Genomic DNA, 105,810 nt, shown 5'->3' with positions numbered 1-105,810 from the left:
GTTACAACAAACATGGCCGTCATGACCTATATAACTAATCCAATTGAAAACAAAATTTATAGATATGTTCTTGTTAATGTCCTGACTTGGAGCCGATCAAAAATAAAAAAAAAAAAACGGCCACCAAAGTTTAAATGCAAATACTATAAGAAAAACACATGTTCGTGTTCTATTCAAGATCAGATAAAGGCCTTCATTTAAAAATGAAAATAACACTTTCAAACTTTTATGTGTCGCTTTTTCTTTATTTATCTTCATTAGGAACGCTCAAATCCAAAAACAAAACAATGAAAGTTAAGTTTGTAAAAGTACCAAAACAAGTGAAGAGCTATAATAATACCTTAAGATGATAGTCGGTCAACTTTTGGGAGTTGGAATTTATTTTCTTAATAACTTTTAAATGTATCAATTCAATAACTTTTAAATGTATGAACGCAAAAGTATGTTAATAAATGTTATACAGTTTGAGAGTACAACACCCGAGTCGGGGAGAACCCACACGCACAAATCTAAGGAAAGATATTTTAAACTTGACAAATATGTTTTAAATGTTAACATATTTGACACAATTAAAAAGAAAAAAGAATGTGGCAGATCAAGCCGAAAATATTGATAATGAAAATTCTATTTATAAAAATGCAAATTAGACATCAGACAGTTTTTATAATGAAAAGCTTCTTTTCATACAGAATATTTAGATATGTCAAAAACTGATTTTGAAAACCAGTTCATAAATTTCATGAAAATACATATCCTGATATGCCCAAAAAATTATCTCTTAATTGTTGAACACTGATACAGATGCAGTGTTTTACAAAACCAAACGTTAAACTTTATCAACCAACGGATCGAATTGAAAACAACAGTAATTTTAATGACTTGGTGCTGACATTTTTGCGAAGTAAAAACGGTGGGTTAAACCTGATTTTATAGCTAACGAAATCTTCCACTTTGATGACAGCTGTTTATATTTAGAGAAACAAATGTGTGAGCAACCCAAACAGATACAATTGATTTACGTGACAATAATAGAGACAGGTTTATATTTTATGTATTTCTGTAAAGAGTAAAGATATATATATATATATAATCATGTCAGTGCCGAAGTATCAATTCGTGTTAATTTAAAGTGGATTAAAATTTAAAAACTGCCTCCAGCAGAGGTCAAAGTTCATAGTAAACCCCGAAGGCAACTTTCATATAAGTTTCTTTTCATGAACTACTAAAGGAAAATGATAACAAACTGTGTAATAATATTTTTAGAATGTACTAGCCAAGTGCTGTTACTTTGTCCCTTATGAAAAGTCTTATATGGGTTCAAGAGATAAAAAAAAATGGCCTGACTACTCTGATTTACGAAGAGTTTGTTCTTTTGAACGTCTAAAGAAATTGACTCTAAATTTGTCGGATATTTTGTGAAGGTCTTCAACAGGGGTTTCCACTTTGATGCCGATTGGAAATACTTAAGTAGTCACCAGCGGAAGTCAAATATTACATCACAACTGTGACTATCATACTTATGTCCCAGATCACAGTTATCTTTTCTTTTCAAAAACTAAAAACAAATCATGCAGATATGTTTCTTAGAATGTTTTTATCAGATGTTGATACTGAAGTCCTGATTAAAAGTTCAATATGGCTTCAAAGGGCCATAAAGAGGTCCGATTCATCTTTTTCTCAAGAACTACCATACAAACAAAAACACCCAAAACTTCCCAGATATGTAAGTTGGTTCTGAAGAAAATCCTGTTTTTGTCATTTTGGTAAAATAATCCAGGTGAGCGAATATATATAGCTCATTGGAGCATCTAGTTAAATCAGACAGTTTGCGATTCTATTTTTAATTCTTGAATAAACTTCTATTGAAAAATGTGGACATGAAGGATAATTAATCAGAGAAAGTCGCTATTAAATAATTTTCTGATAATTTAATTTTCAGGTTACAAAAAAATATCATCATGACAAGGAATCATTGTATTGAGATATTCGCTAGTATATTGTTCTGTATAAAGGGTGAGTACTACAACTACAAAAGTAAAAAAAGTTGAAATTCCCAACAGTTAAGATCTATGGATTTGGACTTTGTTCGTAGTTTCTATCCAATCATGAAAGCATTTTTTTGAGGTTTTTTAAGTTTTAATATTTTAGTACGCTGTATTGTATTGTTGTTGTGAACAATTTAATGATTTTTAATATTCAGCCTTGTCAAGTTGAAATGGAGACGTTAAATCCGATGTCTGATGGAGTGTCGTCCTCTAAAAATGCATTTAAAAACCTTTAGTAAAAACTCTGAGAGGATCCGAATGTGGTCTGTTGAAAGGAAATATTTATTCCACTCTCCAACCTTTAGTTGCTTTTTTTACAAATTGCAATCTACATTTTATGGCTCTACAACACTGTCGAAACTACAAACTGGGTTTTTTGTTAATTTGTTTTCTGCCTAAAAATGCATGAAATATTTGCTATGGTACGTAAATAAAACAATTCTCAATCAATCAAGGCCTTCTTTTGCGAAAACATAATAAAAAACAAAACAGGCTCTAGATTAATCAATTAGTACAAAACTTGGCAAAACTACGAAAAAGTCTTTGAATTGATTAAACAAGAACATTCCGTAACACACAAAAGTTACTTTACGCATTTTTGTTGATTAGATTAGTAAATTGTTGTTCAGAAAGACTACAGAAATATTTTCAATTAAACGTTAAAAAAAAGACACAATCATAAAATAAATTTGTTTTCGCTTTTTACACATATACAGTTAAATATCTTTGCGCTTTGTAAAATTTATAGGAAGAAGAACATGTGATGAACACATATGTCTTACATGGAAAGTAGCTAAAAACGAACTTAGCTTGACATGTAAAATTGATTCTTTGCACCTTGGCGTATTTGTGGATGGTCCATTTGGTAAAACACAGGCAGAGTGTTTTCCTCCTATTCCATACGAATGTGAAGCATACTACAAAAATGGGAGTATAATACATAATCAATGGACGAAAGAAACAATTTTCACACTTAGCGGAAATATTGACCATCGCATCAATGGAAACTGGACATGTCGTCACGGTACAAGAAAGGACAAAGCAATAGCCCATGTCCAATTGTTGACCACTGTTGAGAAGAGTACAGGTATTTTTAAAAAATATTTTCTTATCAATTAAATACTCAAATTTCTTCCCGTATTTCTCTACTAGAACATTGTTTTAACTAAAACGAAAACAAAAAACGTAAAGATGTCAGTAATTGGCACAAGTAACGAAAATATAAAGACATCTTAGATCATTTAAAACGTGAAAACAAGACCAAGATGGAAAGGGGCAAGTGATTTACATTGATCAGTACGCTGAACCAAGAGACTTTGAGAAACGACATCCATAACATCCTTCTGTTCATTGATTATCTGACATCCTTTGAATTATCTCTGGATAAAATCTATAGTTAGTAATGAATGAGGACAAAAGGAACAATTCGACATCAACAAGCGCGTGTGGTCTGCCTTCCGTAATATTACATAAAAGAGCCAAATTAAGTCGTTATTATAAGTCCATATACTTTCACCATCGAAAACAAGATTGGCGAAACAAGAATTATGATAAGTTCAGTCTAGGTGGCCGAGTGCATGTTCTACAGCGCTGGACACGGTGCAGGCGGTGTTGTCTCGATATCCCAATAGCATGCATATATGCCACCTATTACCTTTCCTCGTCAGTATAATCTAGAGTTGTAATACAGTACATGATATATTAGGCATGAAGATGGAATTGATTGCAGATTAGCTAAATAGCAAAATAATTATTTATGTGACTGTATCTTACGATCCTTTCCGATAAATATTAAGCTAATATGCAATCAATTCCATCTTCATGCCTATTATATCATGTACTCTGTTACAACTCTAGATTCTCTGACGAGGAAAGGTAACACTAGGCCACCGAAAGCTGAATTATTGTAGTTCAGTCTAGGTGGCCGAGTGTTCTGCAGCGCTGAACACAGTACAGGCGGTGTTGTCTCGATATCCCAATAGCATGCATATAACATCGAATCCCGGCTAGGGAAGAACAAAAATGTGCTTCCGCAAATTTGCAGGTTTAACATTGTTGTGCTTACATATATATCTATTTATCTATAAAATAATTATTTATGTGACTGTATCTTACGATCCTTTACGATAGATATTTAGTTAATCTGCAATCAATTCCATCTTCATGCCTAATATATCATGTACTCTGTTACAACTCTAGATTCTACTGACGAGGAAAGGTAACACTAGGCCACCGAAATCTGAATTATTCTACTTGAGTCTAGATGGCCGAGTGGTCTAGAGCGATTGACACAGTGCAGGCGGTGTTGTATCGATATCCCAATAGCATGAGTTCGTATCTCGGCGAGGGAAGAACAAAAATTTGCTTCCGCAAATTTGCAGATTTAACATTGTTGTGCTGATATTTAGAGTAGTTATGAATATAAAATGTGTTTTCAGTCGTGTATCACCTTCACTCGTGATCCAATGGATGGATCTGTCGTAGAGTTGTCACTTGATTAGACGTACTTATCAAAATAATGATTGATGTGACTGTATCTCACGATCCTTTACGATAGATAGTTAGCTAATCTGCAATCAATTCCATCTTCATGCCTAATATATATATTCTGATTTAACTATAGCAATCTTGAAATTTACACAATTAAAACCGAACACAAAGACGCTTGTACATTTCTAAAATTTCAAAAATGACGTAGGTTATATAGGTATTTACAACAGAGACTGCATACATATGCTTCTAATAAAAATAGTAATGTGAGATATGAACTGGTACATTTCTAAAATTTTCAAAGGTGACGACAGTTAAGATGTTACAACAAAGACTGCGTGGAAATACATTCCCAATGAACAGCACTGACCGTTCTAAGCTGGTATAATATTTCAAATCTGACAACGCTAAAAATACAACAGAGGCTGCGTATTTAAACATCCCAAATAAATAGCAGTTTGATAAAGATTGAAAAAAAATATTTTGACAAAGGTTAATTAATTTGAAAGTAGCTGCGTACTTAAACATCCCAAATGAATAGAATCCTGCTATTTAAACTGGTATAATTTAATAATTTAGAGTTGACAAAGGTAAAGGAAAAGCAACAAAGACTGCGAAGTAGTATGTAATATAACCCAAATGAAAAGTACTGCGCGAATTAGAACTACACCTATTCATATATCCCATTCGGTGCCAAAGTTTTTAATTTCCTTATCTAAAATCTTTCCCGAGTGAATCTGTCCTCCCTAGAACAAGCAGTGTTCTGGTCTATGATGGTAATGGTCAGTCGATTGAGATCTGCCTTAGTGCGGCCAGGGGATCTCAAATGTCGACTGAGAGGAAGGTCTGGCTTGCATTCATAGTCGCTACGATGGCCGTTCATTCGTTTGTGAAATGGCTGTTCTGACTTGCCAACATACTGTTTACCACATTTACACTGTAGAAGATACACAGCATGTGTAGTCTTGCAATTAACATTGCAAAATATGGTGTATTCCGTACCTGTTGAGAGGTTGTTAAAAGTCTTGGAATTCAGTATTTGTTTGCAAGTCAGACATCGTTTGTTTCCGCATCCCTTGCAAGAGCCCACAGACGAAGAGCCTGATATATATACATATTCTGATAAATCTTTTAGTGTTTGAAATGAAAAAAAAAAACAAAAAAAAAACCACAAAACCTCTAATCTTTGATCTATTGGTAGTTGCTTTTTAATGCCTATTCGCTAGACTATCTATGGTGACATACTATCTATATGTTTCAAATTTATTATTGCTTTAGTTTTACTTTGAAATTGAAAAATGTTTTCAAAACATGTAAAGCTTTGAAATTCACTGAAATTTAATTATTGCCTGCTTTTGGTCAATTTATTTTGTCATCTTACCATGTAAAGATGTACGTGTAGTAAAACACCGCTTCAAATCAATAAACATACTTACAACAGCAGCTACCATCTTTTCATTCTGGAGTCAAGGGTCTTTTGAAATCACATATTTTACTACGATACTAGTGAGTAGATTTACAAAACATAAAAATTCATTAATGAACTCCGTTTTACAAGCAACTGTGATACAAGTAGTCGAAATTGTCTAAAATGCAGGTTGCGGGTTGCAGGTTGAAGTATTAGATATACCACAAGGGCATTAGCATGAGAGGGTGGATCTAATTTACACAATTTTATGATCAATGTTAAAGGCAAGTTATCGAATTATGTTAAACAACATTCTGCTGTAAATAAACTTACACCTAACAATAGAAATCTTTCAATTTACATTAATCATAATATCTTGAGATGTAAATGCACTTAATTGTTCTAACACCCTCAGAGTTTATCTAATACATACACTTTCTGTTCGAAAAGAGAAAACTGAACAAATATCTGAGTAAAACTTTCAACAAATGCATAGAACATACATACTAAAACATCAAGACTTGGCACGGTTTTTATATAGTGGTAAAGACTTATTGCCTTTTAACTAGATGTATACGTATATCATTGTATATATTTTTAATGAACGGTGTTTCTGGATTTTTCAGCGAAGTTCTATTGCATTCTTAGCAAGGGTCCTTCTCAAAAGTCTACCTATTCAAAAGTCTTGTTTTCGTTTGATGCTCCTTCAAAGTTAAAATTAAGTTCTAAAATGGTGGACGATCAACTTTTTTTAAAAGAGTTATGTCCCTTGGAAATATTAAACTTATGGAAAATGACCTCGTTTGCGCTCACACAGGTACAATTCTTGCCAGATATTTATAAAACTTATACTTTAGGTTAATATCAGCAGTATCTCGGACAAGTTCTATAAAGGTGGACGATCGGATTTTTTAATAAAAGTTATGCCACTTGAAAATATTAAATAAGTGCATCGTGGGAGACATTTGAACTCCTTATTATTACTGCAGGGTTATATATTTAGTTACCAGTGTAAGTGAAATTTCCTTTTTTCTAAAATTATTTGACAGAGTGTACTGCATCTTTTAATCTTGTGTTTCACATCTGTAATGTCTTACGCAGTTTGAATTGAAACTTTAATATCATAACCTCTATCTTTAAGTTTATTTCTCCAAAGTCATAAGATGTTTGTTGAGATCAGTTTCGTTGCTATTGTTTCTTATGTCACGACTTGTTTCACTTCTTATTACAATTTGAAAAGTATGCCTAGGATGTGCACTTGTAATTGGGAGATACTAATAAGACATGCCACCTGAAATCAAGGACACCACTCGATTTAAAACGCTATCCTTTGTACACCTCAGTATCTAAGTACGTCACTTCTGTATTGGAGATATACGTTAACCTAATAATTGTGTTTTGCGAGGTGTTTTGTCTCTTTCTGACAATCCAGTCATTTAAGTTGGGGAGGCCAAAAATAAATGTATTCTCAGAAAATGGTTGTTTAAGCAGCTGAACACACTTCTGTTTTAAAAGTTGTATTTTTTGCTCACCTTGAATAAAGTTTTATAAATATAAAGTTACTGTTTGACTTGACAGTTGAGAAACCAGATAATTGCTAGAGATAACCAAAAGTGCTAAATCACTGAGTAAAACCCGGCTAACAGAGGTGCCCCTTCTGTTTTGGCAAAAAAAAAAGCAATTAATTATTTAAAGCTAATAATTTCTTAATATTAGCCTCAAAGATTTTTAATGTCCACTGAAAGGAATTTAATTGTTTATGTAACTAGATTAAGACAGATTAATGTGTCCATAGAACCTGTTCAGCCTATGTCAATTTGAAGTTTTTATTACTTTAACTTCACTATAGAATCAATGTTAAGAACTATTAATAGCAATTGAGCAGTACGATAAGCATCAAAAGATACATGTATGTGTATTAAAATTATGATTATTGAATTTAAAGATTAAGATAAAAAAAATAATTAAATACTGACAACTGATAACTGACAAAATACTTTTACCATACAGTACTGTAAGAAATAATTGTAAAGGACAAGGTTCACTTATGGCACAAAATGGCCTAAAATATCAACTTTATCATAAAACACCAAAAGGTTCACAGTTTGGTTCGTAAATTGGTCTTTTTCAAAAACCTTACTGCTAAATAAATCAGTTCTTTTCATAAAAGTACATAATATTCTCCAAAGTAGGCCCATTTTGGACATTTTGTCAAAATATGATGATTTTGTGCAATTTTCAGACCTAAAAGCTATAGGAAAACCTTGGCCGCCACCTACGATCGAAATTGTATTGTAACTAAAAGATTCCAATTTTGCGGATATAGAGTTCATCAATATAAAAACTTTTTGGATCGTGGATGGCGGCTAAGCTTAATTATGCCAAAAACAATTAAAATTATGGAAAAAAATTACCAAAATTGACCTTTAATACAAATAATATTTATTTAAGGGGTCATATATATAGCTTCATAAATTTGAAAGGAAGGTGCCAAAAAATATATTTTTGTCTTAATAGTATTATCACAAGTATTTCTATGTAAAATTTTAAATTGTTTGTCCCGATTTAAAAAACATCAAAAATTTAGGGCCAATTTTAACCCTTCGTGGACCTTCTCCTTTATTAGTCATGGTGTAGATTTTATATGTATTAATTCCCCTAATATGACCTTTTTACATATATAATACAGTATTTATATGTGTGACCTGCAACCTACAACCCGCAACCCGCAACCTGCAAAATAGCACTTCCCCAAGTAGTCAGACAAAATAAACTATGAATAGACCAATTAAAAGATTACTTGAGTTGTAAATATGTGCTAAATTGGATAGTCTATGAAAAGGTATATACTACGAAATTACGTGCTCGGGGCAAGCCCCTCGCTCTAAATTTCATAGTATAAAGCTTTTCATAGACTAACCGATACTTAAGCAATGATATTTCATATGATATAGCATTCTACTTTCTTTATTGGTTATTGCGATCACGTGACGCAAAGGATAGTATTCAATATATGGACTCTATGCTTCTATTTATATATATATATTGACGGTCAATATAAAAAATCTTGAAAACGCTATGTTTCTATTTATATGTATATTTTATATATATATATATATTGCCGGTCAATATTAAAAATCTTGCAAAATGCTATATTTCTAATTATATGTTTATTGACAAAATCTTACAAAATACAATGTAAAATTCACAAAAAGAACATTGAGGTCCGTTTCCTTAATACACTATTTACTGGACATCTGTAATATTGTTAAATTATTTGATTATATAGCATATAATTTGGTTTATAATTGTTTCGACAGCTGCATTGAGAAGTTCTTCTCTCAATGATCCATAACGACTTTCGGGTGTTTGTTTTTGTTTCTGTGTCTCGTCAAGAATGTATAGCTTAGCAGTCAGATAGCGGTCAGATCAGCCTGCCCCTGTCAGCCAGCCTTCATTCCGCATGTGACGGGGACATCTCAGCTACCCAGCAATACCTCTGCACTGCCATCCATTGCATTTTTTATCACTGGTCAGTCTTTTAAATGTCAATTTTTTATCCCCCAAGTTCTATCAACTTACAACTCACATTTCATTAGTTATACTTCAGTTGATAGGACAGGTCACGTCGAATTTCCTGTCAACCACTGTTTAATATTTTCAACATTAGCTAAGATGATTTCCCAAGGGCAATACTATATTATTTCATTTTTTTGTAATAAATTTTATATTTCTTTTATATTTGTCAGTTTTCTCTGTTGAAATTATTCGTTTTCAGTCAGGCATTTTGTCTCTGTTATAGCACCACCAGCCACTTAATTACAGACAGCTTAACTTAACTTGGTACAGGTCATTAAGGTCAATTACAAGTGTATACCAGTTGTAACCTTCAGACTATAAACAATGAGTTCTTAACTATGTCACAACGTAATTAATTTACGGTATACCTTCTTGGAGAAACTTTGTGGTTATAAAATAAATTAAGGACATTCAGTAATAGTACAGTCAGACTTACGATATGAATATGACCTAAAATGACAACAAATAACACTTCAGGCTATTTTAGGTTGAATTTAAATCTATATTTTAAAGCTTTGTTAAATTTTAGGCAAAGTTAGTGAAACTATGACAGAGGAAATCACTAGTACAACTGCTAAAGTTAAAATATCTACAGGTTTGAATAGTCTATGTTTCGATAGTTCATAAATAATTTGTAAAAACTGTAATTTTGATTCTAATCAGCCTAATATAACAATCATGCAGTAGTGAAAACATGACAAACAAAAACACAATCAAGTTTACTTTCATGAAAGTTCAGAATGTATAACGTTATATATATAAATGGACGTTTAATTTACACCTGTTCTGGTATTTCAAGATATAATTTAGAAATTCACAATTAAGGGGAGCTTACTCCATAATTTGCTATCATTTCTAAACGAAAGTTATCTAGATATTTCTCGAATTACTAAACACGCAGAACAGCAGATTATGTCCATCATAATAATATCTATACCTCAAGTTGTGTTGTACATTGTACGTTGATGTCACATCTGCGTTTAATCGTGCTAAATGAATTTATGTATTTCATTTGTAAAGCATATCTTTAAGCAATGGTATTACATAGGGTGTAGCATTCTACTTTTTGTATTGGTTATTACGATCGCGTGACGCAAAGGATCATACACAGTATATGGACTCTGTTTCTATTTATATATATGTTGACGGTCAAAATGAAAAATCTTGCAAAATGCTATATTTCTAATTATATGTATATTGACGGTAAATATTAAAAATCTTACAAAATACAATGTAAAATACACAAAAAGAACATTGAGGTCCAATTCCATAATACACTATTTACTGGACATATGTAATATATAAATTAAGGACTTTCGCTCAGTCAATACGTTATATATATGGACCTGTTAGATTATATTGAACCTCGGACTTTTCCTCTGTTCAAACTTGTATATTGTGTTATTTATCAATTATGGACTTTTGACGAGATCAATACGTTAAATATGGACCTGTTCAGACTATATACATCTTTATTAGCCTCCCTTAGGAGAGATAGTGATACGAATACAATATTAATGAATAACACAATATAAATAAAGTTTGAACTGATAAACACACACACACACACACACACACACACACACACACATACACAAAAAGGAGAAATTACTTTAATCTTATTTCAAATTGTTAATTAGGAATGAGAAATTGTTTTGCAAAATTTGTAAACGTATGTGACGCATAAAAATTGAAAACGTTTTTTCTGCTCACAGTCTAGTTCGAATTCTGTTTCGCATGACAGTAAAATATAACAGAAATCTTCATCAGCTAAGGAACCAAGAAAAGCACTAAAAGTTATTGGGTTTATACATAGTAACTCGCATCAGAATTCACACCGAATGTCAGATAGGTAGTCACACGACGAAATTGCGTGAATACACGGGTCGGTGAAAAGTTTACCACATTTATCACATAAAATAATATCACTGTTCGTATTGTGGACCAAACAACACAGGGAAACTATATAATTTGCCTGTTTACGCAAATATGGAAAATCTAATGCAACAATCCATGCAGGATGAGGCTGGAATATTTTATGTATCTTCTTGAATATGTTAAAGTCACTATCTATATTTATACGTTGCTGCCATTCCTTTAGTTCATATTCAAAAATAGATCTGTGAACTATTCGTTTCCATATACGCTGAGACGGAAAAGTTCCGCTAGTCATAAACTTTGTTAAATAGTTCGATAAATGGTATTTGTAGAGTAAATCTACACAGTCCTTTGAACAATCTGATGCACAATTGATGTTCTGTTGATTATAATACTTTAATTCGAAAAGTCTACCTACGAGAATACGGAATGAAATTGCTGTTTGTGGTAAATTACAAATTCGTCCGAAGAACAGTAACTTACGTTCATTAATAAGACTGTCTAGGTTAAACCAACCAATAAGAGAAAGGCACATATCAGTTTTTGTACGTCTAGGCAATCCTTGAATGAACTTGCATACATGTACATAGTGATGCGTTCGTTCTAACATAAGTGTTTCTGTTTTAGACAGCTTGCCCCAGATCTCGCATCCGTAAAGAGCTTTCGGGTAGCATACTTGGCGAATAATCTTTGCATACACTATAGGGTTGAGTACAGCAGGATGAATACCGGAGCGAATCACGGACGCAGTGGTTGCTCTTAAGGTTCGACATGCTTTTAATGTACGATCCATGGTTTTCATCGAAGTGTCCAGTGAAATTCCAACATGTGTTGCGCTTTTAACTGGTACAATAGGTTCGTTGTATAGGAATACATCTGGTCTTATTAGTAGTTTTTTGCCGAATTGAAGAAGTTTGCTTTTCGCGGGTGAAAACGAGAAGCTCCATGATTCGCTGTATTGTTCACATATTCATACCATTTCTTGGGTGGACTCGTGATTTGTGGCAATAAGCGAAATGCCATCAGCCTGAACAGGAGAACTACTATTAATGTCATATAAGAATGCTCCTTTGTTGCTAGATTCAAGTTCATTTATCAAATCGTTAATAAAGATCAGATATAACTTGGCAGATAAAGCACTGCCTTGACGGACACCACGATTCAGTTTAAACCATGTCGAAAGTTTTCCACCAGATAGAATAGCACTTGATAAATCTGTGTACATGTTATCTAATAGTAGCCATAACTTTCCGGTCGCACCATATTCAAAAAGTTTAATACGTAATCCATCAGGAGGTACTGTGTCGAATGCTTTAGTGCTGTCCAATAAAATAATTATAACTGTTCCGTTCTTTTCTATGTGATGAATAGTTACTTCATTAAGGCTGAACATGTTGAATGAAGCATTTAAGCTAGACTAGAGATTTTGGTAAGCTACCTGTTGGACATTCGGAAAGTCAGTACGCAATAAGGTAAGTAGCAAGTCAACCATCTTCTCGAAGACCTTTGTGATAATAGGCACTAACGAGATGCCTCTGTATGAGTTTGTATCTGTTTGTGGCTTGTTATAACCACCTTTATAAGGAAGTATAATCATACTCTTTCTCCAGTCATTCAGAATGTACGCACATTTGATACACAAGTTGAAAAGGTGATGTAAGTGTTTTATAAGTAATTTACCGCCATATCGTATGTGCTCATAAAATAAGCCGTCGTGGCCACAAGCTTTGTTGTTCTTTAGTTTTGAACAAATTTCATTTACGTCTGATAATCCTAATAATGTATTAGGAAAATGGACTTCAATGTTCTTTCTGTGTAATTTTAAATTGTATTTTGCAAGATTTTAACCTGCCATTGAAAATATCAATAAATAAGATGAACTAGTTTTATTGTAAACAAACACACAACATATCTTTTTTTTTCTGTTTAGAACAAATAAGAATTCAAATTATATAAATTTCGTCTGCTGCGGCACTGCTCCCTCGATTGTTGTGTTTGACGTCATGACGTAGAGTAATTTCAGACCGGAACGGCTTATATCCGGATCTAAATTTAGCAAGATTTTTAATATTGACCGTCAATATACATATAAATAGAAACATAGCATCAGTATACTTAAAAATAGAAACAAGGCTTCAGATACACGGAATAACCTTTTAAACACGTAATCGTTATAACCAATGAAAAAAGTAGAATGCTACACAATATGTAATATTTATTAATATTTTTTCATGTCGATGTAGAAGTCAATGTGTATGATAAAGCAGTTTTTAAGGTTTTTAAGTTGATAAGGGGCTTATAAATTTTAATACTACGGGAAACGGGGAGGATTGGTAGATAGAGGAAAGTTAACCTTCTGCAGGGTTTTTTTTTTTTCGATATCTACAAAAGGTTCTGTTTTATGTACGATGGTGCGTGACATTCTCTAAATACATACGGGTCCGCAGACAGACTCTCTTCATTATAATATTACGGTAAACGAGGAACTCATGAGAGAAACAACGTATAGATGAAATGCTTATGCAGAATTATGTCCACATGTAGAAAATCAAAGAGGACGATCTCCATTTAGTATGCAACTGTAATTAAGGACAGCCATAGACAATAATGAATAAAAATTTATATACTAACTATTAAAAAAGCTACTTCTCATGATAATTGCACGTCTGTAGATTTTAAACTAGCAATCATGCGTCAAATATACCATCGCACATCAGCGTACGTACCATCGCACTTCGACGTAGACCATCGCACTTCAGCGTGACCATCGCACTTCAGCGTCTCCATCGCATCTCCGAGTCCTACATATATATATATATAAAACGACCTCGTCAAAAGTCCATAATTGATAATTATAATCCGTAAGTACATTAATAGCACAGACATACGATATGAATATGACTTAAAATTTCAACAAATAACACTTCAGGCCATTTTTTGTCGAATTGAAATCTATATTTTAAAGCTTTGTTACATTTTAGGCAAAGTTAGTGAAACTATGACGGAGGAAATAACTAGTACAACTGCTAAAGTTAGAATATCTTCAGGTAAGAATAGTCTTTGGTTAAAAGATAACATGTTCAAACAAGACTAAAACAAAGCACAAACACACACACAAAATAAAATACAAAAGGCAAAAAATCTGGAGGACAACAACCAAACTAAACATCAACGATTGATGAAGAATATGATATATTCTAGAATGATGATGAATTTATCATGTTTATAAGAAATATCAATTAAATAAGAAATATCAATTAAATAAGAAATGTCAATTGAATAAGAAATATCAATTAAATAAGAAATATCAATTTGAATAAGAAATATCAATTAAATAAGAAATATCTATTAAATAACAAATATCAATTAAATAAGAAATATCAATTAAATAAGAAATATGAAGGAAAAAGGTAAAAGTAAAATTCATTTAGGAATCGATATAAGGTATATACAAGTACAGTTTAAAAAAATGCGTAATTAAAAATATGAAATAAAACAAATACGGTAATGCTCAAACGTTCTCTCAGGTTGATATCCAATTCCAAAGATACTGTAACTCACAAAAGCATTTCTGTTTATTTCCAATATTGTATACTTAAAGTGTATAAAGTTTAGTTTAAAACAATATAAAGATGTTAAGAGTAGGTATGGCATTAATAAAATTTTGTTCGCAAATAAAGATACAAATTTACTTATTTTCCAGATGTTGTTTAAAGTTAATTTGAATGCTTGTTGGTCGTGTATTGATTTTATATTATTTGGAAGCGCGGTCCAATCTTTAATAGTAAGAAAGAAAAATGATGTTGAGTCCACTCGCTTAACTTAAGGAACAACACAATTGAAATGGCGTGATTGAGTGTTTTATCCCTGTGGTTCTTCGACTTTTCTAAAATTTTCTTTTAAATATGCGGGACACGTGTTGTTATAGATCTTATATGCGTGTCCTTATCTAAATTGCTTCCCCCTATTATCAATGTTCAAAAAAACCATCCGCCGTTTGGCGGACATTAAAATTTGGACCAAGATTAATTTGTGAATCGAACAGTTTTGTTTTTAGCAGTTTAAAGTTTGTATTTTAGAGTTTGTGATACGCCAACATACCAAGAGGAACAGGAAAAGTAAAAAAAATAGGCAAAAAAGCATTTAAAAAAGTGAAATTCAACTGAAAAGGTTCTGCCGATCATGTTAAGTCGGTTTGAAGTAAAAATAAATACGCTAATGTGTACTATGAACATTTGTATTTGTAGATGTTTCTAATTATCAAACACAAGACATATATAATTGGATCTCTGACATTAACAGTTATTTGTTTGTATTTTCTACAGACTTTCTCCACGAAAGTGATGTCAGAATCAGCAAATATACTACACTCTTAGGGAAAGATGTATTTTTGAGAGCAACTGGGAATGTGTCATTTGCAACAACCTCTGATAATTCAACAACGACAGGTTTGTAATGTTTGGCAAATGACGAAAGACAAAAAATGAAAAGTCCGAGAAAGTTCCTTATTACCAATTTGAAAGAAAGTGTTTGATTTTCCACGTTTCTTACATATAACCAATTAATTGTGTCGTTATTGTGTTAAATTTGGACTTCCAAAAACATTAATCAACGACTGTTCTCAGTAGTAAGTATTTTGATATAAGAAGATGTGGTATGAGTGCTAATGATCGAGACAACTCTCCATCCAAGTCACAATTTGTAAAAGTGAACTATTATAGGTAAAAGTACGGCCTTCAACACGGATCGGAGCTTTGGCTCACTCCGAACAGCAAGCTATAAAGGGACCCAAAAATAACTAGTGGTAAACCATTCAAACAGGAAAACCAACGGTCTAATCTATATAAAAACGAGAAACGAGAAACACTTATGAACCACATCAACAAACGACAACCACTGAACAACAGATTCCTGACTTAAGACAGGTGCAAACAAATGCAGCCGGCTTAAACATTTCAACAGGCGCCAACCTTCACCCAACTTGAAACAGTAGTGTAAAATCACAACATAGAAAGACACACTATAAAACATCAATGGCTTAATTCAATCAAAAGACATATTAACAAAAACAAGTAAACATACACTGAACGAATAAATATGATCTATGACACAATGCAAATACAAAATTAATAAAAAAGGGGGTGAGATTTAAAACAATATCAGAAAGAAAACCATATTCTTGGACAAAATGCCGTTAGATAGAATAACGTACACAGGTAAATAAAAATAAATTTGTTGTAAGAAGTACATGGAGTACGGAAATATTTTTCACAAAATAAATTAATTTGTTGTTCATAGTGAAGCGAAAATTTATCGTCATATGTAATACTTATCAAACGTGGTATATTTTAAAAAACAATTAATAAAAAATCATGCATCAGAGACTAAAATCAACTAAGATATATCCCAGGGATTTGGTGTTTTAACTTCATGGACAGTCAAAGAAGACATGACTTGTGCAATGCCAAAATAAGAGTATCGACAAGCATTAGAATAGTTAGGATTTAACCTTTTACTAAATATGTATAATGTTTTATATAGATAAAGTAATCTATATATAGTAAATGAACGTGGATGTGTATTTATACATAAAAAAAAAAAAAACGTTTGAAACGAATACAAATTTAGTTATGGTTTAATTTGTTGATGACATAATCGATATTTGTGCCAATGTAAACAATATTCAAAGATATAATTACAACATTGATAATATAACCTTTACTAATAAGTTTGTTTAAAGGTTCGATGAGTTTACACGGATCACATAGGTCTTTCCACGCTTTTAGTACAATATCACCGTAAAATTTAGGATGTGAAATATCGTTATTATTAAGTTTTCTACAGGTACAGCCAAATTTACTAATCAAATCTTTGTATCTATGAAAGAATTTAGTAAAAGTTTTAAGTAATTTATGGTAACGAAATCCCTGATTTAATAATTTACCAGTGATGCATTGATTAGGTCGTTAAATTTTAGTATGGAGTTTCCCTTTAGAAATTGAAATGTCTAAATCTAGAAAAGGACAACTACTGCTGTAGTATATTAAGTCTGGATTTTTAAACGAAAAAAATATCATCAAGATAACGGTAGGTATTGTTGAATGTATCAACCAAATGTAACAATGACGTGTCTTTACTGGGTTTGGTCATAAACTGAGATTAATAGCAATACAGGAATAAAATTGCTATTAAAGGGGCGGAATTAGTGCCCATAGGAATACCTACTACGTGTCGATACACTTTATCGTCAAAACGTACATATAATAGAAAAACAAAGGATATGGGGTATCTATCCATGACACAAAATCAGTACATGCACAACAAAAAAAGCAAAGAACAGCGCTTTTATTGCTGTTCTTTATCTCAAAGTCACAGTGAGGCCTTCAACTCGGAGCCAAAAAACTCTCACCTCACTGCAAGTTTAAGACGTCCCCTAGCACCGGCTTGAGGCTTACGGCCTCTTCTGAACATTCGAAGGTCCCTACTATGTATTGGTTACCTAAACTACACAAAAAATCAGTAAAATATCGTTTCATCTCGGCCTCTAGTAAGTGTTCTACAACTAATCTTTCAGTGCTTTTAACTAGTTCCTTAACTACTATCAAAGAACTTATCATAAACTTTTGTAATAAAATATATGAAAATAGTGGAATTAACTTTTTTTGGAGTGTAAAAAATTCTTAGGATGTTTTAGGTAAATTACGTGCTTTTGATAATCCTTTTGATTCTGTTGACAGTTTTGACTTTTTAACTCTTTACACTACACTTCCACACAATCTTATCAAACAAAAGTGTTCCTATTTAATTAAATGGTCGTTTGGTAAATCTGAATGCAAATATATTTGCTGCAACTCATTTAAAGCCTTCTTCTCTAATGAGAAAGGTAAATATGCTAGATATACTTACTGGAGGTGTGATAAGATGATTGAAGCTGTTAATTTTCTGCTTGATAATATTAATGTACGTTTCGGCAACAAAGTTTATCGACAGATTGTAGGCATTCTTATGGGCACTAATTGCGCCCCTTTAATAGCAGACTTGTTTTTGTACTGTTATGAATCACAGTGTATGACCAAACTCAGTAAAGACCCGTCTAAATTGCATCTAATTGATAAATTCAACAGCACTTACCGTTATCTTGATAATATATTTTCGTTAAATAATCAAGAACTTTCTAAATATACTGCCGAGATTTACCCAAAGGAACTTACTTTTAAATTAAATAAATCAAATGTAAACGCTAATAACTGTCCTTTCCTAGATTTAGATATTTCAGTTTTACACGGGAAACTCCACACTAAAATTTACGACTAAAGGGACGATTTTTCGTTCCCTACTGTTAATTTTCCTTTTTTGGACGGTGATGTTCCTTTGGCACCATCTTACGGTGTTTATATTTCACAACTCGTTCGCTATGCCCGTGTCTGTTGTGACGTTTTAGATTTTAACGAACGTAATCTATGTATTACTGGTAAATTATTAAGTCAGGGATTTCTTTACCACAAATTACTTAAAACTTTTACTAAATTCTTCCATAGATATAAAAATTTGGTTTTGAAGTTTGGTTGTTCCTGTAGAAAACTTATTTCAAACGGGATAGCACATCCTCATTTTTACGGAGATGTTGTTCACAGTGCCCAGAAATTTAGAAACGATCCTGGTAAACTTATCGATCATTTAAATAAACTTATTCTAAAAGGTTACCAATTCAACACTGTAATTATATCTTTGAATATTGTTTTTATTGGTATTAATATTGATTTTGTTATCAGTAAATTAAAAACAAACTAAATATTATTGTTATATACATGTGCACTTTCATGGATCTACAATCTATCGATTCCTGTATCTTGGCATTGCACAAGGTCATGTTTTTCTCTGACGGTTTATGACGTCTTTACACTAAATCCATTGGATGTTGGATGTGTACTGATTGATAATTTAGTCTTAGATGCATGATTATTTTTATTAGTTGTTATTGGCTTTGAACTAGCTGTCAGTAACTGCGAGTACTCTCAGATCTGTACTTAGTGTCTTTTTTGTTGTTGGGATGTACAAGTACCCGGCCACGTCCACTCTGTGTTTTTGTTAGATGTATTTCTATTTGTATCCATCTGATGAGTTAAGCCTTTTTCAACTGATTTTGATAGTTCGTTCTTATGTTGTACTGTTACACCACTGTCCCATTTAAGGGGGAAAGTTGGGATCCCGCTAACATGTTTAACCCCACCACACTCTGTTTGTATGTGCCTGTCCCAAGTCAGGAGCCTGTAATTCAGTGGTTGTCGTTGTTGATGTGTTACATATTTGTTTTTCGTTCATTTTTTTGTACATTAATCAGGCCGTTAGTTTTCTCGTTTGAATTGTTTTACATTTGTGATTTCGGGGCCTTTTATAGCTGACTGTGCGGTATGGGCTTTTCTCATTGTTGAAGGCCGTACGGTGACCTATAGCTGATTATTTCTGTGTCATTTAGTCTCTTGTGAAGAGTTGTCTCATTGGCAATCATACCACATCTTCTTTTTTATATATATGTTGTCCAGGAGAAAATTTAAAGCTTCAATCATATCTTCACCCATAATTGTAAAATATAAGGACATAGACCACAAGCACGGGGTTTTGTCTTGAAAACGTATAATGCAAAACTGGTGCATGTACATCACCTCTCTGCAAATTCAATTAAGTTTGTATATTTAAACTACATGTTAATATGATAACACAGTACCAAGAAATGAAGTTTATATTACTTCCTATGCATTTCTAGGAATATAATTGGTTAAAAGCAACCGCGTGGAGACCGTGTATATTTAATATGGGGTTATTAGGCAGGGTTTATTTCAATACACGGTTAGTTGTGGTGTTACGTCCATTTAATAAAAAAAAACAAAAAAAAAAAAAAAACACGGTGTTGAGGAAAATCTGAAAGGTTTCAACAGACGAAGAAATTGATGATGAACGATTGAAATAAATTCAAAAAACACATTTAAAGCTAACAAATTGTTATTGTTGGTATTTGTTTTTGTATAGACCAATGGAAGTAGGTTCTTAATACTAAGTGTTGAAGACTTAATCACTTTTATAGGCCACTAGTCTAAATACCACATGGCAAGATAGTCGTTAAGATAAATTTGTTACACAGTATGGTAGTGACCTGGGCCGTAGTGGTAATCCGACGGTTCAATAGTCCGACGGTTCAATGGTCTTTCAGTTCGATAGTCCGACGGTTCAGTGTTATTATAGTGATTCATTACCGCTAGACCGAATTATTCTGTATCTATAAAGCATATATTTCCTGATCTTCTATTTATTTAATATTTAATTTCATTGTGATATATAAAAAAAAAAAAAAGAGAAAAGCAAAACTAGTAAAAAGCAAATGAAGATCAGGAAATATACACTTACTGTCAACGCTATTGTTTGTTCGGTTTTTCATATTTCAGCTTTCATACGTGCGCAAATCGAGTGCGTGTCAATGAAGAACGAAATTTGAGAATTCAAGAATATGCTCTCAATCCCCGCCTGCTAATGACACATTTCTCGCAAAGTTGTTATAATACCCGCTTTATTGGGACGCTTGTTTCCTGTTAAATGTGGCACCACACAAAGACTCCAATATTTGATCAACTCCGATAACAATTTTGTCTTCTTCATGTAGGCTATATGGGGACTTTCTGCAAAATACTTGTTTGGTGTTTGATCATCTAAGTTGAAAACATTTGTCTGTAGGTTGAATCTTCATTCTTGCCTCCAACATCGCCAGTATATAGCACGAAGTCGTTCTCTGTTTTTCTTGTATTTGAAACCGTTGTATATAAGAACTTTGAGCCTGGAAGCCATTTCTGAGATGTAATGGACAAGGGGCAGCAGAGCCCTTTATATACCAACTTTTCATGGGAACTTTCAGCTTACCAAAGATGTCAATTTAGAACAAAAATGTATTGACATTTCTACAAAGGTAATACAGTGCCATATTTTGACACTTCCTGTGCTTGCATCATCAACCTTGGAACGCACATCACCGTCTTTACACACGTGAAAAGTGTGAAATTCTGGCGTTTTGGTTCATCTCTGTCCGTCCGTTTATACCGTCAAATCGCTAAACTGACGTCATCAATTTTGTCAGCTATGAGGTTTCAAATCTGAAGAATGTCTCATATTATATATACTTTTTTTAAACTGAAAGGATTTAAGAACTTTTTTTTTTTGTGAAAATACATAAAGACCATTTTCCTTGGTATTCTGACTACAAGTAAATTCAAATGACAATTTTAAAAATCCCTTAAATGACCGATTCCTCAACATGAAGAAATTGTACAACCATGAAGAAGTATTGTTTGAATTTTGAAGTTCCTGAATAAAAGGAGAATACATCACAAATAATGTAATTACTTTGCTTAGTTATGTGGGAAAGTCATAGGGAAACAATGAAACCTTTATGAGGTTTAATGCAGAAAATTATTCGTAGTGTTAGGTTTATTACGTGCATTTGTAGGCTAGCTCAGTTGGTTTAGACAACGTAACCATTACAAAATTTGAGAGGTTCCGAGTTCGTGTGATCAATATTTATATATATATTGTTGACAGTTTGTGTGTGTGTGATTGATGCGATTTATGATGATTTTAAGTATCAGCATTTTGGTTTTATTTTTATTTAAAAAAACAATAAATAATAAAAAAAAAAAATCAATACATTACATGTTTGATTGACTTGAGGCGCATTCGATTGTCCATCTCAATTATCGAACTTCACCAGTACGTATATGAACAAAATACGGGAAGAATTGGCTCCAGTCCTTTCCCTTGAAGGTACAAATAGTTTTAAAAATTGCAGAAGTTCAAATAAAAATGTGCACTTTATGTTTGGTTTAGCATATTGACACGTGTATATTATTGGTATATTTTACGCTAGGTCATAGAGGCGAATGAGAAAAGAAATATCTAAGAGAAGCTTAGATGGGTTGTAAGGGCAGATAAATATCATAAGTGTGACGGACTGGCGAATATGGGAATATTTATGCCCTCGACTTGTATAATAATGTGTCACCCTGTCGGATTATCGAACTGTCGAACTGTCGAGCGGACCCCGCAGTGACCTTATACGATATATATGGGGTGAGAGTTCGCTCTCAACCGATATGGAATGTACTGACCCCATATATATCGTATTAAGTGACTAGCACACTATGTAACTTATAATATGGGTCAAGTGAAATACAAAAGAGTTTCGTGATACTACAAATGTTTAAATTTGAGGTGTATTTTATTTACTTGCATTCTATCTTATTTTCGTTCACTCATTTTTCAACTAAAATTTAAGCATGTTCGTTACTTTATTCATGAAAAGTACTAAAGAAAAAGCAAAAGAAAATGAAAAAAGGCGTTTTGCAATATATTTATAACTTATTTACACAGACAGTCAGTATGGTGAATTCAGAATTACCGACAGGACTGATGCTAAGAGTAATAAGAAAGAAATAATAACATCGGTTAAGTAATACACACAACAAGAATATAAAAATAAAAACACTGAACAAAATATATTTACGTCGGCGTAATCTTTACACATAAAAGTAAATTCCTAAAATTATTCATTTTCAACTTTACCAATTGTTTTTGATATCTGGAATATTTTGAAATTAATGTCTAAAATGTAAAAAGAATAAACAATGACAAATGGATATACATGTGTGCTGTCATTCTGGTTTTCAGTTGCGTTTCATAAAGTACTCAGTTGCAAGTTTCTTTCAGTCGTTTGTTCTGATACGTTATTTTCAAAGATTGATAGTTGTTCGGTTAATGTCCAATTTATTGTAAACAATAACAATATTGTTTTTTTTTATTTAGAAAAGAATGAAGAACTAATCTACTATATCATTGTATCGGTAGGCATTCTACTGTTGGTCATTTCCATCATATTATGCAGAGTATGGATAAGTGGCAGATATAGAATCTTAATAATAAAAACGTCCAACAGTGATATTCTAAAATGTTCCCGCGAAACAGCAGAATTTCAAACTCCAGAAGACCTTACAGCACATTATGAAACAATCAATGAAAATGAAATGATACGTGACCCTGTATTATCAAACAACGATCATTCCTTTCAACAAAACAACGTGCAAATTAACACCACAGATACGTATTTAATTTGTAAGTCCTCATCGTCAACGTGTAGTTCAGACTACGAAGAAATAGACAATAGGTATTTTAATCTGTACCAATCATTGGAAAATACACGAGAGGATGCAGATTTGCATGCATATTGTACAGCAACTGCAGGATATGGCGATCATTACAAAATCAATCGGTATTTATGGAACAAAGCAGAACGTAAAATAAAGTACAATTCTTGCACAAGTTTAAGATGTAAATGCAAATCAGACGACATCAACAATTCACCTAACATTGAACGTTTCAATTCATTACCAAATAATTTCAATATTTGTATATTGTCAAATCAGGCAGATGCATAATAACAATAGTTTTAATAGAATTTTCTCAATTTGTACTAGTATAAAGAATCATTCAGAGATGAAATGCAAAATGGAATAATTGTCTGTTTATTCATTCAGTGTTTCAAAATTAAGATAGTTGTAAATTTGGCACCTTTTGGAAATTTAGCATCGTAAGAGATCCTCTTTGCCTTCATGTATACTGTTGCTTGTAGTCTTAAATTATATTGTTATATATATTTTTTTAGCCAAGACTGCCTTCTTTTAATTCCTTATGACTACTGTTTAGTCCTATTACTTACCTGAATATTTCAATTGTTATGTTTATAGATATGCCAATAACCACTTTTATTTGCTAATTGAAAGCTGAATAAAATCATTTAAGACAGTATGGAAGATAATTCTTATTTAGAAATAAGAAGATGTGGTATGAGTGCCAATGAGACAACTTTTATTTGTTTATTACTCAGACTAAATAACGAAGGAGCTATTCATACTGTAAATTTATGATGTCTCTGTACTGGTCAATGGAACAGATTTGTCATACTTAATTAAACGATAAATTGTTGAAATAAGATAAAATGTTTTCACGTGTAGAGAATTTTTACTTAATGACTAAGTGCATGATTGGATTACATCTTTCTTATTGGTCAATGATCTTGCGGGGTCCGCACGAGTTCACGTGTATGCTCGGATGTATGTGCTTTGTGGTCATTTCCCTTTATCACCAACTTTTGACTTGTTAATTTGTAATTCTTATCAAACGATTTGTGAAAATTCCCATCCGCATACCTCCCTTAATTTTATCTTTAGAAGTAGATATGATTTTGAATAAATGACCCTCTTCCTCTTTCGTCAATTTAGTTTTTATATCATATAGCAAAACAAGCACAGACTTTGGCCTGTGTATACATTAGTATGTTTATGATATCTGTCTGTCTGTCTTAAAAGTTATTTTTTATTAAGAAACATATGTTCTTAGAAAATTGTTTGTATGATGATTAAATGCAATTGAATATCCTCCAGGCAGGGGATATATTTTTTTGTTATAACCAAGCGTTTTATATTAAAGTACTTTGAGAACGTTATTGTTAACATACTTAGCTTTCTAAATGAAAATGTCACTGTACTAGTAAAACATGGTTATCTTGCTGAACAAGCAGTTTCAGCAGATAATTAATATTTAGAAGACTATTGTATATGCACTCCTCTGCAGATTGTTTTCTATTGGTATAATGTAAAGTTGTCATTGCAAAATATAAGGGGATGGCCAATTATTATAACTTAAGCTTCTGTAAAAAAGGGGGTATATATTATCTTTCACACAAAGATTTTAAGAAAGTTATTATACTTTGAGCAAGACATGTCATTTACATGTCAGTGATACATTCAAATTTGCTTCATACTTTGACACATACAAATATAAGTATCATTTGAAAAAAGTAAAAACCAACACCTCAAATAATTATGCTTCTTTTAAATATTTTGAGATCAAATGGTTTCCGTATGGTAACTTGACTTTCCAATACTTGATTGGGGTGAAACTTCAACAGAAAGAAGACTTAAGAAAGGTTAAGAAGCAGGGACCAAAAGGTCAAAGATGAAGATCAAAAATACAACAAATGGATTTTATTTTTAAGTAAAAATGGTTTCAGGATGGTCACTTTAGTTTCACTTGCTTGATTGGAATGAAAGACATAAGGAAACGGAGTCAAATATTCAAAGTTCAAGTCACTTAAAGTAGTAATTTTTAGAGAAGGTGGTTTTGTTTGAATGTTAGTTGTTAAAAACTTACAACATATAAAAATAAGGAGATGTGGTATAATTGTCAATGAGACAACTATCCACTAAAGTTCAAATAACGTGGATGCAAGCAATTATAGGTAAAACATACATTACGTTCATTGAAATTTCAAAAGTGGATGTAAGCAACTTATATGTTACACATAAATTACGTTCCTTGAAATCTTAAACGCGACTACAGACACTGGCATAGCGAACACATTGTGAATTCGGTATGTGTCATTTAATCTGCACGGTCGGGAAATTTCGAACGTCACCCGAGCCCGATTTGGTTGGTCAATAATTATAGCACATAATATCTTGAGCTTTAAAAGTGAGAAAACGGGACCCACCATTCAAGTTCAATCTTTATCAAAGATGAAACCAAACCAGTATGAGTTTTAAATTGAGTGAACAGGGCAACACATATAACAACTTATAACAAAATAATGTATATAAGACTAAATTATCAATCAGTACACATCCAACATCTAATGGATTTAGTGTAAAAACGTCATGAACAGTCAGAGAAAACATGTCCTTGTGCAATGCCAACATATAGGTATCGACCGTGTAGAACCGTGAATGCACATATGTGTATAACAATAACATTTGATCAAAGATTCAAAATGACTGTACAGACCCCACGGTGACTTTGAGATGAAGAACAGCAAAAAGGGCATTGTTTCTTTGATCTTGGTTTTTACGTGTGCGTGCAGTGATTTGATGTCATGTATTGATACACTATATCTTATTTTCTGTTCTATTATTTATGCAGACATTTTGTGTAAGGTGAACCCGTATTCTGACCCATGTTTGGGAAAATATAATATTCGATCTTTTTTGTTTGGTCAAGGTTAAAGACAAACAACATTATGGATGGAAATGACCACGGTATGATTTTTTTTGTTCAGACAAGTTTAGGCAAGATGAAGGTACAAACCGCCGAACCATTATTTTTGGCAATCCTGTGCTTCACTGTTATGCAATGAAAACTTCAATCCTCTACGTTCATTGCAAATAGAGAGATTGTAGGAAAATGAGCCCCGATACGTAGCAAATATATCCCCAAGAACTTTTTGGTATAAATTTGCAACATATTAAAATTCACCTGAGCTCCAAACTGGGACCAATTAAGGAACCGGTCTTTTTGGTACATTCAAAGAAGACCAGTGCCAGATTTGTGTTTTATACTTGCAATCACTGATGTTCAATTCCAGGATTGTGTTTTATACTTGCAATCACTGATGCCCATTTTCACGTTTCCTACCCGGAGGTTTTACACACTTTCAAGCTTTGTGCCGATACCGTATATTTAATGCACCTCGACTCATGATATATTTTAAAAAGAATCAGGTATGACATCACTTCACCAAGATCGCTATAATTTATTAAGAGAATATATTTCGAATTTGAAAAACCAAATTTCTAACATGGCATATAAATGTTACCCAGAATAGCTTTTTGAAGATTTTTGTTTACTAACTATTGTAACAACTGCTTCATGTGCTTGACTCATCATTGTCCAATTATTGACAGTTTTACTCATTTTCGGTGACAAGCTGAGTGCGCAAATTCAAACTTTATCTATTTTATAGCTTTCTCGGTGCCATTAGTTTTGGCAGGAACAATTACAACGACAGCACTTTTCATAGACTGTAAAATAAGGTTTTTCCACTTTTCTGCGGAAAGACCTATTGTATTTGTTATAATTATTATTATTATTATCATTATTAGATCTTTCCACTTTTCTGTGGAAAGACCTATTGTATATATTCTGAATATTATTATTATTATTATTTGTTTTTCTTCTTCCGCCAAACCCTTTTCTTGCGGTATAAAGTTGTTTCGCAAGATGTCGCTTGGATATTTTGGAAATTATATCGAACAGTTATTGCGCTTTAAAAAGTCATCTTGTTAAGTTGAAGACTTTTTATTGTAAGTGTTATCTCCCCGAACATTGTTTTTCTTGTTAGTGTATCTCCTCCGTAACCAAACAAGATAACGATAAAATCTCATAGGAGTTATCTACCTTTACCAAATAAATTTGTTGCTATGATTTTGTAACTCAAAAACCGTTAGTCGTATTAACCTGAAGTCTTATTATTTGAAGTCCTTGGGTCCTTTCTTAAAAAATGAGGTCAAGGTCAACGGTCAAGGTCATGTTCTTAATTTTGAATTTTATTAGTTTTTGCATTTTCTCTGACACTTATTAAGTTATATATAAAGAACTAGTGCAAAATGTTTGCTTTGTTGTGATGAAGATATGATATCTTCGGTCTGAAACAATCCAATGACATCTAATAGGAGTTATTGCCCCTGAACTGCTTTATTTTAAGATAAATTGATTATAACTTAAGGTTGGTACATGATAAAGCCATAAGGTCTGTTGCAAAATGTCGGGTGATATATGACCTTTAAAAATGTCAACCGGAAGTGACCTTGAGTAAACCGGAAGTTATCATTTTTGCACTTATTTCATGGAAAAGTACCTAGAAATCATATATTTTTTGAATTGGCATATTAAACGTATCATTTGAGACCGGAAGTGACATTTTCTAAACCGGAAGTAGCCAATTTCTCCCTGTTTACAGAAAAAAGTATATATAAACCATATATTCTTGAAATCAATATAAACACAGCTATCATATGAGACCGGAAGTGAATTTTCTAAACCGGAAGTTGGCACTTATTTCCCTTATTTCAGGCAAAAGTATATATAAACCATATATCTATTGCATCAGTATGAAGAAACCTATGAATGGATGCCAAAAGTAACTTTGAGTAAACAGGAAGTACTTATTTCGAAAATTGATGTGGAGAGACCTTTTTTAATTATTATTTTTTTTTCTTCCGCCATGCCCTTTTCTTGCGGCATAAAGTTGTTTCGCAAGATGTGGCATAGATATTTTGGATATTATTTCAAACAGTTATTGCGCTTCTTAAACTCATCGTGTTAAGCCGTAGACTTTTTTATTGTAAGAGTTATCTCCCAAAACACTGTTTTTCTTGTTAGTTTATCTCCTCTGTAACCAAAAAATTCTTTTTCATATTTGTTAGTTACATCCTCAGGAATTTTTGGCTGATTTGGATCGAAGAGATCCGCTAAAATGTTATAGGAGTTATCTAACTTTAACAAGGGTCCTTACTTAGAAAATGAGGTCAAGGTCAAAGGTCAAAGTCATGTTCTGAATTTTGTCTTTTGCTTGTTTTTGCGTTTTGTCTGATACTTTTAAAGTTATATGTAAAAGAACTAGTGCAAAATGTTTGCTTTATTGTGATGAAGATATGATACATTTGGTCTGAATCAATCCAATGACATCTAATAGGATTTATTAGCCCTGACATGTTTTAGTTTAAGTTAAATTGATTATTTTTTTCAGATTGGTACATGATAAAGCCATAAGGTCTTTTGCAAAATGTTTGGTGACATATAAACTTGGAAATTAATCAACCGGAAGTGACATTGAGTGAACCGGAGGTTGTATTTTTTGCACTTATTTAAAGGAAAAGTACCTAAAAACCATATATTTTTAAGTAGGCAAACATCAACCTTTTGAGACCGGAAGTGACATTATACAAACCGGAAGTAGCAAATGAATTCCTTATTACAGGCATAAGTATATACAACTATATATTTTTGGAATCAGTGTGAATAAAGCTATTAATTGAGACCGGAAGTGACATTATATAACCTGAAGTAGCAAATGAGTTCCTTATTATGGCATAAGTATATACAAACAATATATTTTAGGGATCAGAATGAATAAAGCTATTATTGGAGACCGGAAGTGACATTATATACACCGGAAGTAGCAAACAAATTCCTTATTACAGGCATAAGTATAAACAAACCATATATTTTTGGAATCAGTGTGAATAAAGCTTACATTTGAGACCTGAAGTGAATTTTCTAAACCGGAAATAGCCAATAATTTCCCTTTTTCTACAAGTATATAAAAACCATATATGTTTGGAATCAGTGTAAAAACAGCTATCATTTGAGACCGGAAGTGACATTTTCTTAACAGGAAGTTGGCAATTATCTCCCTTATTTCAGGCAAAAGTATATAGAAACTATATATATATTGAATCATTAGGAAGAAACCTATGATTGGACGCCAAAAGTAACTTTGAGTTAACCGGAAGTAGTTTTTTATCAATTACTTAGAAAATTGATGTGAAAAGACCTTAAATTGATCTCTTAATAATCGATTTTTTATTTTATATAAATTTGTTTTGTGATACCCAGTTCTTTTAATTTAACAAAACAGGAAAATTAGTATTTGTAAATATATAAAGCTGTACATTTTTTGGGCACTTAATAGAAAAAAATGATTCAACATGGCTATCCAGACCGTTGTATAATGTAAGAATGAGAGATTTCAGGTTGCAACACGTCTTACAGAAATGTTATGATTTCCTCTGAATAATGAAGTATAGTCTGCTAGAACATGGTGTTTAGTTTAAGAGCATAACACTTTCTATTTGCCTCAGAATATGCCTATAAAGATTGAAATCACCGGTGGCCATCTTGGAAAGAGAAAAAAAGGGGGATGAAATGACGTGTTTTAATTGGCATCACTTTGTAAACGTACTTCAGATGTTTACAAATAGCGCCTAAAATGCTCGTCTTGACAAGCTCGTTACAGATGATGCAATACATCGCTGTAAATATATAGGCCTGGCATCTCTATCTTAAGTAAAACATGTAAATCTATATGTTTCCTGACCCGAATGTCTCTTTCATTTAACCTGAAAATGGGCATTTGCATGATAAAAAAACACTTGACGTGTAGACAGGGGGTACACTTTCTCTTACAATTCTAAAATCAAAGCCTCGTGAATCAACCGTGTTAGTTAAACATGTTGTATGGTTAAACATAACGTAAACTGTTGTGGAACAAGAGCTGCACCAATTCCAGCTGTCATCTCATGGTGATCATTGACTCTATCCATTGAAATGTAACCATGAGTCAGCATTGGTAAAATTGGTATCTGCTGGTGTTGGAATGACACTTTTGTTTCAAGACTATGGGCTCTTTCGTCCTGCCGAGTTCCAATTTGTTCTGCTATTTAAGGGCATATTTTCTTCCCTGCTTAGCCTCTAGAACAGAAATGTTGTAATACTTCGAAGTTTTGTTGAGGATTTGAAGCGGCATGGTCTTGTGGAATGTCACTCCTAGTTATGTGGACTGACGGCTTTGTTTGAGATTTTCTTCGAGAAATATCTGCACAACCATATGGAATCACGAGAAATATTTGCATAGGTTTTATTAAGTTTGTTTAATCATAAAGTCTCTGTCACCATGACCTGTGTATGTGCCTTTTCCAAAGTACCATACAGTTCCTCTAGATTTGTTTTTGATTTTTCTTCATCATTCTCCATTATTTTACTTTTTATTTTGCAAAGCCACCAATGCTCAAAAAGCCATATATACCTTTTTCAATTTTAGAAGTCTATAGCTGTCGTCTTTTTTGGGGATTTCAAAAGGTAAAGTTCATACTCCTTGTTTTTACTTTCAAATTTAGACTGCAAAGATTCAAGACATTTGTCTCCATTAGATAAGCCACTTAAATGATAATAATACAGATTAAGTAGTGAAAAAGACAAGATTGCCTGGGAAATTTAACATTCAATAAAATAAATGGAAAGATGATGTGAGTAAAAATTCATATCTACATTTGTCTGCTTTTGACCAGACCAAAATCAGCTCGACCAGTGAAAAGCGAATTTTCTTCAAATAATTTTCAGATAGAATCATCAATCCCCACCCTTTCAAACATATCAATTGTTGTAATACCACAAAAAAAAAAATACAGATTAATTTTGTTAAGAATATGAAAAAATACTAAAATTTAAAGATCTGTAAAATTAATGTATATTAATATTTGACGTATGATATAAACAATACTTTACATGAAGAATATATTTCAACGAATGTACATATTTATGGAAGATAAGGCAAAAATCCCAAAGTTCACTTATTGCCCGAATGATGTTTGGCAATATGTTATATAATCAACATCAGATTTCAGGAAATAAGCTTAATGCCAGAAAATTTCGGGCAATAACTTAATGCCTAGGCGTTAGCTTATTGCCTAGGATTTAAGCTTAATGCCTAATTTTACTTATTGCCGCTTACATATAAATATATAAACACCCTAAGATGGTGCCAAAGGAACTTCAACGTCCAGAAAAGAAAAATTAACGAAAGGATCGAGAGCGTTCTATGGTTGTAAACGTAGACGCTATCGTGTAAAACGGAAACATCTAAATATAGGAAAGCACAGGTATTGCTGTTTATAATATATTTTCTTAAAGAAAGTTCCATGTGTAAATTTCTGCAGTATGTTTAGAGAATTCTTGATTTTTTTAATGAAAACATATCATGCATATAACAGTAAGTGTTGTTGAATTGAGCAATTATAATGAATTTAGACGTATCTGTGATTCATAAAAATTCGAAGTACAAATCAGCAATTAAAGTGGCGCAATTGGTACCCATAGGAATTCCTACCTGTCGATACAATTTATTACCGAAACGTACATAAATGTTGTCAATGAGAAAAAAAATACTGCTTTAATTATCTCTTCACACCTCCAGTAAGTAAATCTAACATATTTACCTTTCTCATTTGAGAAGAAGGCATTACACATGTTACGTGAGTTGCAGCAAATAAATTTTCAATCAATTTTTCAAATGACCATTTAAATGAATAGGAAAACTTTTTGTTTGATAGGAATGTGTGCAAGTGTAGTGTAAAGAGTTGAAAAGTCAAAACTGTCAACCGAATAAAAGGACCATCAAAATCACGTAATTTATCTAAAACATTAAAGGATGTTTTACACTCAAAAACTATTTATTTCCACTATTAACATATGTTTTATTACAAAAGTGAATGCTATGTTATTTGAAAGTAGTTAGGGAACTAGCTATATATATATATAATGTAAAGCTCTGAAATATCAGTAATAGAACACTACTAGATACTGAGATGAAGCTATATTTTACGGTTTGTTTTGTGTAGTTTAGGTAACCAATAAATAGTAGGGACCATTAAATAACCAGAATAGTCTTTAAGCTTAGATTTGGTAATGATATGATTGTTAACTATATGACTCTATGTGGAGTGTACGGATCTGAATGTAGAAGAATTAATAATTTCCTACTTGAGAACTTCCGTGTAGTATTTACGTCATACCACCACTTCCATATTGCTGACTGCTTTGTCGGCTGATACGAACACAAATCGCTTTGCGGGTGCTTGAAGTTAGTTTCTTATTCTAGAAGTCAAGAGATTTTCATCAGATTTTCAACATTTACAATAATGTTTATAATAGGATCGAAGAACGTTTAAAATTAAATGATCTGACGACACTGTTGCCAATCTAGTTAAGATAGAGGACGATATTATAGTTAATTTCTCAAAATATTTTTAACCTGTCGGACTTGAACGATGTGTTGAAGTCCCCCGTAAAAACATGTCCTTAGGAATCATATCTAAAATGCGATGATGTAATTGATATATAATCAAAAATCAAACTATTGTAAAAGTAACTTTATCTGAATTATCTGCCCTCACATTTGAGTTGCCTCCCCTTATGTGGCAAAGTTGGAAAAAAATGAATCAAACAAAAGTATTCTGTTTTTTTTGTAAAATACAACCATAAATATAATAAAACATGTCATTTTCTATATTGAATTAAAAATTCTTACACGTGAATTACCTATTACTCTCAAAATTTGCACATTTTATTAAAGATCTAGACCGATTGTTTTCTGGTATTTCAAAATCCAAGATGGAGGAAGACACCCTATCTACCTTAATTCGTTGATTTCGATTGATACGTTTGCCATAATACATATAATTACGTTGTCTTGAATCAACAAAATGAAAGATTTTACTGATTAGAAAAAAGATAATCTGTTATTCCTATCTAAACAGGGGAATGCCGAGAATAAATGAAATGCATTTAGTGAATCAAAACCAGTTCTTTCGAAAATTATGTTTTCAATTTCGTATCGAAGCTGTGAACATTCCATTTAAACGAGAAATCGTTACGTTAGTATTTATTTTTTTGCTGTACACAGAAACGTATGATTACTGTTTTTTAATGTGTCTGGGTATGGCATAAGAGTACACAAACTATGTTCTTGTTTAGCCTGGCACGGTGTTGATTGTAATGCTGCTAGATTTGCTTTGCACTTTTTTATTCTGATGTTTTATCTAGTGATCTTAATTTTTAGGTCAGGGTATAGGTAATAGTATTCCAAATAGCAAATCTTGTCAAATACTACATTAACGAGGTTGCAGCTGAAGGTAAACTGCCAAAATGGCAAGATCTAAAGTCCTACTACAAATAAAATTGAGAATGAAAATGGGGAATGTGTCAAAGAGACAACAACCCGACCAAAGCAGAAAATAACCGAAGGTAACCAATGGGTCTTCAACATAGCGAGAAAATTTCGCATCTTAAGGCGGGCTTCAGCTGGCCCCTAAGCATAAAATGTGTACTAGTTCAGTGAAAAGCAAAAACGATTTGCAGAGATCACAGAATAGCAGCAGGCTCTGGCAATGTTAAGAAAAACCAGAAAATTGTCTGAGGGGAATGTATAAATGTATGCAGAAAGGTTGCTAGGCATAGCAGAGGATGCATATCCCCCTATCCAGGCCGACGGTAATACCCATGCACGTATTCTTAAAGAAAAGGAGGGTACATTTGCGACGGCTTATACTACGACTTCCTACGAATAGAGGTTGTGAGGGAAGTACCTAAGACATTTGAGGCAGCAAATTGAGTGCAATGAAAGAACAAAATTTAATCAAACGTTTTCGAGATAGATCAGATTCTGAATTTGGCAAATTTAAACTAAAATTCCCAGATAAGAATATTTCGAAGGTGCAGATACAAATCGAAGAAAAAGAGAGACTCACCGGCCCAGGTTTGTAACGTGAATTCGGATGAAGAAGAAAGATTGAGCTAAAAAAATATATACGACCCCAAAAACCTTTATAGAAATCTGTCAGCCGCAACAAAGGCAACGCTTTAAGAAATCAGTAGTCCAAGTTTATTATTTACTTTTTAGGAATAAAGAAAGCGCATTACCCCTTCGACTTGTGTATAAATTAAATTATTTCTTTAAAAACATGAAATGTCCCTATTTTTTTTTTTCGATCAACTTCACAGTTTTATAGAATATAAAACTCACCTCCTTTGAAGCCACGTATCTGACGGATGGACATTGGCTTGTATCTTCCGAAGTACAACTTCCTTAAGCGTGTCAAGTGAATCTACGGGGTCCTCAGCGAAGACAATTATGACAAGAGCACCCTTAAATATTGCAAGAATTAGCTAGATATGTACTGCTTATAAATCATTTATAACTTTACTTCCTTATTTTCATAAAGAAATAAATATAACCTTACGGCCGCTGATTCTTCTAAGACCATCTTACAAAAATATTAATTTGGATTGACGACACTTTGAAAAATCATTTACAGCTAAATTCCTTATTCTGATCAAATATAGTTATCATGGAAATAACAAAATTTTGTTGAGATTTCAGTTGAACAACTTTTAAATAAAAAATTAAACGAGAATAATCTGTATTCCAAACCAATTCCTGCAAGCCATAGATACTGGCTTTGTGCATTTGTTACAATAGGTACTTTCATCGCCCTTCTTATCTTTAGGCACAGGATTGCTACGTTTATTGAAAACAGACATCTAAAATATTAAGGTCAGTCAAAAAGAGGAAAGACGACGTAAATCGACGACAAACCAGTCAATAACGAATAAAACAGCCCCAGGAATGGAAATGAAGACTTTTGGCTTTGGAAACATGGTTAAACGGAAATCCAGTCAGCAACTCCAAATGAACTATCTAAAAGAACAATACGGACTTGTACCCGTGGAAGGCGTAATCCGAGAAAGAAGAAAAACATGATTACCTAAGATGGTAGAAAGATACAAAAGATCCTGATCAAATGATGCAAGCAATCATAAGTCCAGGTCACGTGAAGCAGAGACACAGGAACATGTACGACAAGTACTGACGGTACCTGACACTGATCGTGATGATTCCACGAAATTCGATGCAAGAACGGATAAGCAACAAAAGAGGCAAATCATGGTCACACATTTCAGGACGACTTCTGGTAATGATACAACTACACAGCAGGATAACACAATTGGTGAATCTATGGAAGCGCCTTCCATATATCATAGTCTTATGCAAGCATTTCGGATACCCTCATCTCAGGCCGTGGCGAGGCATACAACATACAAGGGATGGATTTAATCCTTGTTGGTCAACCCAACGACATAATCGGTATCCTGATCATAAATGCACAGTTGACCTTAACACAAGCCTTGTCAAGGTCCCAACGACATTTTCAAGATGTGTATACATTACGAACACTTTATAAAAACGCATATTGTGACAATTGTGATTTGATGCCAACGGACAAATACAAGGATATAACCATTTGTTGTTTCTGGTCACCATTAGATGAAGAGATATGTGAACACGAGACTCTTGTGCATGACCTCATTTTAGTATTGTAAATTTTGGGCATGTCTATTCATCATTGTTTATAAATACTGGCCACATAATGATGAGTGCAAAGTGCAATGAAAATTATGACCTTTCCAGATCACAGTTAATTATCCTGGTCAGTTTCTTGTGGATATCTTTTTATTAATTTTTTTTTATTCCGGTCAATTTTCAACAATGAAAAAAATTTTGGTCGTGCAAACGTGGTCCATGTCAGACAATGATTTCTTGGTCACAAAATCAAGCCATAATCAACACGAATACACATTTACATCCACATTGGTAAAAGTTATGCTCGGTAATTAAGGTTTTTGCCAATAATGAACACCATCAGAGAAGCTGAAAAAATAAATTCGAAATCTTGCCTACGGCGACTAGTCATGGTGTAACCAATATTTGAATTAAATCGGTTGTACAAACTTTTTGTTTCGAATCTATTTGAGGAAGATTATTGTAACAATGCGTGTTATGCACATTGGAATAATGTCGAAACCGATGTTCGTAAACCATTAGTCTCCAAAGGTTCCACCCACCTAATAACTAGTGCTTCAGTATTGACAAGATTTTATGACACTTTTCTGTCTGTAAGATTCCAATTAATGAAATCATATAGTTGTGTCACATCTTAGGTTAAACAAAGCTTCGGTAATAAAAATAAGAAGATGTGATATGAGTGCCAATGAGACAACTCTCCATCCGAGTCAAAATGTGTAAAAGGAAACAATTATAGGTCAAAGTAAGGCCTTCAACACGGAGCCATGGCTCACATCGAACAGCAAGCTTTAAAGGGCCCCAAAATCACAATTCAAACAGGAAAACCAACGGTCTAATCTCTATAAAAAACGTGGACGAGAAACACTTTAATTATGAACCACATCAACAAATGGCAACCACTGATCTAGCTCCAGACTTAGAACAGGTGCATACAAATGCAGCGGGTTTAAAAGTTTAAACAGGCGCCAACATTCACCCTTACCTGAAACAGTAGTGTAACATTGCAACATAAAAAGACACACTGTAAAGTAACTCGATCAAAAAGACATATAGACAAAAACAAGTAAACATACACTGAACGAATAAATTTGATCTATGACACAATATTAATACAATATTAATAAAAAAGATTTAAAACAATGTCAAAAAGACAACTCTAACCTGGGAAAAAATGGCGTTAAATAAAAAAATCGCACACAGAAACATTTAAATATGATAATTTTGTTGTTAGGAGTATTGAAATATTTTTTATATTTTACAAAATAAATAAATTTGTTGTTCACAGTTAGAATTGGCTGTTCTATTAGACCCTTCATGCTGTCAAACGGTGTTTAATAAATGACTTTGCTAACTTATTTTCCAGCGTTCCCGAAAACGATTATCACAGACACAGAAATACGTGATGTTCAAACGGAAATATAATATCCTACATTATTTGTACATGTCTATTTTAAATGAATATTGCTTTAATAATACAACTGGACAAATAAGACGTATGCACATAAGCAAGCTGATCTTTCGAATACTTTTTCTCGCATAAGTAATATTTTTCGTTTATCTTGGGCGAATTAGGGGCAAATGCTCAAAAATAAAAACTAGAAATGATACAAACTGAAGCAACAACGACAAATCTGTGCACTTTACGGTTTATTAGTATTGAATATTCTGAGTCAATGTTCGATTTAGTTAGTATACAACATTAATTTACTTCAGCTTGTATATGACAACACTGCGCACTTGAAACATTTACAATAACCAATCAATCTCGTCGAATGTCTTTTTGTACTTCAACCATATGACCGGCATAAAATATCGTGACAATTAAGCTTCTACTTCACAACTAAGATGACCACTTCTATGATGGAGTAAAAATACCCGCATGCGGCCTATAATTAAGAAAATATAAGTACATATTATCTGATAAAGAAAAACGTTAATATTTTGGATTGATTTACACAAATATTACATAGTGCTAGTAAATCATGAACTAGATGTGTTTGTTTGAAGATATTCATTATTAGGATGAAAATATATATATATATGAAAAAAAACGTTGTCTTAAGATTTGAAGTTATGTTGAATGTTAAAGTCTCCCATGCTCACGGGTAGTAACCTCGTCATATCGAGGAGCGTTTAGTACAGTGATTTTGTCATAGTTTGGTTAAGTTAGACATGGTTAATTTATGTTACTTCTATGAACAATTACCTCAGTTCTATTCAACCGAGCAAATAAAAAGCAAATAAGATGTTTGAATCTGTATTGTAAGTCAAATGATCTACATTGGCATTGTTGTTTCAAGAAATTAACGCAGAATAAGCAAGATATCGAAATTGCTATGGTTTGGTTAAGTTATTGACATGGTTCGGTTAAGTGTCTAGAAATTCGTCATGGTTTTGGTCTAGTTTGTCATGGTTTAGATCGAAATTAATATATATTTTGTTTCACCTCAATACTGATAGTTTGTTTGATGGCGCTTGTTATTAAACGAAGTTACACAATGTATCAACTTCCTAAGAAGAAAAAAGCCTTTTTTGCCAAATTTGGTGGGTGTAAACGACAAAGCGTAAATTAAACATTCCAGGTTACTTTTCGCAAGTTTCCTACAATATAATTTAAATAGTCACTGCTCTTTTAAACTAGCTTTTGGTATAATAATACAAAAACAAAAATAGAAAGCTTTGCTTCTGTTTCTCATAGAATCTTTTCTCCGTATGTAACTGCTTGAATCGGCCGGGAATATCGTGAGCGGCACCACTAGTCAAATAGCTAAAGACGTCTACTTAAAAAGTTGCAAAACGTAGCAGCTAGTCAAAAAGTAATTCTTGCTTTTACATTTTTTTTCTAGCGAACTATACATTTATTTGTTTTTGTTTTTTTTAATTTTGAACCAGTCTATAATGAATAAAAGGAGATGTGGGGGTTATATGCCCATGATACAGTAACCCAACTACAAAACCAACCAAATGATATTAAGAGGACAGCATAAGTCTTCAACCATTTACAAAACCGAATTTTAACGCGTGACATGGACAACAGTTAAAACTTATTGGTTTTATAAACTATATGTGAAATTACAATAAAAAGTACTTACAAAGTTCGAATTTGAAATATGAAAGATCACAATTTCGATTTAGAATGAAGCCGACATACTGTTCATGTTTATCAATTATTATTACGAATGAATAAAAAGACTAAGTTTTTGGTAATATTGAATAAATGCATGGTGTAGTATCTCTTAATTCTTTAAAAAATTGCAATAAAGTTTCGATAATATCTGAAAAAGCTCCGGCGATCTAGTATTAAGTATGAAGTGGTACATTATTAAATGTGATTGAAAAAAAAGAATTGAAATGCGTGTTATATTGTCTGGTACATGTACATTTAAACTGTGTACGACCTTATTTTTGACCTGGCTAGACAAGAAATCGTCGTTTGTAGTAGGACAGCTCGCAGAATAAGATGAATGAAGATGAAACAGATAGTAAGTTTGTTTATACAATGTTGATATCACAAGCACACTTCATTTGAACTTCAGAAACTTTCAAATTGTTCCTACAAATTACTTTTTAGAACATTCAATGATATTTATATGCTATCTATATTTGCCTTTTATCAATTTTGCCTATTTCAATATACTAGGTAATATGAAATATAAGGTGAAGAGGAAAATACATTAATGAGACAGCAACCCAAGAACACAAACATGAAGTCTTCAACAATAGAATGAAATATGACAAGCTCTAAATCAGACCGTTTCTATAAAATTGGTGAATTAAATTAAACAGAAACAACCAGAGATCTGCAACCATCACACTATTCTCAATATAGCGTAAAACAGTATGATATGACACAAGACAACTTGTCGCGTCACGAGGTTCCGGACTTTTTTGGATAGTCGCAGCTTAGGAATTCAGTAAATATGTTATTTAAATTAAATGTTTAAACCCTTCCTCTCACTTATGAATGCCTGTTTGGTATCTGTGTTGAAAACTTCATATTTTGTAGTTAATAAATTCTTTTTTATTTGTGAAACTAAAAAGGTCTTGCATAAAACTGGATAACAACGCAGCCAAATTCATTATTGTTGGTTTTGTTATTTAATTTACACGATAAGGCTCCAGATGTTAGACAAATCACTTGAAATGGACTCATTCGATTTTTCAGAGGCAATTGCATCTATTGCTCCTTTAGACGGGTCATTTGAAGCTGTTGATGATACAGATTTAATTGAAGAAACAGTGGTTTCAAAGAATAAAGATGATAACGAGTTAGACGAAAACAATAATGAAAAACAACAGGGTTTGCCACAATCAACTAAAGTTCAGTGCGACATCTGTTCTAAAGTTATTGAAAGAAGATGTCTGCCACGCCACCTGAGAACACACGGGGATCAAATGATTTGTTCTCATTGTCCAGCGAAATTCGCTGATAGATGGGCTTTGAAGGAACATGAAGCACGACATTCAAACCCTTTGATGTGCGAAGTTTGTGGAAAAAAATATACTTCAAGAATCGGCCTAAGTCGTCATTTGAGAGATCATGCTAGTTCACGCCCAATAGAGTGTGATATTTGTCACCAACGGTTTAATGATCATGCACATTTTGAAGGTCATCGCAACAGCAAACACCTGAACTATAAACCATTTAAATGTACGGTATGCAGCAAGGCTTTTGCATATAGACAATCCATGACAAGGCATACCAAAGAATGTCAAGGGAATAAGTCCTACAACTGTACGGAATGTAATGCTGTGTTTAACAGCAAACGTTCACTTGACCAACATCACAATGGAAAACACGGACAGAAAGAGCATACATGTATGTGTGGAAAGTCCTTCCGTTGGGTTCGATCTTTCACAAGACATAGTAAAATATGTAAAACAAATTAATTTCTTAATGACTGAGTATTGAATAAATTTAAAAGTTTTTTTATATATTTATTTCTAGCATTCATAAATTTTGAATGATATATTGTCTCATTTTCAAGGTAATGACATTCTTTAGATATCATAACATGCTCTTTTATGAGGAAGGATTTTTTCTTCATCTTTCCTATGGTATTGACGAACTCCTTGAGCACCATGTGCAAATCCATCATATGGGTACACCATTGCACTTTTACGTTTAGCAGTTGATCTTCGGGGTTGGTCAAACAATGCATGGCTTCTGAAAATAAATAAATGTAGTATTGTTTAATTAATACAATTGGATTCAAATTTATAATATGACTGCGGCAATAAAAGATAACAAAATTAAGAAACAAATATTGAAAGAAATAGTTATCCTTTAAGTATTGTTACATATGCTATTCAATGAAACTACAGTGTAAACTATATATATATATATATATATATATATATCTTGTTATTGCTAGACATAATTAAAAGATGCACGTACAATATATTTATATAAGGACACCATGTTCTGCCAACAATCATTATCAATGGATGCATATCACTAAATGAGAGTTACCGCTGAATTTGTACTTACAATGACCAACATAACGGGTGTTCCTTATAGTGCAGGATCTGCTCGCCCATCAAGAGCGAGCAGCTTAGAGAAACCACAAATCATGATGGAGTTTGTGATGCTATTCACTATTTAATGAGTTATGCTTTCTTGATATCATTAATATATTAAAGTTGGGTAATATTATGAAGATTACAACAGGAGTTTCTGCATTGTTTTTTTTTTCATTGAGAGAAGGGAGGTTATGTCCCGTTACGCAGAATACGAGACATAGGGATTACAATCCGGCGGCGTCGGCGGCGGTGTAAACATTTTGCATGATGCTTTATATTTCAGAGGAAAGAAGTCATGGAGGCTTTATACTTTGTATACTGATGCTTTATTTAACGATATTTCCGTCTGACATATTCATGTCCGTTGTACTTAACCTCATTTTCATAGTTAAGCGACTGCTTGAAAAAAATATTTTTTATGTCATTTGAATTTCTCACTCATTATGAAACAATATTGGTATTAATATATAGTTTTATTACGCTTACTTAAAACCACCAACAGATTGTTTGACCACATCTCTATCATGTACAATTGCTGCTTGTGTTTTTCACCCGGAAGTAGTATCATACTTTTCTGTCTGTTGATTGTAGACTGGACGTTTCGTAGTTGTGTTGAGATAGAAACCCCTATTAAATGAAAGTAACACTAATCATTATTTCAAAATTCAAAGGTTTTGAGCATAACTTCATGTTACTGGTTATGATAAGAACTATGAAATTTGATATGGTATATGTCGTAGTTTCGGGTCCTATAGAAATACTGTTCCATATCTTTGCTGGCTGATGTTTTGAGGTGTTACACCGCTTTTCTAGGTTAAGGGGAGGGTTGAATGCCAACTGATGTTTAATCCCGTCGTATTCTTTATGTACCTGTCTAAAGTCATTGGTTTTGTGGGTTCGCGTCTGATATTTGTTTGTTTTGTAAATTGTTTTGTTATAAATAAGATCGATAATTTTCTCAATTGAAGTTTTTCATAATTTCCATGTCGGGGTCTTTTATAGCCGACTATACGGTATGGGTTTTTTCATTGTTGAAGGCCGCACAGTTGTCTATGATTGTTTACATCCATTTCATTTGAACCTTAGTTGTCTATAATTGTTTACATCCCTTTCATTTGAACCTTGGTGGATACCACATCTCCTTATTTGCATTTTAATTGTTTTTATTAGTAAGTGTCATTTCCGCCAATTCCAAATATCAACTGCTTCTAAAATTCACCTGTTTTGCATTTTTTGTTACAAATAGAAATTTAAAGCATTTACCTGTTTGGATTCATCCTTGTTGTTAAGATTTCACATGCTACACTCATGGCTTTAGGGATTTCAGATGTCTTTAGCACACCAGCGCCTCTTGGGTCCAAGTCTCGAAAAGAGGAGAAGAACGTTTCATTGTCCAAACTTCCAATAGATCTGACATTGTATGTACCTGTTTTTGAAAGACGATAAAGCTGAATAAGCCTTTCACAGCTAGTGATAAGTCCGGTAAACAAAACAACAGGTATGTCACAAACATGACTTCCAGGTGGTGGAAACTGTCTAAGACATTTTTGGCACGAGTCAAGGAGAAATTCTCGCAAATTTAATAGCTTATGTACACGTTCATTCGCTGTTAAGCCTTTTTCATCCACTGCCTCGTACCATTCTCTAATCAAATGGCAAAAATTGGCCTCTAATGCATCATTGTTTTTGTTCATTTCATTCTCAACATCTTTACTAAATGTAAGCTGAGCAACCAAATTGCTTTGAGAATCTACAAGATCTTCCACATAAGCCACGTTCAGTCCTGTCCCATTTGATTTGCTTGACTTAGCTACTTTCAACCATGCACAAGAATTTATATTTAGAGCCTTAAATCCATTTCTACAACAGTGGATTCTGCAGTTTGTAAGTAAATGATGATGGTCTAGAAACCGTAGTAAAATAGTACCATCACTGGATCTTTCTGGAGTTGTAAACCAGTTGTGTTTCGTAACATAACCCATCTCTAGGAGCTCCGAAATATTAATCGGTGAACAGTTTTGCTTCTGCCAACTGTCAAGCTTTAATGGCCATTCAATATGCGAAGTTATCCGGTTTAATGTTTCTTTTCGAACGGACGTAAATTTCTCTCGCAATAGAACTTTTAATGCCTTAGGAGATCTCAGTTTGATAGAGACTGCTACAATTTTAGAGCCAGATACTTTTGCAAAGAAGTTTGTATACATGCATTTGTTGGATTTTGATGAAAGTCCTTGTTTAAGTCCAAATGATTTAATCTCTTGGGTGTTTACTTTCAACATTCCTTGCAGTTCGTCCTTTGTAAAATTCCTGTCTATAGCTGTGGTGTTGTCAAAACAATCAACAAATCCATCTAAGTCTTTCGATTTCCATAATTTCTGACGTTTTGCTTTTGTGTTTTTTGTAAGATACTCTAACATTGTCTGGTAGATATTATTCGAGATATGAGGTATTGTTTCTTCATCGTTGTCATTACACGGTTTGTTCTCAGTGCTTACTTTTTTGATTTTGTATTAGTTTTGAAATTTGAAGCTTTCTCAAATACTTCTCTCCAAACGTTTTGTTCTTCGGAAGAGGATAATTTAAAGTAACATGTATTACAAGTAATTGGACCATGAAGTAAATTTCCATGGATGTCTGTCCAGTAGTTAACAGTTAATTTCCACTTCTCATTTGCATCGTCAAATGTTTTAACAGGACCACCTACATTTCCCAACTGAAGGAACGGGCGCAAAAGTTCGTGAGATGATTTTACACAAGTTTCTTTCCAATGCATTTTCCTCTCCTGTAACTCAGAAAGAGATGATCCATCGTACGAAACTATAGATAACTTAGAAAATTGCCCATCAAATGCCTCTACCTGAACATGAATATTGTATGTCTTTAGTTGTTCGCGTAAGAATTCAAGCATCTGTCTAACAGTGTCCGCTTTCAAATGCTTTGGACTTAACCCATAGGCAACAGGAAATACGTAAGGCTTGTCGATCGCATAGGTCCTATCCAAGTCACTCAACATGAAGACCATTACATCACTTGGTCTATCAAAGCAAAGGGTGAAATGCTGATTGATCAAACACTTTACATCATCTATGCAGCTCTTTATTTCAAAAAGGTCAATCGTGTTAAACGTTTGTTTGTGTTCCGTATTTAGTGAGTGTGAACCATACACTCCATCAGTCTGAGCAGAATCGTGTCTACATTGATTGGCTTTCACAGATTTGAACTCTCCTAAGTATTTCACGTTTTGTTTCAGAAATGTATCTATATATTCTTTTAGTTCTTTCGTTTTCGGTCTTTTTTTGGTAGGTCGTCTGTTGTGTGTTCCATACAGAAATTCTGCCTCTGCACCTATTGCATTATATAAATCTTCATCAAATTTCACAAGAAAAGCAGTCGTTGATTCTTCAGACCACGAAACAAAAATGGATTCCGGAATATGATACCCGTAGCATTCTTTTGAGGCACCCATTTGAGTTATCAGCTGTAATATATAGTAATTTGGAATCGAGTAGCTCACATTAGTTTTCCAATCGGATTTGTATGGACATTTTATTTCGAAAAGAACCCTTTTCATCTGACCTTCATCTCCTTCACCATCTGGACTGGCAACAAGAAAAGGTTTGTCTTCCCTCCATTTAACGTAGCAACCAACTTCTTTAAACTTTATTTTCGGGAAGAGTGATGGTAATATCTTGCCACATATAGTTGCAACTCCGTGTTTTTCATTTTCAATACCGTGTAACATCTGGGGCGTGGGAGACTGTACTCCGTCCTTGTCTTTGTTTAGAATTACAGAATCATAATGTGCTTGCTGCTCCTTAAGTGTGCGTAAACCAAGTGCTGTATGAATTGTACTTGCAGTTACTTTAGCCTGCTTCCGTAGTTCAAACCATTCGTCAGACCGTTGCTGAAGAAATTTGGTACATTGGCGTTTGGTTTCTGTACAATATTCTGATCTTAGACAAAAATAATTTGGTTGGTTATTCATGTCAGCCTCTTTTCCAATCACAAATGATGTTTCTGAATCGTTCATATACGAAAAGTATTTGCAAATTCTATCGTTAACCCTTAGCAAGCCATCAATGCAATCTTTTGTCATTCCTATATTTGTTTTCATGGCACTTATAGCGTATGCGTATTTTGATTTTTTCCAATCGCCAGGGCTCTGTTTTTCCGACTTTTCCATTATTTTGTTCAGATTCGCTTCTTTTCCAACGAGATACAGTCGCAAGACTTTTAATCTTTGACAAAGAATGTCAAAAATTTCAAAAAGTCCCTTCTTCATTTGAGTAAACTGTTCATTACTGTCTCTTAAAATACTGAGACTGTCATATCCCAATGTTATCATTGAGCTTATCTTTTCTTTTAGGCACTGAATAACCTGCATGTCGGCTTCGAGTTCTGTTTCCTTTTCTAATCTGTTAGGTTTATCCTCATACCCCCATAGGTCTACAGGTATGGAATCGCCACCTCTTCCCGAGTTAATTTTTTTCAGGTCAACACATATTTTCCCGCTTTTTGTTGTGACGTCGTCTGTTGTGGAAATAAAAGATATGAATTCCTTTATAATTCCAGGTTGAATTGATTTTGGCAGAACTGTTGGCATGCAAGCCAAGCTTGCCTTACTAGGAACAGCAAAATTTTATTTTGAATCTTCAGGATAAAGATTTCCGCGTTTTGCAATATTTTCCATAACCAAGTTTTGATTACCTAGTCCTCTCATGAAGTTTAAAAATTTTGTATGGAATAACCGAAAACCGATATGCCAGAAATTTTTACTTCTTTCGCTATAACGCATTGCTGAGACGTTAGATTCCGAAAACCAACGGACAACATCTAAAAATAACAAAAAGGCTATGCTCTGCATGGGAAATCTATCTTGTAGTGTCAGATGTATGAAAAGTAAAAAGTTATCTCTTTGACTGTCGTTGTTAGGAATTTTATTCAAAACTGTTGCTAGGTTTATATGATGAGGCTGTTTGCATTCTTCCTGAAAACCTTGATCTTTAACTAAATCATGCTCCATTCTTAAATCGTCATTCTCTGATTTAGAAAACTTTTCAATGGCCTTTTCCGAGCAAACTTCTATAATTTTGATTTTATCATCTCCTGGGCTTATCCATATTTTCTTGTTTTCAGTTTTCAAAATATCTGGAATGATATGATAATGTTTGGAAACATACCCACACACGCCATCTTTAGTTGTTTTTCGTTTTACTGAAAGAAATCGATCTCCATGATTTAGTATGGTGTGTCCTAGAATTGAAAATATGTCCAAATTGTACAGTTCACAATATTGGCAGCAGAATTCCATCCTGAAAATTAAAAAAGTAGCTATCTTGGATTCATGATTTTTTATTAGTTGTTATTGGTTTGAAACTAGGTCCCAGTAAATCCCAGTACTTACAGGTCTGTTTTGTATTTGTGTATTTTGTGTTTATATTACTTGATGTTTTTGCTTTGAACCGATCTGATGAGTCCTTTTCAACTGATTTTGACAGTTTTTTCTTCTTTGATGTACTATTACACGTCTGACATGGTTAAGGCGAAGAAGGGGTTGGGGTGCCCGCAAACATGTTTAACTCCGCGATATTCTCTATATTCTGTCTCATGTTAAGTGTCTGTAATGCAGTGACTATCGTTTGTAACTGTATATCATATTTTGCTTATTGTTTTGCAGAAATCAGGCTGTTGGTTTTCTCATTTGAATTCTTCTACATTTAATTTTGTCGCAGCCTTTTATAACTTGCTAAGAGGTATGTATTTTGCTCATTGTTGAAGGCCTTATGGCGACATATAGTTGCTAGCATCCACGTCATTTGGTCTCGGGTGGATAGTTGTCTCATTTGCAATCATACCGCATCTACGTATTACATATTACTACATTATATATGCGTTCATATGTCCTTTAGTATTTCAAATGAAACGATTTTTTAAAAAAGTAATTCAATATTTGTAAAAAGACTGTTTATTTTGATCGTTACTCTTCATCATACACGACAAGAATAACATAACTGAACCATGTCGAACATGAACTAAACCATGACATGAATGAACCAAACCATGACTCCGAATTTTCAGTAATTTTGAATTGTGTGCAAAAGTAGGTATTTTTCGGAATAATTGACGGGAGTTTTATATCATAAAGAGGTATGTGATGTAACAGACAGTAAGCAAATGACTTTTTTTTATGCACGATAAACCAATAAGCAACTTTTAAATTTTGACATACGCAAGCACTATTCTGTGTAAAATTGTTAACTATATGATACAAATTTTGATGTACTAACATATTAACTATAGACAAAGATACTTACCAGCTTGAATTTATGGTCAGAAGTTCCTTTAACAAAATATCCGAATGTTTACATTTTGGCATTGATTGTCATCAAAAACACTTAACACCGTCATGTCAAACTTAACCAAACTATAACAAAATCACTGTACTAAACGCTCCTCGATATGACGAGGTTACTACCCGTGATGCTACTTCGAGATGAAGATGAAGATGAAGATTTAAAGAGTCTGTAAAAAGATACTGCACGAACATTCACAAATTAAAAACTGTGTTTTTAAGCAAGGCTAGTATTAAGCGGACGTATCATAACAAATTTGAAATCGTAACATATAATAGATGATAATAGAATAGGGTATATGAAACAATACTGTAACAATGATATACTAACAAATAACATATTATCAAATTAATATCATGTTCATTGATGTTTTTCGTACTCCTAATTCGAACAATAGATTTGCTTACAATGTCGTCCGATATTGATTAGATTTATCATTTTTCACAGCAATATCAAAACGGACAATGCGACAGTTTTTATCGATATTTTAAAAGTTTGGCTTCGAAGGAAATATGCAACACTTATTATCTTTTTATTAGGCAATAAGGCATACTAGAGAAATAACGTGTTGGAACAGTATTTCAACATTTTTTTTATATTTTACCACGCGAACCTACAACACCATGACAGAAAACGAAAAGCGGCGAAAAGACAAACAGCAATCTACACAACACTACATGGAAAACTGAGGAACATGAACCCTGACAATTACCAGGGATCTCAGGTTTAAAAGTTTACTGGCCTTGACAAGAATAGATAGATTTAGAATTCTAGAAAATTTCTTTTCCGAAAAATTCTATTAAGACTTTGATAGTCATACATTTTCACCTGCTAATAAGCAAACCACAAGATCATTTTAAAACACTAACTGAAATTTAAATGGAGTACAATAGACATAAAAAAGAGTGTTTTTCAATACTACTATATGTAATTGCCATTTATAAAGGACTTTCGGTGTATTGTTTCTATTGTACAAGCAAATACTTTATAGCAGGATAACAAAATAGTTTTACCGTCCAATATTTGAACTGGAAGTTAATATAAAAATATGTTAACTGGAAATATATAAACTCACGTGCGCTTACTCGAAACTTCATCACAAGTCTGATTCATTTACTTCATTATTCCGACTGAGCCTCTGTGAATCTTTAAAAGATGCATGGTTGTATAAAATAACAACAAAGTGAATTATAACATATTGCAATCATTGTTCAATCTCAAATGAAAGGTTGTTTATCCCACTTAGAATGTATAGTGTAACTCATAAACAGGACAGGAATTTGACAGTTTGTGTGTGTATTCGTCCAAATATGTCACCGTGCGTGGTGAGACACTTGAAAAATCAAAAGACAACATTTGGTTTCGGTTGAGATTATGAAAAATTACAAACGACTTCACGTCATGAATATAACATAAAAGAAATGGAGAAAAAAAAGAGAAAATGATAGACTATAAAGTTAATGCGCTCGAAGAGGTTTTTTGGATATACCTTTATCTGAAGCACACAAACTTAAACCCAAATGAATAACCATTCACCTGAGGTCAACTTTGCCTGCTGGAGTTGGAACCGTAATTTCTTAATAATTTTTAGGTTTATCAACGGAGAATTTAAGACAAGTATGTTATAATACATAAGTTGATCTCCAAAAAAAATCCACAGCTGAAACATAATGTAATACTTTCTCGAAATTAAATTACCTGGAAATTCCTCATCTTGATTTGGTATGTTGTTTGTAATTTCTGTAAGATTGAGAAATGTAATGACAAAAGCAAAAACACTCAGAAAGAATCAGTAATTAGTAGTACAATAAAACGTAACACACAATAAAGATTGATTTTAGCAGGATATACGTTGTCAATGATTCTTCTGTTTTAATATTGTAGTAAAAAACTTATATGTTTCTACTTAAAATTACTACTTCTATAATGTAAATTGAGTATTATATGTTAATAATAATAGTTCATCAACAACAGTTAATGCGAATACTGATTTATCATTGCATATACAAGCATGCTATGCAGAATAGGACACGATAAATATATATTCTTCATAGCATCTGTGATGAAGAGGGCTTCCAAAAATCATTGCATATATTGATCACTCAACATTTAATAGAAACCTTAGAAAGATGACTGTTTTATAAATAACTCCATTAAACGGTAAAAATCTAAGAGAAAAAAAGCTATACAAAATGCACGCCTTGATATTGGTAATTAACTTTATTGTCGAAATGCGCGTCTGGTGCACCAAAAATGGCGCCTTTAATGTTATTACTACTACTGGGTCAAGACCTCTACCGGTACACTACTAGTCTCTAAGAGTATCACCAGCCCAGGGTTTGTACTTCGGTACTGGCATGAAAATACAGATATTGTTTGAATGAAATTCGTTTTTATAAAATTTTGAAAATGATTTAAAATCAGGAATATATCTCCCTAGTGCAAAAGCTCTTATTCTTGTCCGGATTTGGCTTTACTTTAAGTGCATTTTGGTTTGATCATTCTCGTTTCAATTTTTGTATAAGTTTATTTTTTTTCAAATACTTTGGCCTCGAGCATCGCTTAAGAGACATTTGTTGTCGAAATGCGCATCTGATGCAGTAAAATTGGTACGGTGAATGTTATTAGATATATAATATTATGAAATATATTGTAAATATTATACTTGAAAAATTACCATCTTTGTTCAGAAAAAGAACACTGTTTATAATTCCAAATATCACTCCAAGGCAGACAAACACGAATTGTACTAAAATGATAACAAACTGAATCAGTCCTTATGATTATGCTATAGCAGAACTAATGAACGTTTCAGCGCATCTCATTAAAATGTATAGGGGTTTGGTTGGTATTCTGATTGTTGCTTCACCGTTACATTTACACTATACTAAATGTTTTTTAAAAGTACATGGAGAAAAATCGAGGTAAAATTAGTAATCACAATGTTTTAAATTTAATTTTTGAATTAAGAACAGGACCGAATATCATGCTTAGCTGTAAATGTTATAATTTTGTTTTAACATTCGTAGGTTTTCAATTTTTACTGATAAGTGACGATGCGTTTTGTTCAAGTGGAATTTAAAATACTGAAGATTATAATGGTAAACTTGCGGTAAATGTTGGTGCTTTGATATCACTAAATCTGTTTTCACATCTTCGAATGCTACGCATTGCCAGAAAAATGTTTGTCATGAATTACATAAACGATTGCAATAGTGAAGCAAACAATTGCCTTCTTTTTCGAAGCTTTTAAATTTACTTTAGTTTTTAAGGTATTCATAGTAGTCAACTTTTAGTTTCCGTTTGGTGTTTTGTGTGGTGTTATTTGTACTTTTATCTTTTATCTTTTCTTTGTCATATTCTTGTCCTTTTTGTATGAACATTTTTGATTCTCCCATGGAATGGTCTAACGTTGCTTAGTATTATTACTGTAGGTGACTCATGTTCACTAATTTTCAACTATGCTTTGTATACCAAAATTAATTATAAAATATCAAATACTTACAGGGACACCTTTTCTGGTGCAGCATGTTCGAAAACACCACGAGGGAGAAAAAAGTCACAGTAAATATGATAAAAAATATCCTCTTGCAAACTGAAAGTTAAATTGAAATAAGCGAAGTTATGGATATTTGTTATTGTGTTAATGCTTTAGTAAACAAAAAATAATTTGTAGATATTTACGTCAATTTCAATTTCAAATTCCCTTTTGTCCTGATGTACATGAGATAACGTAATATATTGAATCCCGTACTCTGGTTATGTATGTCTGGGAACTAGTAGTAACTACAAAAAAGACACTAACCGTATAGGAAAGTTTAAGATACGTTAAGAGTCAAATTTAAAAAAAAAATACGAGTTCATAGTTGTCAATGATAATAACCAAGCTGTGTTGGTTTGCTGTTTCAACGACTTTTACACTTTGTTCTTTTTTTTTTATACATATGAATAAACAGGATATGGGAAACGTTAATGAAACAACAACCCAAGAACAGGAAGAAATTACATGAAAAACAAAAGAAGGAACAAACAAAGAAAGAAACAAACAAACCCCAAAAACACTTTTTAGTAAGCTCTTTTAAATTGATTCAAAACTTTCTTTTTAAGCTTAGAGCTTGACATGTTGAATCGATACCTTGTCTATTGTTGGAGACCCGTATATTCAACTCGTTTGGTTTTTGTTTTTTTTTTTTGTGATTTTGGTTACCTTCGCATTGGTGTTTATACCGCCATCTGTTTTTTCCTTTATATATTGCAGTTCAGAATACTTCAGTATAACGATTTGTGGAGATTTACAAACACTCCATAATATAATACACACCTGACAGTTTAGTCTGGTTTCTTATGACCCTTATGATAAGTTTATTCACCATATCTGTAAAAAAATGTACACATCACTTCAAATTTCATGTAATAATATAACGTATACAGGCTTATATGTCAGAGCTGCTGTCAGTGTTCTGAACTTGGATGGACGTGTTAATTGTTTTAAGCATACCAAACGACATCTAATAGAATCATGTGCAAAACAGTGTAGCCGAGACCATTGATTGGCCCTCTAAAATATCCCATTGACTGGGTCAGATTAAGTGAACGTTCGTCTGTAACGCCCACAACTCACGACGTATTTATTATAGACATTTAAACTGTGGGGTCACCAAAGGGTCTCAACGCCTAAATAAAATAATTCGAAAAACTAATCAGGAATAACCTTTGTGTTTTGATTTATATTGAATACTTAAACGTTCTTTACTTGTGTTTTTGTTATGTTTTGATAATGAATTTTTATGATATCGGACGTTCTTTCAGCAAAAAGGATTTAACTGGCTTTAAAAGTTACAATGGATGTGTTGATTATTATCTTTTTTTCGGACGTCAAAGCGATTTAACAATTGCGGTTGTCCAATTATGTCATCTTTTAACTTTTATCTGGTCAAAATTTTATTTTAGAACGAATGCTTGATCAACTTTAAAAAGTGTGCTAACACAAAACATATAGACAAAATATACTTCTTTCCTGTCTTTTTCGTACTTGCAAGTTATTAGACAGTAAAAAGGCTATTTGGATCAAGCCTTGTGAAATTTGCATTTACGTTTTTGAATAGGTACAGTCAAGTTTAGCGATTGATAATTCATTGATAACATTCTGGCGTATCACAAACAAACAACTTGTAACGTCTCATTTCATTGGCCGAAAGATTTAAATACAACAACAATTGTAGTGTGCACGTGAATTGACACAGGTGACCGACAATGGAATGTACTACGTTACTACGAACGTAAAAAACAATGATTTTTGGTCGAAATAATTAAATAAGTATTTTGTGAATTTCAAATAGTGGGGTCGAAATATTATACTAATAATTTGTGTTAAGTAATATTCTTTATGCATGCAGCACTTGTACCATGTGTACCGCACTATGAAAAATATAAGGATAAAATAAAATACATGTGCCGCTTTTATACGGATGAATGTATGAACCACTTTAATTTCTTTCATATTGACGCTAGGTTATTATCCTGACAATGTCGTAGTTACTTATAATAAGGATCTCATAATACTGATCCATTTCAAATTTATGATGGGTTGCACATTCCTCTTTTATTGTTTTCATGCTATAAAACGAAAATAAAGTAGCTAAGCGTTTGGTCATTCAGAAATGACGTGTCATAAACGAGCAAATTGTCCCCGAAAGATCGTATCATGTGTGCACGTGAATATAGATGTACTATGCAATGTACTATCATGGTCACCACGAAATTCAAATGAATTCAGTGAAGGCATGTTGGTGTAAAAAGGTTTGAAATGTTTCATCGGCGAAGATTTTATTTTTGCATGTGTGGAACTAAAAAATAAATAAATACTTGTGAGAAATGTCGTAGTTTGTAAGGAACTATATAAATGTACTGTTTTCGATTTTAATTGGTTGAAAATTTATCCTTTAATTCAGTCATACCGTAAGAATAGAGCTTTGCATAACATTGTTGAACTATCCGCCAAAGTAAAGTGTGGCATGCGTGCGTATTAAAATGAAATACAAAATCATACATGTATGATAAACTTATAAACGAAATATTAAGAAATTAAGGATGACTACTGTAAAAGTATGTACAAAAATGGAGTCACCTTTTATCAATACATTTAGTGAATAACCACACTGTTTAAAACTGATTGTTTTCTATGCAACTATTTAAATATTTACAATATATAATTTTCAACCGAGGATAGCAAAACAGTTAATTATAAATTAAGAAAGTATATCGCTGGAGTTTATAAAGTACATTTCCTTCCACTGTGCCATGGTTTGCCATCTCCATTTTTTCTCTGAACAAAGCATGGCTGGTTACATGTTCTGAATTTACTTAGAATTTCGGGATTTTTTTTTCAAAATCAAGTAAACTAAATCAGAAACAAATCACACTATCCTAAAACTTATGAAAGAATATGAATAATGAACGTGACAGTTTATAACACAAACCCATTTACTATAAAAATCGAGCAATATCTTTAGTATGTAATTTGGTTATTTTTGTAGTTAAGTACGGTTTCATTTCAAGTACAACGTTAATTCATCAAGTCCATTGAATAAAAGATAAGGCAGGGTGAGCAACTTGACAAAAAAAAAGGCAGGATGACGATTTATGTAAAAAAATCGGGATAAACTAATAAATATAGTCAGGACCTAACAGACTGAAAAATAGAAAAACAGGACAGAGATAACAACTAAAAAAAATGCAGGACAAAATGTTTCATCCAAGTCCCCCACCCCCAATCAAAATAAAATGGTAGCTCCCTTAATCAAGAACCAATTGAGAGGAGACAGTTGAATTAAATATTTCGACGTGACTGTTAAGATTAAAGTTTAAAAATTTTCATGCACATGTATAAAAGCTAGAATTGCCATGGGATAATCAAGAACACAATCATGTACGTGAATATGACGATGGAAGTTTTTAACGACCTTGACCGGCTACGTGAATACTGATCAGTCCATTCAGCTTTATAGTACGCGTGTTCTATTTTCGCAGGTGTGAGGTCGAAGGTTTGAATTGACCAATGAAAACGGTCGTTCCTTAACGAGTTAATCTAATAAAGTTTGTTTGACTGATTATGTTGCACGACCTTTCGCTAAGCTTGGCCGCAGTTCAGTATAATGTATAGTTTGATGATCTTTTCTGCTAACTACTATACTTGTGAAAAACCCTTGGCAACAGAAACATATTCAGCTTTTTTTTTAATCGACCCAATTTACATAGTAATGGACGACTTCGTACATTTTATGATCGCAAATAAAATATGTATATAATATACTGTGCACTGTAGTACGTATATATACTGAGACCCTTTGGCAACCCCACAGTTTAAATGTTTATAATAAATACGTCGTGAGTTGTGGGCGTTACAGACGAACGTTCACCTAATCTGACCCAGTCAATGGGATATTTTAGAGGGCCAATCAATGGTCTCGGCTACACTGTTTTGCACATGATTCTATTGTGTCAGAAGATAAAATTGTAAATATGTATGCATATATAATTGGACATCATGCATTCACCATGCATACTTCTAAAATAAGGTGAAACTCATGAAAGTCCTTCAAAATTATGTATTAACCATTGTATCATGTTGTATCATTGCATCAATATACATTGACGATACATTTAATGACGACCAAGCATATACCAATCTTTGAATACAGAAAATTTATATTCCGAGCTACAGTTATAGAACTTTACCATCCGCACGTCGGAAGCTACAAATCCGTACACCTGTTGATATAAGAACCACGCAGATCATCACGAAAGAAAAATAACTTATCATACTCCACAGTAGCGATGACTTGGTACAATCAAAATCTGTGATTAAAAAAAACAAAACAATCATGACTTATCATTATAGAATAGTAGTGTGATTTGAATTTGACAGATTTGTCCTATTCTTATCTTGAATTTTTTACCGGTTCTAGATTTGCATGCATGTGAGATGCATAACCCTGTTAACACAGCCGGTCTTTCTCCGTTCTGGATTACTACGATTCCCATAGACTTTTCTCTTGATCTATATATTAAAAATGGTTTTAAGAGTATTGAACATAGGTGAACAATTATTTTCAAATGTAATTTGCATCTATTGACATGCCAATTTCAAGCCGATTCTTTGGAAATATTCAAAAAAGAAAAAGAAAAAAAAAAAAAAACAGAGGAATCAAAAATTCACGCATTAACATACACAAATTAAGGTTTAAACCCGTTTGTTTACTCACAGATTTTTAATCAAAACATAAAACTTACCAATCTGGCATAAAATATCTTTAGCAGTTTCATTATTTTCGCCTAAAAAGAAGATATTCCTATGCTCAATGTTTTTTTTATTTTCAAATACTGGTATTAAATATTGGCCTTAAGCATAATAAACTAGAAATGTGTCATTTTAGAAAAAATAAACAATTTCAATATATATAAAATCGTTTGATAATTTATGATATAGTACAATAGTGTGTATGCCACGTATAATGTACAGGTTACCAGATAAATGTAATACAAAGATTGTCTAGGTTGTGGTACATATACAGTAAACACTCAAGATACGATCACTTTGATTCTTACACCAACAGGCGTTTGTCAAGACTTATCTATATTTATTCCATTTAATAATATTATGATAAAACATTCATCCAAAAGCCCCAAAATTTGGAAAATTCTTTCAATTCGCTTTCGTATTGGATTCATTTTGTAGAAATGCATTTTCTACCACAGTCGTAAATTTTTGTTTTATAATTAAATTGCCCAACTAAAATGTAAATGGTTGAATTTTATTCCCGAGTTTTGTTTGAAATGTGAACAGTATCTATTGTGAAGAAATGACCATGAACGCAACTACTATATAACCAATTTAAACAGTCTAAAAAGCATGTCATTGGTAGATAAAGAAGATAACTAGCAGCTAAACATGTATCATTGAAATTTTTCTCAAGAATGTTTTTTTTCTTAATGTTAGTTGAAAATACAATCAAACCCTTTATTCTCAAGACAGATACTTCAACCGTAGCAATTTCCTTTCTTGTTCCATGCCTACATGTCCAATTTCCGTTAACACTATAATCTATGTAACCATTTACTTGAAATACAGTTTCATTTGTCGATTTATATTGGATTACACTGCTATTTTTATAGTACGGTTCACAATTGTTTGGCTGGCTTGGTGGTAAACAGTCAGCTTGTAATTTACCATTAGGATCACCAATATAAATGCTCAGGTGTAAATTATCAACTTTACAGGTTAACGTTAAAGTTGTTACGGTAACCTTCCAGGTAAAACATATATCATTCCTACAACTACTGATCACAACTGCAATATTTAAAAAACTGTTTCAGTATTAAGTTTTATAGCATATGAAACATTTTTTCTAAATTTACTTTATTTCGGCATATCATTTGAATAAAAATACTTACTGAACAACACATCTAAAACTACTTCATTTGATATATTATTGATGTTGGTCTTGACATATTTGGTACTTTGTGACAGATTTTTATTGAATATTGAATAACTCCCTCTCAAAGTGTTGATACATATATATGGTTTTCTCCAATCTTTTGACTTTGAATATTCCTCTTTTAAAATAATGAATACAGCACAATATTACTTTTTATATAAAGAAAAACAAAGCAGGAAGAGTCTTGATGAAAGTGTATGGTCTTCTTGTCAGAAACTGAATTTCAGGTATTAAGTATTTTATTACAATCAGTACACATTGAGCTTTAAATTTTAACGATATTAGTGGAAAATAGGCAAGATATGAGTTTATTTATATGACACTTTCAAAGAGTAAAAATAAAACAAAACAAAAGACTTATTGTAATCTTCAATGCATCTTTTGGTGTTATGTCATTTTAAACCAGTAGTTACTTACTGTACTACGGATTCCATGTGAAAATAGTACATACCAATCACTTCACTTGTACTTTGTACTATTGTGTAAAACAAAACTTACATTTCAATGCAAACAAAAATCTTTAGTTAAAAATAATGATATTTGAAGCATAGAAATGGATCTTTCATTTTTATATTTATTGGTTCTATATACAGAAGGAAAAAAAATTGCGCAATCTACTCTCATGTAAGTAATTTTTTACTATGCAAACAATTGGTAGTTGAAACTTTTACATGGGTACCAGAAGTGGTGGGAATTCATGCATACGGAGTGTTCTTATTTGAAATAAAAACCAAACTGGCAATGTTTTTTTTATTAAATGCTCGAGTTTACAAAAAATAATAAGAGAACAATTTGGTGGTCTAGGCGAACTTTTGTCCGTTGTAATTACAAAAAGTAAAATTTATGTTTCATTTTCTCAGAAATATTAAGCTTCATGGATTTTTTAATCACGAAATTATGCAAACATATCCGTGTCGTCGAATTTAAAATAACAATAAATGTCTATTGTTTTCTTTCAATGGATTGCTGTATCAATCACGTATACCCTATATTTAATTATGTTCATGGTGACATTTCTTTTATTTCCATTAAAAAAGAAAACAAATCCCCATAGGCTTCATCAATGAGAGTTTACTTTGAATGTCGTTTGTTTTGCAGAGTTTGGTAAAGATTGTCAACGTTTTATAACATGTTATTATATGACTATAAATTTTCTGTTTTCTCATTGTTTAAAATCATAGGAAATCCTCTTTGATAAAACATTTTATTCCACTGTTTAAACATATTGATAGTTTAATCAATACTTGATTGGTTGAGACTATCCCACGTGTCATTGAACAAATCTTCATATTCCATTCTAAAGATCATATTCCCCTCTGAAATGTCGGGATTACTTCGTGAGTCGTTACGCGCGGTTAATGTACATAACGTTTTGAACTTATTATTCTTCTTAAAATAGCGATAGCAAAAATCATTATCATGTTCAAATTTATTTCAGACGATAAAACAAAAAGACTTATAATTAAATTTTGATCCTTACTGTTTATCAATGGGTATGTCGTGTTTAGTTTGACTTACAAAAACAAGCGGATAAGAAAAAAAATGTATGCAAAATAATATTTAATGTATTGATAGTAAACAAAGCATAGGCAGTGGAATAAAACATTCATTTCCCTTTGCCCCGGGAGATATGAAGATTTGCTCATCCTCGAAAAATCATATTTTCCTCGGGCAGATCCCTCGGGAAATATGAATATTCTTGGGTGAACAAATCTTCATATCTCCCTCCGGCACGGGAAATAAATGTATATTATTCCACTGTTTAAACATATTGATAGTTTAATCAATATTTGATTGGTTGAGACTATCCCACGTGTCATTGAACAAATCTTCATATTCTATTCTGAGGATCATATTCTCCTCTGAAATGTCGGGATTACTTCGTGCGACGTTACGCGCGGTTAATGTACATAACGTTTTGAACTTCTTATTCTTCTTAAAATAGCGATAGCAAAAATCATTATCATGTTCAAATTTATTTCAGACGATAAAACAAAAAGACTTATAATTAAATTTTGATCCTTACTGTTTATCAATGGGTATGTCGTGTTTAGTTTGACTTACAAAAACAAGCGGATAAGAAAAAAAGATGTATGCAAAATAATATTTAATGTATTGATAGTAAACAAAGCATAGGCAGTGGAATAAAACATTCATTTCCCTTTGCCTCGGGAGATATGAAGATTTGCTCACCCTCGAAAAATCATATTTCCCTCGGGCAATGCCCTCGTGAAATATGAATATTCTAGGGGGAACAAATCTTCATATCTCCCTACGGCACAGGAAATAAATGTATAATATTCACCGCGGCAAAAATCACAAGAGGTACATAAGATTTGGAACAGCGTCCGTGTACCTAAATATAGATATTCCAAGGCAACGTCAATGACGTAGGTTTATGACGTCATGTAAATTCCGTTTTTTTTTCTTTTACTTCTCAGTTAGAAAGCAGGTCACGGTTTGACCCCAAGTCTATCAGCAACAATAGTCACGTGACCGTGAAAATTCTGTACAACTACGGATGAGACAAACCTCACTTTTACTCACTAAAATACCACTGTCATAGTAAAAACTTATTGATCAAAATAATCTTGAATATACATAGTTTTAACTCGTCAAAACTTACACATCAACTCAAAGTCCTTTATTCTTTATTTTATCTTCAAACTTGAAGTTTGTGTGAAAATTGTCAAGGCTCCTGATCGAAAAATCTAAATATTTTCGAGGAAACTAAAAATGATGGGCTGAATTTAAATTTACGTTAATAAAGCATCTCATTTAGACAAACACTCGATATGAATATCTAGGCAATACAGTTTTGGAATAGCAAACCTCAAGTTATGTTCAACACGAAGCGGTGGTTTTTTTGCCGATTTGTGCAAGTGGTTATCTCCCCTTGATATCACCAGTCAAAAATAAAAACCCACCAAAATGAATAAAAAGGAGTTTATTTTACAAAAATCAAGAAGGAAATGAAAGAAAGTCGATTAACAACTATGTTATTATAATATTAAGAAGAGATACTTCTCTACTTTTCAGAGAAGGATTACAGGTAAAAATTAAAAGACAAAAAATTGGTAAAAATTAGATCTAGAAACCTAGCTGAATTGATATAAATTAGCCCTGGCTGATGAAATTTACTTTCAGTTTGTAATTTTTTATAATAGGATATGGGATCACTCCTAATGTAACTACTTCTAACAATGTTTAATTCAATAAAACATACTGTATACAATTTAAATAATCTTTCTGAAAAAAAATAGTACTGACGATTTATATTTTATATTTTAATAAAGTGGGACCAAGAGTCACAATTTAGTTTCTTCAAAGTGAAAAAGCCTTTTAACTCAAGCTTATGTTTCTTAGTTGAACAGTACAGTACTGCCTAGAAAATATCATACAGAAAAAGGATAAGTTTACAAAAAAAATGACAAAAATTCTGAAAAGAAAAAAGGCTTAAAATTATAAGTGAAAGTGACATAATTCTGAATTTTAAAATCATTATTATGTAAAATTTAACTATTAGATTAGCTAGCACAGTAGCCCTTGTCCAATTTCTCAGGGTATTTTATAGTCCAAATAATTATGACGTCTTGGAAGGCTATTTTAAACTTTTGCATTTTATAGATTATGAAAGTAAACATTTTGAAAAAAAATTGGGGCTTCTTCTCTTCAGGTTGCTGTATCTGCTGCTCTACATATTTATAATAAAACTAAAGTATTGTATATTTTACCTGAATAATTGGATATTAATCTCAGAAATGAAAGTTGGCATGACAAATCTTGTGCATTTTACTTTAATAATGATCAATGATGATTAAATTTGACAAGATTTTGCCATTTGAATAAATTCAATTTTGTTAGCACACATCTCTATAAATTAATCTCTTGTTTGACTTGAAAAGCTAGTGTTTGCTCTTATTAATGTAGCTTACTTAGTAAAGAGATAATTGATAAGCAAGGTTTTTAACTTATAAAATATAAATACTATACTATTAACTGACCTGCATTTCCTTTTTTCATATGTTTTTTCCTCCAGAAATTGTCTTTGCAATGCATTTTCTATTGCTATTTTTGTGCTTTTGTTTATCCATAGGCCACCATTAATTTGTCATATTTGCTTCCAGTATAAATGAAATTTTCTTAGACCTATAGTTTCAAACGCCATAAAGAAGAACTTTGTTTGTTGTTTCACTTGTCCAATGTGTAAATTTTCACTATGCACATGACCCTGACACATATTTTGTAAACGTTATATATGACGTATGTTAAAAAAGAAAACAATGTCACCGTCAATTTGTGTAGGGGATCAAAAAGGGGTTTAATTACTTTAAAATGGAGATATCGTATGGAATTGTGAAAAACAACAGTTTTTAATCACAATTTCATTCATATCTATAATAAAATCAGTATTTTATAATAGAGTACTTTGGAAACAGGTACAATGAAAAGAAGTTCAACTTTACTGTTTTGAAGTAGAAACGCAGCCAAAACCAGGTACAAATTGACATGACTGGTGGTCACCAAAATTGATGTATAATAGTAAAAAATGATGGCTACATAATTGTGTAGAAATTTGAAATAGGTTACCCGGTTTCATTTAAGATTTTTAACGTTCTATTCCGTATTTGGATACGCAAACGTCAAGTTATATAAATTCGATGTTTTTGGCGAACAAAAAAGATGGCTGATCATTTTTAGAACGGACAGGATAATGTAATAGCAAATAAAAGTTATTTTCGACAATGTTTCAATGTCGTATTGAAACTATATTGTTCCCAAAATCTACAAACTTTAAAAATCAATTATAATAAAAGCATGACAAGTTGAAAAAAATAGTTTAAACGTAGATTTTTTAGCCGATTTATTTCGCGGACTTTTTGACGTCACCGACGACTGTAGCGCCACCTAAATAATTCCCCCTGCTATTGTTGCTGATAGAGCTTGACGACAACGGACGTTTCCAAGAACTTGCTTTCCAACTGTTCTTGTTTTCGGTTTTTTTTTCTCTTCTTCTTGTTTTTTGTTGTATTTTTTTTTAGTAAACTTTATTGAATATTTCAACTTATGAAAATTAGCAACTGCAAAAGCAAATGATATATTTAGTATAAAAACAGGAGCAGTTTTAAAAGTATCTTGATCAAATACTAGAAAATTGGAGTCATATAATAAAACAATTGTTGACTTTTGATTTCAGTTGATACATGTACAATGATTTATCAACGCCAGAGATATGACATTCACCCTCGGCCGTTGGCCTCGGTGAATATCATATCTCTGGGGTTGATAAATCATTGTATCAACCTCATCAAAAGTCAATAATTGTATAATGTATCTGTTTAATTGTTAAGATATATACTCATATAAACATGTTAATATGGAATGGTTGTTTTCTTACCGTTTATGTAAAATAGAACGAGTAGTGTTATTGTTCTTTGAACACCCTTTACCATCTGTGACTAATTATCTATATTGACTGCAAAATATGAGAAAATTCATTATATTCATTATTTATTTTAGTTAGCATCCTTTATAAAGAAAAGTACAGCTTTTCCGGAACATCTGTTCACAACGCAGTAAAAAAAAAATCGGTAATAAAGTAAGCCACATAATAGCTGAACAAAATCATTCAATATTTAAACACGACTTCCGATATATTTGGATATTCAAGACAAAATGTGGATGTAAGTTTTCGTTTGTCCGTTACACACATCCCCATATATCCTTATGTTCATTATAATTTTCATAAGCAAATAATTTCAACACAGGCGTAATTGACGAGAATTTGCTTTGGTTATGGTTCTTTTTGTTTGGATAGCGATCGTTATCAGATATAATATGATTTATCTGTTTATTTCTTGATCTAAATTGTAAGTAGATAAAAAACAATGTCTGTATATCTTTTTTCTTACCTTTAACCGAAAATCAACGAGTACTGTACAGATCTGTAGTTGTTCATTAAATATATGATACCTATTGCCACCTTGAATTCTATCTTGGCCCATGAAATGGCATAATAAACAAAACTAAATGAATAACTTATAGTTATGCATCTTATGAATAAGGCATATCTTCAGCAAAAACGGAAAATTCTCATGAAAACGTTATTTTCCATGACAATTAAAAATATTAACATATATAAGTACATCAATTTATTTTGAAAATAAAAAAAAACCTCATGAATTATTTCTTTACTAAAGTGATTTTTTAGTCTTACACGTGGGCTGGTGAACTAAACCCAACACATTCGTAAATTCATGTTATTTTCACTCTTATGCATTGAGAATCACGTCAAATGGTCATAGTCAAACAGGAATTGCTAACCCTTTGAAAACAACTACGTTTACCCATACTTTGGATGTGTTTTGTAAAGCTCTATCGTTAGTTTTCCATGTAGTAATTTTAGGACAAAATTTAGGTTTTTTTGCATCGTGGTGTTGTTAATCTTTCTTCGATTTATCGTGTGGTACTCTCCTCCGAACATGAAATTAGCGATATCAAAAGGAGCAATAAAACTCTATAGGTCGAAGAGAAAACGTACAACGTCATCGCAAAAAGAAAACAAACATTAGTTCAGAAAATTCTACACAGTGTCGTGTTCTTTCGTTTTCAAAAAAAAAAGGAAAATGTAAAATATTAAAAGCAGCATTTGGGTACTCGATTCCAATGTTCCAATGATGGTCTAACATTTTCTAAGGTATGTATTAATTTGGGATTTTGGCAAATATATTCGTAGAGTAACTGCATGAACTAGAAGTTTATTACAGTTGAAATAATATAGCATGCAAAACAAGAGTTTAAATGCCTTGCTTGCAAACTTTGTTTGGTTGTTTGCTCTGACATTGTAATTAAGAGTGACACCTGAATTCAATGGGTAGGCGGAGTAACAGTCTGTTTACTATAATATATACAAAGGTTTGATTGATCAGTGAATATCAAAATTGTTTCCAGTTAGGCACTTGAAAGAGAAAAAGAAGCATGAACAAAGGGGTACAGGAAAGGTAAAGTTAACTAATTTTAAAATTGATTAAAAATCAAAGTAATGAAGTACTGAACATCGGATGACCGCAAGTTCTTGTGGATGATCAAAAGCACTTGACACAGAAAAAATCACATCTCTATACCTGAAACTGAGGTCAATGTACAAAGATATATTTTTTTCTGAGACAAGTTCGTGCGTGGATGATGAATAAATGACATGAAATTCAACCTCACCGTAATAACTATTATATTGTACTGATACAAATCAGTATATACTGGTTTGTTGTTATATATTATATCAATATAACAGTTATATGTAAATATAATATTCATCCATTTGTATATCATTCTATTCTACTATTCTAATAATAGTGCAGTGCAAGTGCATGGTGGACACTCTTCTGTAAAAATTCGATTTTTCTAAAAGATTGGATATGAGTAGGCATTCATATTTTCCCGCAAAAACAATAACAGAGTTACCGGTCCTTTCCGGGATTGTCTCAAAACGTTCTTGAGATATTCTTCCGCATGCTTTAACACAATTTTTCGGTACGTGTGCATAGATATTATCAATGATTTTTTACTTATATATATATATCTAACGACAAAACATTTTCATATTATTAATTTATGTTCTAAACAAAAATATTTTTATCAGTATTCATTGACGAGATGTATTTATAACAAACGATATGGAATGTTAGTTTGCACTCGTTAATATCGCGTATCTATCAAGTTTATAGATCGGTTACAAACCCAAAACGAAAGTTACGTAATGGAAATCTAGGCGATAGCAATACATCGGAATGCCCTCACGGTCATCGCGATGTAAAAACGTAAAGCATGAGCAGTTTTAATGTCACATTTTAATTCAAATTATAATGTTGACATGAAATATTATTTCTTGTTACTTATTACAGAGACATATAATACATATTACATGTATGTCTCTGCTAATTACGTGACATTTTGTACTTTAATAAACTACTGTATATATTCTACAAGAAACAAAAAAATATTTACCAACTTTTATCTAAAATAAAAATAGTATCACAATCTTATCTGGCAAAATTGTCCTACTTTGAATATTTGCTATTCGTTTTTGGTCCCTTATGATCATAAATCCCCCGACGCGTTTTTCCATCTCCATCCCTGGCTTTCAAATGTTAAGGACTGAGCGTTTTGATGAAGGTAAATCCAGAGAGAGAGAGAAAAAAAAACGATTCGGACGGACGGAAATCATAAAGTGTAAATTTATTTTTGTTCATTGTTGAAGTACGTGATGAACTGTAGTTGTTTACATCATTGTCCGTTTTTTTGTTGTTGTTGGAAATAATACATTGTACGACATCTCCTTATCATTATATTAGCTTGTTGGCCTTGAGATATTGTTTGTATTTATACTTAGTCTACTTGTAACTTTGATTGTAATGTACATGATTCTGATTTTTTTTTTTCAGAAATGTACATGGTCTTTTTCGAACGTATTTATTTGCACGCTCTTATTTTCAGAAATGAAAATGAACAGGTAAAATGAACAGCAATATAAAATATACAAATAAATCCAAAGGAAATGAAACAAGAAAATTAAATCTTATGTCATTCTGATGATTGATTGTGTATACTGTAGTTCGGAATGCGAAAAGGATTCAAAACTTAAAAGTTTCTGATACTAGATTTAGGTTCTTTAGACCGTTAGCAACTGCTGATATGAAATTGGTTATTTCAGTATTTACATTCTGTACAATGATACTGGATAATTCTTCCTGGTTGAATGATAGATCTACAGCTATCGATCATTCTGAGTAGACATGTTCTTATTATCATTAATATGATGCTTTTTTTTTCAAATTCAGCTCGTGTAAAACTGAAACAATTAGAAAATATTAAAAAATAGTAACGCCACGAACTTTTGTCAAACCTGAAAACATTACGATTGCTTACCTTATATGTTTGTTCAAATCATGTCATTGTTCCGACTGGTATAATCGTACGATCGATTTTAAAGTTCTGTATCACATTACAAACTACCCAAGCAAAACAAGCAAAACAAAGTTGTTTCATTAAACGACGGAAGTGGTTAAAATCGTTGCACATGAGCACATCTTAAATACCAACTTGTTTTTGTAGCAACTTTGAGGTTAGTTTTTCCTTACTTGTTTCAAAAATACACTGGTAAATCTGTGTTGTTTAAAATATATGTATATATAACAATCTATTTTATTAATGATAGCTACCTCTTTTAAGCAAATAACATTTTTCTGTATTGTTTACTTTCGTTTTCCTGAATAATGCGTAGCATTTAACAACTAAGAAGTTTTGATTGTCGAAAGAGACACTTTAACTTAAATGTATGTATGCAACAATAAAATGAAGTTGATGTGTTGAAACATTTGTTGCCAGTGAATTTCCTGTCCTTATCGAGCTGTTTTGATTACTTGTTACATAAAATGAATGTAAAATTATTATGAAGTGAATGCTTTCGTAAACATGGATAGTTAAAAAGTATTTATAAAAGTGTTCATAGATATTTTGTATGGACGTTTGAGTTTACTTTGGTCTAAGGCGTACCTAAAGTGAATTATTCAAGACGTACTTATAGATATAAAAGAAGGAGATGTAGTATGATTGCCAATGAGACAACTATCCACCAAAGTTCAAATGAAGTGGATGTATATGATAACCTAAACTTAAATTTAAAGAAATAAAAAAAAATGAAATAATAAAAACTATTAATAGACAGCTCTCTCACATGCAAAAAATCCATAACTGTAGAATATAAGGGCATATATACTACAAGCATGGGGACATTCTACAGCATCCACACAGCACGAGCAACAAATCCTGCAATCAATATAAAAAAATAAGGAGCTTAAAGAGCTCATATTGTAATCGGTACCATAATACTGTGGAATGAAATTTATCAATGTACAAACTTTTTGTATGCAAGAGAATTTCAAGTCCGCTGATTGGATTCGTGTTGAAGGTGTCATTTACTTTAAACAATTAATATATTGAGATCACATACTGTACCATCATTATCTGCTAGGAATGAAGCCATTGATAACTACAAAATATTTAATGGGTATTAATTGTGCTGATAGTTATGTCACCCTGACGGAGGTCGGGTGACATATTGTTATTGTTCCATTATTTTTTTTATTTATACTTATTATTATTATTATTCTAGTTAATTTTTTTTGTTATAGTGACCTTCATCTTAGATACCTTTACCATGTTCACTATGCTTGCTGTAATTGTATTTATTGTACACATGTCGTTTACGTTTAATGGTTTAGGTAAGTTTTACTATACACTTATTGCATATGAAAACCTTCATTCTGAGTAATGATAATATCGAAACTACAAATGTTTAAAACCAAAACAAGAATAACACATTAAATTACACTAGTATAGTTACATGTAACTCGATTTATTGCTGCTTCGTAGTGTAATAAATTTTCTGGGTGATTTAAGCTTTAATTCAATTAAACGGACGATATTTAAAAACAAACGTTTTTTCTGGAAGGTTAATTTAGGTTAAAAGTGTGTGCAGTGTAACATATATTTGTCGAATGTGTTAATCTCTGATTGTTCCATAATAATATGATATTAAGACAACACAGTATTCTATTTTCACTGAAATAAATATAAACATGTAGTCTGTCAGTATACAACCTGTATTCTTTATTACCTTGAACCCGACATATGTGAATGAACATGGGCTTTGCTCATTGTTGAAGGCCGTATGGTGACCTATAGTTGTTAATTTCTGTGTCATTTGGTCTCTGGTGGAGAGTTGTTTCATTGGCAATCATACCACATCTTTTTATTTATTTTTTTTTTATATATTTCATGAATTATCTTAAAAATAAACATGTTTTACTTCTACATATTTGCAGGAAAAAATCTTTCAAAATCCATTTAAGGAAATCAACACTATTTTTCTTAACATATGTTATTCTACGAGTTATACGAACTCTGACTGTTAATTTTATAATTTTGGGTCAATAATAATACAGCTAAAAGTAAATTTCATAAAATTTAATTATGCAAGTGATCAGTGCTTTATTGTTTTATGAAAAAATCTACTTGATTCTACCTTTTTAATTCGAGCAGCTGTGAAACCGCGTGTAATTTTCCTGCCATTCTCTTTAAGCTGTCATTTAAGTAACATTTTGCTACTCTCATAGATCAATTTTATTTTTAAGTGTGCAATTTGTGTTAGGAAACACAATCACAATAATAATTTGTATTGTCTTCTTTACTTCAGGTTCATCAAGTACTTTTCATTCTTGCCTAACATGGACAATTAAAGGATTCAATTTGGAACTCGTATGCAGAGTTAGTAATATATCTTATCCCCTTTATTTTCGTGATACTGAAGGGGAGGTCGTTGGAATATGCACGAAAAACGATTGTCTTTCATTCCATAATTACGGAAGAATTGAAACTAATTTTAAAACTTCTGAGGTTATTATGACTATACAGGAAATTCAACAAAAATATGTGAATGGAATATGGACGTGTATGAATGGGAAACATAAGTTTCAGACAGAGGTTTCTACATTAAAGGGTAATGAATATATATGTTAACATAGATGATTTGTTAAGGTAAACTGACAGGTTATTACGAAAGCCTATTAGGGTCACACAAAAAAAAAATTTATATCTCGTAATTATGTGATAATTATCTCGTAATTACAAGATAAAAAACTTCTTATCTCTTGATAACGGGATAGTTTTCTCGTAATTACGCGATGATTATCTCGTAATTACGAGATAACTATCTCGTAATTACGAGATAACTATCGCGTAATTACGAGATAAAAAATGATTATCTCGAAATTACGCGATAGTTTTCTCGTAATTACGCGATGATTAACTCGTAATTACGAGATAAAAATCTTATCTCGTAATTACGTGATAGTTTTCTCGTAATTACGCGATAATTATCTCGTAATTAAGCGATAGTTTTCTCGTAATTACGCGATAATTTTCTCGTAATTACGCGATAGGTTCTCGTAATTACGAGATAAATATTCTGTTTTTGTTACCCTAATAGGCTTTCGTAGGTTATACCTATTTCAATATTACATATTTTTTTTTGTAACGAGACATCGATTTCGTTGTGTGTTATTTCTGTCTTCAGCAAAGCGACAGACAAGTTATTATTCCTATTCTCCTTTGCCTGAATTGATATACCGCAGATTTTTATTCCTATGTCATAGACCTTTTCAATGACTGTGTACTCCGACAGTTGGCAACGACAATTTTAGTTCATTTGTATGTTTCGGAGTTTAGTGTGGCGTCCATTTCGCCTAACTAGTTTACATTATTGTTAAGGGGCCAACTGAAGCGGGATTTTCTCGCTTCGTTGAAGACCCATTGGTGGCCTATGGATGTTTTCTGCTCTTTTTTTGTTGGGTTGTTGTCTGTTTGACACATTTCCCGTTTTCTTTCTCTTTTCTATATATATGCTACATGTATACTTATCACACCGATATTTTTCTTCTTTTATGGTTGTAAAACTTTTGTTGATAAAAATTCACGTTTATTTTTTGACTGATTATAAGAAATGAGGGGGTGGAAAGGGGGGTACCTTTCTTCTTTCTCCCGCCCCACGTTTCCTTTCTCCCGCCCCCTCTCTCCTTTCTCCCGCCCCTCTGCTTCCATCTTCCACCTTAACAACCGTCTTTTTTCAGATCAATCGATTTTAATACAAATTTGAATTAATATATGACCATATATAGGTGGCTTAGGTCTTTATTAAAGCATATACTGATTTTACGAACAAGGCCTGCCTCCGACTCGTACGCAAATTAATACACAATGTTGGAATGTTGTCAATGGTGCATTGTGCATGCCTCAATGTCAAGAAACTCATTTTTGATATGTATGGTCATGTATGAGGATCATGAAATTAGACATAGTTTTTTAGTGTCATCTCTATTTTTCCCTGTCCTCGAGAACCCCTTACTTTGTATGGTCAAGTGGATAACGTAAATATTTTAAGGTGACCTGGAAAACGCGTTAAGTACATGTAATATTGTTTAGAGGAGGGAGTGTATCTCTCTGACATTGTCAGCATCCCTTCTTTTTAAATTTGTAGAAGAACGCCAAATACTTAGAGGAAACAGATACCCACATGTAAAGGCATAAGACAAGAAAACTAATGAAACCTGTGTACATATATCTGGCCTTAAATATTTGTCTAAGTTTTGCTATAAAATATAATATAATATGTACAGAATTAATAGAAATCCATCAAGTGTCTTGGTTTTTTAATAGTTCTCCCACGTCTCGTCCTTTCACAGCTCAGTACAGTCAGTACAATTTCCTCTTCCTCAAACGTCTCGCTAACTTTTTCATTAATCGTCATTGTATCAGTCTGAAGAGAGCTGGTCAGCCTATTGTAAATCTCCTCATCTAATGTATATACAACCTGACCAGGTAACAAAGGGGGTATTACACTTTCTAATATACAATTAAGTGGTATATCTCTTTGCATGTCTTTATTAAATTCAAGGCCATCATTTTCTTTATACAGAATCGCTTTGCACACTTTGTCAGTTTCAAAAACACGTTCAGTGAGACTTCCGAGAGACAACTGGTCATCCAACATGACCGCCACCAAATCATTTTCATCATAAATATAGTCTATAAACACTGGTCCGGCGGGTTCATTTGAACTTTGCAATTGATCAATTGTGCGTGGTTCTGTAAGTGACGGGTTTTCAGCTGTTTCGTTGATTCTAATGTCGGTAACAGACAGATCTATCGATGCATATTTAGGTGGGATATTGTTTTGGTACATGTTGAGAGGCAGCGTACCTGCATTAAACTTCGTTGTATCGGCTCTTACGCTTCGCTGTCGTACTCTTTTTCCATATCTGTCCCTAAATTCAAACAATAGTTTCACGTCTTCTTTAGAGACACTGGACGGCTTGTCACGTTGAAACTTTGGAAACTGTTCAAGGGATAGATACTGTTTTGGACTCTCATACCCTGACGTTTTCTTTGATGTGAAATAATGATATCCACAAAGCGATACTCTCTTAACACACTCAACGACACCTCTGAGAAAATCCCTTGCACAGTCAAGAACTGATGGTGTTTCTGTTTTTAACCGCAACATACTGTGCAATTGTTCATTAACTAACGTAAGAGCTGAATTAATATCAACTTTCTCCAAGTATTTTGATTCTGTTTTAGAGGCTGGTACGCCATGAGGTCCTTGCAAGCAGTTAATTTTCAAATGTAAAAGTGTCTTGGCTTCAGATGTGCAGTTTTCAAAGAAACTTTCAACGTCTTTCAACTTAGAAATTGACATCCTGATATCATCGCTATGAACACTTCCCAATATTTCGGTATGCACAGAAAATGACTTGTAAATATCACGGAGTACAGACAGATATTTGTGCATTGGTGACAAAGACGTTACAAGTCTGATATTTTTCGATCCAGAGTCTATAACAAACAGAGTGTTGCCTTCAGTACATATTCCTGATGGTTGCGAAAATTGGCAATCTTTACCAAGACCATCCTCATTTCCTTCCTCTCCTTTCCCAGCGAACAAAACAACATCAGGTTGGTTAAGTGATACATTTTCAATGTCTTTGATCTTGTGTATAATGCTCTTTTCCCAACGTCAGAGTATATTAATTCAGTTCCAACTATGGCAATTCCATGTGGTTGGTTGCAGATTTCGGTACCAGTTTTCAGAATCACAGAGACTGTGTTTGAATCCAATTCTAGGCGCAGAATACCAGCTGTATGATCGGCTAAGTACAGATAGTTTGAACAGTAGGCTAATCCAAAACATCCACTCATATCTGGTACACTAATCGAGTATAAACTTGTTCCAAAAAGGTCATAGCCATAGGCAGCAACTTTTCGTTTCACAGAAACCTGCAAGATTAACTTTGTTTTCTGATCTGCTACAAAGAACAAATCTTTGTCAACTTTAACTAGTTTAGTAGGTACAACAGCGTCAATGCCAATGTCAAGAACCCTGACTGTGTCTTTTGTGCCTCTTGGAAGACCTGCCGCCTCTATTCTCCTGTTGATAATTTGTCTGAGGGTTTTCAGATTACAAAAATGGTTTGGGAAATATAAATGTTGCCTTTTTTCAAAGATTTGTCCATTTATTAGAACATTTAGTATCCAGTTTTTTCGTTTTTTTTACCTCTATTTTTTTTTCAACATTAAAGTTCGTCTCCCTTTGATAGTTCTCCCTCCTTTGCTCCCGCCCTTTCTCTCCTTTCTCCCGCCCCCTCTCTCCTTTCTCCCGCCCCCTTTCTCCTTGTCTCCCAATACCCTTTCCACCTACTCAGAAATGGAAGGTCCTCATTATTTTATTTTAGCTTCGGTAATAAAATTGGGAAATTGAAGGGAACAAATCATTTAAGTAGTAAATGTGTAATCAAACAATGTTTTATGTATATTGACAAGGGCGGCGTATGGCTCTGTAACTTCTTTTAATTTTGTCCTCGGATGCCTCCAGAATGTATTCTATACTTTATAGCAATTTAACTTAACAGAACATTTACACACTGCACATGTTTAATATATATTTTGATTATTTTTTTTGAGTTCCAATAGCACAAATTAGACTTTAACAATAATGAGAAAAAGAACAAACATGGACCAAGTCATGAAGAAATATTTTTATATAATCACACAATGCAACAGATCAAACAAACACCCATGTGTGATCTTTAATACGGTTGGATACGTTAAATTGAGAATGGAAATGGGGAATGTGTCAAAGAGACAACAACCCGACAATAGAGCAGACAACAGCCGAAGGCCACCAATGGGTCTTCAATGCAGCGAGAAACTCCCGCACCCGGAGGCGTCCTTCAGCTGGCCCCTAAACAAATATGTATACTAGTTCAGTGATAATGGACGCCATACTAAACTCCAAATTATACACAAGAGACTAAAATTAAAAATGATACAAGACTAACAGAGGTCAGAGGCTCCTGACTTGGGACAGGCGCAAAAATGCGGTTGGGTTATACATGTTTTTTGAGATCTCAACCCTCCCCCTATACCTCTAGCCAATGTAGAAAAAACAAACATACAACAGTACGCACAGTTTAAGAGAAGTCCGAGTCCGATGTCAGAATAGGAAACAAAAGAAAATAAACAAAATGACAATAATACATAAATAACAACAGACTACTATAGCAGTTACTGACATGCCAGCTCCAGACCTCAATTAAACTGATTGAAAGATTATGTCTTCATCATATGAATATCAGGCACAATCCCTCCTGTTAGGGGTTTAGTATTATACCATCATAAAATATATGAGAAGAACATAACCCGTGTCATGCCAACAACTGGTTTTAGAATAAATATGTTTAATTCCGATGCAAAGACCCTATAAGTGAATCAATATTAAAGCCAAAATATGCAATCTTTAATGACCTGACAACAGTATCGTAACTATATCCCTTCTTAATAAGTCTGTTTAAAGGTATTGTTAGCTTTTGAGGTGAATACTGACATTTTTGTGCTTTGTAAAGAATATTACCATAAAAGATTGGATGTGAAATACCCGAACGTATAAGATTTCTGCATGTTGAGTTACATTTACGAATGGTGTACTTATACCGATGATAAAATTTAGTAAATGTTTTGACTAGTTTATGATATCGAAAACCCTGGTGTAATAATTTTTCAGTAATACACATAAATTTCTCTCGCTAAAATCTAATACGTTGTTACATACACGAGCGAATCGTACAAGTTGAGATATATAAACACCATAAGATGGTGACAGGGGAACGTCACCATCTAAAAATGAATAATTAACGATAGGAAATGAAAAATCATCTCTTTTATCATATAATTTTGTATTAAGCTACCCGTTAATGATATAGATATCAAGATCGATGAAAGGACAGTGGTCATTGTTAGTATTAGCTTTATTTAAAGTAAGTTCAACAGGATAAATTTCTTTAGTATACATACTGAAGTCGTCATTATTGTGAGCCAATATATCATCCAAATATTTAAAAGTATAATTGTTAAATTTTTGTATCAGATGTTGTTTCGATGGGTCTTTGCTGATTTTAGTCAAAATTGTAACTCATAACCCACAACATAAAGCGAACTCTGAACGAGATCGAATGCAAGGACGCAGCATATAATTGTTTTAACTTAAAATATTCTTGAGGCAAAGACATACTTTAGACCAACATATTTCGGGCTTGAGACAGTCGCATAAAAAAAAAATCCAGAGACAAAATAAAAAATCAAAGACAATGTCACAAAAGCTATACGAGAAAACACGGACCCCGTAAAACAGGGATCAATTCAAGTGCTCCGAAAAGGTAACCAATTCCAACTTCTTTCAAGACACCCGACGTGTTTCTCGTGAAGATCATATGGCGCCTTCAAACAAGTCGAGGCCTTTAATAGCCGACTATACTGTATGGATTTTTCTCAACGTTGAAGGCCGTACGGTTGCCTATAATTGATTACATCCACTTCATTTGAATTTTGGTAGAACAAAGTTGTCTCGGTGGTAATCATACCACATCTCCTTATTTTTATAATATTCGGGAACGGAGGAAAGGAATCAATGACATAGGTTCATAAGTACATGTAAATAATTACAATACCAGATAAAGACAACAAAAACCCAAGAAAATTCCATGACCATTGCCCAATATCCGTTCTTTTCAAAAATTATAACGTTAAGTCGAATATGTATGTATATTTTATGTTATAGCTGAATGATTTTTCATCTTTGGTACGACCACTCCATTTCACCTGTTAAGTGTAGGTGTCGTTAGTCGGACGATTACAGGGAAAGGTGTCTTGATAAGTTTAATGTGCTACTTTGTTTTACATCCAAGGGACTGGTCATTTTCTTTCATTGGGGGTTGGGGGATCTGAATTTATTTTATTTTGTTCAAATACTACAAAAATAGCTGATCTGAAAGGTACACCATCTACTTGCTACTATACATCATGTACCATGCCAAGGTGGTCGAGTTGTCTAGGGCAATGGACAAGGTGCAATTGGTGTTGCCGCGATGTCACAGAAGCAAGGGTTCGAATTCCGCTAAGGGAAGAACAAATAATTTGCTAACGCAAATTTGAAGATCTAACATTGTTGTACTAAATTTGAGACGAGTTATATATACAGTAGCATGAGTTCGAATCCCGGCCAGGGAAGAACAAAAAATGTGCTTACGCAAATATACAGATCTAACATTGTTGGGCTGTTATTTAGACGAATTATATATATATATATATATAAAAAAAAAAAAAAATTGCGAAAGCAAATTTACAGATCTAACATTATTGGGCTGATGTTTAGACGAATTATATATACAAAATGTACACAGCCATGTATCACCATCACTGCTGGTGATCCGATGGATAAATCTGTTGTAGAGTTGTCACTGGTTCAGACGTACTTATAAATATAATTATTTCTGTGACTGTATCTTGCATTAATTTGTAGGATCCTTTACAATAGATATTTCAGCTGATCTGTAACAATTCCATCTTCATGCCTTATATATCATGTACTGTATTACGACGCTAGATTAAAACTGACGAGGAAAGGTAACACCCGGCCACCGAAAGCTTTATGATTTTGTGAAGCCCAGGTGGTCGAGTGGTCTAGCGCGTCGGATACAGTACAAGCGATTTGGTGTCACGATATCTCAAGAGCCGGAGTTCGAATCCCGGTGTGGGAAGAACAAAAAATTTGCGAAAGCAAATTTACAGATCTAACATTGTTGGGATGATGTTTAGACGAATTATATATACAAAATGTACACAGCCATGTATCACCATCACTGCCCAAGCTGATCTCAAAAACCTTACCATCACAATCATTGACCACAACGAGGGTTGGTCAAGGGACGACAGACTTGCTCGGGAAAGGTTTTGGATAAGAAAGCTAAAGACAGTTTCCCCAGAGGGCATAAATGAAAAAACATAGAATGAGTCACTCATTTTTCCTACCATCACTTGTTTCCGGTAACTTAGGCTTCCGTACTGGACTCTTACAGTTTTAATGAATTTTTTAATTATACCAGTTTAAATTACAGGGTTCAATTCATTTGGGAGGGATGTACAAGTACGCAGTCACGTTCAATTATTAAACCTTAGTCAAAATTTACTATTATTTTTTTCTAATCATAATCAAACTGTTATTTATTTGGGATGTTTAAATACGCAGCCTCTGTTATAAATACTCTACCGTTTTCAAATTTGAAATCTTATTCCAGCTTACATCGGTCAGTGCTGTTAATTGGGAATGTATTTCCACTCAATCGTTGTTGTAACATCGTAGCTGTCGTCACCTTTTAAATTTTAGAATTGCACCAGTTCATATCGCACATTACTATTTTTATTGAAAGTATATCTTTGCAGACTCTGTTGTCAATAGCTTTATAACCCACGTCATGTTTACAAAAAAAATTAGAATTGTACAAGCGTCTCTATGATGTTCGGGTTTAACTGTTTTATTGTATAAATTTCAAGATTGTTATAGTTTTGTAATCAGAATAGATTCATTTTACATCATATTCATACTGATGAAGGATATCTGTTATCCGAAATATTTAACATTTGTTCATTTTATTGTTATTTTTTGGTGATGTTGTACCCTTTTAGACTTGTTATATATTATATTTTGTAGTGTACTGTATCATAATTATATGATCCATCGCCCCGTAAGATTTATCGTTGGCTATTATTCAGTCATTTTATATATTGTTGAAATCCGGATAAGGTTTGAACGTTGTTTTCAATTTAGACTTGTTTATATGGCCTTCCAAATACCGTTTCGATTCCTAACATCACCGAAGAGACATTAATTGTCGAAATCCGGATATGGTGTACAAATTTTTGCACCTCATGTTTGCGGTATACCATCTTTTCCGCAAGTTTATTGTTTTCTGTTTGGTATTAAATTAATAATATAGATCCATTTTGTTACATCTTGTGATCCGTTTATTTGGCAATCAGCAATGGCAGTCAGCAGGGTTTAAGAACATTCGTTGTTCGACCTGTTAGTCAATTGCGTTTTGTTTAAATATACTTTTTTACTTTTTTGGTCTTTTAGATAATGTTGTTTATGCTGTATTTAGACCCCTCTAACAAGAAATTTGTTTTGCATGTACACGTATACAATTGCGGTTTTTATCCAACGCAATCATAGGTATGAACGTTGTTTTCAATTTAGACTTGTTTATATTTTTTCGTTTGGGCTCGTATTATATTTGCCTTCGGGTTTATATGATCCGTTCATCCTATTTTGACTCCTCAAAATTCAAGAGTCTATCCTAAATTGAGGTAAATTATGTGACCTTCCAAATACCGTTTCGATTCCTAACATCACTGAAGAGACATTAATTGTCGAAATCCGGATATGGTGTACAAAAAATCTTTGCACCTTTGTTTGCGGTATACCATCTTTGTCGCAATTTATTGTTTTCTGTTTGGTATTAAATTTATAGTTAAGATCCATTTTTTACACCTTGTGATCCGTTTATTTGGCAATCGCCAATGGCAGTCAGCAGGATTTAAGAACATTTGTTGCTCGACCTGTTAGTCAAATGCGTTTTGTCAAAATATACTTTTACACTTTTTTGGTCTTTTGGGAAATGTTGTTTGTGCTGTATTTAGACCCCTCTAACAAGAAATTTGTTTTGCATGCACACGTATAAAAATTGCGGTTTTTATCCAACGCAATCATAGGTTTGAACGTTGTTTTCAATTTAGACTTGTATATATATATATATATATGACATCTGATTCAAGTGTTAGACACTATTATCTGGTAATAATCAGATATTGATTTAGAGTATTCATCGAATAAGTTATAATTTTTGCATGTTTGAAATACAGAATTGCTCAAATCTTCTAAAAAATGTTCGATACCCCCTCCCATTTAAAGTATTGAAAAATTGGATATCCCCCTTTCTGATCCCAAATATGTTTAAGACCCCTTAATCCCTCCCCCCCCACCCTTTTCAGGTTACAAATGACCATTCCCTAAGTTCCTAGTATGAATATTTGTGACTCTAATATGTACATTTCAAAATTTTCTTATCACCCAGTCTACCATAAATCCATGCACCATGCAAAATGCCCACAAGAAGGTCATCAGATTTGATTAAAACTTATTATGTTTAAACAACATTGTAAACGAAGTCCATAGAAAACATATTTCATCTGGTTCCCATTTCAGTATGTTAGGATATGATATAATGTACCGGGAACCAGTTTCCCTATGTCTAAGGTAGTATTTTTTTTAAATAACAGATCCCTGAAATTTATGGACGAGGAAAACGATGAGCTAAAGGTTATTCATTTATTGAATGAACATGAGTTTGAATTTAAGTTTCACATCACTAAATCTTGATAATTTGTTTGTGGATTATTCCAAGGGAGATAATCCAGTAAAAAACATTTAAGAAATTATTAAAAGAACATATTTTGAAACTACCTTGCTATTGGTCCATTTAAAATATAAACACACATCCAATTGTTTTTAAGTGAAAGAGTTAATAATGCATTTTAGCTTATAAAATTTATTTTCTATGGTACAAAGGGAGATAGTCCAGTAAAAATGCATTATCCAAACTCTTAAAAGTTCCTTATATTTAAACTATCCAGCTCCTGGTGCATTAAAAATATAAATATACCTCCATTTATTTTTTAAAGTGGACGAGTTAATAATGCATTTTAGCTTTTAAAATTTTTTGGCTCGTGTCATGAACAAAGTACTTTAGTCGAATTCATCCAAAGATGCCTAAATTTTCAAAAGCATTATAATATTTAATAAGGTTTGTCAAATTAACAACGAACATAGTACAATTACAATATCTGATGCCATGAATATTGTATTTCAATGGTACAAAGTGAGATATATAGTTTTGAAGTGTATTTTTGTTTGTTTGTAAAAAGCATCAATTATTGAAAGGCTGTAAATGATAAACAAATTACAGTCACTGGAAGTATTGATTTGAATGTGACCAAGGGTGGGGTGGGGTTGGGTGGGGTGGGTGTTGGTAGGTGGTAATCCAAAGGTCAAGGTCATCGCCTATGGTACGTGACCCATCATATTGAGGTACTGCAGTGATGTATCAAATTTCAAAAACGCATTTCAAATGAAAACAAATCAAGTATTTTGACCTTGAGATCAAAGATAAAAATCATTTCTACGGTCATGATGATATATGCTACACACCATCTTATTATAATACACATTCATGCCAAATATCATAAGCTAGTGGCAAAAGATAAAAATGTTTAGATACACGAATGATTGAGAAAAAAAAGTGAAAATCACGCATTTTAATTCCGTTGCCACAGTGTAAGAACACCAAGCATAAAAACATAAAATGTATAGCTCATATGGAAATCTTTATAAAAGTATTTAATACATTAAAAAAATCAAAGTACTGTAAAAGATTTCATGTCTTTTTAGACCTGTAAACTCCAAACTATAGGGATACTCTGACTATTATATTTTGTCAAGTTTCGAAGGACAAATTATGCTAGTTTTAAAAATCAATTCAAATGACAGCTGAACATTACCATACTTAGCATATTCAGAGCAACAGAAATGTAACATTTTGGTAAACTTTTTTTTTCAATTATACCTTTTCTAGTTTATGGTGCTGCAAAATCTTAATATAGCATGAGATCAATTATTTTCGATTGACTTTTATATCATATGGGCAAATTGTCATTTCATTTAGTTGACATGTTATGTCACTAATAAGCCTTTTGCATATTTCTATCATAGACTGGATGTAAAGTTGGGAAAATTGTATTTTCAAAGAAGCATACAAAATGAATTTGAAAATAAACGCAAAAGGTTTAGACTTGTAAGAGTAAATATGGTAAAACGAGAACAACCTGGACAATTTTAGCTATAAGGTCTTTTCGGTTTTGGTCACCCTTTTTCCTGAAAATCCTGCGTTCTTTTAGTATTATAGATTCGCAATGTGTGCTTATTTGTGGTTGCGAATGAAAACTATACAACGTATCTAAATGATAACTTGATTCACTAAATGCACACATATTTATATACATATTTTCGTATCAGCATTTTCATGTATGATGAAAAGGCCATGTTGGGTAACTTAAAAAAACAAGGAATCAACAGAGATTGGAAGTAAACATGTGGATTTTAACAATGAACATGTGTCTAAACGTCAGTATTTGCTAAACATATGATATCTTGCACTGCGTTTGTAAACATATATGACGGAACTGTATACAACTGCCAAAATTGTTAGCTAGCTATGAAACCAGGTTCAACTGATCATTTTCTATTTTTGACATTTTCACCTATTATTTCTGTTTGTTTTGTTCACACATCGTTGTCAATATAAATGAATTTTATGCGACTGTCATACAAGTGAGAGGTTTAGCGAGCTATAAAATCAGGTTTAATCTACCATTTTGTACATAAGAAAATGCCTGTACCAAGTCTGGAATATGACAGTTGTTATCCATTCGTTTGATGTGTTTGAGCTTTTGATTTTGCCATTTGATTAGGGACTTTCCGTTTTGAATTTTCCTCGGAGTTCAGTATTTTTGTGATTTTACTTTTTTCTTCGGAAAAAACATGTACCAAATTAAGGCGACATTAGTTTACCGATGTTCAAATCGCATAAATTGATTAGGAAGAGGCACATCAAGGTTAAAAACAAAAACCGAGGGAATTGCATAAACTCAAAAGGAGTGAGACCGGGGTCATTGGCAGTGTAAGCGTCTCCTACTATGCATGCATCATCAGCCATGAATACTCACACTCATATCAAAATGTCACAATCGGATACAGGACACAATCGGTACTTTTACAAATCAGACAACTGTACTGGTAGCTAAGATCTAAGTCTGCTCAGCAGCTCTTCGTAAAATTGCATATCACGGCTTTGTGATAAGTTAACCCGGCCTAAATAACTTTGACCCGGATCGATTATCAAATTTTCATCATATTTATATTGTAAAATATCAGCTGCTCGAAACAATAGAAAGCCTTTTTGAACTCGTTCGCTGCGCTCACTCGACAAAAAGCTTCATATTGTGACTTGCAGCTGATATTATACAATATCAATATGCAGACAACCTGAAAATCGGTACATATTTGTACATTGTTGGAAAATACAAAATCTAATTGTACGATCTTAGATTCGTAGCGAGTACAAATACATTTTATATTTCCGACAATGTACATATATTGTTTTTATCCTGCATTTTACAACCGGCACATGAGGCTTTAGTTTTTTTCTCTCCAAGAAATCGACATAGTTTAAACGCGGACCGCGAAGAGGAACCCAAAATGAACTGTTACGCAAAAAGAAATATCCACATTACTGCTTGTTCAATATGTAGGCGGGGTAACAGGAAAATTGATTTTGTACAAGTACAAGTTCAAATAAAGCAAACATTTATTTGTGTACCTCTTATTAAACAATAGTTGGCTGATTGCAGGACAAACTGTGATATGTAAACTCCATACCTTGGAGCCGAGGGTATGTCACTACTGAGAAATGGGAAGTTGACAATTTGAAAACTGAAATCATAACGTTTGTCATATATTCTAGTTTGCATCTATATCGAGGAAAAGATCGAAATATATATGTAGCATACCTTCTACTTTTGGTAACTATTTTTAATTTTGAAGTTCACAGGGACATATGAGATATAAGCGCTCATTGAAATGTGGGTAATTGAATGACAGGAAATTATCAATATATCTGAAAGTGAATGCCTTATTTTTCTGTCTTCGCGAAAGTTTTGTAGGAATTCGGCTTCATATGCGTACAAAAACAAATCGACCAGAAGTGGCTCACAATAAGTACCCATTGAAATACAGACTGTCTGCTGACATTGTGTTCCAACAAATTCATCAAATATTTTCTCGATAAAAAAAAAAAAACCAGCATTTTGGATGAGAGCATCTTTTGTGTATTTATTGTAGGAATCAGCACACAAAGAAAGTTTTTTCATGACCTAAAACAAGGAATTTGTAGATCTTTATGTCTTTTAAGAATCCACATCTGATTTACAAATGCTGGTTGAAAATACCTCATTAGAATATTTCTGAAGGCCATCTTTTACTGTCGAATGAAGGTGGAAATAACTTTAGAATTTTTGTTTAGTTGTCGTCAGTTGTACAACTAAAAAAAATTCTAATTATAATTTTGTAAGCCAAACATATCAAAAATGTAATTGAATAGAATAGCTAAAAATCATTTAAGATTAACTTTTCCATGAGGAGTTGGAACCCTACTTTCGAAAGCCCGGTTTTTGCTATACTTTTTTGTCCTTTTTGATTTATAAGCTCTCCATTTTTTTTTTTTGCAAGCTTTGAATTTTCAAATAATTTGGCCTCGAGCATCACTGAAGAGACATTTATTGTAGAAATGCGCATCTGGTGCAGAATAATTGGTACCGTCAATTTTATGCTTTAGAATTTATATATATTTATGGAAAATTTAAGAAAATGATGCTGTTAATCAAGTCAGTCGCGAAGCAATGACTAATTAGCTTATGGAATTCTCGGAAATGTATAGTCCTCCAGCAGCGGAAAGAGAAACAGGAACTCATAATGTATATAGTAAAAACGCATAAAAGATAGTAAGGAATCTACATGTATGTAAAGCTGTGGTCACACCTTCCCGGATAGGACGAACGGACGCGTAACGAATGCAAAACGGACACACACAGATATGCAACGTACGAGAAACGGAAACGTACCGGACAGAAGGGATGTCGAACTTACATCCAACGGACGAGTACCGCATAAAACGGACACCTTACGGAGTCGTACCGGATAAAACAGATGAACAAGTTAGGCGAAAAATTAAAGGAGACAAGTTTGAGCTTTCTAAAAAGCTGTTGACTGCTTCGCTCTATACTAATTTAAGGTAATATGAGTACAAGTGGTTGTTGATTTAGTATTGGAAATTTGGTATTTTTAGATATGGATTGATATACAATGTATTTACTTATAAAGAGTTTGCGTAATACACCCATGCTTTTAAAATATTATTAACTTTACTTGTTGCAAATTAAAACATTTACAAATAGACACGACACTGAAGGCGTGCCTCTCACGCAGGAGGTGTGCCTAGATTGGGACAAGTTTTAAAATACAGATAATGCATTTTTGTAAACATTGTATAGAAACATTGTTTAGCCAAACAAATCATGCATATTGCAGATTAACAAAGCAAATAAACACATATTAATATTTGATATTTCGATATTGAATTTCAGTGTTCAATATATGCATAATAAAACAAAGATGAACTAATGACAGTTGATCGGAACTGAAATACACATGGTTAATTTTCTGGCATTTGATGTCTTATCCTGAGACGTGAAAAGTCTGTAATTCTTTATCTGGTTTAATCCAATAGCTGTTGCTGTATCTCTTTCGCATCATAAAGCAACCAATCAGAATCAATATGTAATAAGTAAGTATTTCAAGATGGCGTGTATGTCGACTGAAACTAATAGCTCCACACCGTGATGCGGAGCAACATGAATATATAGTACATGTAAATCACATACACATGACCTAAAAATAATTCAAAAGTTTCCGTGTAACTGTTTTTAGTTTATTTTTCAAACTCCCGCCTAAGAGTAAGGGTTGAAAAAGAAGAGGAAGAAATGTCTTCTCCTTCTTCTCCTTTCGATAGCTAGTAGGTTTAGATTTGCAACATTTAAGTTCAGACTGGCCTGAATAAGAGCTGCTTGAAATTGAAGACGTGCTCTTACTCAAAGATCCATCACGAATAATAAACATTCATGACACTCAAGAAATCTGACGCGAAATTTTCAATTGACATTTATCCATTTAAAAATTCGGTATGTGTCCGTTTTATCCGTTATCCTTCCGTTCATGTCCGTATCACATCCGTTACACATCCGTTCATCATCCGTTTTATCCGGTATACGTCCGGTAGAAGTCCGTTGGTGAATTGGTCTACCGGACCTCCAACGGATGTATAACGGCGAAGGATCTGATACAAAACGGAAACGAAACGGACGAGTACCGTAAAAAACAGACGCCTACCAGACGTTCAACGGACAGTTCATCCGTTGGACGTCCGTTTAAAGTTTTGAACATGCTCAAAATTTTCCACCGGACAGAACGGACGTCGACGGATAAAACGGACACTAAGCGGACATGCAACGGATACGGACGGACTTCTAACGGACAAGAACGGTCGTCTAACGAACATGAATGGATTGAAAAAAAGTTATCCGTTCGGCGTCCGTTCGCGCTATCCGGTAATGTGTGACCGGGGCTTTAGACCGAGGGATAACAACATTAGAAACAAATCGCGAGAATTTTTTTTTTTACCATTTTTTGAAGATGTACATATATGCATGTATTTTTCAAGTTTGTGGAAGCGAATTCTCGGTTATGTGTTTATTATTTATTTTTGTTTTTCAGGCATTGCTTCTGCAACTGATATTTTTATCAGAGGAGAGGTTCTTGCATCAACGAATAAAATACAGATAACATGCTATTCATGTCGACAACCTTATCGGAACACTGTTGAATTTCTTGTCGACGATGAATCTGTAGACAGCATTACATTTAACCGAGAAACAGACACATGTGTTAACGGCATAGGTGTTATTCATCCAGATAAATTTACCTGTGATCTATCTGGTACTATTTTTGTTCACATATTTGAGAGACATAACAAATCTCCAGGCACACATTTTTCGTGTGACATGAGATTTTTTGACACAGCATTATCATCTAGATTCATGAAAAAAGCCACATTGTATTTTGATGGAAAACGTAAGTTTAATGAGAATCATGCAATAAAGAATTAAGTGAACAATAATAATTTTGATAGACAACATCAATTTCAGATCAGAAATATAATTTCTTTAGCAAATGATAAGAAATAAAAAAAAAAAAATAGTAACTAGAGAGCAATGCACCTCCTATGGTGAAAACATTTCACAATATGTACTGTTTGCTAGAAGATTTTCTAATGAATTTTAGTATGATACAAAAAAATGTAAATAGGATAATTGGGAAACACAGGCCTCTCACAAAAATGTTGATTTGAATTAAATTTTATGATACAACCTCATGCAACCTGTTAGGAGTGTTGTTTGTGTTGTTTTGATTGTTGCCTTAAACGACATTATTCAACCAACAATAGTGGCTGTCTTTGATAGCTTCTAACTTTTGTCAGATTTCGGAAAAACTTGAGTAGTTATCCCTTAAAAGAATTATAAAAAAGATAAGCGTTGATGAAAACCAAATGCTGTTGGGAAAAAAAAGCTTTGTATCTACGCGATATAGACTCTTTAATATTCCATTACCAGTAGCAATTGACATCTTTAAGAATTTTAACTTGTCAGTGAAACAAAAACTCATCGAAAATATCTTAAAAGTCAAGTGACCAAAGTTATCGTTTCCTAATGATTATACTTAAGAGAAATAAGACTAGATATTTCAATTTGTTTGCCCGAATCTTAAGCTAACATGTACGTATATTGGCAATCTCTTATTGATTTTTTTTAAATTTGAAAGCACTCAGTCTTATAGCATGCGGAACAGTAAATGAATTTCGGAAAAAATATATGCGGGACCGGAGGTGCGATGGGGACACTGAAGTGCGATGGTCACTCTGAACTGCGATGGTCCACGCCGAAGTCCGATGGTCCTTTCTTTGAAGTGCGACGGTTTAACATGACGCTTGAATATTGTGATGTTTTCAAATACAACATTACTTTAAATACATCGTGGATTTGTAGGCAGGGGGATAAGATTTTGTAAATGAAGGTTTCATGCTAAAAAAGGAAAGGGAAGGAAAAAAGATAGTAACGAACGATTCAAGTCCCGAACAGTTTTGAGCAGTGTAGGCGGAGGTTACAAAAATATGTAAAACCAAGTCGGGCATCAACTCGTGGGGAGCAAAGCGGCTGAAAGATGAACTTAGTCTGCAGAAGGGCCAACCGATGTTCGGAAGTATGCCGCAAACGTTGTGTATGACAAATAAAATATATTGATCTAAATTCTAATTTTGACTTCTCTTCAAGTATGTTTCACGTGATTTTATGTGTACAATTTCATAATAAAATTAGTTATTACCAATGTTTTTGTTATATCAAGTTGATATAATGTTTCATTCCTGAGATAAATCCTGTTTTGTAAGAAAACCGACACTTTAGACTAATTTTATTGTGCTTACAGTGTTAATCTTCTACAACAAGTAAGGCCGTAATAAACACGACTGGTTCCTACGTGTATTTCCAAATTTCTTCTTCTCAGCGGAGAAGCTCATGATTTAAACGTTTTTGGTGGAACACGTGACACGTCCCGACATACAGAGTTATTGCAATTGGTACGTGTCATTATTTTGAATAACAAGAGGACATACTGGCACTCTAATTTGATGCTGACAAAATTTTGTAGTCATTGTGTTCTAATACTGCTGTTATTTATATCATACAATCCAATGGATTAAATCCATCCTGACATAAACAAAATTACTGATATATAATGCTTTTATAATAGAAGCGGACCTGTATCAAAGTTGATTTTTTCGGCAGTCATAAAAACAGTCCTAGGACCAAGTCCGCTTGCCAAGTTAGCTTGATTGTGGTCCTATGACTGGTCAGAGCAGTCCTAAATCCTATCGCAGGTTAACTTGGCCAGTCAAAATGTATGGCTAGCAAGTTAATTTGCTGTACAGGTTAGGACTGCAACGAGCTGTATCACATCTGTCCTCTGGTATTAAATATGTTTTATATATTATACATTTAGGTTTTTATAACAATGGAAGCATATTGGAAATAACAAAACATGCCGACCCACCATTCATAGACGAAAACCAAAGTGGTAAGTTTTATGATCATTTCATTCATGAGTATTATGAATAATATAATCAGGAAGATTTGGATAAGAAATATAGCCAATCCAGACAATTCATTTAAGTGCTACAGTGACAATTTGTTACGTTGAAATCCGTTCAACTAACCGTTTACATTTCTTCGTGTTTAATTAATTCTATTATTGATATAGGTTTGTCGTAATGGAAACCACTTTGACGATAAAAAGTTGATCCGTTGGACACTAATCCTTTTCTATAGAAACTGTTTTTATATATACTTTTGTATGTTATTTTGAATTCAGTTTAGGTCTTAGGTCTGGTACTGTCCGGACCTTGCTAACAAAGTATTGGTATTCTGTCTTTTAGTTACTATAACACGAAAAACACTACCGGTTATATAAACTCTAATATGATATGAGGTTGAATAAAGGGTATAGGGTGTAGTTTGGGGTCAATGAGTAATCAACAAAAAACAAATTTTCTAGAACTCTGAATGTTTAATTTCGTGGTAAGAGGTAAGCATCTATTCCTCAGTTTCTATGAAGTCAATAAATACATATCCAGGCTATAAGGCAACTACAATACATACATTTTAAAAATGCAGATTCTGTAATATATAGTTTTTATATAATATATGCATCGAATATCATACTCATAAATTATCTTTTATTTACCAAACAAAGAGTTTTAACTTTTTTTCAAACGATCATCAGTTTTTCTAGTAAGTAAAAAATAACATGTTAACAAAATCATGTTTAAATATCAGTTTCTTAGCTGTTTATTGAACTATGTCTGGTAATTGTGTTGTTGAAATATGTTTGCTGATAACTTGTATATTCGTATTTCAGATGATATCAACAACAGCTTATCAACCACAACACCAAGGGCTCATGATTTTGGAATCTCTGTAAATTCCGGAGGTAATAGATAACGAGATATGATTGTATTTGACATTCAGCTAATTTTGTATAAAGAACACAACGAGGCATTATGTTGTTCGGACTGTGCATTTGTTCGTTCGTTCGTCCGTCCGGCCGTCCGTCTGTCCCGCTTCAGGTTAAAAATTTTGGTCAAGGTAGTATTTAATGAAGTTGATGCCCAATCAACTTAAACTTAATGCACATGTTCATTATAATGTGATCTTTCTAATTTTAATATCAAATTAGAGTTTTGACCCCAATTTCACGGTCCACTAAACATATAAAGTGCGTCTGTCTCGCTTCATGTAAAAGTTTTTGGTCAAGGTAGTTTTTGATGAAGTTGAAGTCCATTCAACTTGAAACTTAGTACACATTTTCCCTATGATATGATCTTTATAATTGTAATGTCGGAATAGAGTTTTAGCCCCAATTTCATGGATCACTGAACACAGGAAATGATAGTGCGAGTGGGGTATCCGTGTACTATGGACACTTTCTTGTATAATATTTATTTATACACCAGATCTTCAAGAATAATCGAATAATAGTTTTTTTTTTATCAATAAATGCGACTACTTGGTATAGCGTACAGGGCTACTTCAGCAGGATTCGGGTTGGTAAAACGGACTGTTTGCTCGCATCTTTATGTAATATATCAATAACCGCATACGTTTTACTTTATAGTTTAACAATAGTATCTTTTTGTATTTATTCATATATTTCTGAAACAGTTAATTATACCTTTCAATTAATGGATCTATTGTTTGTTAAACTTCCAGTGGAAAATGATTCGGTGTCCTATGTCTACACTTCCTCATGACATTAAAAACAAGTATACATGAACCTGCAAAATGAATTTTAGCTATATATCTCCATTAAAACTAAAATATTTCACGTAACCGTACGCGTGTTCTAAGAAACAATTCTGACAATAGTTTCGGGTGGTCTATACTTTCTTCAACATTGGTGTTAATGATATTTTATTTTGTTCATGTCTTATCACAAATATTAAATAAGCACATTCTTCTGTGAGTAGTTTTATTCTCTTTTTACATCTATCAGTTTGAGAAGATTGTTTTTCTAAACCAAATTGTAGATATATTGCAGCTAATAAAAAAAAACGACCACGTAGAATTAAATATAAGATTATATGATAATAATATACATTTACGTATCACTGCAACCATAACAAAATAATGTAATTTGACTTTTTGCAGGTCGAATGTATTTATGGATATTGGTTATTGTGTTGGCATTGATTGTTCTTGGGATAGTGCCTTTTTGTTGTTGTGTGTATCGAAAAAGCAGTAAGTGCACACAAGTTAAATTCATCATTATATATATAGATTTATTTCAATTGAAACAATATACTGAACACAAATCAATTTAATATTACAAAACTATGATAATTTTGTGTCTTTGAGAGAATTTCGAAACATAAAAAAATACATAGCTACTCTTCTATAAAAGAAAAGAAGGTAAAATCACTTCATTATACAACTCCATGATGACAACTTCTTAAGAGAAATCAAGCTTTCAGGACGGAAGAATCTAAATAGTAGCTCTTTCTTATGTATTCAATTATTAAAAACAATTGAATGGTAGAAAACAAAACTGGTTATAAAACAGTCTTCTTTAAAACCTTGCCATGATTTTGATCAGGTTCTTCAAGGGTCTGTCCCCGGACTTGTTTTAAACATATACATAAATGACATTGCAAAAACACTTAATTCTCTGTGTAGACTCTTTGCATATGACACATCGTTCAGCTATGCGGATCACGATGTATAGCAGATATAATCTGTGATAAATCACGATCTGGACGAATAGTCTAAAAAGTGGTTAATGTCTTCATCCTGAAATAAAGAGAAATTTTATTATCTTAAAAATGTTGACATCCCAGAAATGAATTTTACATTTAATGGAAAAACTAGTATTAATGAGCACACATAGGTTATATTTCAGCAATGATGCTAAATACAATGCCATATTGGTAATAATATATATCAATATTTTATGTGTATCTGAACATATAAGTATGCTTAGGAAACTGAAATCAAGACTTAACTGACAAGTGTGAGCTGAACATATTAGTATGTTTAGGAAACTGAAATCAAGACTTAATTGAAAAGTGTAAGAAAAACTACAGTTTTATAAGACATTTATTTGAATATGACAGTGCCAGTGACATTCGGGTTGGATAAAATACACCAACTGGATAACTACAACCTCAAGCTGCTCGAATAGTAATGGGATTAGCTTTTGTTTCACAAAATCAAGGATAATTTTCATCCTTACGACCGCTTCTTATTTTGATTCAGAGTGACTTAAGACACTTGTCAAGAACAAGAAAATAAAAAAGACCAGATCATTAAATTGCACATTCAGATATATTGATGATGTTTTTTTTTTCCATTAATATATCCTCCAGAACTAACAATAAGAGAAATTAGCAGACACGGCTTCCTCCGCCTCATTTTTAGACTTCTAACTCAAATTTAACAATAAAGGTCATCTCAGTACCAGAATCTTTGACAAAAATAAGATTTTTTATTTTGAAATAATTAAATTCCCCCACCTTAGTAGCAATGCATCAACCTCACCTGTATATGGGATATACATTTCGCAACTTATTCCGTAATCAAGAGCTAACAGCTGCTTCTCAGACTTTATAAAACGTCACTAGTGTCAAATATTATATATTGATAATTATTCTGTATTAACTTCACAAATAATACATGATGGTCTTTCAGTATATGTTTCTATGTACTGAGGTTGTTTATCGTCTTAATAACGTGTTAAAGTGTTTTTTATTTGTCTTTGTAAGTCATTAGTTTTACTTTTTGGTTCATTTTTATGCCCCGGTCGAAGAGGAGGGGGTATTAAGTGTTACCCTTGTCCGTCCAAACGTTCAAAAGTTGGTTTCCGTTCTCTAACTTTACTTTACCTCAACCTAATGTTATGACACTTGTACAAAATGCTTATTACCACAATACACAGATCAGGTTTGAATTTTTGTGGCGTCATTTTAATCGCTCTCGAGTTATGTCTCTTTACAAAAAGATCAAAATTTGTAAAAAAATACCATTATAGGTCAAAGTACATTCTTCAACATGGAACCTTGGCTAACATCGAACACTAAGCTATAAACGGCCCCAAAATGACTAGTGTAAAACCATTCAAACAATACTTATTAACACAAAACTCAGATCAAGTACAAATTTGTGTAGCGTCACTTTCACCGTTTTTCAGTTATGTCCCTTTATATATATGATATGCAAGCGGGGTATCATTCATCTGTGTCCCATGGACACATTTCCCATTTATTTGTAACATACCTTTGGTGTGGCTCGTTACTTATACTGCTGTACATATTTTAAACATTTTTACATATAAAGTTTGTTTGTTGTGTTCACTCATTGTTTTCATTATAATGTAATTTATGCGACTGTCATACAAGTGAGAGGTTTAGCTAGCTATAAACGTTGGTTCAATACACCATTTTCTACATAATGGAATGACGGTACAAAGTCTGGAATATAACAGTTGTATTCATTTCATTTGATGTGCTTGAGATTTTGAATTTGCCATTTGATTAAAGACTTTCCGTTTTGAATTTTTCTTGGAGTTCGTTATTTTTGTTCTTTTACCTTTTACAAAAAACTTAGATTAGGAACATTGAATAGAAGAATTACGAAAGCCGAGAAGGCTCACCTATAATTCAGAATTCGGCATTCAGAATTCAGCATTCAGAATTCAGAATTCGGAAGTATTTTTGTTCAATGTTATAAAATTCGATTAATTGTAATAATGAAATGTGTTGTTATTGTGATATGAAAATTTAATTCCTGTCTTTATATCAACTACTTCATCTTATATAAAGAGTTTATATTTATTTGTCCATGGCATACGCTATAGAGGGGGGTTTGCTTTTCATCTGATCTTTGTGGGTTTTTTTCTGGTTTTGAATCGACCCCTGTACGTCTCTAGTGCTAACTGCCATTCCTCACCACCTTCCCAAAATACACCCCTACTCTGTTTCTATTCCCTGTCATCATTTACTACCTAAAACATGTCAATCAAACGGTAAATTATCCCCAGATTGAATCTTATTTTGAACAAAAAGTGAAAATCCGTGTAGCGTTAAAATAAAATATAGAATTACATAAAATTGAGTTAGAAACTTTTTAATGAACTTATTCCAATTTGTTCTTCTTTAAGTTAATCATGGGGTGTGTAGGAGGATAGACGTTATACCCATGGGTTTAACATCTGTGGTAGGAGGCACGCGAGGGAAATTTTTACTTGTTGATTGGCATACATCAAAACATGCGATTGTAACCTTCATTTTCCACATCACGTATCTCGAATTTTGACTTGTATTTTACGTAATAAAAAAGTGATCTGTAGAAACACTATAATTGCCTGTCAATAAGTTTTATAAGAAATCATGTATTTTTTAAGTATATACACCCCTTCAAAATGGACGTATTATGACATTCAAACGTACATATGTATGTCCGTCCGTTGTTAACATTAGGCTTAATATGATATGTCGCGCCGTAATTTTAGAATGTCCTGCCCATTTGACTTCAAACTTAACACAGTTGTTTATATATATACTATGGTCACACCTTACCGGATAGCACGAACAGACGACACACGGATGAAAAAAACATGTTTTCCGGTTACAAAACTTCGCTCCGGTGAGACTAAAATATGAATACCGAAATGTACAGGATATGAAATTTACGGGTAACAGATATAACTGATGTCAAACGAACATGCAACGAACGAGTACCGAATAGAACGGACTAGTACCGGATAGAACGGACATGAAACGGACTAGAACAAGATAGAAAGGACATGTACCGAATAAAACAAACATGTACCGGATAGAATGAACGTTTAACGGACTATAACCGGAGAGAACGGACATGTAACGGACTAGTACCGGATAGAAAGGACATGTAACGGACTAGCACCGGATAGAACGGATGAAAAGAAGTTTGCATATCGCAAAACAACAAAAAATAAAATATTGATAATACACATGTTACCTTAAAAATAATTTTGAAGTACCTGTGTTAACAAATTTAATTCATTCTCCCAAAATGCAACCGAATGTTAGTGATATATTGAAGCTGGTACAACGACTTCATTCATCATATTCCAAAATCCATCATAAAATTTATCAAATGCATGCAAAGCTAAAAATCGGGTATATTTATATTTCATTGTGACTCTAATCCGTTTTACAAACGGTACGCATCCGTTTCATCCGTTATTCGTCCGTTAACTTTTTCGTTTTTTTCATAATTAGTCTGGTAGTAGTCCGTTCGTAAATTCAGTCTAATGGACATCAACGGACAAATAACAGAGGAGAAACGGACGAGTACCGCACAAAATGGACATCTACCGAATCTATTTGTTATACGACAGTTCAAAGTTTTGAACATGTTCAAAAGTTTCCACCTGACGGAACTGACTCCACTGGGGTCAGCGGACAAGTAATGGGCACACCGAACGAGGAACGGGGTCTAACGGATATGAACGGACACGAACAAATTGTTTATTTAAGCCCCGGTCACATGTCTGTTCAGCGTCTGTTTTATCCGTCGATGTCCGTTCTGTCCGATGGAACATATTAAGCATGTTCAAAATTTGAACGGGGTTTCAACGGATGGAGTGTCCGTTGAACGTTTTTTTACGGTACTCGGCCGTTTCCGTTTTGTATCCGTTACACGCTACAACCGTTAGAGGTCCGGTAGACCAATTTGCCGACGGATTTCTAACGGACGTATAACAGATAAAACGGATGATGAACAAATGTGAAACGGACATGAACGGAAAGATAACGAAAAAAACCGGATACGCACCGAATGTAAAACTGATGAATGCCAATTGAAAATTTTGCGTCAGAAATGCCAATGTTTGTTATGTCAGATTTCTTGAGTGTCATGATATTTATTGTTCATAATGGATCATGGTGTAAGAGCACATCTTCACTATCAAGCAGCTCGTATTCAGGCCAGACTGAACTTAAATGTTGCAAATATAAACGGAAACTTTTTAACTATTTTAAGGTCACGTGTATGTGATTTACATGTCTTATTATTGCCGCCTTTAATTTTTCGATGATCTTGTTCATCCAGTTTATCCGGTACGCTTCTGTTAAATGTCTGTTTTATTTGGTACTCCTCCTGTGTGTTACAGTTAGGCATTCGTTACGTGTCCGTTATATTTGGTCATTACACCAAAGGACTCCCAACGGATAACATGTTTGTCAACGGAAAACTTTTTTTCATCCGTTCGGCGTCCGTTCGAGCTATCCGGTAAGGTGTTACCACAGCTTTAGACAAACAGATATGTTTACATAGCTAACAAATTGGGATATATGATATTCGTACCTCGTCTGTTTGCGTTACACGGTACGGTGTGACAAGGGCACGATCAAATGATCTGTATACGTGTTTGTAAAATTCTGATCGTTCGTTCCAGAACTATGGAATTTTATTTCATTAGTTGAAAGAGGAGGATACGAGGCCGATAAAGTGATGTTTGATTGAATATAGTGAAGAACTGGTTAATTTAACTTTAAAGGATTTTCGCTTGTTTTTTACAAGACACATTCAAGGGAGGGGGGGGGGGGAGGGGGATATTTATCATTTAATGGACATGGTTTGAGGGAGTTAATGGAAGAAAAGAAAGAAAAACGGCGTAGGGTGTATGTTGGGAAGGTGCAGATGGAGACAGTTGGAACCACATACTTACAGGAGTTGATTCTAAACCAAACCAGCAAAAAAAAACAAAGATTAGACGAAAAGCAAACCCTCCTCAATAGCTTATGAACAAAACATAAATATAAACTATCTTTATAAGGACGAGTAGTGAACATGAAGACAGGAATTTAATTTTCATATCACAATAACAACAAATGGTGATTATTACAATAATAACTAAGTTTATAACGTATAAAAAGGTGATTTCCGAATTCTGAAATATAGGTGAGCCTTCTCGGCTTTCGTAAAGAATAGATAGAAGAAATACGCAAAAGTTTTATAATGCAGTTCTATAAAACAATAAAATGTTTCAGATTATTTGAGTAATTTAATTCCACCAACATACAAAAGTATGACTTTAAAGATAGTGATATAATACTTTCATTTTGCATTTAGCATTAACTAATGAATTATTTATACCATAAGCTATACGCATATGGAATAACATTGAATCAGATGCTAAATGACAATTTAAAATGAAACTAAAACACTTAAATCTTAAAGCAACAAATCATGTGAAAACAATATGAGTTTGGAAGTTTCAAGCATAACGTTATTCTTTCTTCGATGTTCTGCTTTTTCTAAATTATTATCTTTACAGAGTTATTATTGTTTCTGATTTATCTTGGTGTTGTGGTCTGTATCGTACAGATTCGCATCATTCTTTTTTAAAATTCAGAATATCAAAAAAACGAAGTGAGCTTTAAAAAATCTAAGAAGGCTCCCAACTAACTGTACATTAAATACAGAACTATTATAATCGGGTAGTTGTCTACTAACTCATGAAAATATATATTTAAACATGTGTTTGAGTTTATAAGAGGGTCAAGAGATTTCCTATTGTTTAGATTGTAAATCATGACCACACGCACCTTATTATCATATAAGTTGAGTCTGATTAATTATTTTTTTTTGTATCTTTTTTGTGTTCTCCATAGGCGCCATTTAATTTTCTGAAAAGGTATATGTATATAAAAGGCGATTTCACTGTTACAGGAAAGATATAGTCAGGAACATAAACAAAATTTTAGATAAACACAGGCACTAATTGTTATTGCGTAGCTTAGATATACACATTTTAGCCTGCGACAGTTTAATAACAATATTGAAATATACATAAGAGGGTGCAAATCACCACAACAAACTGATAATTCATACAAAGCGCTATTAGCTATAAAGATATTGTAAAATATAACTACCAAGGGAATATCGAAAAAACTTTGAAAGAGAACTTGGATGTACTAACATACGCTTGACTGACGTAAGAAAAGTAGTGAATCAAATACCATGGAGGCCGGTAACAGATACGGCAGTTTAGAAAATCCATAGCTACTACAGCATTTTTAACAAAAACGAAACAACGAAACTGATCCCGTTAAATAATGTTACAGAAACCCAACTAATGATCATCAAAAACACAAGCTTTAATTCCAAACAGTCCTTTAATTGCTCGAGTCATAAGCCTCGGTAAATTGTACCAAAGTAATCGAATATAAAGACCGGATGTCAATAGGGAAAAGAGACCGCTTATGTTTCAACTGTTTAGGGCATCATACATTGGTTGCTTGTAAGTCAAACAAAACATGCAGAAAATGTCACAAGCGTTTTCACAAGAGTTTAAGTAAAGACAATGCACAAATAGATAACCAAGAAAGTGTGAACGATACTACCATACAACACAACGTGAAAGAATCGGACACAATTTGACATTCACAGGCAACCACAAATGGTTTGCTCAAAACCGAAATTATTCCTATAGGTTCAGAAAGACGATGTTTTGATGCCAAGATTCATTATGACAAAGCAGCAGAGAGGTCGTTAATCCCAGATGACCTAGTAGTTGATTTGAAATTATCAATAATTGACACAAAGAGTTTAAAAATTATCTTGCTTCGGGAACAGTGAAGATAGCACAATAATTAGACGCTTGAAAACTGCTTTTAATTTATTTGCTTATATATGAAGGACATTAATTAAGAATTAATTGAGTCGGAAATCACTGCAACGCTCAAAACCTACGTCCACAGAGCAGCAAAAATACCGTATTAATCATGAATAAAGATCTCTCATCCAGTAACTACAAACGATAATTTAGCACATTTCAGTATTTGTAGGAGCCGACTACTATTGATCAATTATGGAAAACCATACCAGCAGAGATTAGGGACCTACTGCCGTGAAATGTAAAATTGTTTATTTACTGTCAGTATAAAATAAGGAAATGTGCTATGATTGCCAATGAGACAACTATCAACCAAAGTTCAAATGAAGAGGATGTAAGCAATTATAGGCAACCGTACTGATTTCAACAATGAGAAAAAAACCTATATCGTATGGTCGGATAAAAAAGGCCTCGACATGCAAAACATAAAAAATATGACGGATTAATTTATAACAAAACAAGTTAGGAAAAACAAATATAACAGTTATGACCGTAACTACCATACACCACAACGTGAAAGATTTGGACACACTTTCACCTTCACATGCAAGCACAAATGTTTTGCTCAAAACCACTGAACTACAGGCTCTTGACTTGTGGCGGGCACATAAAGAATGTGGCAGTGTTAAACATGTTTGTGAGTGGTGAACCCTCTTCTTAACCCGGGACGGTGGTGTAACAGTGCCACATAAGAACTAAAATCAGTTGAAAAAGTCTTAACTCATCAGATGGATACAAATAGAAATACATCTAACAAAAAAACAGAGTAGACGTGACTAACACATCCTTAAAAAAAAAAAAAAAAACAAAACAAAAATTAGAAACTAAGTACAGATTTTAGAGTACTCGCAGTTACTGACAGCTAGTTCAAAGCCAAAAACAACTAATGAACAAACAACCATGTATCTTAGTCTTAAATATGAACAGTATGCATCCAAACACGGTTTTGGTTTAAAGACGTCATTAACAGTCAGAGAAAAACATGGCCTTGTGCATTGCCAAACTATAGATATCGACATATTGTAGTACCGTGATAGTCCATATGTGTAATATTAAGTTTGTTTTAATTCACTAATAACAAAATCAATAATTATACCAATAAAAACAAAATTTAAAGATTTAATTAGAGTGCTGTATAGGTAACATTTTAGCTTAAGTTTATTTAAACAATGTTAGATGATTGATAAGTTTACCCGGATCGTATCTAAATTTCTAGGCCCGGTTTACAACATCATCGTAAAATTTAGGATGTGCTATTCCGTTTGAAATAAGTTTTCTACAGGTACAGTCTAACTTGCAGATAAAATCTTTGTATCTATGAAATAATTTAGTAAAGGTTTTAAGTAATTTGTGGTAACGAAATCCCTGACTTAATAATTTACTAGTACTAAATACTAGTACATGAAATAGAATACACTCATTAAAATCCAAAACGTCACTACAGACGCGAGCATAGCGAACGAGTTGGGATATATAAACACCGTAAGTCGATGCTTAATGAACATCACCTTCCGAAAAGGGAAAACTAACAATCGAGAAAGAAAAAGCATCCCTTTTGTCGTAAACTTTTGTTTTGATTTTCTGGTGTAATAATGCAATATTTTAATCTGGGAAGAACAGTTATTGCTGTTGATATTGAAAATAAGTTCCTTTGAGTAATTTCAGCAGTATAGTTAGAGGTTTCTTAATTTTTTAACGAAGAATTATCATTAAGATAACGGTAAGAGTCGTTGATTTATCAGTTAAAAGGAATTTAAATTGTTCTTTAATAAGTTTGGCCATAAACTTTGATCAGAACAGTAAAGGAACAAGTCTGCTATGAAAGAGACACAAGTGGTGCCCATAGAAATATAATACCTACAATCTGTTGACAAACTTTACTGCCGAACGTACATAAATAATGTCATGGAGAAAATGTGGTGCTTTATTGATCTTATCACACCTTCAATAAGAAATCAAGCATATTTACCTTTGTCATTATAGAAAAGGGCTTTATATGAGTTGCACCAAAAACAAAAATGCAAACCAGATTTATCAAACGACCATCTAATTCGGTAGGAAAAAATGTTGTTTGATATGATTGTGTGGAAGTGTAGAATACAGAGAGGGAAAGTCAAAACTATCAACTTAATTAAAGGACCATCAAATACACGTTATTTATCTAAAATATCCAAAAAATTATTTACACTTCTGAAATGGTTAGTTCCACTGTTCGCATATGTTTTATTACAAATATTAGTGATAAGTTCTTTGGCAGTAGTTAAGGAACTCGTTAAATGCACCGAAAGATTAGTACATGTAGTAAAACTTACTAGAGGCCGAGATGAAACGATATTTTTGTGTAGTTTAGGTAAACAATAAATAGTTGAGACCTTCAAATGTTCCGAGGAGGCCTTAAGCTGAGATGTGATAGGCGACATGATTATTAGGACAACTTGACGGGAAATCCATCTACAAAAAAAACAGCAAACTTCTATGATGAATGTAATAATTAAAAAAAAAGACAGGACAAATATCGACTTAGAGAAGTTTTGGGCGCAGAATTACTTGTCATTTGAAAACCTGACGAGAAGACAACAGGAAACAATGAATTTAAATATTTAAATCAGAAGACATGTATAGGTTACCATGACAACAGCTATTTAGCTACTTTAACCCAGAATAAAGATCACTCGCCTTTACTGGTAACAAAGAGATTGCAAAGAGGAAAAAAGAAAAGGTAAACAAAAGACTGAAAATGGAAATGCAACAATTATATCTTCTAGAACGGACATCTTATAAAGCATATAATGTGATGAAATGTTACCAGCAAAGACCGCATAAAAAAAGATAAAAATGTGGACCAAAAAAGACCATCAAACGTGATGACTATGAACTACATTTGCATTTATCAGAATTGTATGGACTGTTAATGGTGTTTAATGATTAATCGTGCTTTGAAACAGACTGAGAAATAATTTTATTTTATTCGTGTTCATCATGAAAGACATGACAGATGTTTAAAGTTTTCTATTTATCAGAGTGATTCAACGTGAAGTTTTATATTCATAAGAGAAAACAATTCGAAGTGAAACTTTCATAATTTTATTTTCATTGTAATGTAATTTAATTAATTTGCGCGCCCCAAGAATGTTCCGGAGTGCACACATCAGTATGAGATGTTAGCGCCACCGCTATTTGTGTAGGAGACGTCACTGCTGTTGTAACGTAAAATACTACTTCGTAGTTTCATTACATGTATCATTGTAAGCAGACGTTTTTATCACTCAATTGAATTTTTGGAATGTTGGTCCTCTTTATACTTTTTTTTTACTTTCTAACTATTTTGATATGAGCGTCACTTATGAGTCTTATGTAGACGAAACGCGTGTCTGGGGTATCAAATTATAAGCCTGGTACCTTTGATAACTAATTAGCATTAATTTGTGTCCGATACAACCACTCTACCATAATATAAATAGTTTTTGTTAAAGAAAGAAAAACGGTTAACATTGAGATTTCTGTCTCTTCATTTTCATGTTACTACATCGAATAAGCAACTAACGGTGAATCAATTAATTCTTTCCGACAGTTCAAGGGATTACCGGCCAGTCAAGGTCGTTAACACCGTCAATTAGTTATTTTATACTGATGACTCTCAACATGGCATCGCAGGTTGTTTTCGAAATAGTTTCTATTGGTGAGCTGACATTTGACATATTTGTAGCCTATCAATGGATTAAGCAACGAAATAGTCTTTGGGTTTGAATTTTGAAACACTGTTTGCGACCATAAACATTGGATCATTTTTTTTCATAGTTTATTTTATTGCTTTTTATTGAAGCACTTGCTATGGCAGTACGACAAAAAATAGTAACATCTTCATTATAATCAGCAAAAGGGCTATCAAAGAACTCATGCGTTGTATCGGCAATATGTTTGATTTTGTCATGCTCCCTTTATTCTTTTGTCCTTTCAGCAATTAGATTAAAGGAGGCGTCAACCGAATGTAACTCACAATTTTGATCATCTTTTGGGCACGTAAAATATTTAAGTTATGTTAAATATGGTCTCGTTCGTATTTCATATTGAAATATGAAACATCATCACAAGTAACTTTTCCCGACTAACTTAAAATGCGATTTGAATTAAAAAAATCATAATATCCTTTTTTGTTGTTCTAATGCCTGGATTGCTACTTCTGCTGGTGGACTGTTATTCCATCAAAATAGCTCAGAATTTTGGGAATGGCATATTGATATTGAATATAAGCTCTTTCACGTTTGTCAAGTTTTTGTCGTGTCGTGGCCTTGATCATTAAGGAAGAAACATTTATTGTCGAAATATGACTCTGGTAGCATTGGTAGTACTTATGCTGATTTCCGATACCATTCGTCATAAAAGAATATTTTGTCTTAATCATGTTAATGAATTATGAAGCAAGCTGTTTAATCAGCTGCAGTTATATATTGTATGCTTAGTCTAACATGTCTGTGAAGTACTTTTTAAATAGATTGTTATGTATCGTTCGTCTTTGTTCTTCTTCCAATGTCCTTCTCGAATTTTAGGCGTTTTTTTTCATAATCATTTCCACTTTTTCAAAATTTTATGTTTGAAAACCCTAAATAATTTCCTTATTAGGTGTGCGAATTGAGAGACGAGAATTCGTTTTTTTTGTTACTAGATTTTAAAAAGTCATTAAAATCATTCCACAAACATTTTCATATATTTTTTTAATAATGGCAATTGGAATATTCAAATGAAAAATCAGAAAGTTTTTTTCATAATGAAATGAGACGAATTTGAACTATCTTTTGTCATACAAAAGTCACAAGAAGTCTGATTCAAATAAATAAAGAAACAAGTGTACAAGGAGAGGGGGTACAATTTGTTCCTATAAAATGTAGATTGTTGATGAAAAAACGTCCTCCAAACGTTACAAATATTTTGTCAATAACAAAATAAGCATCTTGATAATGTCAATGTCAGATGATGATGATTGGTTGATTTAATTCCAACGGGAATTTAAACAATATTCAGAACGAGAACACTTTAATGCGATATGATAATCAACTCTGTTTTGGTTTAAGTCTACATTCTGAGTCGTAGTCTAAACGTTTTGGTTAACAAGGTAACTGTTAGCACATAGACTCGCCGTCACCCTCACCGGACACATTATTCAGTCTCCTGGACGACCATTCTCTTTTTTCTTTTGAACCGAGTACTGCAGCACTGAAGCGGCAAATACCAATTCTTTGGTATACATCAGCCATTGTTCGAACCCACGACCTCCCGCACTCGAGGCGAACATGCGAGCACGACTATAATACAAGTGTGAGGTTAAGCTAGCTATAAAACCAAATTTTTTCCACCATTTTTTAGACAACAAAATGTCTATACCAAGTCATAAATATAACAGTTGTTTTCAATCCGTTTGAAGTGTACGAGCTTTTGATTCTGCCATTTGGTAAGGAACTCTCCGTTACCTTTGAGTTCGGTAATTTTGCTATTTTGTACTTGAAGCTACTACAACAACATCAAGATGATTGTCAGTGTCAGTGTAAACGATGAATAGATATGCAAACGTATTAGGGAAAATTAAGAAACGGAAAAAGATTACAGAATTGATCCTCATCACTTTACGAGTTATTTAATCAGCCATTTGTTTTAAAAATTACTTAGATAGGCAGTACATTTATATCATTAGTATTAATATGACAATATACTATAATCTGTGAGGTTTTTAATATTAATTGTAGAAACAATTAAAAGCCAGTTGCGACATGGAATGACAGATGGAAGTAAGGACGATGAACTACAAGACACACTTATACTACTAGAAGAACAGTTTGTAAGTGTTTTATGTATTCTAAACAAGAATGTGTCCATAGTACACGGATACCACACTCGCATTATCATTTTCTATGATCATTGGACCGCGAAATTGGGGTAAAAACTCTGATTGCCGTTCAAATATGAAAGATTATATCATAGGGAACATGTACTAAGTTTCAAGTTGATTGGACTTCAACTTCATCAAAAACTACCTTGATCAAAAGATTTAACCTGAAGCGGGCACTTTCATTTTCTGGCGTAAGTGGTCCGTGAAATTTGGATATAAACTCTAAGTAGGCATTAAAATTAGAAAGATCATATCATAGGGAACATGTGAAGTAAGTTTTAAGTTGATTGAAATTCAACTAGTACTTCGTCAAAAACTACCTTGACCAAAAACTTTAACCTGTAGCAGGCACTATCATATTCTATGGTAAATGGTCCGTGTAATTTGGATAACAACTCTAATCAGGCATTAACATTAGAAAGATCATATCATAGGGAACATGTGTAGTAAGTTTTAAGTTGATAGGACTTCAACTAGTACTTCATCAAAAACTACCTTGACCAAAAACTTTAAACTGAAGCAGGACAAAATTAGAACGGACGGACGCACAGACAGAAATACACAATACCCCTAGGTTGGGCATACTAAATCGTAAACTAATATCAAAATTATACAATGTAAAAAATCAGTAATGGATTTAAAATCCTTTGCATTTCGGACAATTCAAATTTAAAAAGTAAACGTTAGAATACGAATAAAGGAGAAGTACTTAGATTTCATGCCAACGACTTTATACCTTTATCCACATAAAAAGTAATATGATTTTACATTAGCTGGTTTTCTATTGAAACAGAAACTGTTTAATGGATAAGTCAAAAGCAAAATCATATATATTTTTTACATGAATACACATTTTTTTTCAGGATTCAAATGATATGATTTGCCTACCTTGTAAAATCCAGTTCAAATCTACACTGACAACCGAATTGGGTCTGGATTGTACAGAGGCTTGTGGTCAACCATGTATAAACGATTATTCGTCAATAACAATAGATGATGCACATAATTTTTTTGACATAAAGGAACTTCCAAAAAATTATGACATTCCATTCTTATGCAGTACACATGAATTGAAATTGGAATGTGTTTGTGTCTCACATAATGACGTCTGCTGCAATTCATGTGCAGTTGAAATGCATTCCGAATGTGATGTTGAAGCATTACGTGAGAAAGATATGTATCGTTTTGGAATTTCACAGACGGTTGCTGAATATAATGAACGGATATGTGCAGTGTTGCACACTTCGAAAAATATCATACAAAGCTTTCGCTGTAATATTCAATATATTATAAATGACCGGAGACAAATACAATGGCAGTTACAAAATCTTTACGAAAATACAATACGTGGTTGTAAGTCCAGTCCAAACACCAAAAAAGCAATTGATAATGATAAATCAAAATTGATGCTGAAATTAAAGGACAAAACCGAAGAACTCATTTCAAATATAAAGCGGAAAATATCTGAATTAGAAGAAGTCCTTCATACTTCAATTAAACATGATGAATTATTGAATTTCAAATTTGAAAATCGATGCGAAAAGCATTCGTTCCTTTTAATTCAATATTTAGACTCTCTCTTAAGAGACAGTGAACGAAAATTAGAAACAATAATTGAAAGAAAAAGCACCATTCGTTTAAATTATGAAAAATATGAAAAAGATCCAATCAAAAGTCTTGGACATATATATACAATAAAAACATACGAAAGAGTACCACACTCTGAAAAACAATATACGTGAATAGCAAATTTAAATTACGGAACCTATTTCCAAAAAAATATAATGTTTAAACTCGTCTACTGTACAAGAAATTCCATCCATGCTCATCAGTGGTATTACAATTTTAGCAAGTGGATTAACAATTCTCTGCGATAGTGGCGAATCCCTCATCATTGTGTTGATTGACACTGGTTAAAGGCAAACACCTGTTTATGTCGGACTTTCAAGCATGGGAAATTAATGCTATTCCATATACAGTCATTTTATGTTATCAATTGTACATAGTTTGATTTTATTATTGTTTCCTTGGTACTTATTTCCGATGTAATAATGTAATAGTTATTGACCAAGAAATTCTGTATATATCATTTAATCTGAAAGGCTAGGGTGACCCTAATTAACCCAAACGACGTAGGAGTTGTGTTAAAGGGTCATACCGACCGCGCAGATTAAATGATATATACCGATTTGATTAGTCCAATAACTGTTTTAACACATGACGTCATCAATTTACGTCAACATTTTGTATATATGCGGACGATATCTAGCAATCCACAGCTCCTAGGAAAGTATTGTAGGGCAAAGAAAGGGGTTATACGCTTTTATGTAGTTAAAGGATGGTAAGTATTAAATTATAAACTTTTTTTTGTATTTAGGCTTTTTCCTAAATTGTTACATTATAGACGAGTGACATTAACTATAAAATTCTATTTTTAATGCACCCACCTAACATACGGCTACATCATATACCATTCGAAAGCACATCATCTGTACTATCTTTTTTGCCCGGTCGTCAAATATTCGTATGGTGCAGTTTCCGTCAAATCACGATGAAAGGTCAAGGACAGACAATTTCTAATTTTACAAGATGTCAGCAATTTTGCATATTCTGTCTTCTGAATAATAATATTTTGTATGGAAATATACAAAATCTGTTAGAACAGATGTTAATAGTTATTTATCAAAAGCACATTGAAATATCAATGTCGGAGTTATAATAAATAGCGTCGTTTTCCAGAATTCCAGTGAAAATGATAAAAATGCATGAAAACCAAAATGTTTGTCTGTGTTTCAATTGTTATTCACCATGTTACCAAATAACATATTTTATTTGGTGCTAAGGATGCTTTTGACACCATAAAATTA

At 32.9% G+C, this 105,810-nt stretch overlaps 3 protein-coding genes across 7 annotated transcripts; 1 reads left to right on the top strand and 2 right to left on the bottom strand.

Moving 5' to 3' along the window:
* Positions 1–37,265: 37,265 nt before the first annotated feature.
* Positions 37,266–66,554, bottom strand: LOC127705818 (uncharacterized). Of its 5 annotated transcripts, none has more exons than XR_007984040.1 (12): positions 63,476–66,551; positions 62,962–63,039; positions 57,981–58,038; positions 57,083–57,415; positions 56,359–56,400; positions 55,804–55,923; positions 52,388–52,441; positions 51,572–51,661; positions 50,744–50,815; positions 49,765–49,806; positions 49,142–49,212; positions 37,266–38,076 (listed from the first exon to the last, which is right to left on the bottom strand). XR_007984040.1 is itself a non-coding variant. In XM_052210173.1 (10 exons), exons 1-9 carry the CDS (start codon positions 63,014–63,016, stop codon positions 49,163–49,165), a joined length of 858 nt encoding a protein of 285 aa, XP_052066133.1. In that variant the 5' UTR covers positions 63,017–63,449; the 3' UTR covers positions 37,266–38,076; positions 49,142–49,162. The 5 variants fall into 5 exon arrangements, 1 of the variants encoding a protein (XP_052066133.1); XR_007984039.1 differs by lacking the exon at positions 57,981–58,038 and having other exon boundaries at positions 63,476–63,589; positions 66,489–66,543; XR_007984038.1 differs by having other exon boundaries at positions 57,083–58,038; positions 63,476–66,554.
* LOC127705816 (uncharacterized) lies at positions 42,210–44,676 on the bottom strand. The gene is made up of 2 exons (XM_052210168.1): positions 42,977–44,676; positions 42,210–42,340 (listed from the first exon to the last, which is right to left on the bottom strand). Exons 1-2 carry the CDS (start codon positions 44,128–44,130, stop codon positions 42,262–42,264), a joined length of 1,233 nt encoding a protein of 410 aa, XP_052066128.1. The 5' UTR covers positions 44,131–44,676; the 3' UTR covers positions 42,210–42,261.
* Positions 66,555–68,823: 2,269 nt separating the features above from the next.
* Positions 68,824–105,609, top strand: LOC127705814 (uncharacterized). Its single transcript, XM_052210166.1, has 7 exons — positions 68,824–69,120; positions 85,012–85,368; positions 87,352–87,426; positions 88,267–88,338; positions 89,556–89,645; positions 102,801–102,892; positions 103,807–105,609. The coding sequence occupies exons 1-7, from the start codon at positions 69,024–69,026 to the stop codon at positions 104,683–104,685; spliced, it is 1,662 nt and encodes a 553-aa protein (XP_052066126.1). The 5' UTR covers positions 68,824–69,023; the 3' UTR covers positions 104,686–105,609.
* The last annotated feature ends 201 nt before the right edge of the window (positions 105,610–105,810 follow it).

Source organism: Mytilus californianus, unplaced genomic scaffold (assembly GCF_021869535.1).
Source record: "Mytilus californianus isolate M0D057914Y unplaced genomic scaffold, xbMytCali1.0.p SCAF_6, whole genome shotgun sequence".
NCBI classification, from domain to species: Eukaryota; Metazoa; Mollusca; class Bivalvia; order Mytilida; family Mytilidae; genus Mytilus; species Mytilus californianus.
This window is presented reverse-complemented; position numbering and strand designations above follow the sequence as displayed.

Coding starts and splice junctions, on each gene's coding strand:
- LOC127705816 (XM_052210168.1), bottom strand. CDS start 44,130: ATGTTAGAGTATCTTACAAAAAACACAAAAGCAAAACGTCAGAAATTA. Junction 42,341..42,976: donor ACAAGGATGAATCCAAACAG/GTAAATGCTTTA, acceptor TTCATTTAATAG/GGGTTTCTATCTCAACACAA.
- LOC127705818 (XM_052210173.1), bottom strand. CDS start 63,016: ATGGTAAAGGGTGTTCAAAGAACAATAACACTACTCGTTCTATTTTAC. Junction 51,662..52,387: donor AAACCAGACTAAACTGTCAG/GTGTGTATTATA, acceptor TTTAACTTTCAG/TTTGCAAGAGGATATTTTTT. Junction 49,213..49,764: donor TCAAGATGAGGAATTTCCAG/GTAATTTAATTT, acceptor CATCTTTTAAAG/ATTCACAGAGGCTCAGTCGG.
- LOC127705814 (XM_052210166.1), top strand. CDS start 69,024: ATGACTATACAGGAAATTCAACAAAAATATGTGAATGGAATATGGACG. Junction 88,339..89,555: donor AATCTCTGTAAATTCCGGAG/GTAATAGATAAC, acceptor GACTTTTTGCAG/GTCGAATGTATTTATGGATA. Junction 89,646..102,800: donor TTGTGTGTATCGAAAAAGCA/GTAAGTGCACAC, acceptor TATTAATTGTAG/AAACAATTAAAAGCCAGTTG.